General features: G+C 40.2%; 4 protein-coding genes and 1 long non-coding RNA gene across 7 annotated transcripts; 4 read left to right on the forward strand and 1 right to left on the reverse strand.

The window, feature by feature from the left end:
* Nucleotides 1–202: 202 nt before the first annotated feature.
* On the reverse strand, nt 203–40,978 carry LOC110975896 (alpha-1,3-mannosyl-glycoprotein 4-beta-N-acetylglucosaminyltransferase A-like). Its single transcript, XM_022228767.2, has 14 exons — nt 37,327–40,978; nt 36,504–36,701; nt 30,710–30,856; nt 18,548–18,681; nt 17,510–17,556; nt 15,746–15,859; nt 13,560–13,635; nt 11,924–12,038; nt 10,416–10,546; nt 8,011–8,118; nt 5,379–5,575; nt 4,437–4,603; nt 3,836–3,948; nt 203–2,460 (listed from the first exon to the last, which is right to left on the reverse strand). The coding sequence occupies exons 1-14, from the start codon at nt 37,409–37,411 to the stop codon at nt 2,428–2,430; spliced, it is 1,665 nt and encodes a 554-aa protein (XP_022084459.1). The 5' UTR covers nt 37,412–40,978; the 3' UTR covers nt 203–2,427.
* Nucleotides 40,979–41,185: 207 nt separating this feature from the next.
* On the forward strand, nt 41,186–64,786 carry LOC110975894 (cyclic nucleotide-gated channel alpha-3-like). 2 transcript variants are annotated; one of them, XM_087132986.1, is made up of 5 exons: nt 41,186–41,326; nt 48,499–48,588; nt 51,719–52,627; nt 60,154–60,377; nt 60,996–64,786. In XM_087132986.1, exons 3-5 carry the CDS (start codon nt 52,086–52,088, stop codon nt 62,432–62,434), a joined length of 2,205 nt encoding a protein of 734 aa, XP_086989112.1. In that variant the 5' UTR covers nt 41,186–41,326; nt 48,499–48,588; nt 51,719–52,085; the 3' UTR covers nt 62,435–64,786. The 2 variants fall into 2 exon arrangements, with proteins under 2 accessions (XP_086989112.1, XP_022084450.2); XM_022228758.2 differs by lacking the exon at nt 48,499–48,588.
* A 6,826-nt stretch (nt 64,787–71,612) lies between these two features.
* LOC110975895 (fucose-1-phosphate guanylyltransferase-like) lies at nt 71,613–75,403 on the forward strand. Its single transcript, XM_087132987.1, has 3 exons — nt 71,613–71,716; nt 72,289–72,456; nt 72,863–75,403. The coding sequence occupies exons 1-3, from the start codon at nt 71,617–71,619 to the stop codon at nt 74,410–74,412; spliced, it is 1,818 nt and encodes a 605-aa protein (XP_086989113.1). The 5' UTR covers nt 71,613–71,616; the 3' UTR covers nt 74,413–75,403.
* Nucleotides 75,404–89,862: 14,459 nt separating this feature from the next.
* LOC110975897 (Krueppel-like factor 5) lies at nt 89,863–98,355 on the forward strand. Its single transcript, XM_022228768.2, has 3 exons — nt 89,863–90,353; nt 91,083–91,857; nt 95,600–98,355. The coding sequence occupies exons 1-3, from the start codon at nt 90,213–90,215 to the stop codon at nt 95,869–95,871; spliced, it is 1,188 nt and encodes a 395-aa protein (XP_022084460.2). The 5' UTR covers nt 89,863–90,212; the 3' UTR covers nt 95,872–98,355.
* A 2,113-nt stretch (nt 98,356–100,468) lies between these two features.
* On the forward strand, nt 100,469–109,518 carry LOC110975900 (uncharacterized). Of its 2 annotated transcripts, XR_002597774.2 has the most exons (3): nt 100,469–100,751; nt 106,560–106,766; nt 109,131–109,518. It is a non-coding gene; the product is annotated as an uncharacterized LOC110975900 (long non-coding RNA). The 2 variants fall into 2 exon arrangements; XR_015424336.1 differs by lacking the exon at nt 109,131–109,518 and having other exon boundaries at nt 106,560–107,993.
* Nucleotides 109,519–135,306: the final 25,788 nt, after the last annotated feature.

Consider the following 135,306-nt stretch of genomic DNA (forward strand, 5'->3'; position numbering starts at 1 on the left):
TGTGAAGATAGCTAAACCTACATCAAAAGGTACCTTAGCTTGCAGCCACAACAATCAATGCAGTTCAGTCATCCATAAAAAAAATAAGTGAAATGTCTTTGTGTAACCATAATCAAACCACAGTGAGAACTCAAGTACATGCACATTTCTTGTGATGATCACTCAAACAATACGCTATCAAGCAGAGTCTGGCAAGGAATAATTTGCACCAAGTCAAACAATGCAAAAATGACATTTATAAATAAATACAACATAGCAACATCAACATGACAGAGTTTGTGGGATTTACATTTTATATTTCTCTCATATATTCAATATATCAACTAAAACGTTATTACAATGCAAATACCACTATAAACACATCTTTCACAGAAAAAGAAGCAAAACAAACGTGTTTCATCTGAAATCAATTTCATAAAATGTAATCATTAAATAGCACACAGAGCATTCTAAAATTTCAAAGATCACTTTTTGTCCAATAGATACATATTTCATTGGCAATAAAACTAAAACATTTTAAACATCCAAATGGAAACAATACATTTTAATTTAAAAATTAAAACTCTTTCCAATTTAAAGGTTTACGCCTATCATCCAGCAAACTTGAGCAAACCAACAAGGCTGACTTGTCCATTTGCTATCCAAGGTATGCAAAGCCAGAGAAGAATCAATGCTAGTTGCATTCATGTATTTGTTAAAGAGGTAACACTTCCTTCCTGGTGCATCCGTATTTTTGACAGTGCGTTCTAAATTCTCTCTTACATTCAATCTTTCGGTTCGCAGAATTGATTCCTTCTAAGCATCCTTCGTGAGAATGTGGCAAAAATATTAAGTGCAAAGCAGGAGCTCCTGAAAACAAAGCCTTACTGATTATCAAGTCTGCTGGACGCTTTTTTCATGTGCACTTTCTGTTTTGCACTAAAACAAACGGGTGTGCAGTGTCCGTCACAGCACAATATCAACAACTAAAAGCAATCAACAAAAATTATTTCCTGAATTGGCTCAAGGGAGAAAATATTTCAACAGCACACATCAGTCGAAAGATAACTACACAAATTCATGTTCCATAAAATCACCAACACGGATAAAATCAACATTCGTTCTATATGTCATATTTACACAGATATTACAATAATTTAATACTTTGGAAAAGTGTACATGTAGATCATTACATGTAGATCATAAAATGTACAATTTTTCTTTTCAATGTAAAAAGATAAAATGTGTGAGAAATCCTGTGAGTGAATAGTACAGTATGTACCTTAGTTCTTAGATTGGTAGGTCCACAGAAGTCAGAATCAATGTTATCTTACAGATATTTGTCAGGCAGTATGCAACATGATCAAGGGCTGGGCCAAGAGCTTCAAAGTGCCAAGACGTTACTGGATTTTGTCACAAAGTGCGAAAATCCCAGGCAAAAGAAATGTCTAAAATGTAAACAGGACCAGCAAATGCATGTTAATTAAGATCTGCTGAGCTCTGCTCACAGCATGAGGTGCCTTACCGGCAAACAAAGCCAATTTAACCTCTCTTCTTTCAGACCCCTTTTTATGTGTTTTCTTTTAATTAAGTGCACTCCCTCAGACTTCAGAGGACTTAGCACTCAGCTAAAATTGATCAGATCAATGCACCCTCCAACAAACAAAATTACTTACAAGATAAAAAACGGACAATGGCACGTGTGCATTTAAAAACCACATGCTGTACAGTAGTAAAGCGGTAACGGAGGGGAAAAAAAAGGAACATTTCAAAAATAAGACACATCATAAACACAGGGATTGAAATCATTTGCAAAGAATGATGTTCCAAACGGAATCTGATCTACATTGCATAGACTGCAATACTAAATTATTATTATACACCAAGAACAGTCTTCTAGGATTCTCTTCATTTAAAGAGTAAGCATACTGATGGGGAAGCAGAGTTTGTCTTCTCTCAGAAGAAACTCTGGTTGGTGGGGAAAAACTTGTGCCCAAGTGGGCTGACCATCATTCAGTGTCCAGAGTCAATAGACAGTGTCATTCAGCACGCTCAACTGTTCATGGGCAGTGCTGCAGGTCACAAGCAAAGAAGACACCGAACAAGTTGACTGGGAAATGTGTTTTAGAGATTAAAAAAGAAAAAATCTGTCAGCAATGACAGACACTTTCAGGAAATGCATTTTTTTTGGGGGGGGGTCAACTTTCTGTCAAGCCAACCATTGCACCACTTTCCAGGATATTTCGTCTTCAAAAGATAGAGTTGTTGAAAATTATCATTTGGAGGGCTGTCCAAAGAAAAAAATGGAATTAAATACTCTGCCATAGATAAGAGATGGCGAAGGAAAGCTATGGTGGGAAATATTTGTGTTGGAAATTACAGCTGGGGAGCACAGGAGAGAGGAGGGTGGAGCAAGACGATAATCCCTTGTCAGAAAGGCCACTATGGTCACCTCTTCTGCATTGCAGGCACAATGTGAATCTGTCAAGGTAAAAACAAAGAATCACTCTGGTTATTCTTCACGATCAATACGTCAATCGATGAGGCTTTTATCTTTCGAAAAACTAAGATTCTGACTCAGATAAGCTCAGAGTCAGACAATGGTTTTCCATGCACACCGACATTCCATGCGATGACAGGGAAAGAGACTGTGTTCAAATTGCTTGACTATGCACATTTTCATTGCAGCCTGACATGATGTACCTTGTGCACATTAGGGTGGCAAAGAGGCTGTGTCGGAATCACTCGGCTATGGCTGTGGAACATGGTGGGAGCCGCTGACTAGGGCCTTTCACTGACTCACATGTTATCACAAAACAGCCAGGTAGTTTGGAGACAGCCAATCTTATGCCTACTGCAGGCAGTACGCACAAACTAGGGTCCATTGACGGAGACTCTTGGGAGTGAATGACACCTCCCTATCCAGTGTGTCTGCACAGAGTACACGGTGCTATTCTGCCAAACCAATGACCCTCACAGGTTCAGGGGACTGTACAAACTTAAGCATACTTATTCATAAACAAACTTCAGCCGAGAGACAAATGAATGTGCCAGCCAATTACACCTTTCATAGAGCAGGTCTTCAGAGTCTGGTCAGGCTGGTCTGGAAGAGCACAGCGGAGGAAAACCTCATCTAACCTAGGACCTCGACCTCAAGCCCAAACATGCCTTAACCAATGCATCAGTATCAACTCAAGCCCATGGTAGAGACCCAAACCTAGCCACACTGACTGACTCACATTAGACAGTATGACCCAGTTCCTGAAGTCCTCCAGTGGACACACCCTTATCCCCCACCACTTCACCAATGCTAAATCAAACTCACGACCCAGACCCAAACCTAGCCACACTGACTGACTCACATTAGACAGTATGACCCAGTTCCTGAAGTCCTCCAGTGGACACACCCTTATCCCCCACCACTTCACCAATGCTAAATCAAACTCACAACCCAGACCCAAACCTAGCCACACTGACTGACTCACATTAGACAGTATGACCCAGTTCCGGAGGTCCTCCAGTGGACACACCCTTATCCCCCACCACTTCACCCATGCTAAATCAAACTCACGACCCAGACCCAAACCTAGCCACACTGACTGACTCACATTAGACAGTATGACCCAGTTCCTGAGGTCCTCCAGTGGACACACCCTTATCCCCCCACCACTTCACCAATGCTAAATCAAACTCACGACCCAGACCCAAACCTAGCCACACTGACTGACTCACATTAGACAGTATGACCCAGTTCCTGAAGTCCTCCAGTGGACACACCCTTATCCCCCCACCACTTCACCAATGCTAAATCAAACTCACGACCCAGACCCAAACCTAGCCACACTGACTGACTCACATTGGACAGTATGACCCAGTTCTTCAGGTCTTCCAGTACGCGTAGTCTCATCTCCTCCACTTCGCCAATGTCAGAATCCACTCCTCCAGTGGCTCTGCCGTCCTCAAATTTACCTGAAACAGTGTCACAAGAAACAACAAGATCTTTAATGCTGCCCTGTTCATGCCACTCTTTTAGCCTTCGAAAATCTAATGTTACCAAAAAAGTCAAACTGGAAAAGGAAAAGCAAGACTTGAGCCACACACTGATAAACTCACTTCTGATGGCATTCCAACAGAACAGCTGACAAGTGACCGACAACCATGATGAAGCACCAATAAATCAAATATACACATATATTTTGCCAAAAAATTAATCAAACATCTAGAACACCCTCAAAATAAGACAGGAAAACATTCCTAAACAGCAGTGTACCTGATTTTTAGGTTGAATTCTCTAGCAAGTTGGTTATTTTGGGCAAAAATGACTACTTCTGTCACCCAAAAGTGGAAGATACATGTAAGCTGGGTGAAGGTAAGTAATCAGACTTTTGGTAAAAGAACCCCATTTTCAACAGAGTAATTGGGACAAAGCATTGATGGAGAAGAATCCTGGTTCTTACCAACTTGAATGAATCCATCTTCCGTCCTGTTCATCTTGCCATCTTGGTGGTCCCCAGCCTCCAGAATACCTTCCTTCTTCTCATGCTGATAGCTTGGCAGTACCTCCACAATTGTGTTGTACAACTTGTCACCTGGGTTCTGCTCGTTGCTACTGACAAATTGGAATCTATTGTGCCACAGTAACACAAAGAGCAGAGGTCAAACCAACTGAAATACAGCTCAGCTTGGGTGGGAAAAAAGTTGGAACTCAATAGCTGTATCAATTACCCGCAGCCAATGTAGGTGGGTAAGGATAACATTGTCATCAACTGGCTGAAAAAAAGAAGCCAATTCACTTCCTTTTTCATTTTTTGAAGAGTTTACTGAACTGGAGATATGCAAGATCATTAGCATGACCTTAAACTACAAAGAGTGACATCAGCAATACTACTGCATTGGTAACCTTCAAGACCTTACAACTAAAAGTAAAATTAAAAAAAAAAAAAAAAACGCATGTAAACGTAGGGTATAATGCATTCCAACATTGTTAAGAACTTGATTTGAGACTGACAGATGAGGTTACGCTGAACTTGGCTGTGGAAATGTGGAGATTTTGTCACACAAAAATGAGTGCTTCTGTCAACCAAGACTAAATCAAGCATCTTTGGCTTGGCTTTTCAGAGAACTGTAAGCGTGATTTATTTTGAAAATATGAAAAAAATTCAATGATGTATCACAGTTTTCATGAAATTGTGGGTTCCTTAACCTTAACCACCAAGGCCTTCCTGAAACCTCTGAAATCTGTGACTGCAGGAATTAGCAGTCCTGGATTCTATGCATTTGTACACTAACATCCAACCTAATAGCTACATGTACATGTACATCAGAAAAGAACAAACCATGTCCACGCACACATACATGTACTTTAACTCACTCTCTCACTCTACACGTAATGTACTCACTCTTTTATAGTGATTGGAGGAATGAACTTGAATTTTACGAAGTCACCAGCCGAGGGCGTGGTGCCCCAGAATATGTCCTCCCCTTGGTAGGCTTTGAGTAAGGTGTACTTCATGTAGTGGTTAATGGTTGAAGAAACTTCAGCATTGGGGTTGATGTGGGCAAACTGGCGCTTGAAACCCTTTTTAAAGTCCTTGTCCTGAAAGACATTAGGTTTAAGTTGACAACGGTTCAAATCTGTGGTCTCAGCAAGGTTTATATCCTGTGTCAAGACAGATTCCCACATACATGTAAAACAAACATTGGGATTTTTTGTAGAAAAGAAAAACTCTCAAAGTTTCCAGCATTGTTAAACACTATATTGGCAATATTTGCCATCTACGTGTACATGCTGTGGCCACCGCATGCATTCCAATTCTGGTCTCACCTTCTGCGACTTTTTTCTTTTGGAATATGAGAAAGCCACGTTTTCCAACATTTTGTCTCAGTGTCTGAGTCTAATTCATTACGAGTACCTGACAATACAGTTTACCGCAGACAGGTGAACTATTGTAGGGCACTATGAAACAACGCGAACATCTGAGTACTGCATGTACATGTACATGTCTCAGTATTGCTGTTGCATAAAGCCTCACAGTTTGAAATTAATTGTGCCATATAAATTTGAATTTTTGTGTTGCAGTAATGATGGGCATGCTCATGAGGCTTCCAGGAGTAGCAGCAGTGCATGTGTCTGCGTAATACCACACATAATAAGGAATAAATTGTTTGTTTGACTGCAGGGTACTACATCCATAGTTCATTTTGAAGTTGAAAAGGGCATTCTTTGAGGCAATCACTGTGTTGTGAATTACTCCTATTGTGATACACGGCAACTGCCCCCCCCCAAAAAAAGCCACAGTTGTCATTCTACCCATATGTTGGTTTTTCATGCCCACACTTACATGTAGAAGCGTGGCAGCCACGCAAATGGTGGCCAAAGGTGAACAATATAAATATTAGTATTACACATCGCCTCTTGTTTGCACATTTTGACACCCACTGAACATTGCATTTCTGAAGACAAGTACGTATACGTATAGTTCATGCATCCAAGAATGAGCATCTGTGTTGACAAAACACACCCTGGTGTACGCAACCTGCCTGGCACACAGAGTCTGTTTGTAAAAGGTTTGGGACAGAGTTCCATACACGAGTGTCACTTGACACTCTCTGCACAAACAGATTTTTAAGGACATCTTATCAATCATTGGGGACTGATAAATCACTGCAGGGGAACACTGGTGACGTCAGTGTAGGGAACTCTTTCCTATGTTTTCAGGGAGGATAATATACATGAACAAGTCTCGAGAACAATCATGACCAAGAACCCAGTCCACCATCCAGCAGAATTTTACTGGATGATTAGCCATGAAATTCTGACAAATGTTATGAAAATTTCATTGGTTGAATTCTCAACAAGAAAAGGTCATGCCCAAACGCCACAGTTTATGATTGCAACAATGTGATTTGGAGCACAATCAACTGGACGTTACATGTACATGGGGAGTGTAGCTGCCCCACTATGTATCACTGAAGTGCCACAAAGATCACTGTTATACCATGGTACCGATAACGCAAGAAAGTTGTGAATTAGTATTGATTGAAAACTGATCATGTGATATGCTACAAACATGCACGTACCGGATCGCGAGAATATGAGCATTGTTCGCCATGGTACGGTACATGAGCAAGGCAATTAGTCATGCTGGTACCATGTTCAGTACCATAGGTCCTGTATATGAGATGAACTGTGGGGAACAGTGAAGCACTATGTCTGCTATAACGGCCACGTTTTTATTACCCTAATAATGTTGGCAGATAACAGCAGGTTGGGTTTTGTAAGATTTTTCTCTTGTCCCCTCCCCCCCCAAAAATCAAGAATTTCATTTTTGAGCAAGAAAGCATCGGCATGAAGAAACATAAGGAACATTCTGTGCGCGTGCAAACAAGGTTCCAAATTCTGTACCACCACAGTACGGGCATGACGGGGAAGACTCCACCATTTCAGATTATCACCTAGGACAGAATTAGGTAGCTTTCTGGAAAATTTCTTCGGAAAAGTGAAGCAAAGAAATGCAACGCCCTGGTAATTATTCAATTTAGTTGAATTTGTTCAACTAAACAATTTGTTGGTGAAGGCAATGTTAGTGGGAACAAAATGCATTGTGACCGAGTAAAATGTACTCACCAGGCGTGTTCATTCCCTTGCATTTGTAAAGTCTATTACTGTGGTACCAGTATGACAACACAATTCTTACCTGTTGTGTCAGGGGTTCATGGTGTTTAGTACACCCTTGGGGGCAAATGGCACCTTTGGCTTTGCCTCGGGGGCCATTTATCCCCAAAGGTGTACAAAATACTATGGACCCCTACGTAGAAGGCAATATTTGCATAATGTCTACCTACATATATCTGGGCTAAACCATGAAAGCTCATGTGCCAATCCATGGCCCTCATGACAAGGCTACCCAGAGCTCTAGACAGACAGCACATCAGCTGAGACGCAGGCAGGAAACTCTCACAAAACAAGTCAGCCTATTCTTTACAAGAAATGTCTAGTGGACAAGAAATTTATGGTGCACGATGACTAACCTTCAGCTTCTGAACTTTTCCCTTGAGAGATGAATGCAGTCCTATGTGCTGGAACTGAGAGGGCTTGTAACGGATCCGGTAAGCAGCCTTCTCTCTACTGCAGTGTTTCTGCAAGGTGCAAATGAAGAGAGCATTCAAGTCTGGTTTAACGAGGAGGTGGGTAACACAAACAGTTCGGAGCGCTGTGGTGAAACAATACATGTGATGAGCCTGTGTGGTATTCCATCTGGGGATGACCGTATCCCCATTCTGCAACTCTTTTTCCAAAATAAAATCAAAAAATAAAACGGAAACTTTTATTCTCACAAAAGCTGTAACATACACCTCAGAATAACGTATGAATTCAAATTTTGGGAAATTTTGTTTTTACCTGTATAGGCTCTTCAAATTTCTACTAAGCTGGTGCTCGTGGTGTTTTAGACTGTTATAATGAATTACTGTATTTATCTGTATAGGAAACTCCTCCACTTAGAAAACATACTGGCTTGTGGGTATACAATGCATGAATTCAGATTGTTAGTCCTTGTGGTTTACGGCTAGAAGAAAGCAATTCAGATTGGGGAACCAGAAATTTTGGAGGGCTGGTGCACACTGCTTTACTACATGTCGTTGAGTGCCCGGCAGAAGGGCGTAAGCGCACTTACGCCCTTTTGCCGGGAAGCATGATCACAGCAGAAAAAATGTTCCCGGCAAAAGGGGATAAGAAAGACACTCTCTTTATTTGGTAAAAACGGATATAATTTACTACAAAATCAACCTGGGCTGTACAAAAAGCAACCTTTGAATAACTTATTAAAGGACTGGGGCATTTTTTTTTATTTTTTGCCAAGAAATCTTCATATTTCATTAAAATACAATAGTTGCATACTTTCATCCTTTTGCCTAGTAAAGTTCTTTTGCAGTGATCATGCTTCCTGGCAAAAGGGCCCAAGCACTTACGCCCTTCTGCCAGGCACACGACAATGTACTCTCCTATCTTGGAAACCACAGTGCTTTACCACACTTTTACCCTGGAAACCACAGCACTTTACCACACTTCTACCCTGGAAACCACAGTGCTTTACCACACTTCTACCCTGGAAACCACAGTGCTTTACCACACTTTTACCCTGGAAACCACAGTGCTTTACCACACTTCTACCCTGGAAACCACACTGCTTCCGTACAGAGAATTACTGCCCAATGAAGTTTTTCAAGGAAACCCTTTTGTGAATTAACAATAAATCAATTCATAATGCATTAGTGGATGAGCTGAATACATGTAAACCAAGTTATTGCACATACATGTATGCAGAAATCAATTACGTTCCTTTTAAGCTTTGCATCTGGGATGTTAATTTTGTATCAGGTTTTACCCTCACACCAACATATTCTCAAGCCTGAGCATATTCTCAAGACAGAACATGGGTGCTAAGGGAAAAACCTGATATGAAAAAGAAATGTACATGTACAGATTTCAAACAAATTAGGCAAAGTTAAAATCCCAATTGTTTCCTCTCTGATCATACCAACAACTCTCACGTTTCATGAGCTTTCTTTACTGAAGCACACTGTATCCATCGGCAAATGCGCTATACAAATCTGTTAATCATTTCTAATTATTATCAAAATCAAGGATTTCTATACAACTTGGCTGTGATGAAAGTTTACTGATCTCCATCCATGTGAGCCTGGGGCAGACAAATTACAGACAATATACTTCATACGGCAGACCAGGCATATATCTGAGCAGATTTTGCTAATGATATGATTAGACACTTCAATAAACTACTGTCTGTTGATTCGATCATGCAGTTTAGCAAATGCAACCTACTGGCATGGAACGAGCAAAGCAACAACCAACATGCTGACATGGGTTCAGCTTACATGTACAGTATTTCAAAAGTGCAATTCAACATGTTAGGGTAATTGTATACATATGGGGTCCATTTTTGTGTATGTCCCTGTCACATCTGACAAATGATTCGTAAGTTCAGAACAAATTCTCTAATTTTCGAGCGGGCTGACTTAATGCAAATTACTTGCCAAACAACTAGAAATAGCTTGAAATCAATTTCAGTGGCATGTTCAGGCCAAATTACAAAGTTCAGATGTCACAAAAATGTCACACTTTTGGACCCCAAGTTTATAGCATGACTCATGACCGTGTACGCTGCACATTGCATTGTATGCGGTTCCTAAGTGTGATGTCACTTAAGTTTAAACCAAAAAGTTGGTGCCATGTGACTGAAACGCACATGATGTTGTAAACACTTGGCACAAGGGTCTAATACAGTACAGCTGCACGGTGATGAGCATTTCAGCATTTACCACAGCTTTATTGCACTGCCGTGTTGGGGGAGTAGATGTGAACCCAGCAGAGTTACGGTCAGCAAAATTCAAAGGAAAGTATGTCGTATACTCACAGAGTCCTTCTCTGGGTTGCACACTTTGACGTAGAGGATGTGGTCCAGTAGCCAATCGATGGGCTTGTCCTGGTGGAACATCAGGAAGAACTCAACAACCATATTCAGGTCACGGGTCTTGAACATCTTACCTGCAACAGAAAATCAATTCACATGAAAAGCTCCCGCAAATTATCAAAAAAATTATCTTAAAAGTTTTGAAAAGTTGGGAATACTTGTAAAAGCTGCAGGAGGGAGTGTTCAACGGCAGGTTAAGTGCACGGTGTGTTGTCTCAAAAATACTCCTTAAGTACAGAGTGCAATGGTGTATGAAAACTTCTGTACACAGCAGCACTCACAAGCTAACACGGTTACAAAGTTTCATCCATACAACTGCATAAAAATCGGATTAAGAACTCTTGAATTACATGTTGCTAAAAAGACAATTCAAACTGTTCACTGCTACTGAAGGCACAATAATGCTCCATTATTTGGCCACTGTGCTCAACATACACTGACAAAACCCTCTCTTCAAAATAATCTAACTTTATCGCCTGACGCTCTGATCTTCATGTGATGAAGTCGTTAGGATGGTTATTTTGTTTTGCGGAAGAAGATGATTTCTCCTAAGGCCATCTGGAATATCAGCCAGTTAATCCCGGCTAGCTCTGAGGTCGAGGGGCAAATCCCGCCGCAGCAAACCACAAATTTTCTTTTTCACAGTCTGCCTGAAGTGATGGGCACAATACAAGGTATCCATCAGCGGACAACCCTTTGTTTACAACTTTCATTACTCCCATAACACGGCAGTAATGGCTCGTATGAACTCAACACTGCATCTGCGTTCAACAAACCCCACAGCCCAACATCTACATGTAAGTACTTGCACCCTTCAACTGTCAGCGGGCCTGATTTATGCCTCAGCTTGTCGAGATCCAACAAGCCACGCAGCTATGATTTTCTTCAAGGCCAAATTAGTTCCAGCCGATTTGATGCAAAGAGATGTCATTAACGAGGTGTTGGTTGGCAATCCATCAACAGGAAATACACGTACATTGAGTACTGGCATTAGCTGCTCCCTATGGTGCTCCATCATCCAATTCTGAACACTGCATATACACCAGCATTTATTTTAAAACAGTTCTGCCAATTTCATTAACAATATAAAGGTGTGAAGCCAAAAAGACAACGCATTCCCACACAAGTCAGAGTATACATGTCCTGCTTAATACACGTGCTGCATGAGAAAGTCATTTCTCAACTTTTGGGTGCATGAAACTTACACAGATATTGCAGACCTGAAAACCTCTACGTTCACAAAACTGCATTCTGAAACTTCAGAAGTTGGATTTTTCAAAAAAATTTTAAAAAAACCCCCAGTTTTCAAAAAATAAGTAGTTTACCCCATAATCGGATTGACCAACTCCAGATTGGATCAACTTCTTCATGCATCAAAATAATCAAGCGAGAAATCCGAAAGCAGAGGGGGGGGATTTAGCTAGAGAGATACTGGTGACTTTGCCCCTTACCAATAAAGCCCAGAGCAGAGAATTCAAGCAGTAGCCAGTTCTTGTTCTGTTGCTGCATGGCAAATGTCTTCATCGTTGTAAAGTAACCAGGCTGTGCTACCAAATCATCCTCAAGCTGCCAGCGGGTGGGAGGGGGAAGAGACCAAAGGAAAGACCACAGAAAGAAATATTAATAATAATAATAATAATAAAGCATTTATAAGGCGCACTATATCTGCAAAGCATTCAGAGGCGCCGGGTTTCAGGTTCATTTCAGGTTCCTTTCTAGTTTTGATTTTGAGTTCAAAAGCACGCCAGCTGGATAGGCAAAAATGCAATTACCAGAATTGTATATTTAAGTTGCAGTGGTTTTTTTTAAAATTTGCTGTGAGTAAACAGATGATGCAGAAAAAGACATCTGTTTGCAAGCATGCATACACGTTAAATAGAATTGTACAAAGCTAAACTCTGTGGGGTATAGAAACGTGGCAACATACAATGCATAAATAGAGCAAGGGAGAAGTAGAAAACATGTATGCCTTTATACATGTATGAACGCAATACACAATGAACAGGAGGCAGACTGTTCATGTCAAACAAGGGAAACAGCCATGTCGATTCTGCATATTGTGAAAATTGCACTGAATGAACAAGTGAAAATGCCCCTCAGTCAATCTTCTGTCACACCTTGATGCTGTGTCATACTTTACTAAAACCACTTATCTTTGTACCTCTCATCCCATACGTATTCTCACAGAGTGCGCCCACTACTTGCCCGTCGTGGGCCACACAGCACATCTTCAGTGTACTACGACAGAATTAGTGACTTCCTCCACTGAGGTTCAAAGACCAACCGATAACAGATATGCAACATTCCAATCATGAGCCTCCTACAAAGTGTGCGCACCACTGACCGCTTGAATGACAAGACAGCTTCTGGAGATATTTACTCGTCATTTCCACTGCATACACATATGTGGAATTCATCAGGTCTTCAAATTGACACAAGTCTGAGGATGTTTGACTTGTGTTGCAAGTCATCAGACCAGAACTCCTAGAAAAAGCCTACATGTAACGTAACAAATGGTCTAACATTGGATTTTCCATTGGTCCAATCACAAGAGGGCAAAACAACCAGTGTGCCCCAAAGTCTGCTTTACAGCAGACCTTGTTACGTACATGTACATCAAGTAAATGCATGTATGTGCGTGTACGTACTTCATTTATGAGGATAATACGCATATAATTTATCCATACCACAGCATGCACAGACCACCAAGTCAGGTGCTGGTTGGTGACACATGACAAGAATCACCAATAATTTGTCTGCAGTGTAAAGTTAGGTGAGAAAAGCATGGGGCGCTGCAGAATGACGGGCGCACTTGCCCCCACTGGAAGTGGCATACGGATAATTTAAAGGTGATTTTGGAGACAAAGCACTGTGCACATTTTGCCTATTTTCAAACATTCTGAGCACACCAATCATACACGTGCCTGGTCAAACCTCTCTGAAAATGCTACATGTAACTTATCTCAGCTGACCAAATACTTGAACCTACATATTTAATGAGTGGCTTTGGGCACATCAACTGAAAAAAAGCCACCAGGACTAAAGTGTTCTTTCTAAAAAAACTGCCCCTACTTTGCCACTCCTTACCTGAACGTAATATTTTCCTCTTGACTGGGCATACATCATGAGATATGAAAAGTCTAAATTCTGCTTTGTTCTCCATCTAGGTACAAAACAAATAAAAGAGGATAAAAACTGCACAATTGTGTTGAAAGCGGCAATACTGGAAATGGCAATCAACAAGAATAAGGTCAGGTTACTTTAATATTTTTTCTTGAGGTCTACTTGAAGTCATCAGCTCAATGAATTTTTTTTAATACGGAACATAAAATGACAAACGAAATACCACATGAGAATGTGCACAGAACAAGAAAGAGAGAAAAAAAATCATCCCCCTCAAAATATCAGGGATTGGCTGTGTTGAAAGCAACAGACAGACAGAAATGAAACAGTTTTTTTTGTCTCAGATCAGATAAAAGTAGATAGGACAAGTTAGTTTTTGTTTGTACTTCAACTTTTTTAGAAGACCACCCATATGTTTTGTACACAGTTGTCAGTCAGGGACCCTCTGTCAATCGGGGACCTTATTGTCCTCTATTGTTAAGGGTCCCCAGAAACAAACACATACACACTGACAAAGCCTAGTAAGAGTCAACGTATTTCCATTTTCTAGTGACTGCACAGTATGGCATTAGCTGTTTGAAGAGGCTGCCCCCAGAGCCACTGGCTCTACATGTACACTGTACATTAGGAGGGCTACAGCAAAGCTTTCTCCAACTTTGCAGACAGAGCTGAAGAGTCGGTTCACCTTGAAAGGGGATTGCAAGCAAAATAATGTGCTAGTCCACACTGCAAGTCTATGCACTCAACTGTTGAAAGTTGATGGTTAATCTTAAGAACCAACAATTCCTGCTAGACATACATGTATGTACACAGATCTCTTTTGTGTACATGTGCATTGCCAGGCAGGTCCTGGCACTTTTAGAACTAAGTTAGGTTAGTGAGATCTTATCCAGGAGGGCTGAGGCCTTGTCTTTACACCCCCATGGAAAACTACTTGTGCTGATACCGAGAGCTAAAGCATGTAACCTGTTAACACATAGCAATAGAAAGTCTGGCTTTATGAGGACAGAGCACACCCAAGTTTCTGCTCTGCATTTGTAATGTCTACCATCTTTAAGAAAATGAAATTCTTTTTTGTTCGCAAATTTGAACCCCCAAAGGGATGGAAGGACTAATAACATCTTCTTCCTCTACATTTCTCCAATATCATCACAACATTCTTTGTGCTTATTTTGTAGCAACACATTTTTTTAAATGGCAGCAAACTTTCGTGACATTTGTGTGATCTTTTCTTTTTTAAAAAAATGTCAACTTCCTCCACTGACCACAAAAAGTGACAATGTGGGAGCTGACATGTGACATGTGTGAATTACAAATGTTCATAAAAACTTGAACTGATTATGGATGTCTACATAATAAGCATGCCAAGTTTCATAGAAAGGTTTCATACGACAGCAGATATCGGGTATGGGGGGAAGAATCAGAAGTGGAGAAAAACATATTTTTAAGTTATATTACAAATGTTTCAAAAAGGAATTATGTATATAAATACATATTTTAAAACCACATGTAAGAATTCCAGGAAGGAAACATCTAACAGGACATTTTTTGATGAGTTTTAAACAGCATGACATTTCCTGAAAGTATGCTGTCCTAAATGTATTTCCCCAAGCTCTCCTAAACTTGCCAAACTGCAAGTCAGTAAATAAAAAAGCCATTTATTGTTACTTCCTCTGAAAGTCAAATCAGATTGTGACTGTCTGACCTGTTGGGGATACCACAAAAAATGCACTCCTTATCGTCTGAACAATCTGACAGAGCCTCATCAAACCACACCTCTCTCCTCATACTCAGAACTTTCCCGATTAAAAGGAAAGATTCCAACTGTTTTCAGTGCTTTTGTGCCCAAGAGGATGGAGCGCTCGAGTTGGTAACCATTTCATGCATGTTTATTAAGTGGGCCCTAGCAACAGATCTTAAAACAAGGACAGTCAATTCAATGTTTTAAAACTTCAAGACGCCGACGTGAAGACTGATACAAACAAACAAGGTTATTAAGGAGTAGGTGAAGATGACCATCCAGCCATGCTTCAGAGTGACAAGATACATGGGCATCCAGGTCACCAAGAGGAAGCACTGATGCATGCCATACATGCCAGCAGGCAATCCCTAAACTACGCTCACATCTCCACCCAGTGTCCCACACTTACTTCACCCTTTCCTGGGTATCCCCGAAGGTTTCTCGGAGCGTGTTCAGGTCAGGGTAGTAACCTGATTGGGGGGAGATGACCTCTAGAAGTCCCGAATCCAGCTCCGGTTGGAAACTGTATAACAGAGAAACATCGGACAGTAAGTAGATGCTTTGGCACATCAACAGAAACAGTGCAAAGCAAGCACTGGAAACCATGGTCAACCTCAATGAAATTTGCACTGCGTAAGTACATGTATATCCTGTGTGTACATGTACATCCTGTAGATTCTAGGAAGGTCATACTAAAATACACGTAAAGTACTAATGTGTAAAAGTCTCCTGTTCCCATTTACCACTGTACCATCATAAAGCAAAGCAAATGAGTGGCTTCTCAAGACTTAATGGATCATCCCAACTAGGCCACATACCGGTATATGTACTGAGTAAACATGAAATCCAAGCCAAGTTTGTCTTGTAGGGGTATACATACATGAACATGTATTTTCCAACAATCTTTTTCACGCAAATGCCAATACAACTTAACTAATACCATAGTTGGCTTTCTAAGGCACATGTAAGATACTGTACTTGGCAAATCTTTTAAATATGTGTACCCCTGTACATGTACTGGTGCTTTCCAAATAAAGGGGGACACTGAGTGGACCATGTCATCCTCATATGTACCAGTACTGAAATATGTACATGTACTGTTACCGTTATGTGCATAGGTTTTTTTAGCAGGCTAATCAATTGCCAAACATCTCTCACAAGATCTTCAAACAATATGACAAGAAGATTTTTAAATCCTGTCAGTGATTTCAAGTGAAGTGCCAAATTAAGTGGTTTGCATGCACGCATGCATGATCACAGGGACACGGTTGCAGGTCTGGAAACCAGAGTGGCAGGATCTACCGTATTACGGAACTTTGGTTCATTACAAAGCAATGAAACGGGACAGGACATCTTCATGTACATGTAAGGGATGCCAGTGAGTCTGCATGAAATCAACCAATACTGCGCTACATGTACATGTTATTCTGCTATCATAATTGAGGGCTGGGGTACTTCAAATCAGTTCTGGAGAGCTCTTTGATAACTGCATGATAGCAGTACCTGTCCAACCCTTTTGTGAATAGGCATAAAACTAAGTTGTCAGAAAAGCAAGATGAATTTCCAATCTGGAAAAGACTAGTTCACAGAACTTTCAATTTGTAATGGTGCAAACGGTAAGTGAAAGATAAATGTTGGAAATGACATCACAGAGGAAACACATGTAAATGCACAAGGTTCGTGCCAAGTATTTTCATGGGAAAACACGGTATGCTGAGGAGTGATTGGTGAAAACTGTGACTGAAATGCAACCAGAAAGAAAGGTCAGAAGACAAAAGATGATTTCCTTTCAAAACTTTAATCTGTGTCTCTTTTGTTCCTCTTCTAGAATACGAGCAATTCACAATAGCATGTCTCTAAGAGTTTGTAAAGCATTGGCCAATCACAATGCGCAACATCTGTCGACCCTTTCCAAACAAGCGAATTGGGTCGACAGATTTCGCCCACTGTGACTGGCCAACGAGTTGCAAACTCGCGGAGGCGCGCTACGGTGAAACGCGCGTATTCAACTAAAGCTTTCAATTTCCAAGAGTTACATGCATGTCCCTGACAACAAATAAAAAAACATGCCAAAGTGATGGTTGTGTCGGCTTCAGGTACAGGTCCGTGTACTTGACATAAAACATAAAAGCGTGTCGTGTTAGAATGTTTACATTACATATGTCTTACTTACTTGCTTTTTATCATAGAGGCTTCTTTTTGAACGTATTCAAGATCCACCTGATGGAAAAAAAGGATTGAAAGAGCAAGCGTTAGCAGTCACAGTAGTAATTCCTCTATCTGCAAGACAGCTTGGGGAATGCGAAAGAAAAACCAATCACAGGTTATAAACTATAATGTATGTGGCTGGAAAGATTGGAAAACAAGGTGCTCACATGTGAACTTTAAACTCAATGTACAGAATCATGACTGCCATAAACTCCCTGCTTAAAGGAAAAGAGTAACTATTCAGTGCACTTCAGCAATGACCCGACCCCTAATGTGCCGTGCATGCACAAAGGATTACATGTAAGTGATGACAGCTTTTGCCTTGTAAAGAACCTAGAGGTTCAAAGCAATGCAATCGTATAATAAAACCTTGAATATGAACCTTGCCGCTTCAATTGATCTCATTTTCCATTTTTGTTTTGCTGTTTGAAAATCACTAGTTTTTATGCTAATGTGAATTTCTTTACTCATGAACAAAACTACATGTACATGTATGATGTCATTCCCGGGTGAAACCCACAATATTGCATAGATTTGTGGAAAAAAATCCAAAAAACAAAAAAATGCTGAAATTTCTGACATTTTATATTCATTTTCTTTTTCTTTGGCGATTATTGTAGTGTAAGTACATGTATCAGTACACATACACAAGTACACAACAATAAGCCAATGAGCAACCTTTTACCAGAAATATTTTCATTGACCAAATTTTTGGTTTCACAATTCAAAGAAAACAAATTTGTGCATTGAACAGTGTTTTCCCCGAATGACATCGCAGTAACAGTGCCTTCGGTTGTCTGGCACAGCATTGGCAATTTTGAAATGGTGGAAAAAGTGTGATGTTCCAGAAGGATGTCAAACTGATTTCAGGCATCAAAGTTGCACAAAAATTCACTTATTCAGACGACCTGGTCTCATGGCCCCTTCCCATTGGGCCGAGTACCGGTACCTCTAAACTCATGTACACTGAGCAGTAGTGACGAGTATGATGCTATCAACACACCTCTGCAATGAGGACAACGATTAAGCAATCCAGCTTTTCCTCCGGAGACAAGCCGGCAACCAGCGAAGACAGCGTCTCCATTAAATAGTTCTCCACATCTCGCTTGATGGTTGGCACACCGATCACTATGGAAACTGCACAGGGGAGAATAAAAGAGCACTCCATTTTAAATAATTATGCATAATCATGAATTATCACAGACCCTTGCACTGTTGCATGGACCAATGCTTTTAAGCATTTGCATGTCAGTCAAAGATTTCTTAAGCAGAAAAGGGTTTAATGATCATGGCCCATCGACACACTGAATCAAATGATTTAAAATGTGTAACAAATAATTGGAGTTAAGGTTAGATGACAGGAAGACAATTTATGACGAGAGAATGAAAAAGTACCGTAAATTGGGAATACTATTAATGACCTACAGTACATGTTAGTTCATCCAGCTCACAAATTTTGTCTTCAGGAAGGAAAAGAAACTTGTATACAAACTGATCATTATAGAAGTAGTTTAATGCCATCAGGTGTGTTGCTTTTGAATAACATCAACTCAAATTTTAGGACAGTTTCTTATTTTATTCACTGTAATTGTACATGTACTTCAACTTGTAACTACATTGATCAGTCAAGGTCATAGATGAGATCCATATATTGTAGTACAAAGCCTGACTACTTCAGAAGTACAGTGTACGTAACTTGATGCCATCAGCTATCCAGGTGTTTAAAGGTTTTATGGTCATTCTAAATTGAACTGAAGGTTTCATTTCAGTCCCTGTATCCTGCATATGCATGTGCACAAATCACTGTCTATTGTTATTAAATGAGACTCTTTAATCATAGTGTACTAATACTGTTCACTGTTAGTCATTTTGCAAATCCAGTACGATTTCCTGTGATTATTTTGAATTATTAGTAAATAAAGTCATTCAAATGTTCTTCTAAAGCAATCATCAAACAACACCAAACAATAACGACTAAGCAAAAACGAGAGAAAAAATTTTGTTTTCACTTGGAAATGAACACAATATTTTAGGTCTGGGCAGAGTTCATGGTTTCCAATAATCCAACTTCTGTAGCTTTCACAGAAATCCAACATGCTTGGGAAAGCAGTACACAGGGGTTGACAAATCCAGAGTGGTTGGGGACAGTCCCGGGGAATAACCAAGAGATTGCTTTCTGATGCCCTGATAGGAAATACTGTACTTCGTACATGTACGTTAAGGTAGGGCATATACATATCACAAATGTGGCTAACAAGGCAGGGTACACTGAAATACAATGCTTCCCGGATAAGAAGCAAACACATCTCTTTGCAACAAAATCATAAAGTAAATACTGTTTTCTGTCTCCTTCTACTGGGGGTCTGTTGGACTTCCATAACTGTATCGGGTGTTAAACCACAAGCTGCCTACAGTACAATGCTTTGTTCACTGGAACTCAAAACCGATGACCAGCTACCGGTCCTAGTACTACAAATAATTATGATGTGATGAAACATGTACATGTAGAGTACATGTACATGTATGTGTACATGTAGAGTACATGTACATGTACATGTATGTGTACATGTAGAGTACATGTACGAGTGAGAGTATTTGGGTGGATATTGGCCTTCACCCAACCAATCATACTAATGACACATGTGCATGAGTCATCTCATGAGTCGATATCAACTTATTTCAGTTGAATATAATTTGATGACAGCAATATTTTTAATTGAAGAGGCGGTCCACACAAACATGATACACGATGAAAGGTGTTCTCTGAGTGACGAACGCCGTTGTTTTTCTCAGAGCAAACTTCCCCTAGGGACAGATCAACAGCTTGCCTGTTTTCCAGTATGCCTAGTAACTAGAGGCAAATGCTACAATACAGTTCTTTTACCCTCAGTGCGCTCGCAAAGGTCTAGCTTGAAATGTATCTGGTATAACAGCCAGGATGGCATGGCTACGGTATGACTGACAACTCATGTATCTTCCCATGCAATCAATAGCCAGTGGTGAACGGAACAGGTGGTGAACTTACATGAAGATTCACAGGGTAAAGCCTTTAATGCAGCTTAAAGCTTGATACAACATTGGCAGAATCACATGAATAAACACTGGTTGGGGTACATGTACATGTATATGCAGGGAGATACATGTACACATGTACACTATCAACCAGGTACGCTTAAAAGGATTTGCCGTGCCAACACTATTTAAAAGCAGCTCAGAATTAGGGGTTAAAATTAAGTGCAAAAGTTGCCTCCGCGGACAGACTGTTTCCACCGCTGAAGTTCTGTGACGTTATCACGGTTGAACTTCTGAAAGGTGTCTGAATCATGACTCGTTTCTCTCCTTGCTTATTTGTGTTGTGACAGTTTGTGCTCAACTGAATGGGCATGGGAAGAGCTGGCTTGAATACTGATTCAGAAAGTTTCCTGTAACATTATAACAGTGCTGAGCATGCATGTACCTAAAGCACGGCATGTACTTTTTTGTTTGTAACACATGGTTTGTGAAAACAACAGTGTCAAATTTTAGCATGGTTTTAGATGTTTCAGGCTCCAGGTAAATGATTCCTGTGTGGCAGCACGTGTAGGCGGGATTATGGTGTTCTTAGGCGTGATGCTTTACAATGAGTGACTCTCTTTGTCAAAGAGCAAAACTTTACATCTGTGAAATATCAAAAACCAGTAATGCATGAACATGATGACAGAAACAGACACAGACAGTGAGACACAAAATGTGCGGACATTATCACCTTTATCTGCCACATACATGACATACCACGATCCTACAAACTATCCCGACTGAGTTCAAAATACTTTCACAAACATAATTCCCTATTGGCATTCACTATTAAAATACCACAACCGGTATAACAGCATTATTACCAGGATTGTCTGCTTGTTCATTCTTCGGCAGACTTGACTGAGCACTTTTGCTCTTGTTCAAACAAATGCAGTGCATTTTCATGACACGTCTTCCATATGATGTCCACCTACATGTATTATTTTACGAACTGGGATAAACCACAACCAAGATGTTTTTTGACTTTCATGCAAAGTTCAATGGAGACTTGTTCGTGTACCACACTTACCAAGTCATTTCACAACAACAGAATACATGTATGTACCGTAGGTATCATTGTGTACGGTGAACTTCCTGGAGTGAAAAATGGAACCTACAGGTATATATAAATTAGACCTGTGGATTGGCAATACTGTCAAAGACATGTATACCTACAGGCCGCCTACACATATATAGTACACATATAAGTCATGCACAGGATTCATGTACCTGGTACCGGTATACGTGTACATTTATCTATGTGTCCACTGGTGAACATACATGTATCTTTAAACTGCATGTACATCTGGCAAGCTCTTATACATGTTAAATAAAAGTTTATATTCATTGTATACATTTCACAGAGATGTACATGTACTTGTGTGTACATATACAGGGTGTCCCAGAAAAAAAACCAAACCCTGAGGAAAGGGGTTAATATGCCCAAACCATGAGATATGATTATAATGTATATGGATCTCCGAAAAGTAGAAGCAGTATTCTTTCTAATGATACCTTGATGGTATCCCTCCTGTCATGCATGACTGAATACCATTGTCTTGAAAATGGGGCATCCCAACTCGGTTGTAACACTTTAAAACCAGATTATTGCGTAACTTGAAAGTGACAAAAGGCAATCGCCCTTCATTAACATGACCTTTTGTGGTCACTTTCAACCAGGACAAGTATGACAGGGGACAACCTCATTCACTGGTTTATCCAAAGTGTTACAACTGAGTTGGGATGCCCCATTTTGACAGGAGGGATACCATCAAGGTATCACCAGAAAGAATACTGCTTCTACTTTTCAGAGATCTTTATACATTATAATCATATCTCATGGTTTGGGCATATTAACCCCTTTCCTCAGGGTTTGGTTTTTTTCTGGGACACCCTGTATAAAATATTGTATCTCCTTCTTGATGGTACTGGACTTACCATTATGGCACATGTGATAATAATTTTTTTTACTTTCAGATATTTACATGTACAGTATGACCTCATTTAAATGTCCAAATGCCTCAGAATCGTGACTTGACAATTGAAGCTCACACTCCAAACAGAGGGGAAACGAGATCAACTGCAGCATGGTCTGCTAACGAGCCACAGTAGATGGCCTCTCGGGACTTGATCAATCCATGCCATAGCTACCGGTAGCCACAAACGTTTCCAGTACCTCATAAATGACCAATTAACCATGACAATTGCAGACCAACGACTTATGCGACAAAAGTCAAGCTCACTCGTACAAACTGTGTCCATTGATGCATACAGAATGCCTTCAATATCACTCTGTCATTAATATTCTTACATGTTTACATGTGCAACAAATTTAAAATGTACTTAGGACCACATACATGAACACGTACAGATATTAAATATCCCTCAGTTTTTGGTGTTGCAAATCTGTCGTACACGTTCACGTACAGTTTAAGTACATGTATCCAGAAAAGCTCTTTAAACACACTGTATTTCATTAAATGTTGAACATGACATTGGTACATGTACATGTACTATTTGTGTATTTTGAGTTTCGACTTTGTATTCTGGAAATACGTAGAAAGTTTGTGGGAAAGTTTGTAACAAGACATGTACATGTACATCCACATGTATGCACTCATTTTGTGAACCTCTGTCTGTTTGTCTCCATACACACATGTACTCCAACAGTGCTGGTCATGCACATGTATACACATGTCATTGTACAGTACAGGTAGAGACCAAGCAAACATTAAGAACAGTGCCAGCTTCATGCCCGATGACAAACAGTACATGTAAACTAACAAATAAAGCTCTGGGAAGCCGTAAACCCCTTCCACAAGTGATTTGGACACAAACTCAACTCAGATATCCCACACCAGACTAAGTCAGCTACGCATACCCAGTATAAGGATCTGTCTGTTGCCATGCATGGTGATCACTTTAATTCTCATTGGAGTGTCTGCACATGTATACCAGTCAGTATGCATGTACATGTATATGTACTTGTACGGGGGAGGGAGGGAAAGTAGTGCCTCATTAATTCAGTAGACTTATCAAGTGAAGAGCCATATATGTACCCCTACAAGAAGCACCTGTGCAAGAGCAAACATGGCCCAATTTACATGTATGTTAACATTACTGATGGAAATATGATTATGATTGCAGCACCATGGAGGAATATTCTATGAGCAGACCCGGCATGGGCACCCACCCCAGACCAATTTATCACACGGGCAGTACATGTACACTGTACATGTATATTGTCTGCTATTTCGCCACATTTCCCCCATCTTACATGCAATTCCGTCTTTCAGCAACACAAACAGAAGAGTGATGGTCTCCAACTTGTGTCTCCGGTGGAGGTGACAAAGCTGGCAGCAGACCCTGCCAAGTATGAGACGGGAGTAAATAATTGATGCCCGTCTCTCCAAGGGCCATATTAAGTCTGTGTGTCTCACTTGGTTGCCCATCGGAAATTAGGAATTACAAATACCGCGCTCTGCGATAAATAACAATCATCACTTGATGGCACGGCCTAATGGGAATCAGCCAGCAATGTGTCTGATTGGAATTTCCAATTGGCAACACAGCAGGACAGTCGTGCGGAAATTTGGCTTTTGTTCATGGGATGTCTCTCCACTGAATTCTCAAAAGTTTGGTTGGAAATGTACACGACCAAAGGAAATCAAATTTGCCTTCAAAAGAATTGCAGATGTATGCTGCTAACCATTACAACATTCATTACATGTATATAGGTCCAAGACACAAAGACAAAACACTACTTTTCTAAAACAGAGAAAAACAAAAATGCAGAAACCCAGTTTGGCAACTTTTTTACAGATAACACAACCACATATACTATGAAAAAAACATGACCGATAGATGCAATCTTCAATAAATCTGCTGTGTCCTTTGTCTGAAATGAATACAGCACATCCACCAACAGAGTCTGATTCACTCAATACACTCATCTCAACATCACTGAAGAGGTCTTAGAATTTGGCAGTTGGCATCCACATGTGAATGCAAGTGTGAAGTCCATAAACTGTACCGTGAGGGCCGGTGATAAGAAATCATCCAAAAATTCTTACAGGCACATGCTTATACTGACATGTTCATGTCAGGTTGGCGTAGTGGTTCTTTCCTTGCCTTCCACCTCTGTGGCCCGGGTTCGAATCCCGGCCTGGTCCACATGTGAATTGGGTTTTCAGTCCCTACCTGATTCCGTGGGTTTTACCCAGAATATTCCTCTGGGGTTTTCCTCCCACCTCTAAAAACTGTAACTGCTTCTTATTGTCTCCCTTTCTACAGGTTTCTTCAGGCTTGTGAGCTACAGTGCCTGGGGACCCCCTATTGTTCCTCTTTTGTTTGTACTTTAACTTTTTTAGAAGACCACCCATATGTTTTGTACACAGTTGTCAATCAAGGACCCTCTGTCAATCGGGGACCTTATTGTCCTCTATTGTTCAGGGTCCCCAATTGAATGCAGAAACAAACTCATACACACACAATTGTCTAAATGCCTTCAATCATGGACACCCTATTGTTCCTCTTTTGTTCATTAACTTTTTCGGAAGACCTCCCATATGTTTTGTACATGTTTTCCAACCGTGGACTCTTTGGCAACTGTGGACCCTATTGTCCCCTATTGTTGTAGGTCCACGATTGAAGGCATTGACACACTCACCCTTACATATGTGTACAAACTCCCACACAACACAGAAAAAATGTCAAATCACTGCCATTTCAACCAAATTCAGTTTCCTGGGTTGAAATTTTGACCGTATGTCCCTTAAAACATTTCAATTTGCGACAGATGAATGGCACTTGAAAATTCCTCCTTTTTGAGTAAATTTGAAATACATGTATCTATTTTGTGAAAGTCTTGTGGGTACCACTTTAGTACCCCACAAGGCACCATGTACAAGTGCACGGCTGCATACATGTACATGTAAGTCAACACATAATGACTGGCATGCAGACTGAATGCAACTGGTCAAAGTCCAGAACCACACCCAAAACACTGCACAAGTGCAGAGTTTGGATGGCTAAATAAAATGCTCAGCAACAAACATTAAATTGGGTCTCAGATTTACATACATGTACTGGCACAGGCAGGTTTTTTTAGGGGTCCATGAAGACCTCCATGGACAAACTGTTAATTGTTAAAAATATTCATTAGTACTACGGCAGCACAATGGGGGATGTAAAAATAAAATGAAACTCCTTTTGTTGTGGTTAAGCTTACTGATCCCACAAATTAATGTTTCAATCCTGGAAAATGATGGCGTTATGTGTGAAGTACATTTGATAACCCAAAATGGAATTATAGTCAGGCCCCAGTTTGGTGTATCTGGACCCAAGAGAAACATGGACATTGGACACGCACAATTTACCAACCCGCGGAATGTCCAAAGGTGGAATACATACATGTATATTGTACATGTACGTGTACATGTACGAGAAAACGATGCCCACAAATATGCGCATGTGGTACAGTCACCACATTAGGTGTTGTGTCATGGCATACATACATGAATGGTGTACATGTAAATGGGACACCACTACCCACTTACATGTACATGTATATAACGTGGAATAGCCCGGGCCAGTTTGGAAGTATTTCTTCTCCTTTAACGTTGGTGTTCATGAAAGCTCTTCTTCATCTTTGTTCACAGGCTTTCTTTAGTTTCCCAAAGATTGTGGGCGTGGTGCCTGGCTTCAGCAATCATTTAAATCTAATCCTTAGCGAGTTGTACATGTTCAGAAGAAAACACTGTGGCTTGAACTGTGCGCTGCACAGGTTGGAGCTCGCTGCCGGTCCTGACCATTTGGCCCTGGTCAGACGGCCATCTCCAAATTCGCCTAAATTTCACTTTGGTTGGAAAGTTGCACAGGCTTGTCCCATCTTTATAGGTGTGGCTGCAGGCTGTCGCAACACATCTGATCTGCATGATCTCTACAATATCCAAAACTTGGGACTAACTTTTGTGAACTCGCCCAAGATGAGCATTGACGCACTAGCAGCGCGCGATGATGTCTCCTTAAATGTACATCAAAGATATTATTTTTTGTGTTAATAAGAGACCTCTCGTGGACGGGGCCATTTCGCCAAAAAGTTCCACAAATTTTCTCTCCCATTTATTAATAAAAAGAACAACTTTTACATTCTGGAAATCATTTAAATATGAACAGTTTTCAATTTTAACCAATAAAAACCACTTTTCACTGGCCCTTTAATGCAAGATGCAGTGCGTAACATGTAAATGTACATTTCTTATCAACAGCATTTTACATAAGGTCCTTTCAGTGTCATGTCTCCCAGGAGAGCTCACAGTAATTTGTAGATTTATGTTGGGATGATTCAACTCTTTCCTTGCAATGTCAGACATAATTTCCTACATGAACATGTATCTATGCAATGTCCAGGTACCAATACACGCAGGCCATGTACATGTATATGTATTTTTACAACCTTGAGGACACATACATGTACAGGTAAGGGCAACCTCCAGCTTTGTCTCAGATGCCAAGCCTCCCTCGGGTGTACCTGTATAAAACACCATGTTTAATGCCAAAGAACACAGTCTTTTTATAGGATGTTAACTGTTATTCTGTTGTTAATGTGGTGTAATGTATGTATATGTACATGCATGTACATGTACAGCAGTCTGGCGCCCTTTGTACCACGGACTTACTGTACATAAATACTGTACTGGGTTTCACATCAATGGGAGTCAAAGATCAATAGACATGATAGACGTGATGGAGGTGGCAGAATGTATATGTACATGTACATGTAAGTAAAGGACTTTTGGGGACAACAATAAAGTAAGGATGCACGAGGACTAAAAAGACAAACAAAAGGCAAATGCAAAAAAACGATCGCTTGTCAGTAAAGGCATGGAGGCAGGACAGGGGAAGTACTGATTATCTTCCAGATATGCAGTGTCACTGGTACCCTGCAAGGTTGGATCGTGTACTGTGCAATGAAAGGCCAGGGACCAATCAGGTTCTTCTCGGGTCCACGACACCTGCAGATGATGAAGTGCAAACACCGAGTCCAGCCAACCACCAACACTCCCCTTTCTGTCCATGCACAACATCAGCAAAATCAAGGATGTGTGTTATTTGTGTTTGTGCAGTTGTTAAGCCAAGTGCCCTCTGAAGAGACTGTCTCTGGAAATTGAAAGTTTTACATTTCAACATGAAATGTTCAACATCACCACTAGTGCCACATTTCAGAAAGATTTTCAGGGTGCTGGCCAATGCTATGGTGGAAACTTTAAATGGGTAGCTGCAATGCGCTTTTAAAATTGTAAACCCCCAAAATGACCTTTACATCTCAGTTAACCTCATTTTCAATTTGTTTCACTATTTTAAAGGGTATTTTGCTGCCATTTTGGTTTTTATGCTAATGAATATTTCCATATTAATGAGCAAAACTGTGATGTATTCCAAGAAAGAGAATTTAATGTTACATTTAACAACTGTTGCCAGCAGCGTAGGGGTCCATGGTGTTTTGTACACCCGAGGGGGCAAATGGCACTCAAGGCGAAGCCGAGGGTGTCATTTGCCCTTGCGGGTGTACAAAACCCCTGAACCTCATCACCGCAAGCAACAATTGTTTTGTTATACCAAGGTCATAGATTTAACTGGCAGGATCTTATGCCAGCTAAATTAAAATACTTTGACAAAATGAAATAAGTGAACAGTAAATTAGATTTTAAATTTCAAGGAAAAATGATTGATTGTGATGTCCTTTGTTTACCTCTTGTTTTTTTGCAGGGGGGAAATCTAGGATTAATAACAAACTTGTTGAACAGAGAAACCTGGAATTCATAAAGCACTGGGGGTTTTGTCGACTGGTTGAATATCAAGAAATTATTTACACCAATTGACAAGATTGAAGAGCGGACAAAAAGACAATGGCATGTTTTACATAAACAGCAATGGCGATTCGGGTTGCAGAAACAGGGATCATAGCATACTCATGTTACACGAGCAAATCACTGGGAGCACGAACAAAAGTCTAATAACCCGGGGGGGGACCCCGTCATGGTAAGAGTGCACATGGGAATAGACACCATGCTTCATATCCCCCACACAGAGCACATCTCCTACAATAATTCATGCCTTTTAGTACCACCGCAGCTATCCATCCTCCTACCCAAGATCACACAATTACAATGCAGTAGACACGAAACACCAACTGGGAAAGATCGCCGTTATCATTTTTTGTGGTCTGACAACATCGCCAGTGCGCGAGACCTGTGAATGTTACATGCACGCTTGTAGCACATCACGTGATCAGTTTGCGACCAATAAAAATTCACTATGACCTTGGTATGACAATGATTTTTGCACACAAAAATGACTTCATGTTTCTTTTCTTAGGTGATTCATTGTTATGTACATGTAAGTATGTACATGCTATTTTGTCTTTTCGCATTCTAGAACTTTTCAGTTGGACACCAAGCTTGAAGAAATCTATACAATGGGCCAGCAAAAAGCAGATGACAGAAGGTAAGTACCTTATTTATATTCATGTATTTTATGAATGTTATCCTCCAATCAAATGCCAAAAATCTACTTAGATGTTATATAAAACAAATAATGAATGTTTTTCATTCGTGCAATGAAAGAATATTTTCATGAGTTGAAAGATGAGATGTTCCATTCAACGAGCCTACCATTGCACACATAAACATTCATTATTTGTATAGATACATGTACATGTACTTGTAGCTATACAGATTTAACTATAATTAAGTCAGCCATACATGTGTAAATGTTATGAAAATGGCAACTGTGTCAAAATACGGTACCACACAAGTGTGATGGTGAAAAATACTCACAATTAGATAATCATAATTTCAATGAGAAAAACATGAAATAGTGGTACCTGTACAAGTTTTTTTGAAAATGTGTTGAAAAAAACAAACAAAAAAATTTCTCTCTAAATTTGATCATGTATCCAGATGTAACTGAAACGCTAGCAGCACATGTACTGTACTGGTTCATGTACATGTACTATGTGTATATACATACATGTACATGTACATGTGCACTGGAAACCAGACCACACAAATTAATCATTATGAGGACGGACAACAGTCCTATAAATTGATTCTGTACTGTGACTAACTGGAACTGACTACCCTAATTCTCAAGCATGCTAACACAGGGAATGTACTGCTTTTTTGTTTGTGACTATGAAAATCAAAAATATCTCTTGTAGTCTGCTTAACTACTGTTTGAACGTAACAAACAACCCCGGATGCTCTTCTTTTGTCTTCGATATGGTCCATCCACAGCCAGGAAATACTGTGGATATAGATCCATCCACTGTCAGACAACACTGGATACGGTCCGTCCACAGCCGGGCAGTACTGTGGATGTGGTTCATCCACACCAAGAACTGTGGATGCATTCCATCCACAGCTAGACAACACTGTGGATATAGTCCATCCACTGCGAAACAATACTGTTGGTATGGTCCATTCACAGTCTGGCAGTATTGTGGAAGATACATGTACAAGTAATTGCTTACAACATCTGAAGCTTAATGAACATCGACATACTGTATGCACATGCCTAGTGGCAGAAGAACTGACAATTATGTCCATGGTTGATACATGTAGCAACTGTTGAAACCATCAATGGGATGGCTACATGTACTTTCTGCCCAGTCCCAGAAAGTTTGGGGAAATTGTGGAGACAAGCCTCTGCATGACGACGTTGTAACACAATGCAGAGTTCAGAGGGTGGCTGTGAAGAAATTGATTTTTTAGGTAGACTTGGACCACGTAGCTGCAAACATGTACCGGGTCACATATGATTGCATTTGGTGAAATTAACACTTCACACAAAGGTAAAAATGGAATAAGAAAGCACAGAGAAGGAGAAATCTTCAACTATAACAAGAGTCTAGAACACGCTCCTAGAAATGGGCTAAAGGATGAAGGATGGGGGAGGGTAAAAGATTAAGCAAATAACGGTGCATAAAATGTTTACTTCAGCCCACAGCAGTGTGTACAACCAAAGCAACAAAGTGCTAAATACCCAGCTTTACACCCAAAGGGGTAATGCAGACATACATCCCTGGCACAACAGCAAGACAATTCACCTTGTGTGACGCCCTTGGATAGCTGAAATGCAGGCTGGAGGCTGGCTGGTTTACCGATTAAATGAGGCATGTACTGAAGGATGGTGGGCAAGTGCATCATGCTGAAGTTGCCATCATTGCGCCCTTGCATAAGCTGCAACCGTAAGTCTGTTGGGAGGGAAGTAAATGCCGACAGCAACAGAATTAGAGTCAAACTTGCCATGAGGACAGCCAATTGCAGGTACACGTATTACCCGTATTTAATCTACATGTACCTTGTAAGTCTACAATGTACCGTATGCCCTCTGGCAACTTTGATTGGAACCCTGTGAAATCCTCCAGAATTTCTGACGGTGCTGGAACCCCAAAGCAAATTTCTGCACTTGAGAACTTTCAAGGGGCATCAAGCCCCGTGTACATGTAAAGTTACAGTGGATGGATCTTGTCCGCATACAACGTATCTTCCTCAACCTTGCAAAATCCTTCAAATCCCTGGGTGGATTTTTCAAAATCTGACAGGGATCAAGCAGTGACTAAATTTATCAATGACAGTCTACTGAAAGGTTTGTTTCAATTTTTCTAACCTCTAAACTACACATGTACATGTATTAATTATCAGATTCAAACAGATAAAACATTTTGCAGACAAATTAAGCCTAACCCCCTAGGGACCATTGAAATCCTGCATAACGTTGTTGACAACACATGCACATTTTGCAACGGTGTAAACAAAAATAACAAAATCAATTTCTATGAAAATGTAAGTGTCAAGAAAGTACTGGATTATAACAGAGTTTTTGCTAGGATCAAAGATGTGATTTTTGAGGACAATAGGGACAAGTGCAGAACTTGTCAAAATATTCAGTTTCCAATAATCAAACTGACAAAATCAATTTCTGTGAAAATGTAAGTGTCAGTAAAGTATTGAATTATACCAGTGTGTTTGCTAGGATCGAAGATGTGATTTTTGAGGACAATAGGGACAAGCGCAGAACTTGTCAAAATATTCAGTTTCCGATAATCAAACAGCACGGTAGTGCTGGAGAAAGATGACTACTGTAGGATCAACAATACATGTATGTTTGACGTAGTCCAGCAGATGCGCTACTGAAATGACGAATTGCACACTTCGTCATATAAGCATGGACCTACCAATGTTAAGAGAAAACAAGTTTGTGATGTACGGTACATGTACAGCCATTAAAAATGCACGCCTTTAGGGGCTTTTTAAAATATGGGGGGTCCTCATTATGCACCCACCATGCCATACTGTGACCACTTTTCAATAACCCATTAAATCCTCACAGACATGTTTGCATGATGTACACGTCCCCATTATATATTGAGGATTGTAAATTCATATGTGGAACCACTGTAAACTCATCCTTTTAAGGATTTGGCAGCCAATGCCAAAGAAAAAAATGCTGCTGTTCCATTCATTAATGCATGCCAATACCAAACATAATAATGGTACATCCCGGTACATGTATATATACATGTACATGTATGTACATGTACTTTGCCTGTACACTGAAGAAAAAATACGGAAATGAAGACATGGCAAAGCCTCTGGCCTTTTGAAGGCTTGACTGCCATTAAACAAAATGGGGGTGGGAACTGTACATGTACCGGTACATCTGCACATTACTTCCTTAATAAATGCAATTTTTGAAAAATGCCTTAAATTTTGGCACAAAAGTACAAAATACAAAAACTTATTAAAGAATTCAATGTTCCCCTTCCTTTATGGCCCTCTTTTAAACTTACCATTGATACATGTACCCTTGCATGAAGTATACATGTACTGTAGTTGTACAGTACACGTACAAGTATGTGGGCAATGCCAGGCAAAAGTAAAAAAGGTGTCAATTTCCTTTACTGAGTTCACTGGTACATGTATGTTAATTCATACAAAGGGCAATTTTTCCAAAATTTACTATAAATTACCAGTTCTATCATTATTCCCTCTTTTATTATCTAATAAACTAAGCTTTGTTTACACTTTCATAATAATGACCTCTGAAATGGAATCACACATTTCCATTACTGTGAGAAATTCTCTCTTTGTTCACCTATGGATAATGGTAATTCCAGAAATTAGGGGTCCACTTTTTTCCGTGTCCCTGTCACATCTGACACACCGTGTGATTTTGTAAGTTCGGAACTCATTCTCTAATTTCCAAGAGGATGAATCAATGAAAATTACCTGCCAAACAAGTAGTAACAGTTTGAAATCAATTCCAGTGATATTTCCATGTCCAATATCAAAGGTCAGATGTAACAGGGACACAAAAATGTCACACTTTTGGACCCCCAATTTCTGGAATTACCCACAATGCTTATGTACTAGTACACATACATACATGTAGTGTATGGCATTCTGCTGTAATCAATTCCTCTGACTTGTTCAAATACAATACGCATTACATACAAAAAAGGTTACAAAGTTGTCCTCATTAGTACATGTACTGCTGATGCGGTTGTATCACTAGCTGTACATGTACATGTATCTACTTTAAACAAGCAAGTGGAACCAGACCTCAGCAGCTCTGTTGATACATGTACATGTATATCATGTATGCAGGTAGTAACCCTATACCGGTTCAGTGTACATGTATCTGTCAGGTCTATTTAGAAAAGGCAAGGGACACCTCAACGTGTTTGGAGAAGTACTCTGTCTTTCAAAGACTAACTGAGGTTCTCCAAGTTAAACACGATTCAGATACCGTATTCCTGCAGAGCAGAGGTTCCCAACAAAGCTACAGACCACTCTCATTTTGCCTACAACTTGTATGGGTGGCCAAAATTTGCAGAAATACACCACCTTTAGATTAGTTTTTCGATTTTACCTCAAATTCATTCCAAATGGACATCTGTCCCATTAAATAGGGTTGTATTTTCATTTAGTATTTAGTAGTACCGGTACTTGTAATAAGATGATGTTCTGATAGCTGCATGGGATTTCTAATACTTTATAGATTATCGTTTTACTTTTGCACCGACAGCCAGCAATCATCTTAGCAGCTTCGTGTACTTGTAGGAAAAACATGACTGTGGTGTTCAAAGTACAGACCCTATAGGACAGAACCGGCCATGTTGTTAAATCCCTCCTTTGGTTTTACAGCACAAATATGCACGAGTGCCCGCAGTCACTCTTGTGCATGAATTTTCTACATGGAACCCAAGCATGCACAGGTTCAGTGTGTACACAGTTGGTTGCCAGCACAAAATGACACAGGGTGTTTTGTGCAGTCCTCTTCACTGCATTTGGTTTACTGCACAATTATGCACATGAAACAATGAGGCACAGTTGTTGGGCAGCACAAAAGTGCAATCTGATATTCCTGTGAGGGACTGTTGATGCAGTGCACAACACAACACAGCTGTGCTTCTTTGAGGTGTTCACCAAATGACCCAAAGAGTGACTTCAGCATAGGAGGGTTTGTACAGTACATGACGAATGTGGATGCATTTCTGCCAAGAACGGACACCTATACCTTGTAGTCATTTCCCCGTACATGTACGCTACACGTATGTCTACAGGCAGCCTCACAGTCAGGAGAGCTGCACATCTGCCATGTGACTTACCGCCTTGCAACTTCATTTGAATGGCAATTTGCACATGACTCTAAAAGGAATGGAATATCAACAATCAAACATTTGGAGAGAGTTTCATAAGTTGCAAGGAATTGGTTTGACCTCAAACGGTTGCTCTGACAAGTCTCCTTGATGTTATCACTTTCTGACAAGCACAATTTTAAGGGGTTGAGGCAAACTTTAAAAGTGGGTTGCTTAACTTACAATGTACACCTCATTTTGTGTTTGAAAATTCCCATCTGATATCATTCTTTCAAGTTGGAGTTTGTGGTAAGGATGACAGGTCATTGTTTTGACTTGTTTTGTTTGATTTTTCTCCAAGCAACATGGATGGAGTGCTCTGCCTAGTGAATTTCAGCTCGATTGCACTTTGTGCAAAAAATAATTTTGGTCTATCAAACAAATCAGTTGCTGATACAGAGATTGTAGGTCAACTCACCCCCTGGCCGACTCGTCCCTTACCGACTCGCCCCCTTGCCAACTCGTCCCCTGACCGACTCGCCCCTTATTATCCCGCCCGTAGCCAACTCGCCCCCTGGCCGTATCACCCCCTAGCGGACTCGCCCCCTTGCCAACTCGTCCCCTGACCGACTCACCCCTTACTATCCCGCCCTTAGCCAACTCGCCCCCTGGCCATGTCGCCCCCTTGTTAACTCGCCCCCGGCAAACTTGCCCCCTGACCAAGTCGCCCCCTCAGAGGAGAGTCCGTTGGTTTGGAACTTCTACATTTCCAAAGTGATAATAGGTCTGCATTATTGTAATTATTGAGAATTATTCAATAAACCTGCATTTGGTTGAGTGACTAATTGTAAAGCACGCTAAACTTATCAGTATTCATTGTCTGGCACACATCAATAATTAACAAAGTACATGCTGACTCTCCTCTGAGGGGGCGACTTGGTGAGGGAGTGAGTTTGCCAGGGGGCGAGTTAGCAAGGGGCAGCTCAGCTAGGGGATGACTCGTCTGGGGGGCAAGTTGCCAAAGGGGCGAGATGGTAAGGGGTGAGATTGTCCGGGGCAAGTTGGCAAGGGGGCAAGTCGGTAAGGGGTGAGTTGGCCGGGGGGGAGTTGACCTGATTCCGATACAGAGTGTACATGTACAGAGGGGATACATCCAATATCCACGTTCAATCCCAATGTTTGGCTGACGGGAATGTGCAGAAATATACACGTATAACATACGGCAGTCATGTAGGACACAACCCATCGAGCCCCCCTTGGAAAGCACACATGCAAACACAGCATGACAGTACTGTATTTTAAGTCACTGCAACCCTAGCTACTGTGCATGCACACCATGGACTCTGCTGAAAATCCTGAAGGAAGCATTAGCAACCTGTTGGATGGGGATCTGTGGAACAAGACACTGAGAACATTTGATGAGCCAGCTTGGTATTTCCAAACAGGAAGGTCCTTCGGGAAGAGAGTGCGTATGCGTGCAAGTCCACATAGGGGCCGCACTGTCTAAATGACCTGCGGCACGCTTTATTCTTGGCATGCGCTGCTGGAACATTACATTGGCTCATTCTACCGGATAGCCAGTTGGAATCAGCTGGCTTTGTGTTTGGGTCCAGCACCATGACTCTGCCAAACACAGACATTTGGTTAGTGCAGAAAACATTTATTTGAGAAAGACAAGTTACCAGCCGAAGTTTCTCGCAGTGTTCATCACTTCAATATGATTGCCCAGTCCCGGGGCACTGAGCACTTTCCAAGGAATGGTGAAACAGACAATTTAGCTTTGCAAATCAATGTACATGTACCCATTTCTCCTCCCCAAAATGAATCAATCAATCAGTCCAAAAACCAGACAAACTCCAAACCGAACCAGCAACGAGTAACATACAGTACATATGTTCGCATGCTATGGTATTTTGGATGGTGCAGTATCAGTATATTTGCTGATTAAATGTTTCATGCTCACTACTCAGCGAATGCTTCACAGCTCCATTATATTGGTCCCTTAACCCTAACAGTCCTCAATCCTCAAACAGGTGAAGGATTGAGGACTGTTCGGGTTAACTACATTGTTCTGGATTTTGTACTGAACTACATGAAAATACCTGTACCTGTGGAAGTGTTGTAGTACTGACACAAACACTGCTCTTTGCTCTTTTTATCATTTTTTCCCTCTGTATCATTCAAATCATTTAACATACTGATGAAATACAATTTCCGCATGCCATTTCTGTGACTTATTGGAACTTTTTAATCTTACTTGCTAATGTGTCATGGCTGGCCTCAGACTCCATCAGCTTGCTGGAGATGTTCCGTCGTGTGACATCCTCTTTCAACTGTTGGATCTCCCTCTGGAGATGCCTGACTTCAGCTTTGCGGGTGTCACTCTGCAGCTCTGTGTTACGTAGACGGACCTGCATCTCCTGAAGCTTGGCAGTGTACTCATACATGTCATTGTCTGTCATGACAACACAAGGAGGCAACTATTCATTCAATGCGCATATTCCCATTGATATAGCATTGCCATTAACACTTCCTTGATCATGGCCAGTGTTCCATGGTTTCAACTCTAAATAGGCCTACATGTACATACATGTACTGAGTCCAGACTAACAAGTAGCCCTAAGGTTGATTTAGCGGCAGAACAAGAGACATTCCCATTAAATTGTAATGGGAAAGAGTTGCATTCCAGCCACCATCTTAGACCTCGTACAGATGGGGCATGACAGGAACACTCTTCAGTACATGTATCTTTAAAGAAAACTTGACATTTCTTCACTCTTTAACAAGTACGTCCTCATCGGTTTACATTTATTGGTAGTTCCAAGTCATATTAAACATGAAAAGGGGGGACCCTTTCCCTGTATAAGGCTATATCATTTCCATGGTAACTATACCAGTATACAGCATATATGTACATGTACGTGTCCTTATTGGCAATGATTGGTCATACTGGATATTTCTTTGATTTTGACCTTGCCCTGCAAATACATGTAACAATAAACGCATCCACCACCATGACCACTGTCCACGTCAAAGTCTTCATAATAATTAGTATTTCAGCACAAAATAAGGGTACTCACCTGTGCGGTTGAACACAGCGAAAATGGAAAACGTGGCAAAAACGGAGCAGAAGACAAGCCAGAATTTTCGCGTTCTTGGGCCCATGGGTCCACCCGATCAGCGCTCTGCGGGTGCCAGAACCCTCAGCTCAAGCTTCGGCCACACGCACGGTACGATAGGCCAACCCTACATACGTGTAGGCCCTATGCTCCGGGCTCTCTAGCCGGCCGCTAAGGCTAACTCTGGGTGGCCTTTCCCGTTCCCCAAAACCAATTCACGGCGATGTTGGGCGAATCATACCATCAAAATGTAAAACGATGTTACACCATGTTTGAATGGTGCCAGAAGACGACTGTAAGACGTAATACTGAAGCAATTTTCATGGTCGCCTGCCGGCACATCCGCATCTATATCGATCGCACGCATTAGTAATAGCAGGACTGTACAATACTGTCTGTGCACAGTGCCTTCGTATCATATCATAGCATACGCAAGTCCCGTGTAGCGAACATCCATTCTTGAGGGCGCTATAACGCGTGTATGATACCTTACCGAACTAGAAGAGTTGATCTCGAGTTGATCTCTTGGCGAGTGAGCGCTAACAATTAAATGCAATCCTTATAGTTTAACGATAAAAAAATTTGACCCTCCGTAAAATAAAAAAGATATGCACGGGTATAGAAATTACAGGAGAGTAAACCTGCAGATTTACGGGGTAAATTTGAGAGATATTAAAGAATGGCCTCAACCTGACACCATGGAATTTCTTCGGGCTGCTAGACGATAAGGTGAAATGGAAACGTATTGTCGAAAAATGCCGTGCTGCCTCCACGGCCCTCTTGTTGAAGGACATGACGATGATGATGCTGATGATGATGATGGAATCAAAGATTCCAGCTGCGATCTTCGCTCAAGACTCATTCTAGAATGTAGACCCAGTCTGCAATGTTGTTATTTTCCTCAAATGATCATCTTCCCAGCGAACAATATTGGGAGTGCTCATTTGAATTTTTTTAGCTCATGATATACGAGGCGTGTTTCTGGGAGCGGGACACTATGGCATAGGTGCACCTGGTAGGTTTTGGTCTGGTTTGTACATGTCCAGTGGAAGGTTCTGGCACCATTTCCCCCTTTGCTCTTTGGACTCCCTGGATAACACACTGCAAGAGCTGTTTATAGAGCGAGCCTGCAACATGAGTGTCTCAACTGTTAGAACCAAAATGGTGCATTGATTATGCGTCGGTGCACGTGGACAATTGGTTCCCAGTAGCTGAGTGCAGTCCTGTACGCACAATGAACGGCCATTTTGGTTCCAAAGCCTGAAGTTGGCGCTACTCTATTATACCTCTCTGCTAGTAACTATGGGATAAATTCAGCGCTCGCCGTCTAGTTTGAGTCCAAGCTGAGAAATCCAAACAACAGCGACACCAGTTTGCGTTTGTTAAACTGCACTATGGCCACAAGACTATAATGAGAGTCTACACTTCAGTGAAGGTAATTAAACAAATTGAGACGAAATTTGTGTGTACACATGCACTTGTGTCAAGCAACAACACTTAGCACACGTGTGATTGGATGGCGCCATCTACGGGTCAAAATTTGGCCTGGATTCAGAGCCTTGCGTCCGTTTCGTTATCCTCAATCGACAGACTGAAAGTCTGCCGCCCCCAATGTATCATCTCTGAAATCCATAATGCTCACCATCCACCGTTGGTACGGCGTTCCATTTTTACATACACCAAATAAATTCGCATTCGTAGTCATGACAAACCCTCGTTTCACTGTAAGAGTAACGCCTTACAATCAGAGACCAAGGAAGTTATTTCTTGACAAGGCGGCAAAACAAACCAACGGAGCTAACGGACTTTGGCCGTGTAGCCATATATCGGGAGCAACGCGACTGTTCTTGGTTGCCAAGTGCCAGGCATGTCAGGAAAGCGCACACACGCCAAGAAATCACGAAAATCAAACACAGTTAATTTGGTCGGCTTTTACGAAATCGCTAGTATATACTGCCATTGACAAGCAGAGCTGCATTTCAAGTTCTCTCTGAATTTCAAAGATTTAGCAACTGAAACAATAACCTTATCACCCAGATCCACCTCAATAGGAATGTCCATTATAGTTTCATCCAAGAAAAGAAAACACTAAGAAATGTTATTCTCAGTTCTCCAGTCATTTTTTTGCTATCATCAATCAATGTGCCGTTTCCATGGTGAGTGTATTTGTTCTGAAAGAGACGATAAACGGAACACGTTTGCTTGCACACTTGTGTCACGTTATTTTGTAATTGACAAGGGGGTAATTCACTTTTGGTAGAAAAAAATGAAAATAAAAAACACATGTATTATTGCGCTCAGACAAGAACCTCACACAGCAATCGCTATGCACACACAGGTTATTTTACTGTCGATGAGCTTTCATCAAGTCAAAGCGGTTGAATGGATAGGCAGATTTTAACAGACTGCTCAGTGGCAAGCAATATGATTGCCTTTTTATACTTATCGCCCGAAAATCCCGATTTCTAATATAAGTTTAACATAAACGGGCCATTAAACAACAATGAAAATCAAAATTAAGTTTTTGGCACACTGGATTTGCTGGTAAGAAAGCATACAACACATACACCAAGTTAGTTAAGCGAGCAGAAAAAAAATCCTGCCCAATCACCCCTGTTCAGGACTGCATAATTTGTCACTGTTTGTATACCGGTAGTCTTTGCTTTTTCCGGGGCAGTATCCACCTTGAGCAAAACCGCCCCATTATCAGTTGAAAAGAGCCACGTTGGTCGCGAGTGTACATTTTGTTGTTGGCGACACGACCGTAACGTGTGCATTTCATAATAGTTTGTGAACCAGCGAAGTAGAGTTCCTCACAGAGGAGCCTCCGCTGCTAGGAAAAGTGCGCCCTCTCTTGGTCCAGCTCGGGGCTCATACTTCCGACCAAAATGGACGAAGTTGTCTGTCCCTGTATCACCTAATGATCTCTATCGACCATAGAAGGTACTTTACTGGCTTAAAAGTCACCCGACAAAATGCTTTGAAACAATTTTTGTAAACAGAGCTGAATGAACTGCATCGATTTCTGTAAGCATTACTACATTATTTCACGTCCAACCTTGCACTGAAGCCTTGCCATGTACGACTAAAAATAACTCCTTATTAATAAAAGGACAGAAGCAAAAACGAAAAACAAAACCAAAGCGACAAAACAAACAGGAACTTCGACTAGCATGTTTTCATGTAGTAAGTTGTGTACATACAAACCGTTCAGAGGAAAATCGCCGCACAGATTAATCAACCATTCATCATTTACGTGAGCGAACTACTCATAAATCTCTTCTTTTACGCGGCACTTTATTCAAATGCCATTCTGACTCTTGAGCAGTGATTGCTCCTCACCTCATTAGCCAGTCGCCCGTTGTATGATGCGCACGTCCGTCCGATTGTTTTTGCCCGGAGCGCTAGCAGTCCATTAGCCAGACATTGCATCCCGCCAAATCCCGCTCATCCTTATTATGTTAATTGGTGAGCGCGGAGGACCGTCGCCACAGCAACCGAGCGAAAGTATCTCCCGTTTACAGTCAGAGAGATTTTTCTTTCTTTTTATATTCTTTCTACCCCCCCCCCGGAGGGTCCCAGTCAGTTGCGCATCCTATCTGGCGCACGATGCCTTCGGTCTGACGGACCGCGTACTGTGATATCACGGACCGGCAAGTTGTCGTCATTCGTGGCTCGTGGAGGTTTCATATCAAAAGGCAATATTGAACACATGAAGCATCCGAGCGGATTCTCTACAAGCACACAGAAAACTTGCAAAGTAGTTTTATGTCCATAGTATCATACTACAAACCTTGGCTTAACCAACAAGTACAACTCTCCTGTATACAGCAATTTTAAGTTCTCACTGCTATCCGGACGACGATGATTTGAGTAAACGGTTTGCAGATGGCCACAACCGGTATACTAAAAATTGTTCGGCACGATCTGACGCACGCGCACGACAGCCGACCGTATACAGGTAAGGCATGCCCTTCTACATTTTGTTTGCCCTTAGAAATTTATTATTTCCAGTGGGAAAATACATTCATGTCAGATGTTTTGTTTGCTGTGCAGGCTATTCTGATGACGAACGACAGTTTTGTCGACGGAACTATAATAATCCAAGGGAAGTTACCAGAATGAAAATAGTATGAACAGGTTTCAACATTCACTCGTTTGTCTGCCTTTTTATTTGCTTTATAACGAAAGACAGCGACGATGTTTTTTTGAAACAAGCAGTTAAAGTGAGTATAAATAGTTGTCGTTCGACAAATCAAGTAAAATATTGACAAAGACGATAACGACTTGAACGGATGACGGACGTATCGAAATCCAACGCGAATGGTGACAAACAAAACTGGAGGGACGCCATTTTTGTTACACAAACACAATCATCGAATTTTGTTCATTGGATATTTCGTATTCAAAACTATGTTGATTTTCGCAATACCTTTCCTTCTGTCTGCAAATCATCTTCTATAATGCTCGTCTATAGAAAACATGGCATGAAGATGAACTCATGCCGTCTTGTAATAATTAATTACCGACTTCGTCATTATTAAAAACCAAATTGCTTTACTCATACACTGAAAATCAGACCTTGCCACGACGCACACATAACTGATGAGGGTGAATACAATTTACAGACCTGTGGCCATTAGATAGCGGTTTCGAACATTATTCCCGAAATCTCCTCCTACAGCGGAGGACTCGACAGGGCCAGCCTACCAGGTTATTTTCTTCACATCCCCCATGGTTGAATCATAGCGTGACTATCCATTAGCGCTCATTAGCCATTGTTTGGACAGGTACGCGTGATTAATGGTAGCCTGTGCTGTATTGACTCCAGTTTTACGCGGTCCGAGTCACCGAGTGGGCTGACTTCGCACCCAAGTGTGTTTTCTTTAGAATAATTACGAGCTTTAGTGTAAAATTGGGAAGCCGGCTGAAACGGACGGCTCGCATATGACGTCACTTCTTAGGGCCACATGTATCTCTGAAATATAAGCACGAGTGGACATGTACATTACAACAAGAACCGCTATGTAAGCGAGATTTGAGGCTACATAAGTGTCCAATCCCTAAACGCCGATGTGTATCTATGTGCTATTTACACCCTGTGCATCAACACCCAAAGCTTTTTAGTATGCAAGCAAGTTTGCAAACTGACGGCAAAAAAGTGTTTACGAAATTGGTAAACGCATTTCTGTAGTGTACATTTTTGTCGCTGGATTAACGGCAACGAACACCCTTGAACTCTAGGGCCAGATAAATTTTTCTCAGATCAGTATACGAAGACCCGTATTTTAAATGCCTAAAAGCAGTTGGCATCGGGGGTGCGGAGTGGGCTTTTAGTGAGAACCTATCATATTTGAAGGGAAAGTATTCAGAACGCATTTAAGTAGATTGGGTACTCTCGCAATAGTTGTTAGTATCTTACCCTGGTCCATCCAGGGATAGATCTTTTCACCAAACCGAGCACAACTGTAACTACTTGAAAGAGCTCCCCTAATTCCTTCAGCGACCCGTTAACAAATCACTGGCAGGAAAAGACAAGCGCCACTACGCTTCAAGAAAGCCTCACAAATTTATGTGACAAACAATTTTTGAAAACCCTCATATACAGAAAGCCCTGAAGATGAAAAACACTTAAGAGTCCGTTGGCGAACTGAGCTGTGACTAGAATAGAAGCCAGCCGTTTCCGTGGCAACATAATAAATTTAACCGTCTCGACCTTTGAGACGGTACATGGGATCTTAACTCAATTGGTTCTGGTCTACGCTGGGCGAGTCTTTGCAAATAAGAGAAATTATCTGTAGGAGCTAGATGCAGAGGAAAATGCAGCAAAGGACGCCCAGGCCCGACTGCCATTCAGTGCTGGGAATTAATTTGCGCAAGAAATCAGAATGTCCAAACTTAACATTTCACACACAATATCATGGGGCTGGGTTATTGAGAAGAAAAGCGGGAAGTTAAAGTCGGATCCTCGTTCAGATCAGCCTATGTGTTTGCTCCAAGAATGAGCAACACACCACGGTTTATGCACGGGGCTGATGAAATTCATGGGTTTCTAAAATGTACATTCACGAGCGCTGTGGCTCGAAAGCTTATCGTTAGAAGTGCATTTACATCGCGGATATATTTTATCATAATAGGAGCTGCGGGGCGCTGTTTGGGTTTTGATGAACTCCGTGGTCTTTACTGCAAATTTACCCACTTCACGTTCAGTTTTAGAGTTTGGAGGAAAACTTTGGAGTCGTATACCCCGAGAAACGCGGGAAGACAGTAGAGTATATATTGAAGCCCCTACCTTAAGGGTTTGGGCTTATAGGATTCGAACCTGAGCGACAAAGGTAGAAGGAAAAGAAAAAAACACCTCTGCTCACAAAGTGATCTCCTTGCTATAGGCCTATCGTAGGAATTATGCGCGAACTGCATGAACATGTCTTGTACAGTTTCCGGATGTGTCCCACTGTACCAGGGGACATGCACACGTTTCTATCTTGCCGCAGGCCAATTTAATTAAAGAGTTTGTTGGATCAGAATAGGACTGCAAGGTGTGGTGCATCATCAAAGAAACAATGGCAAACGGGCACAAGGACACCTTGAATCAAAGAGGCAAACTTGCTGAATTATGAATCCCCCGAGCACGCGACTTTCTCATTTTCAGAGGGGGAAATTCCGATCTGTCACCGGCTGAATCTAGCGACAAGACGATTAGACTGATGTAATTGCCTCCAACCGATCAGATTGACATTCCAATTCTGCTGGTGTTTTGTTTCTCCAGATTGTTCCACTTTTAGGAAGAAACTTCACACCCATCGAAACTGTCGCCGGAAAATATCTTAGCCGCTTTGTTTCATGTTTTTTCTTTGTTATTATTAAGGGGAAAATTAAACTCATAATAATTTTCCTGATCACTGCCTGCAAGAACGATCATACGGTATATACAGACGGCATGAAGCTCACATCTGATTTTCACCCAAACTCAAGAATCAAATTTGGTGATGGGAGCCTTGACATTTTGTTGCAGAAAGCACTCCGTGCATGATTCTCCCATTTGCAGCGCCAAACGGGAAATAATTCAATTTCACATATATCAGAAACAAAAAGCTAAAAGCAAATCACTCAAACCTCGCTGTTCAACTTACCTCAGTAATGGCCAAAAAGGAATCCTACTGCTCACAATCTGATGTCCGTTGATGCGTTTATGTTCCCTAAATAAAACGCGACACAAAATGCCTCAATCACAACAGGTACTCGCACGGTCTGACATGGCAAACATCTAACTAAAATAACGATTATTCCCCCAATGAAGTGGACAAAGACTATGTTTACACATTTATTTACATGTATATGAGTAGATATCACAATTAAGTACCTGGTGGCTGCAGCAACAGAACATCTGCCAGGCAGGCAAGTCTTAAAAGTGCATGTGAAAACTGTTTAGCAAAGAACCATATATTTTCCTAAACTCATTTGCTGGCATCAGAGTGTTAACATGTCTAAATGCTACACATGTAAAGAGTAGTGATGGTTAGCGCTTAGCAACTGAGCACTGACGTTACATGAAATTCACATTAAATTTTAAGCATCTAAACATGACAACGAAGTGATAGCATAATTGTTTTTACATGCTAGACATAGTTTTTAGAGTACATTTAATATTTTGAGTCCAGCTATACGTTAACTTTTCACTCAAGTCTACACCCAAATATAAACAGCTTTATCGATATGCATTAAGGGCAAATTACAAATTCCCAGCATTGTGTACTCACCTGTATATGAACTTTTTTTTTTTACTTTTTTTTGCAGTCCTAAACAGGCCTTCTCGGATTTGTTTTCAGAATAGGCCCATGCTAGAACATTGGAATATTTTATTTTAAGGAATCCTACTGCTCACAATCTGAAGTCCGTTGATGCGTTTATGTTCCTTAAAAAAACGCAACACAAAATGCCTTCAATGGCTAAAGTGTGCTTAGCCATCATCTGCTTGTAAACAAATGTACAAAATAAAAATAAAATGCAAATGAAAAATAACTTAGTAACCCATTTTCATTCATTTTTGTTCCGGCACGAATACCATACCGGTACACTCTAGATGGCCTCTGTGCATCCCGTGCGCATGTAGCAACAAGATGGCGACGCATCATGAGAAAAAAGATAAAAGAATGTGCTTCTCGGCAAAATTGAGTCCTGCGGGGATTTAAATTTCGCTCACCCACTTCAATTCAGAAAGGAGATACTGATTTCCCAGCGTGCGCAGTCATTTTGCAGAACAGGATGATTGCTGCAATGCAGTACAGTACGGTAGATAATATTTCTTTTGTCATTCGTTACAGTTACAATTGGGCTTGTAGTTTGAAAAAAAAAATGAAAAAAACTGGGACATTATTTCACAATTTAAGACAATTGTAAATGAGAAAATGGGAGCGTTTTTGAAAATTGTGTTTTCTTTTTCAAATGGGAACTCTTTGAGTTCTTTGGAGGTAGCATATTCATCACGGAAAAAAATCGGCGACCTGGGAAAATGTTTTAAAAAATGCTAAGGGGTGCGGCAGATTTTGCTCAAAAAACAATAAAATCTCAAGTCAAGTCATCAGTAATAATAACGACAACCACAACGACAATGATAACGACAAACACAACGACAATAATAATAATCAATGAAAAATATATGGTCGTGCATCACCATTGCCAGACAATTTTTTGCGATGGACTGTATAGGATGATGGATCTTTAATTAAGGTAATTTTGAATACAAAAGCCATTTACAAAGGAACGATAGATGGCGATTTCTTGCTTAAGCCCTGTACACTACCTCCGTTTCGGTTCCCTCAAAAATGACTTAATTGGACGTGCATCGACAGGTATACAATAAGCTGCGCTTGCAATTCTTACAGCCTGATAAACCAACGGCTCGCCAGCTCATGTCTCCGGCACGCATTATTCATTTCAAATTCAACGAAAAACCGATTGGAAGCCTTTGCCGAGACAAGGTCGAAGGACAGCTTGCTGTGTGCAGTAAAGCCTTGAAATTGCAATCCCGTCGCATTAGATTCTACGCAAATCCAATCGCATTGCCAGCCTCTTTCAGGGAAAAAAAAGATTAAGAGAGCAAACGCCAAGAGCAAGTCATTTAGAGCCTTGATAGGCAAAGTTAATGGGGTTTGGCGAAAGGGATCGCTGTCGACTTTTCACCGTGAGTGAACAAAAAAAAAAAAAGACAAAAAAGTGTCCCTGTTTACTTCACGTTCCTGGATCGGTTTTACAGTGAGGAATACACATAAAAATGGCATGTGGCTATTTAATTCAGACCAAGTCATTAAAGAATTCCCAAACTGGAGTTCCTCAAAAAATCGAGGTCATTACAACCATATCAAGATATCAGAACACATCAAGACGCTTCTTCGAAAACATCAACGCATATCGCACACAAAGTGTCACTGAGAATAATTAATGTTTCAAAGACGAGTGCCACGTATAAAGGCCGAAATAAACGCGTATAAAGGCCGAAATAAACAATTTTCAGACAGAGAAACATCGCTAATAGTATTGATTCCTTTCCCAATGTACCCCTCCATAGACAATTGAACAATCCCGATATAAGAAGATACTTCAGCAGGGTGTGTGAATACATAAGGTGATCTTTCAAATTAAGAGATCTTACCACACACAATACAAGTCTACATGTATTTTAACATGTTACTACCATTAACTTGGAGTACAAAGGGCTACTGGTCCATAATAATGATAAAAAACACTACAATATGACATATCTTTCACCACATATTGAGCAGTAAAAGAGTCGTTTGATGACAGCTTCCGTGGTTCATTATCCACAAATCATTGTATACCATCAGTACAACCAAACTGGCATATCGTTCCCCTGCTGCATGGTGGCATACCAGGGTGAGTTAACCATGGCTCAAGTATACCAATACATCGCTTAATTAGCCACGAGACGGATGGTGTACTCCAGGAAAGGGAAGCCGTGTACTGGGAGCCATCAGGTAAATCGAATTAAGAGCAGCATTGAGGCTCTTGCAACCAGCTGATCCTTCCCCTCCCCAATCACAGCGCCTCTGAACCTTATGGATACTGAAGGTCAGATTTAGTTCTGCTAAGTTGATTGTGTCTATTTCGAAAATGAAGTTTTCAATGTAGTAACGTGAGTAGGATGGGCCTTCGCCACCATTAAAAATAAAGAGAGAAAAAAGTACAATTTCAATTAACACTGTACAACCTACACAGATGGGTGGACACGAGGCTCACAGAAAATGCGTTCATGGAAAGGCGTCTTGATACTTTGCTGTTTAAAGTAGGCGTAGTTGTGTGAATAGCACTTTTCTCAGCAGATATTGATCTTACGACGAAGACAGAAAGAGCAAAACATCCTTGAAATTTGAAACACTGGAGTCAAATTTTTTGTAATGAAATTACCCTCTGCAAGAAAAGAAAACTGCACGATGGACGTATTAGTGCGAGGGGACGAAGGAACCGTTCCCCTTTATGCATTTTGGAAATGACGGGAATGAGGTCGTGTTTGCAAACGGCCATCAATTCGATCATGGATTGAACACAGGAGTCACGTAGGGCCCACTCGATACCGGAGCACAACGATATATTTTTTTTGTTCCCTCCGATGCAATGCCAAGCTTCCCCGGGCTCAGCTCAATATGCGAGCAATGAGTCGTCATGTGTATCAGCCCGGCTACTTCCTGCTTGAAAATCGCGGATAGCGTTACCTTCGATACAAGCTTTTTTTAAGCCTGATGTGCAATTCATCGACAGGATTTTCTCAATAGCGAATACTTAAATACCATTTTCGTTTTTTTTCTCGAAGAAGAACTTGACATTCTCAATTTTCCCCACCACAACAGTATCCTAAAACAAATATCAGAACCACTGTGATATGCATGGCTGCTTTTCGCGCAGCAATGAAATTCTACATCTGCTCGTCCAATTCGTCGACAAAGGAAGCCGCATGCGTCGAACAACTTTGCGCACGAGTGATGTCTTTTCAGACACTTTCCATTATCGATTAAAACACGCATAACGTTATGATTACCAGCGATCTTTGTTAGAAGGCGATATCTGTAAATTGTATATTAATCATGAATGATATTCGTTTGCGTATTTACCTTGCAGGCTACCAGTCATTTGGGCTGGGAGTGAACGGCGCTCGATGTCAGGTTACACATCATGAAAACATTCGTAGTACTCAAGACAGTACTAAGGGTAAGGATAGATGTGGCAAAAGCAGACTGGCGTATGCGACAGGTGCTGTCAGATTATTTTGATTTCTAATTTGTCAGGTATAAATTTTAAAAAAAATAATCACTTGCCCAGAAGCTTTTAAGCTCATTAAATTATGACTTCGAAGTGTAGGCCTTAATAGCATATTTCCAGATTTACCATTGACAGGTACTTAAATCAGCGGTGAAATTGGAGGAAAATGAAATATCAAAGAAATAATCACCAGAGGTTTAAGAGCCCCACAGTAGCACAAAGCGTAAGGTATACGTAAATTTGTGTTTGCCTTACATGTAACAGCAACCTTTAAGATACCCACATCTTGTGCAAATTATCGACTTTTATTCGTAAAAACATAATAAACACAGGATTTTCCAGATTCTCAGAGAGAATGGTTGAAAAATTCTGAAATCAGGAAAATCCTGGTGAACAAAATCCTGAATTCAGGAAAAATCCTGACGAATCTCAGCCCTGCTAAATAAGGGTGTAGGCCTATGTTAAATCACTTTGGGTCTTGTGGTAGGCGTAAAACAATCTTAATGCACTTTATATAACGCCACACGCTGTCAAAAGAATCGCCAGTTCCCCCGTTATTTTAGATGATATCCACAACTATTCAGATTTCAATAACGAATACCTAAACACAACAAAATTGGGCAGATGCTGATTTTAAAGACCTGCACGGGGGAAGACGATTCATTTAGATTCATAGGCTGCATAATTGTATGTCTGCTGCATAATTGTGTGTCTTGTATATGCAAATCACCGACCTAATCGGCATTAGTCATACTAGTTTGTACAATGTACAGCCTTACACACTCGCCGTATTTAATCGCTATCACGGATTTGACGAAAGGCCGACAATAAAATAACGGGTATTATTGTTCCCAGTACCTGATGTGAAACACGTTCTCCGTATCACGTCCGATGTAAAATGCTAATGAAGTGCGCGTGTGACTTCCCGTCTCTTGGCAAAAGCAATCATCATCACGTCAGCTTTATCATTCCATCGTTTGTAATGATGCACACTACACATCATTATACGTTAACATTTTCCAACCGAAAATAGACAAATATTAATTTAACGAAGCTTAATTTACACATTATCAACACAAAACTGAGAATCTGATGAGACGGCGCTTTTTGTACCCGAATCTTTTGACAGAAGAGTGACTGATGATAGACTAAAATGACAAAAAGTCCACACGATGTACAGAAGGCTACAAGTATTATATTCAGACAGCATCTGAGGCTTGTTGGCCGTCTGTCATAAGGAAGATGAAACCCCTCTGAAATGAAAATATCGAAACTGATTTTCATCACTTCAGTTTTCCTGAAAATTACAGAATTCTCGAGAGAGAACACTGAGAAAGATGCACTGTCATAGGAAAACTTCAATACTGAGTATAAGTTCTCGTGTATCAGTAATAACGGACTCACGCTATCCAACAGCTCGGAAAATGGAACCATTCAGTCTGGACCAGCCTCTTCGGTGATATTAATCAAGGTACTCGACAGTTGGTTACAAAATACTGCAGCTTGCGAGAAGTACCATACGCCTTCAGTCTGGACAAAACACAACTATTCCTAATAAAAGATTTACAATTTGGAAACATGATGCGAAGTGTTTCCATTGGGGTTGTAATATTCATGAACAGGGTATTCCGGCATGCATGAATATCATTAATGGGCTTTTTGCATTTGAAAATATCCACTTTCTTGGGAAGTGTGGGGAAGTGAAGCAGAAGTTAGCAGAAATCCAGACAGTGTTAACTCACAACGCCGTCCGGCACTATTGAAGACTATCTCGCATTGTGAAGGTTAGATTCGTGGCCCCAAGTTTTCACTGTCTGTTAAACTATGTCAACAAGCCCTGAGATGTTGAATGAGAAATTTGCTAAAAAGGCTTAAGTGTTAAATCTTAACTTGTAATTTTCACTTTCAATAATCCGAGTGAATAGATGACCCGACGATTCACGGCTAAAAAATTCGATTAATGGACATTGCATCATAATTATGTATCGCTTCAACTCGGAAATCAGTTCCACAAGATCAGAAAACAGGTGATAGATGAAATGGAATACGGACAAGAGAATAAAAGCAAGCACTCATTCGAATTACCTCACACGGACAACTTGCAGATTAAGCGGAAATTGCTAAAAGGTTTTAATGACACGAAACACCTATCGCGTTTTGCATAGCTTCTGTGCCAATTTTAATCCCGTTTTGTTTGTACGTGTAAATTTACATCCAAAGATGCTGTGTGGCATCTTCGAATGAAATTGTCTTACATTTATTTCTAACTTCGTTGCTCGCTTCTTCGGTGAAATGCACATAAGATAAAATGAAACGTCCAAGATTGTTCAAAGGTCTCACAAGGTCTTGCAGATAAAAAGTCCGTCTTCCCACTATTTTGTTTCTCTCCGTACGAATTGCGGCCTGTTTACTCAGTTGATGGTCGAAGGTTGAAAGAGGAGTCGATTCCCGAAATACAATCCGATAAAATCCAACAAAGCAGCCCAGATAATTAAGCATGTGCCTCCCGTAGGGGGAAAGAAACGTCTCTCGGACTGACGTTCCATATTAATTTCACTAACAGAGTAAAGAAAAACGTATTACAAGTAGAGAGTTACCATTGTAATTACAACGATGGTCTTAATTATCTACCCATCACAGTGAATAAAAACAGAATAATTCACGGGAAGGCTTCTTTGGCGTTCGTGTAAATAGGAACGGTATTTGGAAATTTATGTGCAAACTGTGCCCGGAACATCTCGTCAACGTTTTAAATTCTTCCTCTTTGTTCGATAACGACTTTTTGTACGAAAGCAACTTCATCGATATGGAATATTTGACGCAAGTCTCTTTCCAGCCAAACGGATGACGATTTGAACGTCCTTCCAGCAACATTGCAATCAACTGACGTCAGATGATGACTACGACACACACTAAAGTCCGTGACATCAAATCATGCGGCTGATGCACTAGGATGAAATACCCAAGCAGATTATTGAATTGATGTCTGGAGACTAGACCATAATAAGACAAACTTTGATATTGCGGTAAAATTGTGAAATGACGTTGCTTGTTTTTTGTTTGTTTTCCTCTGAGACAGGATGCTGACATTTTGGAGGTAACAGGAGAAGAAAGCTGAACAAATTAACAAGTAATGCCCTTACAATGGATACAAAATGTGCCTCTTCGGGAGTTGCAAACTCTTTTCTTCGTGATGCGAGGGTGACATTTGTGGTCATATTTGTGAGAGACGAACGTCTGGAAGCACATTTCATTTGAATCGCTGCAAATCATCCAGTGGCAAACACCGAAACGATTTGCCAATGACATGTTGTCTTTCGTATAACTTTAATAACCACACAAAAAATATCTTCCACTTATTGAACGAATGACAGAGAAAAAATGATTTGAAAATTCGAGTCAGATTCCCTCCTGATATCATTAATTTGACGATAAGTCTTAACAAAATGGATAAATTGATAAGGAAACATAAGTTAGGCTCCGCGGCCGCTGAGACCCTGGTAACAAATGAAGACCAAGTGGACCCTGCATCGGTACCTCTCCCACCAGACGACGATGAACTTGACGCGGCTGAGCAGGGTCAGGCTCCAGCCACGGGCTCCCAGTCCCGGCAAAGCAATCAATCACGGCGTAGTGTCCTGTCCCACCACGGCCGCAAATCCAATCCTAACCACCAGGCGCAGCACCTAGCCGACGAAGACCAGCCGCCGGCCGCCACAATGCTGACAGTGGCCACAAACGGCGACGGTGGCGGTGTCAACAGCGTCGACTGTGACGACCCAGACAGCACGGAGGAGAGCGACGTCGAGAAGCGGCGTAAGGAGTCAGCCATGGGCAAGATCGTGGGTACACTGCAGGTCATCAAAGGATGGGTGACACGAGGTGGCGAGGAACAGACCAAGAGAGCAGATTCGTTCCTGGAGCGACTAGCCATGGCAGGACCCCAAATGGAAGACAGATCTAGGGTGGGAACAGAGCTCGGAGATGGGTAAGTTACTACAACTTTAACCCGCAAAGTTCGACGGGGAAAAGGGATTGGTATAATGTGGGATTTATTTAGGGTGGGTAAAATTTGACCAATTTAACAGGAAACAATAAACTGCTTGGAAGTAACCATAACTCCAATCGAGAAATCTTTAACTTTACAAAAAGAGTTCATGTTTTGAGCAACATTGAGCAAAACGTTGTGTAACAACAAATACGTATTTCACTTAATAACTCGCGATAATCTTGGATAAAGTTCAGGTAAACCTGACGGCAATAGTGCACGGGCCAAAATCATCGATTCTGCCCCAGTAATCCAGAAAAAGGGCTTTCATTAACATGGTGTATGCAAACTAGTCGGTTAAAGTGTCTATCGCCATGCAACTTACTTTTCTGTATTCACCGTTTAAACTGAAAATAACACATTAACTCAACATTCCAACGAAAAACATATGTAGCTACGCACCTGTTGAAATGGTTTCCAATTTATTCCAACATTCTCCTCATTTCTGAGGAGGCCATTTTTTATCTTTTTCGTCGAAGCATTTTTAAAAAATTGTTAACTGTTAAATTAGATGGTATCAGACTAATTTTGTGAATTCCAACTTCAAGCCCCCATGTCTATTTTTGTGCAAATACAGCATAAAACACTAAAGTATGTACCAAAACAAGAATAATTCATCGGAGTGCAAAACAAATTTGACAAGAAATTTCATTTTATAATTGCATTAATGCTTTCAAGTTCCAAATCAAGAGTTAACCTAACTTTTAATTTCAATATGGCCGACTCATGAGGAAGGTCCACTTGACAGGTTTTCGATCTTCTACCTTGGGTGATTAAGGGCGACCACAGCAAACAAAACAAGACCAAAACAACAACAAAAGCCAAACCAACTAAACCGTACCAAAACCACGGCATTCGGACCTGATCTGTTGAAATCAAAATTACTGACTCGAATTTCAGTAGTGAATTGCATTTCCCCCTGGTAATGTACATGTATTTATATGCATAGCTTCCTGGGCACCATACCTCATAAACATTGTTATATTATCGGCACGCGTGCCCGTTGATTCAATTACAGAAAACCATGGACTCGTTCTCCCCTTCCCGGACATTTGGACTGTTGCTAAGGCTGGGGATATTATTTGCTCACGTCATTAATGGTCGCACGAGGAAATCTGTCTGGTAGTCGGGGCTGGGCGAGTTGCGGCGTGATAGCTATTGTTGTGGTGAGGGATGCTAGACCATGCTTTAAGCAGACTTGTTCGCACATAAAATCATCTCGCGTGAAACGAGAAGCCTTAAATCACTTCCCAAACATAGCGGGAGCCTCACTAGTTAGAAACTGATTACTTTCGCCTATGCAAATTAAGAAAATATAACGAAAATTCCGTTGGTAACTCATCAATTTAAACATACCAAAATTAGCAAGTTTATTTACTTGAGTTTGTAATCGACAATTCTAAGTAGATAGACGTAATTAAATTCTCATCGTTGAGAAGTATGATTTTCCTTTCTTGAGCTTTTCCAAACAAAGACTGCATGATAAGTATAGAGACAAAAGCAAAACTATTCACCAAGATAATCGCTGCAACCACGTGGGTGCAGACTAACAGCAAGCGTATTTTGTGAAATGGTAAAGTTAACAAAAACTTCTAAGTTGTATCTAAAGCTCTACGGTGTAGATATGTCCACCACAAGAGTCTGGTGGAAAGCTCTAGTTCAGAGGCGTTTGCTGACAGACACGCCTTACACCTGCCAAACCTCTGAATTCATAGATGAACACAGTGCTGTATGCAGTTAGAATATTATTTCTTTTTGTCACTATTTTTGAATGTCTGAATCTGAGACATGAGAATATTATCTCCCAACATTTTTTTTATATGGCATGGAAATGATCGAGGTATACATGTACTCACAAAGACACAGTGAAGACGGACGTCATACCATCCGCATCTTGGCCCAAACCAAGGACGTACTACAAGCCGAGCTCTGCCATGTTAAACACTCATCACCTGCCTCCTGCAGATGTTCCGGAACCACGCGGACAAACCAATTACTTGCCCATTACCACGCCGCCTGATGTACAGCTAGAAGTGATTTGCTATCGATTTCTGCATAATCCTTTTCGTTTGCTTCAATCCTTCAATATAACTGACCATGCATGCAAGGATCGAGTAAAACCCTGTACATAGTAACTTTTTCCAAAGGTTAACGGGTGGGTTCCAGAAATATCTCATCCTTTTATCTGAGAAGAATTTCAAAATTACATCACGTCTTAGATGATACTATCAAACGGGCCAACCCGACCGAAGTCACAAAAAGCAGGAAGTTTCACAGTGCTGCAAAAATGCCATATCAACCAAGCACTATACACTGTACTACATTTATTTGCGCATCTATTCAAAAAAATACAATGTAAACAGGTGTGGATATGGAAAAATCGACAGAATTACAAAAGACCGAATCTTTATGCTGCTCATAGGAGGAACCTGAATTCATTTAATTCAATATTTAAAAACCAAATTCCTCAAGGCGCATATTATGCGAAATTATCATTTTACCACATGTGGGGTCATAAAAATGCGACTGTGAGCCCAAGTATAGGTACACTGGTACGGAACTCTAAACGATCTTCCACCTTGTCATTAATTTCCCCCCAAGACGGAAACCGTAACCAAGGCAACGTGATTTCTAATACGGCCCGTACCCACTAGAGCTGCATCACTACCCTGCTATTGCACTGACACGATCCCCGTGTAATTTCCCTGTGTCCCCAGGCGATGTCGTTTGCGTGACGCGGCAAGGCCAGTTTTGTTTTTTTTCGGAACCGGGGATATTGGGTTTGGAGGCCCGGCTGAGAATCGGGAAGCAAATCCATGTGCCGCCCATGACATGGCAAGTGAAGATGACAAGTTGAGCGTTCCTTACCACCCCGCAAACGCATACATGCAGTAATGTTTGCTCTATGTCGTTCGAGAGGACCCAACCTAAAACGCGAATACAAATCATATACTGAAGTTGAATGGGAACCAAAATGCAAAAATTAACTAAAAACTGTGTCCTTCCATATTCTGCACCTGTCTGCGAGCGTTTGTTTTTGACAATGCTCATTCCATCATAAATATGTTTTAACTGTCGTTTATTTTTTTAGAATTATGTTTTACCTCTACAATACTGAATTTCCTACTTTTTAAATTATTCTTTCACTATCAACCATACTACTTAGCAGGCAATATACTCAAGTGGAAATTTTGGGACACCACTGCGTGTTTAATGAAATTGATTTGTGGCCTGTCTGCTGTAACACCCGAAGTGTCCTTCCCATAACAAAACAAAACGCAGGCCTTTGCCTGTACACCAGAGTGTTGTAATGGCGGATTCATAATGGTGATAATTTATAATGCCAGGCTCGCACGCGGGCTCATCACTCGCCGTCTATGCAACGAGGGAGTTTCAGGGAGCCCAAGTGGCTTCTGGCCGCAGCACCCATAAACATCGGGCGGGAGTTTGATGTGCATGTATGTCAAGGCTACCGCCCAAGGACTGCATCATTTTAGATTGAACTTACAAACCTAAATACAGTAGACCGAAACGATGGTCGAACTGTGTGTACTGTGAGAGTGGGGTGGCGCTGTGACTCGTGTCCAGACTCAAGTGTACCAAGATTTATCACAAACATGTCAATAATTTCTGCACCAGTCTCTTATTCAGGAGTGAATAAATATCATTGATGTTTGTAAGTATGTAATACTGAGAATGATTTTGACAATCTTTGACTGACACTTCATTTTCAACTGAACATCATTTTGGTCGTAAATTTCACCTTTTCCGAATGCAAATTTTTGAAAAGACTCAGATTCCAAATCTATGTTTGTACTGCCTCAGTGAAGGAAAACAATGGCAACGCATAAGGAGAGATGTAAAACACGGCAAATCGTTTATTCATGCATTTTCTTCGTTAGAAACCTAAAATGTTAAGCATTATTTTGGTAATGTTACTTCCTACTTCGAAATTACTGACATTTTTATTCCACGGCTCAACTCCCCAAAAACCTTTCATGCCCAAGCACTGGTCAAATTGGAGGTCCGTGCGTGCTCAGATGCTACTTAGTGCAAATCCGATTTCATTCACGCCGGACTGTGCTCTCGCAGTTGAGCACTCGGAAATCGATATTCTTCGGTACGTCGTACAGAAAGCCGCGCGCGTCTTCAGGCCAACTTAAGTTGGGCGCGTGAGGGGTATCGACGTTCTTCAGGAGATGACAAGGAATTATTCCAGTGACAAGAAGATTTTTCCGTCTGGCGAGGTTTTATTCCCTTTACACTGAATCTACTTTTCGTCGGGCTAGGCCAATGTGAGCGCAAAGTAATTGATTGTCAATGCAGACATGCAGGTGATACGCCTCATTCTCTGCACGAATAAGCAAATGCTGAAACTTCTCAAACAATGCATGCGGTTTCAGCATACAATATCATTTCGACTTAAGCACTAAGTCAAGTAAATCGAAGATGTTCCTTGCTGGTTTGCACCAAGAGCCTCCAAAATTAAAAAAAAAGTAAGTGTAATATATATTACAGATATGCCAGCAGCTATAAAACCGAGAAAAGGTAGAAAGTATTCCGACCACAAGAAAAACAAACCTACAATTTTAATTCTACAAATAAATAAATAAATTGGAGCAGCTCCTTGGTAAAGCGTTGCAATTATCTTTTTAATTTGGTGAAATCTTTGGCAAGAGTTCGTCATGACCTCCTGAATTAAAAAAAAAACTATGATTTATGAGGTCAGTGACTCAAACAATGACTGGATTGTGAATTTGTGAAGATAGAGAGTACACATCAGCGGAAATTTCTCATCTTGTCCAGGGTAACATTCTGGTGTGCCTCGGGCATGGGCGTAAATCCCGGGGGATGGAGGGTTATATAGCGCCCCCCCCCCACACACAGACTTTTTGGCGCTGGGCTATTGAATCAACCATTGTTTTTCCGAATGGAAAAAATTAAGGCGGATTGTGGAGAGTTTTTCAGACTTCCCACCAACCAAGCTATCTTAATTTGTTTTTATTTTAATCGGGAAGTGGTTCAATATGGACTGTACAGTTTTTTCCACAACCCCTGACAATACCAGATTTAAAAAAGAAATACCGGAACACTACACGTGTAGTTACCATAGACATAAAAACTGAACAAACGTGCGTGCCGCACTTTTGATACAATTAATTTCGACGACGACACAAAGGAAATATATTCCATACCTGTTCACGCGCAATGAAACTGAGTACATGTACATGTAATACAATTATCAGCAGTTATTGGCACTGACGTCTATGACAGCAGACAATGCAGCATTAGGCACTAGAAATCTCTGGAAACGACAAGAGCTTGTACGTCAGAGCAGTGCAATGGTAAGGACCGTCTCGCATTAGACAACGGCTCCTCTTCCAGCTCGGCTCTGATTCTTTATGCTTGTTCCGCATCGAATGTGCACTCTTCAGTGAGTACTGCCATTCAATGGCATCAGTCTAGAAGAAATAATAATGAAACTTCTGCAAGACATTTCACGTTGTTTTTTTTTTGTTATGTAAGCAGAAGCTCTTACATTATGCACGAGCACAATGACAAACAGTGTACATAATAATCAGCACTGTATCTCACAAAGTGCCAAGGTGTGGCAACAGGTGAACAGCCGCATTTTGCCCAGTTTTACACGTTATAAGTCTTTGGAACACAATTGTTTAAAGCTGTTTTTTCTTATCTTTGTTACATTGCCATTATGGAAGCATGCAACCATAGTTTTTCGCCGAGTGTAGAAATCTTGGTCATAATGCACGGTGCATGCAATGCGTAATTTCACTGCATCACATACACGTGGCATCGGCTGATTCCAGTCACTCAAGAGAGCTGCACAAATTCAAAAGCCCGTAGACGGTATCAGAATCTCCAAATGGCTCCAATCGTCCATCTTTGTAGTTATGGGCATAAGAATGATAATGGCTTGACAGCCGAAAGAGGGCGCTCACCAAGCGAATCACCACAACTCTTCCATTACTATGACAACTCCAGCCTCAGCGTCACTTTTGACCGTCAGCAAATGGAAGCCTTGTACGAAAGCCCTTCAGTGCCGTCAAGCATTTCTAAAAAGTGAAGTATCTATATATTTTGAGGTTCGTCTTTATGAAGTGTATATTTTCAAAGTTCTTTTTCTTTTAATTATTTTTCTCGATTTCGTTTTTACGCGGAATATTTTTCCAAAGCTCGTTCGTTCGGGATGCACACTTTCGACTTCGTTCTTATGAGATTTTTCCAAAAATAGACACAATATTTCTAAAATAGATCTCATAAAAACGAACTGGAGAATACATGTCTCAAACAAACGAACTTTGGAAAAATAAATTTCAGAAAAATGGACACTGCAAAAAAAACATATACTTCAGTTGTTGGAAATATATACCTGGTGGCACTACATGGCTGTCGTACCCATGTGTTAGCGATGCATGCAGTCTTCACATGTGCACAGCTTCGTTACTGTTTACAAGGAACCATTTGGGGTTAATTTCTCTCACATTAAATTTAACAGCCAAATCGGTCAAGACCTTCTGATCGATTTTTAGTCAAAATAAAGCAACGATGATTCTTGTACATGGAATGCCGCAAAACCCTAGCTCATATCGACAGGTCATTTTATTTAAGGACCCATTTTGATAGGAACTAAACAACCCATGAGGTCTTATTACTCAGACGAAATCGACTACTTTATTTAGTTATTTGTTTTACACAATCAAATCTCAAACTTTTGTCTTAATGAAAACATATGCATCGATACAAGTGACACATGAGAACCAACCGTACGCCATCCCTTTAATTTGAGTCTGACTTCACTTCGTTTGAATAATTCACTAGGACGGGATAGAGGAAAAGATCTCATGCACGTATTTCCATAACGAGAGGATGGAGGCGTTTCATAAACCATTTGACAGACTAGGACGATTCGATACGAGTGTAATGTCTTATTGCCTCCAGACTTAAAACCTATTGAACAATTTCCTGTGTGGTTTGAATCTCTTCAAATAACACTTTCAGGGGAATTGGCGGTGAATAGAATAAGTTGTTATTTCAAACAGTAACAAAACAGAGGATCACAATGGACAAATGACGGTGGGAAGAGGGAAAAATTTGCCACTGTCAAAACCTGGCCAAATGTAATGCTACATCCAATGAAACCGCATTGACGTCAAAAGCTGAAGTACAAAATGACGTATGGGCTACAGAGAAAAATTCACAAAGCAATGATATTTTCATTACTTTAGTGCAGCAGTGATGAATCAAACTTTCAATTGCGCGATCGATCTTTTAAAAAATCTATGGTCTGGAAAGTACGCTGCAGCGCAAAATACGTATGCGTAGGAAACAGATTAAACAGATTAAATACCAAGAACTTTCGACACAAAGTAACAATGTTCCGTAAATTCGAAGTTGTTTTCATATTTCTGTCATGTTGCCCATTCTGTGTTCTTTCGTCTTTGCAGTGGCACTGAACGGCCGGCTCGTGTTCGGGTCATCGAACGGTCGGATGTTTTCTATTACCGCTGGTTGGCCATAATTGCGTTGGCTGTGCTTTACAATTGGTACATCATTATCGCCAGGATGTCCTTCACGCAACTGCAACTGCAATATACGGCGGTATGGCTGACGCTGGACTATGTTTGTGACATCGTGTACATCTTAGACATAGTTGTGCAGTTCAGAACGGGTAAGGCTCTTTTCACTTGAGCGTGAAGAAATTTATGCTACTCATTGCAGTTTTAGTACTGACAGTGTTTCTACAACCTTTCGTGAATATCCCATTAACTATGTTCATCGACTGCTAGAAATAGGTGGCTTGGTCAGTCTAAAGTCCATGTCCATAACATGAATAGAGCTGTACTTGATGCGCAAAAAGAAATCTTGGAGCTGGCCTGTGTGGGCCATCACAATGCTCGCCGAGCGCGTAAGTCCGTCCCACTACTGACCAGTTGCGAAGTTTCAGTCTAGCCTGTTGCAAAGACTGGCTCATACTGGCTGGCTCATACTGCCGACTTATTGCCATCAGTGTAGCTGCCGGGTGCCGTCTTTTTCCTTTTGCCATTACAGTTCTAAGCATGCGCGAGTTGTTCTGCGCATGTGCGCCTAGTTCTGAGCACGCGCAATACTGTAAAAAGGACCAGTATGTGTGCTGCCAACAGCGTCTCAAAGTCTTCCATCGTCGTAAACGCTGCCAGCCTGTCGCTGTATTGATCCATTGCCGCCAGTGTGTCGGCATGATGTTGGTTTCTGTGTCGGCCTATTGACATAAAAAACAATCACTATGTTCTTTTTATCATTTATTCAGGATATCTGGAACAGGGTCTTCTTGTGAGAGACCCTAAGAAGCTGCGAAAAAGCTACGTAAAATCTTGGATGTTTAAGTTGGATGTCTTGTCCATGCTTCCGTTGGATTTACTGTACATAGCATTCGGGGTTAACACACCGGCTCTCCGGGTGCCACGCCTTCTCCGTGGGGCCAGAGCCTTGGAGTTCTTTGACCGTACTGAGACAGTCACCAACTTCCCCAATATTTTCCGGGTCATCAATCTCATTCTGTACATATGGATCATCATTCACTGGAACGCCTGCATTTACTTCATCATATCTGTGAGCATCGGACTGGGCAGTGACAGGTGGGTGTACCCGGGGATGGAAACACCTGTAGACCTCTCAAATGATACCCTCCCACACCAGTACGTCTACAGTTTATACTGGTCCACGCTCACGCTTACTACCATTGGGGAGACGCCGCAGCCGGTCAAGGACATTGAGTACCTCTTCGTTGTCTTTGATTTCCTTGTAGGAGTGCTCATATTCGCTACGATTGTCGGCAATGTTGGTACCATGATAAGTAACATGAATGCCACCAAGGCCGAGTTCCAGCACAGCATGGACGGTGTCAAACAATACATGAACCTTCGTAAGGTCAGTAAAGAGCTTGAGGGTCGCGTCATTAAATGGTTTGACTACTTATGGTCCAACAAGAAAACACTGGATGAGGAAGCCATCCTGAATACGTTACCGGACAAACTAAGAGCCGAGATTGCTATTCACGTTCACCTCGAGACTCTCAAAAGGGTTGCAATTTTCTCAGACTGTGAACCAGGCCTGTTGGTGGAGCTGGTGCTGAAGCTCAAACCTCAGGTATTCAGTCCCGGCGACTATATTTGCCGCAAGGGTGACATTGGGCGGGAAATGTACATCGTCAAACAGGGGAAGCTCCAAGTCGTGGGAGAGGATGGCAAGGCCGTCTTCGCCACGCTCAGTGAGGGGAGCTATTTCGGGGAGATCAGTATCCTGAACGTTCCAGGCAGCTTATCCGGGAACCGGCGGACAGCCAATGTCCGCAGCGTGGGTTACTCGGACCTCTTCTGCCTGTACAAGGATGACCTTCTGGACGCCTTGAAGGAATACCCTGAAGCGAGAACCATCCTGGAGGAGAGAGGCCGAATGATCCTCATGAAGGATGGTCTGATCGACGAGGAGGCAGCAAAAAGGGGCACCAAGACTACCGAGCAAGCGGAGCAGGAGGAGAAACTGGAGAGACTGGAGGCCAACCTGAACCACCTGCAGACGCGCTTCTCCAGGCTGCTGGCCGAATACAGCAACTCACAGATGAAGCTTAAGCAGAGGATCACCAGGTTAGAGAAGAAGATGAAAGGGATCAAGCGTGAGTCCGAAACAAGTGTTCTGCAACAAACTGACCCACCGCCGAGCCAGCCAAGAGAGTTTTACCTTCAGTAAGCCACAGAAACTGTCGAGTAGTCATTTTAAAATCACTTAGCGCACTTGAAGGTAGTTTTATACCACTATCATTCCACGTCCTTGCAAATGGTACATTTTCTAATAAATTTTGAAATAGCTTGGTGACAAAACGTGTCGTTTTCAAGGTATTTTCTACATAAGTTTTTCTTCCACCTATTTTACCTCAGTGACCACAGATCCATCCCCGTCCTTACCCCAGAATACATTTACATTTTATAACTTGGGTAAACGTATAGTTAATGAGCTTTTCTTTTGTACAACACGAACTAGTTATCAGCATGACTTGAAAACTAATGGGTCATTACGTACCCTTCATTGGGGGAAAATGTCCCGCGGAACCCTCCTAATAAATAAGTATAAATTGTATTTCAATTACGTCGGGGTTTAACTCTCCAAGAGCCGGGTTAGTTTGGCCCATCTCACTTCCAGGGAGAGGGAGGATTCTGTCCCCTTAAGAACTCGGCTGTGCCAGGCTCGATTTTTTTTTTAAACTTGGCATACATGTAAAGACACTCCTTGTTAATTATAATGTTCTTGTTGTTATGGTCATTGGAAGTTCAGGGCTTACATGCGAGCCGGCCTGCGTGCATTGAGCACCCTGTGGGGAAAAAATACATTTGGGGGCTGACCCGTCTCGGAAAAATGCGCGCAGCGCCAGAACGGTAAGTTTGATTTTCACAAAATTGATGTCAAAATGACTGCAAAGAATTACTCTAAAACTTCTAAAAGGCTCAGCTCCTGAAAAAAAATGCACTGCCGCGATATCGAAACAAATGTCGGGGGGGGGTGGATGCGGATCCCGCCCCAAACTATTTTGGGGTTAAAGCATGTGGTTGTTACAATGAACCACTTAACATCAGGAAAGGAAGACGACGCCAGATTTAGATACAATGCATTCAGTTTTATACTTAACATTATAATCTGTACTGTGTAACGATGTCACGTCTGCGACGACAACTGGGAAAAGCGCACATATATTTTTATCATAATATGTATAAATTAGTATGAAAGTACGTGAAGATAAGACTTCTGTATACACAATATGAGGAAAAAGTCAATATTTTTCACCAAGATATCGGATTACAGTAATGTATGGCGTAGAAAAGGAACACGCACGGGGAACAATCACCCGATGGCACTTGCACCGTACATTGTCGAGAAGGACTAATCTTTGTAATGAAAATCACGCTCAGTTTACTCAAACTTTACAAGCCTCTTTATTCACAAGTAGATTTCAACGATGTTCTTTGTTGCTTCTGCAGGCAGGTGTCAGCATGAAGGACGTAACACTTTTGACAATGTGGCATGTTTTTGAGAACAAACCTTTTCGATGATCGCAATGCATTATGGGGTTCGGATGACAAGTAAGCCGTGAATTAATTTTTATGCATAAACCTATGGGGAAAGTGAACTAGTCAGAAATCAGTTAAGACTTTATTCGGAATATTTCTTTACTATCTGCTAATCAAGTCACAAAAATATCCATAAGAGTATTTTCCAAACATTTTTTTATTTGTAAGCAGAAAGAAAATCGTCTATAATTGTCTTTTTAAATGGGCGTCAGTCACATTAGCCTGAAATATGAACATGATTGGTCAATGCGAGACTGCATGGGCTTGAAATCTAGATTGTTATTAGTCAATTCTAACTCATTAGTATTTATGATCTTAGTCCACGATAAAAACTGGTGTTCTCGAAAGAAATTTCCCGAATCTTTTTTCTGGTGAGCTCTACAATTCGCGGTTTGTAAATATATTTACCCCAAATCTACAATGCAACACTGGATAAAAAGGGCATGGCTTGAATTGGAGAATGACTGTAATAAAATGAAAACAGATCACTGTTTTGCTTGCTTGTCATCCAAACCCACAATGCATTGCGAACGTCGAAAAGGTTTATCATCAACTACAGCATATCCTGGCTTTGAAAGCCCTGTATTTTGTTTTCATAAAGTTCGTATACAGCACGTGTTATTTAGGGTATCTGAATTTAGCAATGATTTTAATGTATTGTGTTACCTATTTTGCTGTCGTATTCTGCTGTTCACGTAAGTGTGCGAGTTGTAATGCAGCTTAATTCAATAACAGTACAATTAATATATCTATGTCTTTAATAAACTAAATTATTTTACATAATTTCACAATCATTCCAGAAAGGTATAGACGTAACTGTGCTAATTAGATGGAATATATTTGTTTGTAAGGTATAATGATACAGAAAACGTTAGATTTAAGAGGGAAGCTGATTTGCCCGTCTCAAAATTCTGGCAAAGTAAATATGGCAAAAGCTTAAACGCAATAAACGTAAAGAGACAAGGACTGGCTCTGTAAAGTGTGAATTTAAGCAATGCCAATTTCCTTGACAAGTCGAAGAAAGGAGTCGAGATGTTGTTGCGTTGTAGATCAGTTGAGTGCTTATACAACAAAGTTGTTCCCCGTCACCGATGGCCATTACCGTAAGGGTATGAAAATCACTTAGAACTTACATCAAGTACAAGTATTTCAACTGTGTAGAGATTCATCAAGTTGGCAGATTTTTCGGCTAGGGGTGAACCAAAGACGCATAAGCACATTGCCGAATATACAGTTTGTAACATAATAACAGTTTGTGCGAATTACTTGAAGCAAAACATGCTGTCACGGTCGAATTTGGAAGTGGGGGCAGGGCCCCCCCAAAGGAACTTTCCTTTTATAAATAATGAGAAAAGGCAAATTTTTTGGCCCGTGTCATTTTCCTCCGTCAAAAAGCGTATAAAATGCTCCAAAGTGCAGCCTCATTCCTCAGAAAGGTAGTAAAGGATGCACAAAAAAATGCAACATTTTTAGCGTCCCCCCCAAAAAAAATCTGGCCCTCCCGAAAACTCGGTTGTGGATTCGTCCTTGCATGCAGCTATTATGCATGGAAACGAGCTCTTTTAATTCGAAATTTGTAATCACCTCTGTCATTCTGCACGCACAAAACTGATTGTTTATCCCGAATCGAAAATCAACAAATCCTAATCGATGCGTAAATGAAATACCAAAGTAGCAGTCATCTATCTTAAATTGGCATCCGGTGCCGGGGGTAACAATCGCTTTCATACGGCAACCTATTATTATTGTTCTTCCGTGATTCATTTTTTGGAGGAATAGGAATTATTGCAGAGCACTGTAACATTTAAACCAAGACTCTCTAAGTTGAACAGTAAAACAGAATATTTTGAAGTACATCTGTTAAAGTTGTTTTGTCAGATTAAAATGTATTGAATACAAATAAAACCTTGTCCGTAAAATATGGCGTTAGAAAGGTTATCGCCTTGGTCATTTGAAATCATTATTGAACACTAAGTGTAGAATGACATGATGGGTGAACTGTAAATGGGCGACGATTTAAACGCGGTAAATAAGGTAGAGACGTCAAAGCGTTTAGTAAAATAGCACTGGGGTCATCCCTTGATCGAGGAATTAATTTATTGCATTCATTGTTCTGAAAAAATCTGGGTATGAAAAAGTATGGAAAAGCTTCTTGAAATTGGACCAAAATGAGCGGGAAAGAAATCAAAACGTGCCTTTGCGTGCTGAACAATCTTTGGGTAGTCGTGTCAGATTTCTCGGCCACATGTATATTCCATAGGCCTATTTTCAGAGGAAATCAGGGAAAATAATGGCTCTTAGGACTAGGCTATACGCCGTGCTGTACTGCCATGCCAAACTTAAAGATATTGATTTCTTTAAGTTCGGCATGGCAATAGCGCGGCGTTTTGCGCCGATTCTGCTCGGCAAATTGCATTTGGCACGGCAAGCTCTTTAGCTCAACAGGATACGACGCGCTATCAGTGCTCTGAATGGCAGTGGCATGACACTACTCCGTTTTAAGGTCGGCGTTTGGTACATCTGCCGCGCTATTGCCGTCACGGCAGTGGCACGGCGTCCAGTCTTAAGGCCTTACGATCTTATGGCTCCATAAGTTATGGGGGGAGAGCCAAAAGATATGAAAAATTCTGCCACTATTACACATTTTGAAAAACGTTCTTCAGTCAGTGACAGGACAGAGCTTTGGGATTGTATGGGGGAGTCAGGTCAAAAGAAATTTTTTAAAAGTATTTTTAGCAGGTTCGGAAAACGGTGTCAGAGGGGTGTAGTCCACTGTTAAACTCAGGCCCCATTGAAAACAGTGTAAAATCAGCATTGTTCGGGGCCCAATAATATGCCTACCAACATCCCTGAGGCGTCTGAAACACACGTTAAATTATTGTATGGTCCATAATCTTTCATTTTCTTTTCAATTTCCTGTGGGTTAACCGATTACATTTTGAGTTATTCCCTCAGAACAAAATTACACTCCAAAAGTGATATTTCCAAAGTCTGCTTGCAGTCATTTTTCAAGTGACAACCATCAACTTTCTAGAGCACTTAGGACCATTTTTTCAACAGTATTTTTAGCCTTTCAGCTCTCAGATGAAAGCCCAAAGACCCAGGGAGTTGATTCTGGCAAAGATTTACACAATCTCACCATGTTGGGGGCCATACAATCGCCTTTTTCAAAAGATACTGTGAGGCACTTTTAACGCTAATGAGCTGGCCAGAAATTCTCGATTGAATTAGTGGACTGCACCCAGAGAGCAGGTTCACGCAGCTTGCTTGGTAACAGCGCAGCGCCGACCGCGGTGCCAGAGCCCAGAGCCGCAGAGCGCCCTCAATTGTTGGAGAACAAACCCGGAAGTTGCCGTACCTGGAGGAGAGTTGTTTTTTCTCTCCTCCGGGTCTACGGTGCACGAACACGTTACAGCCGCACCAGGTGATTCCATTTATTTACAGTCGTGATTTTCAATCATTTTACCAAATTGATCTTGGGAACATTCAACTGCATTAGGGCCTACATGTAACGTTACGCCTATTAGTATTACACAGTAACTTAGGAAAGAGTTCCATAGACGGACAACACTAATTTTCCAGTTAGGGTATTCTGTAATTACTCCGTTGGGCCTTTAACGGCTGTCAGAAAGTGATGTCCTAGAACGTGAAATTTAGCTCAGAAAATTCGGCAGCATTTCCTTAGAAAACACTTTCTCAGGCTTGTGCACAGAGGCATCAAGTGTTGTCCGTATATACACTGTATGGAAATCTTTCCATGATAAATCTATTCGTAAAGATTTCTCAGCCAGCTTTTGATCAGCTAGAAATACATGCTATGAGGCCAGGCCTATGCTATGACTATGAGGCTGCCTTTTTCACATTTCATGTGCACAAGCTCAGGAGACTTAACAGAGCGGAACAAATTCATGACAACTGTGTTGCGTAATGTTCGGCGAATGGTTGCTCACGATTCTTATTGTTGTAGACAATTTTTTCCCCTTTAGCTTTGTTCACTTACTTACTTACACGGGGGCACTAAAATCAACATGGTGATGGAACGGGAAATTGGCTTGTGTGTCAACATGTTGACCGTCGGTTTGTATGGGTGGCCAACATTTGCAGAAAACATGCCCTCGGTTGACAATAGCTTCTGCCTCAAAATACCAATTAGCTTGAGTGAGGAACGTACACATACAGCATTTGGTGGTAAGCTATACATGTACATGCATAGTTCATGTTATTGCCATGATATAGTAACTGCCTGAGATCGTTTAACGCTTTGAAATATTTTTCTTTTTCACTGACAAAGTGACTGATGTCAGCCGGTCAGACAGTTTGTCGACCACTGGTTGGCATAGATTAACACGGTGTTGTAGTAAAAGAAAAGAACAGTTTGTACATGTATTATAAACTAACCATTGCATGTCTCATTTTTCATCTCTACCCGGAGGTGAAAACTTTTCTATAAATAAGAGGTACAATGCAAACGTATGCATACAAATTCACTTTATGTACACGTACAGTGTACAGTTCATGCAGACCCATGAGTGCAGAGAGGGGCACAGCTCCTCGGGGGGGGGGGGGAAGAGAAAGGGCAAAACACTCCTCAGTAGCAGACAAACCATTTTTGAATGTGTGAGCCCATTAATGAATCATACAGCGGTGAAGATACATTTTATATGTACCTTATAAGTTAGCATTATAATCAGGAAAATCTTGGCATGGTGAGAAAGGGTATCGTGTTCTCCTCCTTTGCTTCTCCTCTTGTCCACTTTTTTAGGGGGGCAAAGGGATTGGTAATGCATATGGCTATTTGCCGGCTTATTATGCACCCAGCGCAAAAATGAGCTCGAATTTAATTTGCATCACTTGGCATTGGCGGCGAAATTTCACCTTGGTCGAAGTGCATTCAACTTTTTCGAATTTGCACTTGTCTTGTCAGGAGGTCACACATTCTCTATTCTGATGGCGCCAATTATTATGAACCATCTCAAAAGTGCACACTATTCAACTAGGATTTAAATCTTTGATCAGGTTTCTATAAGCCAAAATTAAGAGTACAGTGAAGCATAATTTAGTGTCAGGGACTTGCTGTGTCCGACTGTCTTCACGTAATATGTGCATGTACATGACTGTATAGGTGTAGGCCTATTAGTTTTCCTAAAATTTGATGTTAAGTGATGATCCCAGCCTCCGTTCAACTTTGGTGTTTGGCAATTATTGACTTGTCTTTTACCTTCGACCCCGACTAATAAAACACAAGGATTCTTCACAAATCTACCATGGCAAAGGTAAACAGTGAACCTTTGAGCTTAAATAGAGCGTGATAGAGTTCTGTAATCTTCACCTACATGTATCTTCCATAGAATTCAGTCTTGGTCTATTTGCCGAGTCTGATTGGTGAAAAATAGCATTCTTTTGCTAATAGAATCAAAAAGGTCAGCAGTCAGTGGCTATCGGAGGAGTTTGTTTTGACAGATAAGCCACTCATTTTGCTAGAAATGATCGCAATTGTTGTGGCACATCATGTCAGCTCTGGAATTTGGATCCCATTGACGTCATTTCAACCTTGCACTTATACACGGTGCCTTCAGGTTTTGCTCCCTTCATAAGAGTTTCCCTTGGAACAGTTTAATGATTGGTAAACAGAATCATTTTGCACGTTGTAAATCCAGTCCAGGAAGACATCGGGCGCACCATCACAAGACTCCACGGGACTGTTTTCAAGGTCACATGTCAAACTTCAGACCAATCAGATTGGGACTTAATTGCTCTTTTTCTTTAGTTCTGCATGTGTTGGATTATTCAATGACAATTTCTAGATATCATGATTTAAAGTGTTAGTAACATGGTCCAGAAAGTCTGCCAAACCTGAGGGATGTATCGTTGTTTTATTTTTTGATTAGTTTTAATTTGATTCTTATTTCCCCCAATCCAGACATTTTCCAGCTTAGTTTACTGAATTTCTATTGCCACACATAACGTTCGTAAGTGGTTAGAGCCGTGTGAGAGCTGTAAAGCATGTAATACATGTAATATGGAGCCCGAAATCACACCGCTTGTTTTCATCGCACGTACAGAGCTAACCGTGGAGCGCACTTGTTTGCAGACTTTACATGTACAACACACTCTTTCAAGGGTGTTGAGTCTTGTTTATGTTCAAATTAACCAGTTCGGTATTCCAAAAAGAGTAAGGTCATTCTGGAACAAAGCATGAGTCTGCATAGAACCGCACTGATGGGCATGGCAGACACTGATTTCTATTTTAGATCAGTGATGGCAGACCTCGCATGCGTGTCCGAATGACCTTGCACGCACTTCATTTTGGGCATGCGCTGTTTGAATAGTCAACTGACTCATTCTGATGATGGCTCTTCAAAGTTACGTCGTGTATCCTGAAGAGTTCAGAACGCCAAACTGTGATGTCAGATCAAATATTTGTGCTGCAAATTTCAACTCAAGTGATTAGGCACGTGCCCCCATGAGCTTGTGCACATAAGGAACAATGTTTTCAACTACTGCTGAAATGCAAAGTGCTTTCCAAATTCCTGCACTTGCAATTTTTTTCCCTGTGGTGGTGGGAGGGTATACAAATGATCACATCCGAATTACAGGTTATAAAAACCGAAAGTACTTTTGGAAATATATATCAAATCCAAACCCAACGCTTCTACCAGGATTGCCATCACTGGCATCATAACAAATACATGTATGCCAATTTGACATGCACAAGAAGATTCCACCACATGTAGCAAGTTGCCAATATACATATACATGTACAACTTCGTGTACAGTAGACTGCCATACTACACGTATACCATACACTGTACATGTACATGTAGTTGGGCTGGCCTAACTATAGCACTTCAGTTAGCACTGTGCCAGCTATAACCAATATCATATTTAGGACGTAACTTTGACAATATTACATATACAGTAATGCGATATTAACAAAACAGATATGTGCCCGTAAGTGATAACAATGCCTCACATAAACTCAACTTCTCATGATTCTCTTCCAATACATTTGGTTGTTTTTATGCTCTGTAAATGTAATAAATGCCAGGCATCTCTTTGTGAAATACAAATGGAATGACTGCAGGTCAGATAGAAAAAAACAAACAAACAAACAAACAAACAAATAAACAAACAAACCAAAAAGCAAATCAAGATTCTGAAATATAGATTTTGTCAAGATTTTGGGAACATTTGCAAACAAATTTTAAAACTTTATTTTTAAACATCACATTCATTTTTATTTTCAGTACATTGAGGTGGAAATGACGTGGAATGAGAAATGATACATAAAATTTGAATCAAAAAGGATTGAGGCAAAATTCGGGCATTTAAACATTGTTTTGTGACAAACAACTGTTTCTAATTATGAAGAATATCTAATATTTTCCATCAATGCTCTCCTCTCTGTCCACTCTTACATCTTGCCTTTTGAGGAGCCAGTGTCTGAGAATAAAGTGATGTAAGTGAATTTGTCAAATTTGCTTTCTGATGCACATCAAGAGAAAACAAATCTTGTCACAGGCTTTGACATGTTACGAAACACCTGTCTAGGTTGCCATAGTGATTTGACTTTCACCGTAATTGAAACGACTTGCATGTACATGCTTTACATGTTGGTGTGGCATTACAAAACCCAGGCTAGTGTGCTGATAAAGAAAAGAAGAAACCAAAAAAATGTTTTATGCAACGATTGATGAGATGCAGTATATATAACATGAAGTTTTCACTTACATAGCTCATTTTGTCTAGCTTGCCCTCAGGAGTATACATGCTGTTCTGGCTGTGTTTCGTAACCACAGATAAAGCAAGATGCTCAGTGATACAACCATGGAGGAGGCTCAAGCAGTCATCAGCGATCGCATCCGAGCTGCCACTGTCAAGAGAATTCAAAAATATGAGCAACTCAAAGGTACATCATTGTCTTTTTTAAATAATCTTGTGTGAATGCTTTTCTGTGGCTTTCATAATTAAAAAAAAAACAGGAATAATTTGGTGGAAAACAACAGTTTGAAACTGTCTGCATTTTTGTGATCTTATTAGGTAAAGGAACTCTAGAAAGACGTTTATTTTGCTTTCATTCTAATGATTTGTTACAACAGTATTTGTTACAGTGCAGCCCATGAAGGACAGCCAAGTTCAACACATGGTCCTTCTCCATAGTCCGCATGGCCACTGAGTGAACTAAAGCACTGAGAACTAAGACCCCTGATGAAATGCCAGAGACTCAGGGGCATTCTCGATGGTTTGACCCACATGTAGGCCATCAGCTGCCCTTGCTCATATATGTACATATACATAGATTGCCAGATTATTTACACATCTTGCAGTGGTTTCATGAGAAAATCCCACGGTGATTCTGGCCCGAAGGGTTAGAGTGCACCCTCTTTCCTTTATTATTCCCTTATTGTACGCTGCACATCAACCTACATGTACATGCACACTCATCTAATCAGTTGATTATTTTTCATTGTTTCATTACAGGTAAAAAAGTTGGTGATTTTCCATTCTGGGACATTGTCGTGATTAGTTCCATGGACACATCTCAGAAGCTGGCCTATGAACTGCAGCTGCAGGAGAAATTGGACAATGAGGAACTACCCCTGGGTGTGGACTATTATGTCATTGCTGACCCTGGCACAGAAAAGATTGGCAAGTTTTCAGTCGATACACGGGGACATAGATAAATTACTTGCTTTGTCATCCTCGGGGTCAGGGCGTGGTCTTGTGTTAACCTGTTACCTTGGTGTTTTATTTGTGACAGAAAATACGCAATGAGAAGAAACAACTGAAATCCAAACAGACAAACTGAATAGTTAACCGGAAACCCGCTGATCTTCATTACTTTCTTGAACTGTTATTTAAGAGAATACATGCACAATGACCTACTCTTCTCTGATAACCGAGTAAACTTGTTTGACAGACACTGTATTTGTATGATTTCCTGTACGACAGCAAAGGCACATACCACAAGTATTGACAAAGTGGTTATAGGCAAACTTAAAAAGATCGTACTATTTTCACAATTATGAACTATTTTTGCTGTCTGTATCCACAGGTGGTGGTGGATCTATGATGGCCAGTCTGCAGTGTCTCAGAGAGACCTATCAGAAGGATCTTGAGACAAAGAAAGTCCTGATCATGCCAGCTGGGGGTTACAGCCAGCGCCTCCCTAATGCCAGTCTCCTGGGCAAGATGTTCCTCAGCATTCCCCTTGGTGACCCCTTCTACACGATGTTTGACCTCAAGTTAGCGCTGTCCATTGACTTCCCCGCAAAGATGTCAGCAGGAGTATTCCTGGGGGTGTCTGACTGTATTGAGTTGTATGTCGATGAAGACTCCCCCAATTGGTCCTTCGATGAGCGAGGGGTGACGGCTCTGGGGCATCCCTCACCTATCAGCATTGGCACTGGGCATGGGGTGTTCGTTGTCCCCACAAGGCAGGCCAACTCCCCCTCAGTGGAGGTTGTGGCTGTGGAGGAGTTCCTGCACAAGCCAACTGTGGAAATCATGCAGGAAAAGGGAGCTGTCTTGGGCAATGATTTTTGCTCTGGCATCGGCTCAGAGGAAAAGATGGTCCTGACTGACAGCTGCTACTACATGGATTTCACCACTGCGATGAAGTTACTGGAGTTGTACAATGATGAGTCACCACTGCGTTGTGAGATTGATTGCCATGGGGATTTCCTGCAGCCCCTGGGCCTACGTGCCACTTCAGAGTACATTAAAAACACCTCCAATGTCACCAAGGTCACTGACAGCCTGATGAGTATGCGGCAGAAGGTCTTCGATGTTCTCAAAGGGACGCCTCTCAGTGTCGCTGTCATGCAACACTCTCGTTTCTACCACTTGGGCACCATCAATGAATATTTGGATCACATGTGCAACCTGACGCCTCTCGCAAAAGAGCTGGGTCTTGGCACTCACATGTACAAGCCAGACGGCCCCGATGATGGCACATGTACTTCAGGCACATCACGTATTCAGGCTTTGGGAAAATGCTCAGCATCAGCATGTGTCATGAATTCCATCTGCCCAAAAGGGTTCCAGGTTGAAGAAAGGAGCTTGGTTGAGTACTGTGATTTCCAGATGCCAGTGAGTATACACAGCAACAGCATTGTGAGTAGTTGCTGTGTGGGGAGCACGCCAGACCAAAAGCTAGTCACTGTCCCCAAGGACACCTTTCTTCACACAGCTTGTATCTCTGATGGCAAGGCCAAAAGGCAGTTTGTCACCGTTGCCTTTGGAACCCAGGACAATCTGAAGAAAGAGGCCAGCATTGAAGAGCTGTCCATGTTCGGCAAGCCGTTCAAAGACATCTGTGGGACAGATCTGGATATGGCCAGCAAGTGTCTCTTCCCAGATGGGACCACTCAGAGCTTGTGGCATGCTAAGCTGTTTCGGCCAGCTGACAAGATGGAAGACTCCTTCTCCTCTACCATGAGTCTCATGGAGAGAGTGCTGAGCGAATCACCATTGCAACCCTCTCTGAGTGAATGGGAGGGCTGTCTCTCTATGGCTGACCTCATCCAGTCTAAGGACATTTTCAAGATGCTTGAATTCAGGCGGGAGTTGAGAAAAAAAATGCAGCTGAGTACTAACAACTGAACAAAAGAGATTCAGAGCTGAAAGGTTTATTTGGTAAATACACTTCCAGCAATTTACTGCCGGAAAATACTGTTAGTTGAATTTGCTAAGCCGAGCCTTAAATTGTAACAGTTAAATATAACAGGGTGTCATATTTTGTTCTCATTTAAATGTTTGTCCTGCAGTGTAACTGGAATTAATTTGGTCAAAATAGTTATGTAAAAAGACATGAATAATATGTATAAATTGGACTAGTTAAATATACATATTTGGATGTTATGAATATTGTCAGTCTTCTTATCCTTTTAAAATCTTTGCTGATATTTACTGGCTTATTATAAAACTTAATCCTGCCTTTGTAAGAAAACACTTTGTTAATGTGTGTGGAGTGGGACTCCACTTGCAGTATTCCCGTACATGTACTTTCATTTTTGTTCTTTTGTGCACTTGATGTTTTCAATGTAAACCGCTCTGTGTGATTTCACTATGTTTGATTATATTGCAATGGGCACACCCACCGTGCTCGTATTGAATGACACAGACACCGAGTTGCAAGTGGTTACTCCAGCACAGCCCTTTCGCAGAAAAAGGGGGAGCTCTCTTTGGGAGTTTTTTGTTCTGTTTGTTGCTCGGTGATTGTCATGGAAGTACAGAAATGCAAGTTCCTAAATGCCAAGTTGGACTCTGTAATCACATCAGCAAGGAGCCTTTCTGAATCCCCTTGAATCCTCCACTCTGTAGGAAACCAACTTTTGAATAGATTAGTTCGATCAGAGGATAATTGTGCATATTCTGAGAACCTTCCATCCCTGAACACATTTTTGTTTGTCGTTGCAACGGGTCTGATCTTGGGTGTAGTGGTGTACATTATTAATAATATTAATAAGGTATTCATTAATGGGCTTTCAATGGCAATTTAAACATTACGATTCACATTAATAACGGGAGACTGTATTGTCAACTGTTTACATATTTTGAATGTAATAAATTTAGTTTTGATGTGAGAAGAAAATATGACTCACAGATGTTTGTATCTTTATTAATTCTTGAGATCTTGTGCAGTCTTTTTCAGAACATAATATTTATAGGGTGGGTGCAATACAGCAGGTAAGGCATTATGGGACTAATTCCCAAATAGAGAAGAAACATGAACATGCTAGGGAGGCTTGATTTTTACTTCAGGGGAAATTTCCTAATTAAAATCAAATTACCAGGTGAAATTATGACCAAAAAGAACAAGGGGAAAAAAACAACCCTTATAAAAAAAGGGATACTGCCAGATGTGCCCCTCTACAATATCAGTCCAATGTGTCAAACAGAAGAAAATGAAACAAAGTTGCCAAAAAATTACAACTTAAAACACAGAGAACTTCGACCCATATCAGTGCATAAACCGTGAAGGCAACATGCATTCATCCAGCTAACAGATAACTACACACACACAGCATCCAGCAATGAAATGTTACCCCCTTCACTTTGTATAGGGCGCCCTCTGAAGACTTTTCTCTTTTCCCCACTCCTCGTTGGTGAGCTGAACTGCGAACCGATGCCCGCCGTTTGCCAAGACAAAATTTCACAGTTTGAACACGCTCCCCTGGCCAACTTTGTCTAGTTATCTTTACATCAAACAGACAGACATGTATCCATCAAACTTGACGTTCATAAATCTCCTTGTCAGGATAGTTATTCACGGAAAAACAGAAACGCACTAAATGTAAATGTGTCGCAGGCTCACGGGAGATCAGTACATGCATGTACATGTACTTCAGTAATTACACTCACACACAAATCTAGTTTTAAAAAAAGCGAATAAATGAAAAGGAAGCAACAAGAATAAAAGAAAAAAGCTTAAGAAATAAAAAAAATTATTCAAACACTAAAATAAATGAAAGAAAAACTAAAATATAACAGACCGGTGCACGCCCCCGTATACACGTATTATTCCTGGAAGCAGCAGGTCAGCGGGCAAATGGTATGGTATAAGAAAACATTTGAATATGTACGTGGGCGGAAAATGGGTCCAAAGTGCATGGGAGCGACAGTCGTATCATGTCACGTTATGATCAAGGTGTATTCCTCTAGGAAGGATTACTACATTGACTATGAATAAAAGATACTGGTATATAATCCTTGTCAAATATGGCCATTTTTACATCCCTCAAAATTGACTGACGACAAAAAGTTGGTAAATTACCGTACATTCAGAATACGGGCGTTTCACAATAGTGCGCCTCCAAGAGCTCGCAACGCGTTGGCCAATCACAATGTGCGAAATCTGTCGACCCAATGTGCGATTGGACAGGGTCGACAGATTTCCCTAGTTGTGATTGGCCAATGCGTTGCAAACTCTTAGAGGTGCACTATTGTGAAACGCCCGTATTAGCGCTCATTCTGCTGCCGACCGTCGGGGAGCTCAGTGGGCCACAAAACCGTGACTTCCGTCACTGCAGAGTAGTTACGGTTCGCACAATCGTTTTATATGAACTTGTTTACAAGGAGAAAAAAAAGCGCGATATGGCGATAAACAAGGGTGTTTAGAAACCTGAGGTATTTTTTAACTATGCCACGCTGTGACAACAAATTCTGGACAATCAGCGGTCCCACTGACATCACGGACTTCGCGCCATTGTTACTGTTGAAAAGTCGGAATCTTGTGCAGGTTTTCGCCTTTCGCAGGATATCGGCCGTCTCTGTAAAAGGCATATATATGGGTCCTTATTGAAGAGCAGTAATGATTCTCGGATCTTCAAAAGTAACCAGATCAAAAGTAAAAGTAGGGGTGTTTCTTCTCCATATCTAGCATTTTAGAAGTTTCGCAACATAGTCGTACACTCTTTACTAGTACTATGCCTTTGCTACAGACCCTACTCCATGGTTTAAAGACGTCTCCCAACGGAGAAACAGTTCGCCATCCATACTGCAGAAACTCGGTGTGACCATTATTTGCATATTACTCGTTGACAGACCAGGTGGGTTGTTGACGAAATAAGTAAATAAGAAGTAAAATGCATCCTGTTAAACGACATTTCTGCATTTTCAGCATTTAGAAAAAATCGTTGGACTGGAAATGAGCAGTATTCAGGTGATGCGTTGCGTTTCCGCCGTAATGATAGAGTAAAGGCGCCTTCCTGTATGCACGTCAACACTTGCGCCAAGCGTTGCGTATCCACGGGAGTGATTTTGACGGGCCAACGCTGTTCACGTGTGTCATGTAATGGAGTCGACTTTTGTGTTCGTGAAAGTGAAACGCATGAGCGCGTCGTATACGCAACGTACCCAAAAAAACGTACGTGCACGTCGAGGTTGGAGTTGAGGTTGGTGCTAAGGCGGCGTGACTTTATCAACTCTTGCCTGCAACTCTAATTTTTGTTTGCCTTCTGTCTTGTATAAAATTTCGACGTCATAATGGAACTTGGAGTCTTAAGTCTGTCACTCTCCGTGCGTATAGGATACAGCGGTCGTTCATGAACGGTGCATTTATGGCGAATAGATAATTTTGTAGTGAACAACAACATAATAACAACAACATAATTTTTGTCCGGCGAAATTTTTGCAAAGAAAACAGATGGACGAGTCTATAACACGCACGGCTAGACTAGTAGCGGTATGGGTCGGCTTTGTCGCAAATAATTTCACGTACGCACTAACACACGTCCCCAACCACATTGTTTTGTATACTATGGCACACACATAAACAGAACAAAAAAAAAGTTTCAAAAATAGACTTAGTTTTTAAAAAATCTGATAAATAATTGAAAGATGAAGACCTGGGATTTTTTGTATGAGACCTTTTCGGTAAAACATTTATCTTTAATTTTCTTGTTGATCCAGTATTTTTGTTGATACTGGATTGCACGCATACAACAACGAAATACAGGAACATATATATTCCCTTCCAGAGATACTCATAAACGTACCGTTTTTTTGGTATGTTTCATAGTTCAAGTACCATAAGCCAGAAATTTCAACGAATTTTGGCAACTGCAAGTGTTCCACAATCATGATATCGAATGGTATCATGATCATACATGAGCCTATAATGGTATAGAGGGAGTTCACTGCACCTTTTTTTCTCAATGGTTCCTTGCCATGTTAAAGGAGTTACCGAGTACGAGATGCAAGAGGTAAACTTTTCCGAGCACTGCTCCGTACTCCTGTACGTTTCTTGCTCTATCGCCATCCCTGTGGCCGCTTTAGTCAACATCTACGCATAAAATCTCAATATTCAGACTTGAGAAAATTTTACCCTCTCGGAGTTTTGTGAATTTGTAAGAGCCGAGTCTAATTTCCTACAATTTGCCGTAAACACTGGCACTTGCCATTAAAATCAAAGCAAACGGAAAATCCTCATCAGGGTACATTAACAAAATTGCAAAAGTGAAATTTTCGCATTAAAACCATACAAAAGTCAAATTTTGAAGGTTGCCTTGCACGTGGATTGACATTTTATGCTGGTTTAATATTTTTTGTCCAGTCAAGCCCTTTACTTCAGCATCCGACAAAACGTTTGAGGCAATGACTTGTATGAAAGCCTACTGCTGTGACAATCTGTAGCCCAGACGAATTCGGTGGCAATTGAAATATCAGTGCAGAAAGGTCTCTGAACGTTTCGCAGAAACTGCTTTATCTCACAGAAGAATAGCGGGATTATCACGTGACACGTCAGGAATGCTTGTCATTTTGGTTATTTCCCAGTCCATTATTTGTTAGGTGACCGCCGTCTCAGTTACGTCTGCGAATTGCAAACACTTTATGAAGAGTCAAGGTTACAGACTGTTGGGGAGGAAAACAATACTCAAAGCTCTTGTAAAAAAGAAAGTGCTAAAAGGGTATTCGTGGAAGGATACAACGGAGCCTACGCTCGTGTTGAGCAATTGCCCCCGAGCGCAGAGCACAACGCCCAACGATAATTAGGCCTATAGCTGAAACTTTTGTGATTTGCTCCAAGAGAATTTCACAGATTATATCACAGGGAATGACACGCAGCAAACGGTTTTCATTATCTGGACTTTTTAGTGTTCTTGTTTTGCAGTTTTGTTTTACATGAATATGTCTATTAAATTATACACAGAGTGTGTGAGAAATGTTGTTGTTTTTTGTTTTGTTTGGGGTTTTTTTATGGGAGGGGGGCCACTGACTCGCCTCCCATCGAAACCCACTGTGTCATTTTAAGACGTTATGAAATCGAGATATTATTTTCGAAACACAAGATCTTTAGACCAGCACCACCATGATGACGATAAGGGAAACTTCGTTTGCACCTATATGTCTTCATCAATCACCCACCCCTGATGATTTCAAGATGATGCCGCCGACCAAATAAGCACTTTATTGAGGGGACTTTCTCTGACGGGTTACTTAGGAGACGTATATGCATGTACGTCAACACGGTGTACACCTAAAACATCAGAGGAAGTCATGCAACAACCCCGTTATGACTGACTACATGAATGATGTGCAAAACCAAAGACATTCGTAATGTTAGCAATACAGGTTACTTGGATCATTCTACTCCTCTATTTGGTTAATATCTTGAAACTGATCGATCTTTATCGTCTCCGCCTGTGCGTAGTTATGTTTAAATATATTCACAAAATGCTCCCACAAGTGTTTCATGATCTTTGTTCATTTAGAGCCTCTGTTCATTCATCAGTACGGGGCACGTGGTTCATTAAGAGGTGATCTTTCTGTGAGACAAAACAGAACATCGTTTTTCAGAAATAGTCCATTTCAATGTGGTGTTAGATATTTGAATAAACTTAAAGAGTGTAATACTGTGGTTTCCTTTGCAAAAAAAAAGAAGAAGAAAACAATAATTACATTTTCTTCTGAGATTGAAATGTAATCGTTCTATAAGCTATTGGGTCTCGTTTCTTGTCTTGAGTCTTGTTCAAGGGAAAGGAACAAAAGCGTTGCTTCACCATTTTCCTTCGTGTTGGCATCATTTATTTGTTTATTTATTTACGGAGTCGAGGTTGGTGCAAGGCCATCAGCAACCTCGACTCCATGGGCTGCGTGCGCGTTCCTTTACTAGCCCCTGGTCGTGTAGAAAATTAATGACACTGACTGGCTATTCAGCATGAATACTTAAACGTAGCCAACCCCACGCGTATTTTAAAAGCTGCACGCTCGCGTCCACGTATTCTCCTGCACGTCACGCACGAATAAATCTGCGTCGCGCGTAAACACACTAACTAAAGTCCTTATTTAAATATCCCAAAAAGTAAGATATTCAGGCCGTGTTCCAGAGTTCGGCTAGGTCTGTTGTCTACGCATCTTCACGCATTTCTAATGGAGTGACGACCTACACCTAGCTCCCTACAAGAGATTGGGACGCAGCCTTGAATTGTACAATACCAGGGGTTAGCTCGCGCAAGGCATGGTGGGAGCCAACATGGCGCAGCAAAATCTTACCCATGGGAACGGTTGGGCCATCAGCCCTTCCCAGCGCCCTGTTCGGGCGCTGGGCGACGAGCGAAACTGTCTTCTAGATTCTGCAAAATAACGGAGACTTAGGACTCTGGATTTAACGTTTAACTTAATTTTTGGAGACGCGCTTGTGTTTAGTGGCTTGCTTTTGTTAGAAAAAAATCAGGATCAATTCGAACAAGTTTACCCTTAACTTTTTACTTATGCCAGTCTACTGTGTGCAAAACTGTAGGCCTACTCTTTTTTTTTTGCAATAAATCAATTTTACTAAAGAACCTTCTGTCTGCATCTAAAATTAGACATATTCTTTTATTCCAAATATAATAATATTTGCGAAAACGACAGCTGAAAGATCTTCTAGAAAGATCTTTTTTTAAAACTGATCTTGTGAAAAATATTTCCCGATTGAACGGTTCATTGCCTTAGTATATTATTGACTTAAACAAAGGAGGCAACCCATCATTCCAAATTGACTGAGCTGACTATTAATAGTCACTGATGGCCAAAAATCAGACAGACCACACGACAATACACTTACTATCTAATGAGTATCATGACAAAGAAGAAAGTCAGATTTACAACACAACGCTATATTTCATATTTTCTTTTCTTCCAAAGCAAAGACTTTTTTTCAAATTCTGTTGACCCTTTCCCCCCTCTGCTCCACTGCAGAGTTACAACTATCGCGTGACTGCTCAAGCATTAAGGCGACGTAGTGAAGTCAATGTGACCTTTGTCGTGGAGTTAAAGGTGCCAAGGCCAATATCGCGCAACGTGCAAATGAACTACACAAAGCAACTTTATCATTAAATCGAAGGATTTGGGAGTTTTAAGAGGTAAAAAACAACATATGTAAAAGACCATCTTTTCTTTGGACATTAGATTTTATAAAGTATATCGTATACAGCAAATATTTGGAAACCAATCCTCTGGGAAGTATGTTCCAGCAGTTAGATGTGTTGACATAGTTGCAGTGGTAAGTTGTAACAGACTACACGCACAGCAGATCAGAGCAACGTCAGAAGCTCCAGTGATATTGAACAACCTGCAACAAGCATCACCTTTACACTGAAAGTTAGTAGCAAATAGTTATACTTGCAACAAAGCGTGCATGGAGCTTGAGGGGGATTCCAATGGTTACAAATCAGCCGACCGATGGTCAAAAGATCGGTGGTCGAGTCACTGTGAAATACGGAAACTACATGTTCGAAGCTACAGCTCGAAAGAAACCCCAGCCTAAAAGAGAACTCAGCGCCTCATTAAGAAGAATCATTCTCCACCCTCATTTTGATCATGTAAATGATAACATGCTTGGGTCTTTAAGAAATTATCAACTACACTCATAACAATGTTTCGAAATCAAAGGCGGCATCAAAATCAAGAAATCTGCAACGCAGGAGATCGAAATTTCTCACGCTCTCTGCATTATAACCTGCAGTGACGCACCATCAATCTTACGGCCGAAGTTCAAGAGAACTTTCAATTACGTGTATGTTAGCCAAACCTCAAATACAACGCGCGCACTGTCCAGAATTTTCATCACTGTTTTTTTGTTTTTGAATATGTTGATAAAAATAAAACAGACGCATCATTCACGTGTCTCAGGCAGTGTCTCACGCACTTGTACGTGGTATCTCATGGTGCGGTGAATCATCACGAGATATGATCAGATTTATTGCTAATAGTCTGCTTTGCGTAATTTGACAAGTAAACCAAAACGGGCCTAAATTTAGCCAAAATAACTTTCACTTGGTCCATTCTCGTGGATGACACTTCCGGCCAATCGCGCAGAGTCACTCCGAAGTGCACTGGATGTGAAGTTGAATATAACACATCTGCAGGCGGGTTCCAAATGCTGGGTTGATATGTCAACTTGAACGCGTAAAGGCACGTCTACGGGAAATGGCATCATGTTCCGGTATACACACGGTGGACAATGCACTACAACGCTCAGGTAACAATCCAACATCGGATCACTTCCACTCCAGCTCATAATGTTATTTCCGCATGCAGCATGGTTGTGTTTTTTTTTTCTCCTCTACCTCAGAAAAGTTCATAATACTAGGGACCAGTCCAGGACTGTTTGTTGAAGTCGTTATCCACCTACGCTTGTCTGGTACGTCTATGTGCTTTGCAACAGCTCTCACACGGCCTCTATACTTACAAACGTCTGTAGCAATTAAAAGTCAGTAAACTAAGCTGGGAAATGTCTGAATTTGAGGGGAAAAAATCAAATCAAATTAAAAATGATCAAAAAATAAAACAACCATACATCCGTTATGTTTGGCAGACGTTTTTGGACCATGTTACTAACACTTTAAATCATAGCATCTAGCCATTGCCACTTAATAATCCAACACATGCAGAACTAGGCTAAAGAAAAAGAGCAATTAAGTGCCAATCTGATTGGTCTGAAGTTTGACATGTGATCTTGCAATCAGTCCCGTGGAGTCTTGTGATGGTGCGCCCCATGTCTTCCTGGACTGGATTTACAACGTGCAAAATGATTCTTTTAACCAATCATTAAAATGTTCCAAGGGAAACTCTTATGAAGGGGCCAAAACCTGGAGGCACTGTATTACGTAGTGCAAGGTTGAAATGACGTCAGCAATAGGAATCCGAATTCCAGAGCTGACATGCTGCGCCGCAACGGTTGCGATCGTTTCTAACAAAATGAGTGGAGAGTAAATACAGGGACCCAGCTTATCTGTCAAGACAAACTCCTCCGATTGCCACCGACTGCTGACCTTTCCGATTCTATCGACAAAAGAATGTTATTATTCGGCAATCAGACTCGACAAATAGACTAAGACTGAATTTTATGGAAGATAGGTGAAGATTACAGAACTCTATCACGCTCTATTTAGGGTCAAAGGTTCACTCTTTACTCTTGCCATGGTGGCTTTTTAAAGGGTCCTTGTGTTTGATTAGTCGGGGTCGAAGGTAAAGGACAGGCGAATAATTATTGCAAAAGCCAGTGCCAAAGTTGGACAGAGGCTGGGATCATCACTTTGCATCAAATTTTTGGAAAAAGTTTAAAGGCATTATACCTACACACACACATTACATGGAGACAGAGGGACACAGCAGCAAGTCTTTGACACTAAATTATGCTTCACTGTACTCTTAGTTTTGGCTTATAGAAACCTGTTCAAAGATTTAAATCCTAGTTGAATAGTATGCACTTTTGAGACGGTTCATAATAATTGGCGCCATTGGAAACTGTGATGGAGAATGTGTGACCTCCTCGCAAGACAAGTGCAAATTCGAAAAAGGTGAATGCATTTCGACCAAGGTGAAATTCGCCGCCAATGCCAAGTGACGCGAATTAGAGTCGGTCTCATTTTCACGTTGGGTGCATAATAAGCCAGCAAATGGCTGTATGGATAACCAATCCCTTTTGCCACCTCCCCCCCCCCAAAAAAAAAAAGTGGACAAGAGGAGAAACAAAGGAGGGAGAACGCGATACCCTTTCTCACCTTGCCAAGATTTTCCCGATTATAGTGCCAACTTTGATGGGGTGGAGTCCTTGTTCATCGGTATATTGAGGTATCGTTTTTCCGGCCCTACCCCCATCGTGCATAGGCCTACATAATGCAAATGGTGCAACTTCCTCCATTTCCAAGCCCAAACGGTTAGGCCTAGCCTATCACGAGCCCCTAGCCCTGTAGCAACTGGGTGACAAGCGTGTCCCAGCCCTTTGGGGCTATGATTAAGATCATGCCGTGCTATGACTTGACATTTATCAAGAGAAACATCGATTTGGGGTGCATTCCGTTTTACGAACTTTCTGAATTCAACTGTTGAAAGAAATGCGTTGCATATGCCAAAAGTGAATATTTTATTACCTTAATATTAGGTTATCATTGATTCACTCGAGGTTTCAATTAGCTTTAGTGTGTCATTTTTAGAAATATTTTCTATTCAGGACTGTTGTTAAATTTTAATGCATACTGCTATTCTTCTGTTCGATATACGCATGGAACATTTTATCGTGTATGCACAGCATAATTTTTTATCATGATTACTAGCAAAATAATGATTGTATATCATGTTTATGTTTGTTGGAATCATTATGACAAAACGGAAAATGATATCTGATAAACTGCACGCAGTAACATTTTACAGTTGCAGGTGTTCTTCTCAGCTGGACTCGCGGAGCTTCTGATACTTCGACGGCGCCTTTCAAAATGAATCTGAACAATCTGGAGTCATACTCGAGACATTACAATTTTTTTCTGAAGGTGGGACGCGATTCGCCATTGTAAAATGTTTTTCTTACACAATTACAATAACTTACGACTTTCCTTACTCCCCAATACTTCGTTCAAGCCAAACGACCAACAGAACTCTTTTTTATGCTTTGAAAATCTTCGCAACTCCAGTAACGTGATTACACTAAATGTAACGGAACATGTTACTTTACACCTAGAAAAAAAGCATTAAACAGCAAAGTGTTACCTGTATGGAATGTTTTTCGAGTAATGAAGTATGTTTTTGAGATTAAAAGTACCAAGGCAACAAGATTAACCACTTCCCTTCATTGTAGAACGGAGAAATGTTGACGCCAAAATAGCATTCTGTCTGAACGAAATCTCACCGAAATAACTCTCAGTAATGTTCGCCCACACTCAAGTGTCGATACAGTATAGCTGAATACGGTTTATTCACCCCCAGATCTCATCTTTTGGTTTCCTGTATGCATGATCGAACAAATAGAAGCGAGGAGGCGCACCTGTGAAATCCTGGAATTCTGGTCATCAAGCTTGTACAGCTTGGGAAGTCTGGTCCACTTTTTATCGATACCAGTGCAATCGTGGACGGAAGATCCACGCAATAACGTCTGCGGTTTTCACATTTTGAACTTGCATTAAAAACTTTTTGTGCTGCCATAAAACCTACAGGAACATGGAGAGGGCAAAGTGCCTCGTGAAAAGCTCTCGAAATTTCTCCTTTTTTTAACTGACCACAAATGGGAATCTTGCTTTAATCCTAACCCATGCCAAAACTGCATACACCACTTGTGTTCAGAATAATCTATGCTGGTACTGATCACACTGCACTGAAAGGAGAGTGAGTTGATGATGCCGCATCAGTGCTGTTAAACACAAGCAGGAAAGGGGAGAGAACGATCAAATTCAATCAAAACTATTCCGAATTTTTGGTGAACTCAAAGTACACGTATCTTGCAATGATGATAGACAAGCAATATAAACTCGCCGTTATGTCTCCCCCCCAAAAAAACAAATAAATAAATAAAAGGAGAAGAAAGCCCAAAGGAACAACAAAAAATGTACAAAACAAGTGCACAGAGCTTGTATTGGAAGTTCCATCAACTCTACGTACCAGATGACAGAACTTCCAGCCGGAACATGAGGTTATATCTTCCTTCCGAATACCAGTGAATGAATGAAAGTGACCTGTTGTTACAACGCACAATACATTTAATCTTCCCTGTGGAAAGTTAGGTACACTATATATATGCCATTGGCATTCTAAGCAGAAGAGCGATTTTATCGAAGACCCATAATTTCAACGATTGATCCATCTTCCAGAATTTGGGCTCCTCCTGCCGACATGATGGCATTACCCTCCTCTGGAAGAAAGCCAGACTCTTTGATGCCCTTGCCTGCGTTTCCAAGACGATTTGAGAATTCCATTGGGAACATCGAGTCGAAAAATTAACAATCCATTTATAATCTTTGGTAACAGAGAGGGAAGAGGGGGTTGAAACCCCTCTTCCTCTCTTGAATTCGCTTCTGAGATTTATGACTGCATAAAGCAGTAACCAACGCAGCGTGTGGTGCGTACATACAATCGAAAGGGGAAAGGGATCCTTTAAAACTATCTTCAGAAAGGTTTATTGGTGTAATGTACAAAGTTCTCTTTTTCTTCAGTTCGCTTTTCAATCTAAGATCACTCTTCAAACAAGAATTGAGATCTTTGGAACATTTAGTACAATTCAATGTACCAGGTCATGTCTTTGTCACTGCTAGGTTACCATATTACGCATGGGCGTAAATCCTAGGGGGTGGTGGTATGTATCCCCCTCGCCTCTTTTTTTTTGGGGGGGATAGGCTATTGAATCAGCCCCCACTGTTTTTTGGAGAGTGAAGATTAAGGCGGATTGTGAAGAATATTTCAGGCTTCCAGCAACTAAATGCATTTGATATCAGTCAAAGAAAGGAAAAAAACAATTTTGAAAAGCCATAAATAAATATGCCATTCTGAATTCCGAATACATATTACAGATGTACATCAATACCATGAACATCGACCTCTATATAGAGTCACATGGCGCCCCCCCCCTTTTCAAATTGTCGCGACTGGGTATCCCCATCTTTCTCAATCCACCATCCCCCCGATTAATTCCAGCACAAATTTACGCTACCGATATTAGGATCCAGCTAATAAACTGGTAAAAATGTACTGCCCCTTGTGGTATAGGTTCTGGATAATGTAGTAACAGCATGTAACGTACATGTGTGTACATGTACATGTACATGTACACACATGTATGAGGGGTTTAATGGTAGAATTTTATATTAGTTTCTTGAATTTTGGCGGCATGGAGGGGGGGGTCAATCACCTATAGTAGATCCGCCAATGGCGACAGGTGATTGCTGTGTCATGTTTTACTTTCCTACATCCTAGCTTTTGGTGTTTACAAAATGATGCCTTATCATGTAGTCATGGTGGGAGCTGTGCCTCTTCTTGTTTTGAAATGAATACTGACTGTCGTCACGTGGCCGAGTTCCTGAAATGCATAGGCATCTCTTACTGGGGGGCGCGTGGAGGTGCGGGGATAATGGAAGAGACGGGACCATTTCTTAAAAAGTTGTACACTATTTTGAAGTTGTATTCAAACTTGAAAAAGCAATTTTTAAAGACAGTATCTACAGGTTTTTCCCCCAAGTGTGAGTAATGCGTGCAGATGGAGTCAACATTTTGCACGATAATATTGTGGTACATGTACATTATAATGAGGCAAGCGAAGAATAACCTTTCACTAAGAAAAACAACCAACACAACCTAGAAGCACTGCTTGCAAATGTGCATCCGGTAAATTGTGATGGCTTCCATAATCTCAACTGTTTTTGAACACACTGTGGATGTTACCCACCGATTCAAACCTTCCCACTTTGGGGACCTAGATCCCCGCTCTAAAAAATCCCTTGAAACATTGTTCTGCGACTTCCATAGTTGATTCCAGCGATATCTTTAATGCGGCACTGCCTTTACTAGCATTAACAATCCAAAAAAGTTCAGTGATGTGAGGGCACTGCAAATTCAACTTAAAACCACAACAGCCAAAGGCTACACCGTTTTTTTCGTCTAACAGAATTTTGTAAACGTGAAACTTCCGGCCGACAATTCAAGCATCCTCGTGTCCCATTTAAACGAATAGGAGCCAATTCTAAAAGTGGAATTTACACAAAACAATAATTATTTGTGGCGACAGAGTCTTTGAAATATGGAATGAGTAACCTTCGATGCACAAAGGAGTAACAAAACAGGGATTAGATGGAAAGATATCCGGCAATTCTTTAGTCAACACTGAAGAAGAAGCAAATTCTCACAATTTGAACAAAGGAATGTATCGATTTGTCGAGAACACAACGGTGAACATGACTTCGGTCGTTTTACGTGAGGGTATTTCCGGTTTCAGAAACCAAACTTGGTAGCAGATCGTCAGAGAGGTACCATATTGAATCAGATACGTGAAGGTGAAACTATACACTTTTCTGCGAGGGCAGGATGGGGGAACCTACGAGTAAATACATGGGCTATCATACAAAGTATCCGTACTTTACGATACGTTCATAGAGTCCAGCCTGTACTGTAACGCATGCAAAAATGTTTAGGTGACGATTCTTTCATACCCTAGAAAAATTAAAATGTAACTTCACCAGTGGCGTAACCATGATGGGGGGGGGAGGCGCAGCGGGGACGTGCCGCCACGGACATTTGAGTCCGTTGAATTTATGTAGCTATAGGCAGCTGCAGCTTATTTTCTTGTGGTGCCCCCTTGAAAAAATGTGTGCACCCCCGGGTGCCCCCCGGATAATTAGCCCTTATACTTCAGTGAGCTGTAATGACACCGATTAGAAGAAAAAACATTGGCTGTTGCTATTTTACACTAAGACATGGGTATGGACATCACGGGGCGCCCTCACAAATACTGGCTGGACTGGGGTACAGGGAAAAGGATGGGTTCGCAAGAACGAGGCAAGACTTTCAAGTTGTTAACTTTGTAATGGCGGGGGAATGTTCCCGAGGGCGGAAGGGGGTCATTTGGGTGACACAAAACTGTGGGTTATTGTTATTATTTGTTCAGAACATAAAGCGGAAAATGCTTATTTGGCCCTGATGTGTGTAACGGCCCTGCCTCAATAAATCCTCAATGACACCTTGCAGGGAATCTGGAGAACAATCGCAACCAAACAAAATCTACTTATGTTCTCAATGACTCATTCCATAGCACCGTCTGATACCTGCTAAAACTTTAGAAACCACCTCCAAGGCGACGTAAAGAAACTACAAAATGAGCGAAGTCTTCAAAAAAGAAAGAAAGAGACATTTACATCATCAACAAAAGGAATAATACAAAATGATTAAATTGATCGGGTTTCGGAGACGTCATGTACTGTTATAATTAGATCGACATCACTGGGATTGTCCAAGGAAGGATTATCTCATTGTTTTCTTTTGAGCTCAACGTGTCTAGCTTTCAAGCAATCTGAATAAAACAGTTCAAACCCAACGAGCAAACAATAGCAATGACTTGACAAACTGGACAAGTCATAATGCCACTTTACATTTACAATGCTCTTTATTTATTTATGGTTGCCAAGGGTAACGTTGTCTGGTTGAGCGCTTCAGTTGTCCCTACACAACCGCGCCAAGTCGGTGATCAAGTTTTTTTGACGTCATTTGCCTGTCCTTCCTTTGATTGGTTGGTATCATAACGGCTGGGTCAACACGCGTCAGGTGTCTAGTGTAGTCCGCCCACGTGGGGATGTGTGCAAAGTGTACATGTACATGTACATGTACTGTACACAACAGCTTTACATATTGTACAATGTGCATGTGCTGTGCGTGCGGCAATGGAAGTCTGCACACTCGGACGTGATGAGAGTTCAGTTTTGCTGGGGAATTTGTGAGAGAATATAAACACCGTTCAACTGGAAATTGAGTTGCAGACAGTTTTGTCATAACACGACCGGGGACCGCTCAAACTCAGCTCTAGAAACAAACTTGAACAGCGGTAGGAGAAAAGCCCCTAATTACTGACAATAAAGTTCACATCACTGGGTTCCTCCAAGCGTGTCAGTTTCCAAGGGCGCAATTTAGTTTGCAAGAAGCTCCCACACACGGTTTGGACATCGAGTATGGCCACGGCGGCTGTGGAGATGATGCAGGATGACGACCCAACGGCGGTATTTGGAGGCGAGGGACTGCTCACGGAGTTCTTGGTCAAGAATGAACCCGACTTTTTCGCAGCACCCAACACGATGGAGAATTGGCAAGAGGTAAGTAGTCCAGCTGTAATCGCCATCATGATTTCATAATTTCTAAATTTCTGTAATGACCAACTATCCATGAGTTGGTCGAGATATGTTTGACCCATTTCTCTGTTGCCGAACCTGCTTTTGAATCCAAATTTTAAACTGAATTGAAAATAAAAAACCGAGCTTTGATTTGCATCTCTTTAATTTGCCTGAGTCTCAAGCAGAACTGCATAACGGTAAAAAATATAGAAAGGGTGTGAAATTATGGAAATTGGTCTTTTCAATTACTATACTTTTGCATCAATGAACTTTTCTGACTACATCATTTTTTATAAAATGAGTAAGAAAAAGTGTCATTTTCTATCAACATAAACATCACATAATGATAAACATTACATAATGATAACAGTGGACACATTTATTGGCTGAAATGAATAAATAATGTTTGAGTAACTCCCAAATTGTTTTTATGCCAAGTGGAAGAATGTGTTAACTGTAACATTGGACTCATTCAGCCGAACATCTTACTATTGTTACAGATTGTCAAGGCAAAATCTTGCACCTTTTTCTGATAAGTGACTGACAACGTATGTCAGGAGTTTATTTAGCAAGTAGGCCTATTAGTATTCTTTTTTGCATGTGTGGTAGCCATTAAAAAGTATTCATATCAATTTTAAGATGTACGCGTATTATTCAAAATGTAATTGAAAAGTCCACAAATCCGACATTTTGTCTCTAAATGAAATGCAGGGTGAGCTTGACAGGTATCTCCAAAGACCAGAGACAGCAAGTCCAGGCACAATCCTTGCCAACAAACTGAGGCGAGAAAGTGCATCTCTCATGGATGATTTCTTTGATGAGAGTGACTCCAAATTCTCCTTCAACATCAGTGGAAACCTCAACGTGGTCTTCCCCCAGACGCACCACTACCAGTGTGCCAAGTCTGAGTCCTATTCACACGACCTGCCTGCATGCAGTATAAATGGTAACACCAACCCCTGCATCATGGGTCAACAGGACAGTTTGGGCCACAATATGCCACCCTCACCCATGGAGGACATGAACAATAACTTTCCCATCACCATTAACGGGGTCTCCATCAAGACCGAACCGCAGGACTCTTACCCATCCCACTGCAAACTCATGTCGCCCAACATGCACATCAAGTCTGAACCGATGCCAAACCATCAGCAGTACACACCCACCACCATGACTCCTGACTGCATGCCAGGGTTTCCTACAGGCATGGACTTCCATCAAACGGTGGCCCCACAGACCCAGTTCAACCATCAGCCTTTTACAAACTCTGTCTTTGGAATGCCCCCCACGCCACCCCATTCCCAGCCTGGGTCACCAGCTGATCTACCCCTTGAATTCACCAGTCACCCATTGCGGCCACCTCCCCCACCGTACACCATTGCAGTCATGAACAAACAGGACAATAAACCAACCACAGTCCTAAAGTACAACAGAAAGAATAACCCGGAACTCGAAAAGAGAAGAATTCATCATTGCAACTATCCAGGTAAGTCACTGAAGTCATTTTATTCTGAGAGTGTAGTTTAATTTCATGGTACCAAAATTATTTCTCTTTGCGAGCTGAATAGTACAAACCAGCTTTGAAATCTTTTTCATATAGTATTAGCTATGTCTCTTTAACAAATCATGTTGAGTTCTTGCACAAGGGTCGTGTCAACTCATGACAGCTTGCCAACCAACTGAAATTTGCCGTACAAGTACAAAAGTTGTGAGAAAGACCACTGACTGGTTGTGAGAGAGTGAGGGGGAGAGCCGATTAACCTCGGGTCAGCATGGTGCTTAAAGGCTATATGCTGACCTCTTGGTCAGAGCGCAGGCAACAAAAGCTGTCCCTGTGTGCCCTTCGACTGTCACAGGGTGAACAGCGCGGCCTTGATGAAGTACCAAGTGCCTGAAAGACTAGTATCTACCTTTTTAGGTTTCAAATTGAACTGATGTAATTTGTACTCCACTGCACAAACTGGAATTCCCCCTCTTCTCGCATCGAAAAGCTCAGACAAAAGAGACCTCTGAAAACAATTCTAAATTGACATTTGCTTTGGTGTAAATTCCGAGGCTCCAAAAAGGGGCAGCGTGTTCACAACACCATTAAGCGGATTTATTCAAATGACAGTAAAATTCAGTCTCTGCTTTGGGGACACATTTTTGGGCTTGGACTGCTTTCACTGTTTCCACATGATCAGAATCAGTTGCAGCATGAAAGGAGGCATGTCCACTTTCTTTTTTTCTTCTGGAAGGATCCAGGTCTACCTACTGATGAATTTCCTTTAACACGGGCTAACAAAATTTCAGCTGCTTAGGAACGGTTCAGAGCAAAACTCTTACACCAGTGACTGCATCAACGATCAAACAAACTGAAGGATTATAAGATTTTGTGTTACTAAACCATAGGCCAGCATGCTTCAATTCACCAACTTGTTGATATAACCACTGAAAAATATTGCTGTAGTTATTCGTTGACTGTTCCAATTGTTGCTGTGTGATGTCCTGATTGATAGAAAGGCATTTCACTTCATTTGATGATTCCTGTTAGGTTGTACATGTACTAGGCTCCTGTAAAACCTGCGCATGACTGGTCTGCATTTCTAGCAATAGATGCTGTGAACGTGCCTGGAGCTTAATGCTTCACCAACTTCAAGGCTACCATTCCAGTCCATTCTTCTCTATGGCAAAAAAATCTTTTTGATATCAGCCTCCACGCAGTGTACACAGTTTTCTATAAAGCTTTATTGTTGAAGTGTGATTTATGATAGGTTCATTGGCTCCCAACAGTAACCTGACGCAGGGGGCCTTTTATGCACAATTCCATTTGCGTAGGCGAGAACGAGACATAATACAATTGTGAAGTGTGCGGCTAACCTTGCCATTTGCAGAAACATAATAAAATACCTCAGAGTTACTGCTGGAACAGAACCAGTTCTTTGTTTGTTAAGCTATGAACTTCAACTTCTTCAAAGAAATCAGGAAGCAGATTTGCCATTAATCAAAAAGGGAACAGTATGTTACAGTATTGTAACCATACCACATTTGAAATGATTTCAGGACAATTGATGAACTAAACATTAATTTATTATCATATTGGAAATCATGTCCTTAAAATGATAAGGCATCAACTTACATGTTATCAATCCATCACAGAATTTGTATCTTTTTGTATCTTTAACAAGGCTGCCTGTACCACTGTTTTACAAAGAAATTTCTCCAGTTTCAAGACTCTACTCAAGTGAATCGTTCTGTAACAGGCACTGCTTTGGAGATAATTCAGTTCATTTTTAATGCATTTTTGAATTGTTTAGTAGAGAAACAGTATTACTTTGCATGGTTTCTCTATATTTAGAAAGATGGTCAAGCAATGTTGTATGAAAGTTTATTTATTCGATTAGAAAAGCACGTCTTTTACCTTATTCAGGAAAAGTCCAAGAACCAAATTACTCCAAAAGGAAAGCATGGCATAAAACTGGCAGTCAATTAGTGGTTTAACAAGAATGTGGACTTTTGTGACCAACTACACAGAATTCCACAGGTTCTGGCACCCATAGAGACAATAATTATAACCTCCCTTTGACCTGAGCCGTCCCAGCTGTTGTATCATGGCTACATTACCAGGCCTTTTTGGTCAGGCCAACCACCAGTTACAAAGCCCTGCATGATCTCTGTAGGCTGTATCTTTCTGTTAAATTAATTCTTTTATGACCCCTTTTTTGTTTTTGTTGGGATGGGACTACTAATTGACCATGTGACATATGAAAAAGGGGGTAATACACAAACAACTTACAGAATGCGGGTTGTCTTCAGTTGTTTTCTTGAGCAGGTGTTTGATCACCATGGAGGTTTTTTGCAAGATTCTGAAACGGCAAACGAAAAACAAAATACAAGCAAGGCATCAAGAACCATTTCTTCTCAAGTCTGGAGGTCACTGCCATTTACACTGTATATTTGTTCTAATGCAAACCATGGAGCTATAAATGCAAACATCATGTAGAGATAAAACATAAGATCCGGAAGCCAAAGTTCCAAAGACATCTGTGGATCCATTCCTGCAAGCCACAACTGTGTCAAGAATAAATATGTACACTTTGACAGGAAGCATAATTTACCACACATCAATCATTGGAATTGATATATCGAAACCAAGTGATGATTTACTAGGCTCAGATTGTCAACACTGTAGTCCTTAAAATAGTTGTAGAAATCTAATACGTTTTTAATTTGAGGACAGCACGGACTTAGAACTAATTTTCTTTTTATTACTTACATTCCGTGCATGCAATAGATTCTGTAGATTTTGAAAATCTGCTCCAGTATTATTACGATTGATCACCTAAAAATGGTGATTTCTAAGGCAGAATGTTTTCTCTGTGTTGGTGTTAGTATTCCCTAAAAAGCCATCCACAGATTTACTGTACTTTCAATCATGGCAAAAACTTTTTAAAAAGGGAGGTCCAGTTTGTGACACCGAGGCTTAAGTCTCCATATCAATCAGAGCAGCACAGCTCCTGGTTGGGCAAATTTCTGGATGTCATTCACCCCTAGAATCTAAATGACCTTTGTCTCCATGAATCATTGGGAGCAAATCTATCCCATTTGATCTTGGCCAAATGGCCCTCTTAAAAAAAGAGGAAAAAAAAGAAAACCACTTCCTTTCCACTGTGTAAATTGAGCAAGCAGATTCCCTTATCAAGCAGAGTGCCCATAGGCTAAGAACACCATACACCTGTGCTAAGTCCCTATTCTGAACCCTCTAGGTCTATGTAATACCCAGCAAAGCCTCCTCGATTATTGGGAAAGACTGTTTTTTTGGTCAATTGATGGAGAGGGCCTGGGGCATGATATTACAGCCCATAATGGGATTTTGATATGATTTGTGGTAATAACATGGCCCATGTCTGTTTATGTTCATTACTGAGTGAAATCGATGTGAGGTTGAAATCAGCACAGATTCACCGAGATCAGCATTTATTTAGCAGCAACAATACTCAGAAGTTATTCATCTGTTTCAAGTTATGTGTAGCTTTTAGGTTGCACTGTAATAGTTACCTGTCACACAATTTTCAATTAATTTGTCTCAGTAACGCTGGAAATCAAAGTTGATTTGATGTTTTATTTCAAAGAAGTACCCTAAAGACTTTGAAGGTACTAGGTCTGGTGTTTTCTCAAATTTCTGGAAGCTGAAGTAGCTTGACAACAATGAATAATCAGTTGGCTTTTTTAATCTGCTAATTCTGCAGGATGCATTAAAGTTTACACCAAGTCTTCCCATCTGAAGGCCCATCAGCGCATCCACACCGGTGAGAAACCTTACTTCTGCTCTTGGAATGGCTGCCAGTGGCGATTTGCCCGTTCTGATGAGGTGACGCTCCACTCACGCAACCACACCGGAGCTAAGCCTTTCAAGTGTAAGATCTGTGAGCGCTGCTTTTCTCGTTCTGACCACCTCTCATTGCACATGAAGCGCCACCAGGAAAAATGCAACAGCAAGGCCCAGGCTGCATCAAATTAGACAACTGTCCTCATCGTTAATTGCAGAAATCCTGTGATTTAGATGTTTTCAGTATTTTGCAGTTAATAAAACCTTCTGAAAAAAACAGAGTTGTTCAAAAACTTTGGGGTCATGGGCATTTGATCAAGTTGCATCAAAAGATGTTGCTTTTAAAAATCGGCACACAGAATTTTTCACTAAGATATGATCAGAGCCTGGTCACTGATAACTTGATAGCTGGTTATTTTTGTTATGAGACTCAATATTTGAAAAACTTGAAAATTATTTGCCACTGTCTCTAGCGGTTTGTTTGAGCAACTAAGTATCAAAATTGGAACCTTTCTCAGTGACTAAAGCTAAATGTGCAAATGGAGCAACATTAAGTCACAGCAAGGCATAATACTGCATTTTGGTAGAGGAATACTGTAAAGTTATGTAAAATTGTAAATAAATTGTACAAACCTATAAAGCAACTCATAAATTCACAGGATGACAACATGTAATATTACTGATTTGTTATCTCTGGGCACTTCTTTTTCAAACATTCCACTGTTTGATCAAAATAGACATAGGAAGCTAAAAACGAAAATGCATTTTCCATTGATCTATAGCCATTTTAATTTTTTCCCACTTGATTTATTCTTCTTTTTATTGAGAAGGCATGGATTACACTGATATTATAATAAGGTAAAGGGTAATACTCAACTTCATACACGAACTCTACTAACTATAAATACAAAGACAAAGTCTACCGGTAATCATAATGACTTCCTGAGATAAGGAGATATGACAGATTTTATTGCTAATCACTGAACACCCAATGCATCCTAACAACATGTATTCTCTTGATGGACTTCAGCCAGCTGGGATAAAAAGTGCTGCTTCTGTCAAAAGGAAGGTTTTTGTCAATCAAACCATAGTACAATAACCTTTAACCAGTAAAACAACCTCTTGTCTTCACAATGGTTTCAATTCTGTGGGATTACAACTGGCAGTTTTATTTGCCTACTGATACTCCAGAGGTCCCAATATTAGGCAACATTGTATACTTGCATGACGATACAAAAATGGTCAATGGGAAACAATGCTTATGGTACCATTACATGTACAAATTTAATGCTTTATGGAAATAAACCCTTGTAGTGATGTCAGTACAGTGTAGAACAAATTGGAGCAGTTCGAGTGCCAGAGAAGATGACACTATGTTCTTCACTTTAGTACGAACTCTTGCTAGACAATAACTGAAGGTTTGCTATGAAGAATTACCTGTGCCAGAGCTCAAACGTCTCTCGACTTTCTGGGGACTGGGCACTTGACTCCTATGTGTTGCCATGGGAAAATCAGACTCTAATCTTCCTGTAAATGCAGTACTGCTGTGCAATTCTATAAATATTTATAATGACCTCTGCTCTTAGTCACTGGAGTAGCAACTGAAAACAAACATGTATGCCTCCGGCAGCGACCTGATGAAGGTTACTTCCGATTCATACTTGTGCTTAATTGTATCAATAATCTTTCAGGCTCTTTTTTAGTGTTTGTGATTCAGTCTTTAAAATGACAAATGATATCGGTGATATCATGTATTAATTTTGATGTAACTTCATAGTCTTTCTTGAAATTGTACACTGTTTCTAGGAATTTATGAACACTGACAAAGGTATTGTCTTTCTGTAAACATGCCTCATTTTCAGAAGTAAGCTTGCATTTTTCCATGCTCTTTCAAAACAGTCTTCCACTTCAAATGAAAGGATCCTTTCCAGTCTTTTAGGCTCATTTTCACAATATGAAATTACAAGTGGGCTGCATCACACCATCAATCACACTATGCTTTTGACTTAAGTTGGCACTATTAGAATAATTCTATTTGATGAGAATAAAGTCATAATATTAAGCTTTCAATTATACTTGGGAAAGATCAACATGCTGGCAAACCTAATGAAATGAAATACCTGCTGGAATACTTTTCGGTAATCTAGATGCAAGACGGCCCTTACTAAAGGATAATCTGGTATAGGTAGAAACAATTAAGTCTTAGGAAATGTACAAATAATATCAGTGTATTTTACTTACAATTTCAAAAGTCCCAGTTTGTTTTGGAAAAGCGAATGCACTTTCTAGAGCCAGTTGGCTGTATTAGGATTTAAATCCCATGCAGATGCTGATTCTCAGCAAATGCTCTTAGACCACGGCTATTATTTATATGTGATCTCTTGTGAATGTACATTTTCACTGTATATTTTTGTAAATGTAATATGCCTCCTTAACTGTCTTTGCATACTTTTTTAACTAACGGACCAGCTTCCATGTTTTTATGGGATGTGTAAATTGTAAAGGATTAATTTAATGTAAATACATATATTTTTACCATCATTTGAAGTACTTACTTGTATGAAACTCTACTTTTTCACTTTTGAAAAGCAAATCTCACTGTATAATTTTTTACCGACGATGAAACCCGCCAAAATTTGTACAATAAAGTTGAGGATACTCAAACAGTGAAAGAAATACTGCCCTGGTAAACCTGTGCTTTTTGGTCGAGTCCGGGCGGCCTGTTCTTGACACGGGTTTTGTGTTCTCGCGCTCGAACGGCGGGAACACGACTCAAGAACAGTGTTCTCGGAACAGGATCACACACCACAGTCCTCGTCAGAGTTGCACAGGAACACACGGGAAAACTCGTGAGAGTTTGATTTTTGAACTGCAAAGAGTAGAGAGATGGCTTCCAAAGCCAGAGATAATGGGAATTTTTTCAAAATTAATTTAATTATTTTCCATGACACAGAAATGAATGTTCCTGTTTAAATAGAAAAGAATTCAGCCCATCCAAACATTAACTCTCGAATAACGTACATGGACACGGCTGTGTTGCATGCTGCTTGGCACTAACTACCAGCAATAACCGGTTGTTTGTTCCTGGCGTTCGAGCGCGACCCACGCACAACAAATTGTGTTGTTCGTGAACATACGAGAACAAGTCGCCCGAACTGAGCCTTCTAGTCTTGATAAAAATACAGTCTACATTTTATTAGTGTGACACAGAGCATGTACGGTACATCTACATAATTTCGGACCTAATGACACATTGTCAAATGATTTTGATCACCATGATAATATGGATGGACATTCTCTTAAAACGGAAATAAAGTATTATGTAAAAGCCCTTTCAGAACTATTACACCCTTTGTCCTTTCCAGTGACAGGGTTGCATCATTCTTTTGCTAAGCAGTCAGAGCGCTTGTTCCTTCTTTCTCGTCTCTGGCAGGTTTGTTTCTCAGACTCAGACAATGGAGGATGACTCCATCACTTCACCCTTCCCTGATAAGTTGAAATACTCTCTCCCTTCCCATGCAAATGAAATGCAATGAAAAGTGGTCCAAACAGCTGCCTTTTTTTAGGAGTCTGAGGAAGAGGGGTAGCCTGCTTCAGAACTACTTTGTTGTGTAAAAACATGCAATGCACCAAAATAACAAGAATGAGTAAACACAGTATTCTACATGCATGAACATGTAATTTTGGCTGTAAAATCCATTTGCAAACACAGTTCCAACAACCTGGTTGCTGGGCATTAAAACCGGCATTAAGTTTCTTGTTCAAACTTTGGTAAATGCCTTAACGCAGGATCGGCCTTTATAATCAATTATGTTTGAGGAACAGCCGCCCTTGCCTGGTAAAATTCCAGGTCATTTGTAAAAAAGAAAAAGAAACTTAAATAGATACCCAATGCAGATGGTCACTATGCATAAGACCACACATGTACATGTGAAAGATAAAACCTTTGTTGCACGCTTAACAGTGATTCATTTTGACATTCAAGCTCATAGAATTTGAGATGGTAAAAGTGACTAGTTATAAAGTTTAATGGAAACAACATCCATATTGAGGAACATGACATCCCTTCAGCATGTACATTTCATGGCATCCTTCCCAGCCTGTATTTTGGTCATGTGGAAACAATCGAATGTGCACTCTTGAACAAAGATGCGAGAAAAAAATTCGGTACACAGATTTCTTGGGTGCAGTGGAACATTCTGATCTGTGACCTTTCATTATTCCCGGAGAAAGGACTCCCTGAAGCAAGAACCTCCTGAATTGCACAATGTTTAATCAGGATGCTTGTGAACAAGCGCAGTTGTGGCAGTGAGTTTGAGTGTTTATTTTAATGTCTGGAATGCACCTATGAAGGCCCACGCACTTTTAAAGATAACCTTGAAAGGAACAACACTCAGGAGGCAGGTCATAAAAGACTTGGGGATGCCTGCTACAGACACTTACTACAGAAACTTAAGAAACCTAACGATAAAGACTGTAAATGCTGTGCAGGTTACTCACCACACTGGCAATGACATTCATATAATTATGAATCGTGAAAATACTTTCTTTGATTGTAGGGCTTACAACTGAAGTGAGTAATTCAAAACTCACTTCACCTCTTGATAAACTTTCATGGCAAGTACAACATTTTGTTCTTGCAAAATTCTTTGAAGTTCAATTGTAATATGCCTGTCCTCAAGTTTATTTTGTAAATTCAATTTTGACGGTTTCCCAAGCATGCTCCAACATCTGATCCTATCAAAACAAGAGGTGGATCCAAGCCCAAGTGTTGACAGTACACGTTTTTCAAATCGTCAGTGGACAGACCAAAAACTGCACAAAGGAACGACAAGTGCAAACGGTTGGTGGTTGCAACCAAAATGGGAGACACTGGATCTTGATTGGACAAGGGTCGGTGGCCATCTTGGTTGTCAAGAAGGACACAACTGGTGACCTGAATGGGGGAGACAAAACATCAATCAGTGCCAGGTGCCAGAGAGAGCCAACTTGACCTACAAATAGGAGAAGTGAGGTCTTGTGCAAGGGAAAGGCAGCTGAAGAATGGGGCACATGCAGCTGATGATGATGAGGTATATTTATGTAGATCAATCAGGAGGGCTTGTGAGGAGCAATACATCATCATTTCTTGACTTCCAAGAACAGAAACGTGGAACTGCAAGCTTCATGTAGAATTACACTGAGCCCCCTTTGCTGTCACCAAAACAGTTGGAAAGCATGCTTTGAGAAAGTTTAAATAACGCTATTAATAAGCACCGACAACAACAAAAAAAGACTTGTTGGGTGGTCCTGAAAAGTAGCCCTTTTGGTAAAGGAATGCTAATGAAATCAATCTTGAAAAAAAAAATTATGCAACTTCCACCAAGGCAATTTCAATTTCAGTTTCACATTTGTGAAACTCAGCAAATCAAGCAACAGAATGCAGATGTAAGACCTTAACACATCAAATCCTTGTGTCTGGACAATAGCAACAAAATTAACATCTCCCAAATCATATGTACATCTTTTGAAGCAAGAAAAAAAGTTTAATCTGGGAAGATACTGCTCTCCCAAATGTAGACCAAGGTGGTTATTTTTTCCCTACATGTGTGAATACTGCTCACTGGCATGCTTGGAGGTCTTTAACAAGCTGAGTTGTTATCAGAGATAAAAGCTGTTTGTTTCAGGTTTGTGACCCAAGGAGCTATTTGGCTTGTCAAGGTACCTGATACCAAGTCTTCTGGTTGTCATGCTGACCCACTTTCTGCAAGAAGGGTCAATTTCTCTCAGCCATAACCTCTGTTTGGAATGGGTTTTGCATAAGCTCCGTCTCCTGTCTCTACAGTGCTCATTCACCACCAACCAAACTTTGTGGTGCTTTTAACCATAGGGTAAGGTGCCGTGTGCTTTGTTCAGTGACTGGGTTTTCTTTAGTTCACAAGGGGGCAAAAAGCTGACCGGGGATTTTGTGTAAGGGGAAGACGAGTCACCTTGCAAGATCATACTGAAATATCACGACTGAAGAAGATGCTGTGACTTGAAAAACACTAACATTTGTTATTTTGAATTGCAATGTGACATAAGTGGAGGTTGTTGTTCCATTGATATGAATGTATTGCTTTAAGATTAGTTTCAGAATGTGTACTTCATACATCTTTGTACCATCAGAAATGTTACTGTAAAGTAGTAATTATTTTGATGAGTGTTTCCACCACGCTGAGCAGTACATAGCCTTGCCTCCATTGTACCAGAATTATGCAAGTGGTGGCTTTGAAAAACTTCCTAGCACACGAACGTTACCAATGCCACATTTGATGTGGTATATGCTGTATAGATGCAAAAGATAACTAATCGTTGGCAAGGTGATCATTTTTGTGGGGATGAGTGTTCCTTAAAAGTTTTCTTTTCATCTGAAAGCATATAAGGCAACGCTTGTGCACACTTTTATATGAGATAAAATTCAGCAATTGTCTAACTTAAAAAATTGTCTGAATAACTCCTATGCATGATGGCTCAGTTAAGATGCAGGGGGAGTTTGATTATTTAGTAATCATGCTTTGCTTTACAAAGATATTCAGAAAAATCTGAATGTAGTTATTCTGTCAATGAAAGGCTATATGAGTTGATTTCATAATGAGAACTGAATTATTAGCACTAATCCCCGAGGGTGTATGTAAAATCATACTTAAGAGCTAAATCAAGATGTACCGTATGAATCAATGGTTTTAAAGGTTTGTGTCTGTAAAATCAATCATAACTGCAGTTGCGTGACTACTGACACATGGGAGAGAGGGGACTTGAAATACATGGAGTTGAAAATGGGTCATGCAAGAATAATCAAGTACAGATTATGATCAATACAGACATGATTAAAGTTGGCTTTCATTGACAAAATCTTCCAAATCAAGTTGAGCGTGATGCTATTCAGATGGATGGATAATAATAATAACACAGACCCGCACAGTGCAAACATATGTGGACAGGGTTGCCAAGGCCTGGTGAAGAACCAAGCCCAACATTTTCCATCATCTCTTTTCTTTTTTATGCCCATTTCTAAACATATCAATATTTGATCCTGGGGTCTACGTTTATCTTTGCAAACTATGCTGACTATAGCCCTGAAACTGTAAACGGGTACCTGTCATTGTTGGGAAGATAATGGAATAAAATAGATAGCAAAGGGCAGTGAGTTCACGCCGTCTTATCACAAATGATGGAATATGCTATAATGATTGATGTCCTGTAACTATGAGAGGGCACAGCAATTAAGTACAAAATTCATTTAGAAAGCTTTCTGCAGCTAGTATCTATTTGCACTATTCATCACTGGTGAATAATTTTTGATAATAAGTCCCACTGCATATCAGCTAATTCTTACTTAATATCTAATGTAATCCATCCTATTATTCCTAACAGACAAGCATGGAGTTTGAGTGCAATACTGTTTGTTTTGAATTACGTGTTTGTAAGTATCAATGATTGTGTGGCTGAGCATACATGTGGGGGTAGAAATCACTTCACCTACATGTAATTACATTGGAATTACAAATCCCTTCGCCTAATTACGTGGGAATTACAAATCACTTGGCCTATTTACATGGAAATTAAAAATCACTTTGCTTAATCACATTGGAGTATAACTCGAAAGTAATGTGACTTAATTCACATTGTCTTTCATTTTCTTGAACCTGAATGTAATGAATATGTTTTTCTTGGTGAATGCAGGTTAAGATACTTGGTAACTTGTGGACTTTACAGGAATTCTTTATGCTCAGACGGGAAGACTGCTGTGCTTTAATAATCTCATCATCTACATTGCAAATGGAAGGTTTACACATCTAGCAATACTTTTTGTATGAATCATATCCGTTGAATATCTATCTTTTTTATGATGAGATTATTAAAGCACAGCAGTCTTCCCATCTGAGCATAAAGAATTCCTGTAAAGTCAATAGCCTTTTTACCATACACTGAATGTAGTTAGTCCCATACAAAGAGTCATACTAATTTACTTGCCAGCCATCAATTACCTTCGGTCAAAGAAAATTGGAAAACCTGGCCCTCCAATGATAACCTGACTCTGGTGTCAAAGTACACAGACAGTGTAAATGCCAGTATGGCTCAGGGATGATTGACAGCCTCTTCATAATATTGCTTCGGCATTGTTTCATGCTGTATTTAGACAACTGCAAATAGACTCCATAACTGTGTAGCACCTAAGTTTGGAGTTCAGATAGGATTAAAGGAGCATTTTGTGTGCAGCTCATTATGCAGTAATGACACTGACAAATTTTGTTCTACAATTCATGTCTCGGGTCCTGTTTTCCTCACAAGTTACGTCCATGAGAAGTAACTGACTCATCAAGATCTTCTTAAAAATGGAAAAGCAGTACAGATTGTAACTGCTCTTTTTGTAAGGCAAAGTGTTCCTTTTGTTGGCAGTAAACCACTCCTCATCAGAAGCTCTGTGGGAGTCAACAGATCGACCCGTTTGACTGATATGTTTTCAATGTTCAAGCGTCCTTCACCATTTTCATGGCAACCCAGAGTGTTATTCACCCAATCACTGGAACAAACAATAACTTTTCTTTCTCTTTCATGAAGTTATGCTTATCTGCTGTCCAGAAGATGAACCCAGAGCACAAGTGCCTAACTCTGGCACATCCAGCAAGCAATGAGACCGAGGGGTACCCCCCCCCACATGTCCAATCGCTATACACACTCTGGACTATTGTTACCTAATTACATTCCCCCAAGATGTGTGAAATGAATTCCTAAGATTCCAGTGAAACAATGACCAACACAAAGCAAGGGGGGGTCTCTCCGTCTCATATCTTGCTTCATATGATCTCTGGTGGCTGATGAACACACGGAAATGTTTTAGAAGGGAGGGGTTATGTAAGGACATGGGATGTATGTGCACAAAGTAAGGTAGAGATGAAGCTGCCCAAATATCTAGTGTCATGCTGTTTGATGAATGCTATGCAATGAGGGGGTTTTCAGAGAGTCTATCACACTTGATGAATTCTGGTCAGGTACCAGTATATTGCTTCTCATATGTTCCCTCGAGAAAAATCTGAATGTTTCACTCCTATATGAGATGCAGTCCATTTTGGATGAAACCATTACAATGTACAGTTCAATACGGCATGCAAACATCAATTTGAATGGATTTTAAGGGCTCACTGGCATCTATTATTGAATTACTACTTGAACTTCGCTTATCTGTTCCATGCAAACATTTACACTTGGTGTGGAGGGGGCTGACAAAGTGACTGGAAATTGTCTACTCCAATACTTGAGCATCTACTGGTGCCTAATTGGATAGGAGATTCCTTTGAAGCGATAGTACAGCATTTGGTAACACACAATTGAATCACCAGTACTCCCAGCATCTGGTTCTCAAGTGTTTTTATGTCAGTAGAGTTTTCTGATAATTTCTGTCAAAACTTTTTTAATAAAAACATGTCAACAACAGCAAAATATGTCCACTGTTAACATGTGAATTATCATATTTTTGAATTGGTTTAATTGGAGTAAATAACAGTACCATTTAATTACAACACGGTCAATTTAACACAGAACAATTGATGAATTTTAAAGTATTCAAATGTAAGGCATGTTTTGTAATTTTGTAAAACCACTCTACTTCATCAGGCTTTCAGCATAGAAAGAGCACATGCTTCATTTTCTTAACCTTGCAAGATATCTGAGGTGTTGAATATTGGCATTAGCAGCGTTTGGCAAAACAATAGCAACATCAAGCCAACAAAATCTTGTACAGGTATACACAGGGATACGGATTTAAAACAAGTATCAATGTGTGATATGCTCCATATCCTTTCTTGTCGTGATGCTTCTTGCTACTTTGGAAATCTTTTGGTGACATACCGATACACTCGTATTCCACAAATTAATCTGAAGATTTGGGAGGGAAAACATACACGTTGAAACTGAATTTTCTTGTGGAAAGTTTACAGCCTTGAGGAGTGACATTATGATGAATTGGCTCTGCTGGCAGTGCCTTTTGTTCCTATTCATGCCTTCTCCCAAGTCATCTTTCACCCAGTGTGTGTGGGGGATCCATTTGGCCTGTGTGACCTAGTGACAGCCAGCTGACAAATGATGGAGGAGGTGTATTATTGATGCATGTAACCAGCAAGATATACTGAACAAGTCTGTTTTTGAATGGATTATTATGAAATTGTGGGGAAAAAAACCTAGTTCAAGACAAAGCCCGAGAAACTAGCTTGGCAATATTTCCTGAAGGCTTGTAGACCTGTCCATTTGCTAAAAGCAATTTCAGCTTGAGGACACTTTAGCACAGCCTCGAAAAATCAACATCAGCCCCTTTTGCACAATTTTGGATTTCAATATTTCAACACTGATGGATTAACACAGTGCCAGGTGTAAAGTAACAGAAAAGAAGTACTTTTTTTTTGAAAATGTTTTGAATAAAAAAAATAGCTGTTTTATACCAAATGCTGATATTTGGCAATGAGCCCATTCGGCATTTTGAAAAGGCAAGGTCCTTGGAGAACAATGTGTGCAAGTCGACATGCGGCTGTGCTAATGGGGCAGACCTTATGGCAGTTGTGCATGTGTATTGCTTTTCCTGAATGAACCCTGGCATGCTTCATTTGGTGTATATACTGTTAAAACACCAGACAGGCTTATTCACATTTACAATGTACATGTAGATGAACACCCTCCCCTAATCATCTCAATAAGCGATGGGAAAGAAATTGTAGTTAGGCATTACTCGAAAGCACAATTTCTAATTCTTCCTGCTCTCTGGCAGCATCTTGAAGGGATATCTATCCTTTTTTTTTACGCAGGCTTTTTGATGCCACACAGTCACCAGGAGCAGCTGTGGGTTATGTTTTTTTTTTTATCATCAGTCTTCCCACAGGGGAATAGCAAGACCAAGTCAGAATGATCACACTGGCAACCTGTTGCTCAGGGATTACCACTGAAGACAGATCAGCTTGTACAAGGAACAGAGTGGCCTGCCAGCTGAAACCCATTGCTAGTTGGTTTGATGAATAAGGCCCAAGTGTTAGATCTTCCCAGCCACAGACCTGTCTAACACGGGATGGCCAGTTGAGGTATGGCTTGTTCTTGCCCAGAGGTTTTGGTGAAGTATTTTCAACTCTGATCGTTTTGAAGAGCGTACGAAGGACAGTCAGACTGTTAGGTATTTAGAAAAGGCTGCAATGCTGATTTCACAATGACTGGAACCTTTATTTCAACCTTTGCTACCACTCCAAAACAAAGGACAAAGCAAAAATTCAATTAAGCTGTCAAATATTTCCTTCCCAACTTTTTCCTTTCAAAATTTGTATTCCAAGGTTTAAGCCCATTTCATCAATGTTTCAGGTGCATATCCTTGGCTTAAAGTATTTACCTTAAATGTCACTGAAGTTTTTGACAGTAATAAGATGGACAGGAACAGCCCTCTGGCAAAAACAAACATACCAGGTTTCTGACGGGGCTGAAAAAATGATGTCAAGTTTGCCTAGTTCAAATCACAGCATGATGGCCCAGTCATGCATCCTACTGTACACTACGCCCTGGACCTGCCCGGACTATATTCTCAGGGGTGTCGGGCCTGAGATGGAAGGAGCCATATTATGTGAGACAGAGAGTGATCAATCTCATAGAAATATCTTTTTTACAGTTCTTTCCAGAAATTTAAAATATATGTTCTTCAGACAGTGTAATGTGGATGGCTCAGGTGATGGAGCACTTAAAGGTGTTCCCACAGGCTTCAAGTTCCGTTTCAGTCAATGTCTTATTTTAATCAAATGAGCAATTAAAAAATACACCCGAGTTTAACATGCATGTAAGTCTTCAATCGGTTTGCCAATTATACAATGTGTATATTAAGATTAGTTTAAATCCAGAAGAATTTAGGTAATGGGCTTTATTTGAGGAGATTGCAAGAAGATGGGTTATTGAAGAAAGCTATATCGGTCTCAATGCACATATATGTGTACATGTAGAGCACAATAACACCTGAAGTGGAAATGTGATTTAAAAACCCTTGCAAAATGTGCCTGATTACTGACTATGCAAAAAGGGCAAAACTGTGATACAAAATTATAAGTGAACATCATAGATTAATTTTTAACCTGTCACAATTTTCTGCATGAAAAAGCATGACAAGAGTACTGCCTATCATGTTTAACTCTTTGTGGTAATCAATTTTCAAAGCAATAAACTTTGCATATGAAATATTGGCTTGCTCTGTATTAATTACTTCACTGAATGTTATAATTTTCAGAAAAAGTATGAGAACTGCTAACTGTATGATTCATGGCTATTCATCAGAGGCTGGCTTTATTCAAGCAAAGTTAAAAAAAACGAACAAACAAACAAACAAACAAAACAAAACAAAAAAAATCACTTTTTTTAACTTAGACATAAAGTTATTTCCTATATATTTGATGTGATAGTCCTGTAGCTGGAAATGGGCCCATAATTCTCTTTATGAGGGGGAGGGTTCAATCAAGAGACCAAAGCGAGTCTGAAACTAAAACTAAAAAGGGAAATAGCTAAAGTCTTTGTACATGACCAACATGTGACCCCGTCCCTGAGCTGGATATTTCCAATCTACTCCAAGTTGTTCATCCCACCAATTCCCCTCCCCTACCCTCCCAGCAGCATTCCCAGCTCCCAATTCCTCTCAATCAAACAGCTACACAAAGCTGATATGGTGCCTCGCACAATCTATCATCCTGCCAACTAGGCTTCCCTGAAGAAAAAAAAAAAGAAAAGAAAAACTTTCCAAGCTACCCTAGGCCTGTAGGTTTTTCCCAGCTCTTTATCATCAGGACCCGCACGCAGCCATTATACACATGATGAATGGCTCATCAACTCCCTATTCTTCTGAATGATTGAATTTAAATGGGGCAGTATTTATTTTGGAACCAGATTGCTGATCCATGCCCCAGACACATTTAGTCATAAAGTTATGATTCATTTAGCTGACTGGGTGTCATTCTGCAGTACTTGGGATCTACACATGGACCCTGCAGTGAAGACAAAATGATAAATCTGCATACATGTGAACTGTTAAATCAAACCTCTATTATGTTGATTTGTGTCAGTTGAGAAGAAGTTTGAATTTTCAGTTGCTCCCACCACTAGAGTTCTTGAAGACTTGTATAATCTGTCTGCCCAGACTTAACAAAACTTAGCAGCTCCCTTTTTCTAAAGGGGTTCAAGTGCTTCTGTACACCCTCCCTTCTGGAAAATCTGGAATACAGTACCCAGACTAGTTTGCCAATTAGTTTTAATTTGATGTAAATGTAAGATGGGTCCTGTAAGTTTGAATACATGCAGCTGCCAACAAACATTTCAAAGTATCAATTCTGATCTAATTCTTACATATCATTCACAATAGTCCAATAAGGAAAAACTGTGCAGACATTTTTAGTGACCCCATTTTGTTTCTTTGTTAACCACAGGTACTGAGGAGACTGCTCATAAAAGAACATACACAAAAACTAAGTCTTTCTGGTATTTCGGCTGCCAGTCACATTGCTTGAAGTAGCTGATCCCAAAAAAAGTGAAGCGCAATGAATTTATGACAACGGCGGCACATTAATGTTTGTACAAGAAGTCTCCCTTCAATGAGAAACCTGTCAGACTCACAGTGACACAAAGAACTGCAAATCCCCGTAATAGGCAGAAACCAATGTTCCATGAAATGTAGTTTTTAAAGAGACCTTGGGATTCATGAGGGTGAACACAATCAGGAAAAAAAAATGCTTTTGTAAAGTGTGGAACAAAGTTTATCTACCACAAATAAGTTATTGCCATGCCATGAATAAAAGTTCAAAGCAGAACCTCCATGATTCATCTCAATAAGAAAGTACTGGCACATTTTAATGTTACTCCAGCTTGAAGGTCGGTACAACCTTGGACTGTATTCTGGGAAATAAATTTTCTGCTTATGCATTGAAAAGTGTTTGTGATTACATGTATATGCCTTAAATATAACTGCAAACTTTATGCAAATGTGAAAATGCCAACACAAAATCCCTTAACAAAAATAGGCCTTTCTCTTGAAAAAATTCCACAATGATACATAGCCTAAGTAGCAAAGTGCAGAAGTAAATTTTAAAAGATACAACAAAACAAGTTGTTATCATTTTCACAAAGGGATGGATGAGGTACCTCAAAGTTGGCCAAAATAGTAATGAAATCATTGACAAGATACGTTCTCCAAGATCTTGGAGGGGGAGAAGTAATACTGTCCAGCCACTCATTTTTTTTGGCGGGGGTAAATGCTTTCAAGAAAACAAAACAATCTCCTTCTCAATTATAAGAATGACACAAATCTGAGTGATGGGTTTGAGCTGTCAAACTGATTCTTAAAACTCATTCCGTAACTCATATCAGCAATCTTCATCAGGCACTCTCTTGGTCACCTTTTCCATCTCTCTGGCAGTGTTATAGAATATGTGATATGTATAAATGTCTCAATAACATGAATCCAGCCTATCTTAGTACTCTTAGCAATGCTATCTGATTCTGTTAATACTCGATCCAAGTCTAATGGGTTACCTCACCTCCTTACTGTTCCCAGGACAAATGCCGCTAAACATTTGTTTGAATATTTTGGGACCCTGAGATGGAACATGTTAACTTCATCTCAGCGACAAGCCAAATCTTTACATTTGAAGCAAGATATGGGACGGAGAGAACCCCTCCTCGCCTTTGTGTTGGTCATAGTGTGATTTGAATCTCAGGAATCTTTTACAGACTTCTAGGGGGGATGTGTTAGGTAACAATAGTCTACAGTGTGTATAGAGATTGGACAGGTAAGGGGGGTACCCCTCCGTCCCATATCTTGCCTGGTATAAATCTTTGAAGGTTTTTAAACCTGTTTTAATTGATATATATTTTCTTGTGTTTTGTTTGATACTTCCTTGGTCGTTTAGTTTCTGGGTTCCTCTTTTAGTCTTTATAAGCATCTCAATGTCAAAATTGTAATGATTTGGATTCTTTCTGTGTTAAGTGCTTGTTCCTTGCAATCATTTCATTCAATTTTAATTTTGTAGGATATGCTAAAATAATTCCACTGGCTGCATTACCTTAATATGTAATATTCCATTGCAAATACATCTGATGTTACATTTGCTGTTTCTTTCTTTTCAACATTTTCCTTACATTGAATACTTTTGATAACCATATTACTTCATGTTACTCTACTATTCATGCTTATGTTTATAGTTGATAAATTTACAAGTAATAAACATATTGCAATTTTTTTTTTATTACTTTAGTTTTTGTAGTTTTTACTTTTTTCGTATTATTACAGGGCCTCCAAAGGCAGCAGTTTTTTATCTGATGGGGCACCCTGTTAAAATAAAACTGGAAATAAATAAATAAATGACGTCTACCTTTACATTCAAGTAAAACTGAACAGTTGGAGTCATTTCCCCAATCTTAAACCATTACCAAGGGCAAGTCAATACACGACTTCTTCAAGCTTAACAGGTAGGCCTACTCTACCACTGTGCCCTCCTTTTGGCACTTTTTTCCTTGAAGAGAAGGTCCCTAATGAATTGATAATAAACCCAATACCCTTGCTAGTGGACAGCCATAATGCAAGCCCAATATGATCATTTACCTGATTCAGCATCAAATGACAGCAAATCAAAACAGCACTTGTTTTTCCCCACCACAGGGCCCTCTAAATACTCAATTGCTGGGTTTGTTCAGGGTTGAGGGGTGTCCATGCAGGTCATACACAGGAGTGTTTGTATGATGAATGTATTTCTAGTGATTTGAGAACTACTCCAAATATCACTAAGAAAATTTTGTGTATACATCTTACAGGTTCTTGAAAAAGACCATGGGCCAGTCCTGGCAGATGACAATGTGACACACAAATCATCAAAGGGGAAAAAACAGTTCAACTTACCGTTTTGCAAGACCCTTTACTTACAAATTTGTGAAAGATTACTCCTTACAAATTGTTGTGCATTAAAAGCTCTTTTGTGTGATACATGAAACCATTTGCAGTTGTTGCACATGTAAAAATAGGATGCTGCATGTAGAAATCCAAGGTAATCCTCATTTATGATATGTGACACATGACAAAGAAATTTTCTCTGTCTGTAAATGCACAACTTCAATTAGAAAACTAATGTATATGAACTAGGAATAAACCAATAACACTTAAAAATACCAGATGAGCTATCAAGTACTTCTGTTCTTTTAATTTAATGTTTAGACTTCAAAAGAAACTCATTTCATCCAAAGAGGCATTGCTGGTATGAACTCAAACAGGAAATGTGCTTCTCAGTATGACAAGTGTGTATATACATAGTGTGTACCTGCTGCAGAGTCGGTTGTGTAGAGAGGGAAATGGAGTTAGAAATGTTTGCTTTGATTGCCTGAATTTTTTCTGCATGCAAACCTTCTGCAAAGGTGACTGAACTGTAGCAAGGATTGCTTTCCACACTTTGATGCTGAGTGGGCCAAAGTGTGACATCATTTGGACTGGGAAGTGCAGTGCAAACTGAATAAGTGGGCCTACATGCATTGATTCACATACATGTACATGTACTGGTTCTTGTACTAATGCTTTTTATTGCAGAATTGTGTGCATGATATATCCACTTTCCCAAATTCATTTTGTACAATAGACCTACTGATGTAGACAGAAAAAAGTCACTTAGAAAAATGCATAAATGTCTATACAAACATGTCCAAATCTTTTCAGTTGGTTTAAGAAATTGTTCGATAAAACTCCTTGTCTACTTTTGAATATGGTACATCATCCACAGCACATTTATATAAGATCCTTACTACATGTTATCAAATGGTACAGCCTTATCATTAATAAGCACAGGTTCATCATGATAGAGTAGGTAGGTCTATTTTAAATGTTTGCTTTAAAACTAAATCAGTCATGTAACTGGCCACATTTTGAACAAATGAGCTTTCAATTAACATTAATATGGCCAAACTAGAACAGGATCCAACATTTAGTTTTCATCACATCCACTTCAAACTGATATGAGGAAGGACAAACGCATTTCCCATCACGGGCATCCCTGGATACCTTGTATGGTTGTTGACCCAGAGGTCAGTCTGGTCTTTAATTCCGATTTTCCAGGAAAGCTCAGCTGGAAGGTGAAACCTAGACTTATTACAGCTTAGCATCATAATGCCACTGCCATTTACAGTCAGCCATCCTACCTCTTTGTATACTTTTGGAAGCATGCACAAAAACGTATATACACGGTTGCAATTTTCTCCTCCCCAAGAAGGTTTACAGAAAAACTTTGACATCACAAGAACACTTATTCAGTAAAAAAAAACTACATCACTACCAAAAATTCATCAGCCAAACACTTTTATAATAGAAATATGTGAAGAAAAGTGAAAAAACTCAGGATGTTGTGACAGAAATGTTCATTTCACGGCATACAAACTGTAGGCCTGTAATTCCACACAGATGTTCTTCATCAGTTCTCCATAGAAAACAAGTCTTATATGTTCCTGCTGTCTGGTTGCAGGCTGAAGGCTGAAGGCTTACAGGTATTGCCATATGTATCAAGTTGGCATTTATTTTGCATTTTATGAGTCAGATTTTGCAAATTCCTTCTTTGAACTTTTTCAAGTGTAACAGAAGCACATATTGAAGCATTAATCACAACTCTTAATCATACATAAGAAATTGGGTACAGTAATGTTTCCGATGGTACACAAACTGATTTCTGATGGCAAGGATGTTGACTGACCTTTCCGAGTTTAGGTTTGGGGCCTCAATAACTGTGGTCAGTACTGGTCACTTGCCAGAGTCAGAGGTCAACCTCCCAGGAGTTGTGAGCTGAGGCCCAGCCCAATGATCTTGGGGGGATTGACTCATTTTGAGTCATTCCTTGACAAAATGTTACTTTCCATGCATGCTTCATTACAGCTACTTGGAAAAATCAATGGCCCCAACTCTGATTTGATTAAGACATCAATTCAGATCTTATGTAACTGCGTAGTTTTGGTTTTTCTAGCTGTCCCAATCGGGATCTTGTGGTTGTTAGTAGGAAAACCTCCATTATACTACTGGGCCTTGACTGTTAATTAAAGTTGTAGAGCCAGAGACTTTTTCCTTTGCCATGTACACTGTGCATTCCATTCCTCCCAAACAAAATTTCAAAAAGCCAAATTCTTCAACAAACTAACTTATTATTTTGCTCTTTTTCCTTTCTTAATTGTCCAAAAAAAAACCTCACTAAATGGTGGTACTAATAGGGACAAAAATGCATCACACTCCCATAATTCTAGGAATACAATTGTTCCTACCACCCACACGCTTTCCAAGTTTCTTTCAGAGTGATATGAGGTGATGCTATATAAGAATTAGTTGAAGGTCACATATGCACACGTCAATCATTCTTTCTGTTGTTCAAACCATGTGATTCTACCTCCATGTTCAAACTATGAAAGAAATTTGCACAAAATTTGCAATTTGTATACTTGTCTATTGTGGAAACAGCGGTTAAAAAATGAGTTTGAAGGGTGAAACAGTACTTGCATAACATCATATTGGCAGATGAATAACTATTCAATCTTTTAATTCAGAAGAAACGTGTCTATCACACAAGCCATATCATAATTGACAGTCTGGCTTTCTTTACTACATGTACTTTGTAAAACAGGGGGTGCCATTATGTGCCTACTTGTACATGTACCAGTACAATTTTATTCCTAAACACAAATGATGATGTTAGTTTGACCTCTCTGTCACTGTCCTCTATAAACACTGAAACCCCAGTGTTTGTGCCAAAAAGGTCTTGTGATTTCTCTGAAGCAAGCAGTCAGTTGTTGAAATGTGGACTGCCGCTTGGGTGTTCCTCCCATGTCCTGTCTGCACCACTTGTACTACTATGATACACAGTATTTTAGGCAATGTAGAGTGCCCTTGTGAGATAAATGTGGAGGCCATGTGGCTTTGGCACATATACAAATTTCTGTCCCAAGAGGTCTTTATAAATCTAACCCCAAGCTCAATGGTGTCACCATTCACCATTGGACAGCAACAAAAACTTGACAATATGTGCAAAAACCAGATGGCTAAGACTTAAGATAAAGTAAAGTTTCAATCAAGTTTAAGCCTGGGGAATGACTCAACGTACTACCTGTATCGAGGATTGAGAACTTTTGGGTGACTAAGAGCCTCATGATTAGCAGAATCTGATTTTCTGACTTCATTACATACACGTACGGTTTTAAACTTTTATACAGAAAATAAAAATTGTCACAATTTCATTTAGACAGGGACAGAATTTGTAATACATTTATTGACATGTACAATGTGCATTCAGAACTATTATTAACCAGTTATCCCAGGATTTAATTAATGTATGACTGAATTAGGTGATGACAGCAGGTGCAAGTAGTACTGGACTTGAATCACAGCTGTTTATCTTCAAGGCTTCAAGATTAAAGAGTGAGAATTTGGCAATTGGTGAACCAACAAATGTTATTCTAGTAAACCATTTGTCATCCTAGTTTGACAAATGCTCCCAATGCCTTCCCAAAGAGAGGGCGTCACTAGCGGTTGTAGCACACCAATTTCCAAGGGGAAAACTTTGGTGCCAACGGAACTGACCACAGGTCATTTGTGGTCCACATTCTCACTCCTTCACTCCTCCACAACACCTGTTCCCATATCTGTGAGTAAATAAACCTCAACAAGTGTTTATATTTTCACTGCTCTAAATTTTCTGGACTTCAAAGGGGAGGAGATGTCATGGTGCTTAGTCCTTACTTTAGGTGACAGTGAAAGGGCCCGCCTAGCTAGCACTGGAGCTCCTGCATGAGCAAGTGTATAAATATCTGGCTAAATCTGAAAGGCAATCTTATGGGCAATGGATCTGTGCCATAGGTTGATAATCAATGCGTACTGTGATCTGAGCAAAGATTTTGAATTACTACTGATAATCAACTTGCTATTTGAATCAAATATTTCTCGCTGAAACAAAATGAATGAAATTACACATGTGGCCTGGAGACTAGACATGCAGTAAATGTAGAAAATGCTCAGCTTTTGAAAATTAGCTTTTTTTGAAACTCTGATTGCCACCAGTCTAACAAACAAAAGTTGAAATGACTCCAACTTCTTTGTTTTCAAACTCACATACAAACTACAAAGATCACGTTAACGTGTGAAAAAAAGGAACCACAAACATTTTTCTGATAATGAGACAAAGGAAATTTTTTGGGGTCAGTTTCATTTCACTTCCTTTGGAAAATGCGTAAAAAGCCCTAAAATGTAGCCTCATCCAACAGAAAGGCAATAAAAGGTGACACAGAGAAAACTTTCAAATTTCTCAGGCCCACCCCCGAAACTTTTGGCCCCCCCCAAAAAAAAATTGTCTCAGAGTCATGCTCTATCTTTGTTTCTTATCAAAATAATCTTCAGAAGCCTTCAAAAATGTCATCAACATTCAAGCCCTACTTCCCTGTTCCATGTCTGTTCCAAAATACATTTCAGTTATTGCCTTTGTATGGGCAGATTGGGGTTGTGGTTTCACGATTAAAAAACCAAATAAAAACTGCTTTCTCCAGGGTACTGAAACCTTGCCAAGATTCCCTGTTTTGATCAAAACAAGTTCCACAGTTTGGGTTTCGGGGCTGTGAGTTCACTACTTTAATCATCTGGTGTTTTGATGAGGAGGTCATGATGAGTGATCATTACCAATCATTCAGGATGGGGCATTTGTGGAGTTATAAAAACAAAAATAGCAACAGGAAATACCAGGCTTTACACAGATTAAGAAAACAGCAAGCTGTCATAGGGGACAAATAGCCTAATTTGAAAATCTTGAATGACTTGGAAAGCCACTTGCTTCCCAAAAGTCTACATTTTACTTTTTAGATAAACCACGCCCCCCACTTTTTTTGGGGGGGGGCTACATATAAGAGATGTTTCAAGCACTTATATAGACCTTTTCCACCCATGTGACTGGACTGTGATAAATGTAGACAATACCACCACGTGTGGACCACCGTGGTCACAGTGATTGCATAATATTCCTCCCGGCACCTTCAACCACGTACAAGCGCATGTACGAATGCTGCATGCTTGACTAGTTTATCTTTAATAATTAAATTACCATCACAACACTATGCACTCATTAACATCACGACACATCTGCAGTCCTGCATGATTGTGGCATCACAGGAAAACGGTCTATACATACATGCACGCGAAAAAAAAAATCAGCACTGAAATTTCTCTAGGTCAATGTCCTTCTAAATCTCACCAGTAATTACTTTCAAGGCTGCCTATTTGTCACTTTCCATATTTCTTTTTTAGGGTTGAATTTTCTCTAAAATTTAGTCCTTCCTTCCTGTAAGCCTTGAACTAATAAACCATTTGAAATGCTTTGCTCTCTCACATGTGGATTTCAGTTGTGGCTAGCTTAAAGTATCTTCTGATTGGTCCTTGGTTTCATGGAAATTATATCACTTTTATTAAAACATGGCAATGACCCATTAACCACCACTTAACCCCAATGACTAATCCACCCATAAGTAAGTTTGCTCTCAAAGCCAAATGTCTTGTGATGAGTCATTTGGCAGGACAGGTCATGTTTAGTAACAGGAGAACCACTTCACAAAGCAGAGACATTCTTTATGAACACAAATCGGAACCAAACCTGAACATGGACAGACCTGAACCAGGACAGTTGATTCCAAGGTTGGTTTTCTCCTTTTTTGCAAGCCTTTGGCTCTTGTTTAGGTATGAAGAATCTCTTTTTAAAAACAAATTTATAAAACACCAACTTGCAGTTGTGGGACCAAGACTACTTTCCATCACCAGACTCATTACATTTTGATACCACATGCTGTGAACCTGTATGAAGTGAATTTTCACTGACAAAAGGGACCCTTTCATGGTACACGTACTGCCTGGCAGTCAGGGAAAAGAGGGGGGTGTCTCAAAGAGATCTTGCTTAACCACAGTATTATGAGCAACGGCTGTTGATCATTGCTGTTTTGAGGATAGTGCGACATGTTCAGTTCTTCAAAGAGAAGCGCACTCTGTGTGGATGTAGACAGGGCTGTTTGTCAGGAGCGAGGGAAGGAGAGCCCTGGATGAAGGGAAGCTGTGGCCCTGGGCAACAAGAGGGTTGGTTTCTCAGTGAGATGATCCTTGGAAATCAGCAGGAACCTAGACAGTTTTATCAACAACTGCTGGGGTAGTGTTGAGTCACTGCACCCTGCATGCTGACCCATGACATCTCAGGTTAATCTCGTAATTAGTATTTGTAGGGGATTTGAAGTGGAAATCTAAAAGTTTTCACAAATGAGAAAATTTTCTGACAACATTTTGCCTGCATTGGATAGGTACTTCAAAAGGGTACATGCAAGTATTAAAATCATACAAAAATTGTCAACAAAAGTCTACTGAAATACTGGAAAGAAAATCTTGTCTAATCAAGTGCCCATTTCTGAACAAAATCTACCTTAGGAAGAGTGGGCATTTAAACCTCACCTGTGACTTCTGTCTGCCAAAAAATAAATTGTCAAGAAAGTGTTTAACAACATCCCTCCACAAATACTTCCTGTCAAACCCTGAGACACATTCTTGAACAGGTCTTTAACAAATGTGCTGACAGGCCCATTAATTTGTACAGGAAACAGTAGCCAACGCAGAGACATTGACTGCATGGACTGCTGGTATGGCCAAAAATTTATTGCTATTTATTACCTTTTATTAGTCATGCTTGGCCATGTTATGTTACCTCTGTGATGCCAAGGCCAAGGGTGTATAGAAGTCAGCATTTCAATTCTCAGTGGAGCAATATTATTCTGGTTACAATCACAGTGTTGCCTTTTGAAATATTATTTATACTCCTGAGGGGTTTACTTTCCTGTAAAGGTCCAGACATGATTTGTTACTTGCATTAAATTATGATAAGAACTCTATCTGGTAGTGGAAACGATATTTTTCATGAATGGAAAGCTTTTCAAAATGTAGGGACAGATCCAGCATGAACATAAGCATGTGAGGGCGTTGGCTTGATATGTAGGCTATAGCACATTATATGAATGTAAAAACATACAGTTCCTGATGAGAATTTTTTAAACTGCCAACAGAAAAGGGGTAAAACAGCCCCCCCCCCACGGCCCTGCCCTATTATGCCCTATAATCTTAATATTCCACAGGATTTATGAGTTACCATTTGGACAATGGATTTGAGACTTTCAGGACCATCTGATCTACAGCTTTTCTCTTTCTTGGTTAAGTAGGGGGCCTGCTTCTTCCTTGCCTCTTATCCCGGTTTTAGGTAGGAGAGGCTACTTTATTTGATAAAAAGGGTATATATAATGGAGGCATGTACAGCAAAGTTTCCCAAAAATGACTCATAGTGAGTTGCAGTTAAGTATATTAATTACTACAGGAAAATAAAACTTACTCAATTTTTTTCTATTTTTCCCAATCTCACACTGTGCAAAGTTTCGCTGTCCCTGGGGTGGAATAATATTTATTGAGTATGTCTTTATCATCCAGTGGCTAAGATCAACCTTCACTTGTAACCAACAACTTCCTGTAATAGGGTCTTTAGAGCTGACCACAAAAATCTGCCAACAATGAGTCCTTATTGGACAAAATTAAGTGAGAGGCCACCTAAGATGTGTGCTGGTTTGTGTGAGGCACTGTACAATTCAGTATCACATAGAAAACGGAACACAAGTCACTCAGACCATGGAGGTGTGTTTTATTCCTCCATGCTCAGACTCAGTGAAATCAGTTTCATTCATTGGTCTTGATCACATTCAAGAACTCTGGGTGGATCAGAGTGTTTGGGGAGGGGGTCGACTCCCCCAAAGGTCGGAACCTTTGGGGGAGGGGGATTCACCCAACTGGATGGCCACCCCAACAGGCCAATTTCTATTTTAAATGGGGGAGGGGATTCTATACCCCCTGGATTTTACAGCGTCCCTCCCATTCCCATTTGGCTCTTCACTGTATTTTAACAATGCTACTGAGTATGAAACTGTCATTTACAATGGGAACCTTCATCAATCAAATATATTTAGTCCCTGGGTTGCAACCAAACTTGACAAGTCCATGGGACTCCAAGCCAAAAGGAATCTTCAGCCAGAATGAGACAAAAAGGACACAGAGAGAGAAAGTACAACTGGCATAAATTTGATCAGTTCCCAGACGGAACACACGCAACTGCTACAAATCCATCACGGAGCTGACAGGAACTTTACCAGCATTTTTCTTTTTAATTTCTGAAAAAGCGGCTGCTCATTAATCATGCTAACATTTCCTCCAATGTCATCCCGCCAAATAATCTGACGACAGAATGAGTTATAGGAACACCCTGGCAAGCTATGTTTGTAATCATAATTCCACCTTCCTGCCCCCAAAGGTCTGTGTAAATCCGTCAATGGGGCAGGGGAAACCTTTACTCTCTGGTCTAGTTTAAAGCAGTAGTTGGCCCACATACCGGTGAGCAAATGGTTCCAAATCACTTGACGAACTTAAGAGCCTAAACCTTCAGAACAGTGGATTTACAACTTACTTATTGTGATTTTCAGACTTCAACGTGTGGGGTAAGGTATTTTTCTTCTGTGCATGTTTAGATCTAAATAGTTATCTTTACAGTTTAGATTAGCTGTGATCATTATAGATTTATAGTGTAATAGCTACCTGTAGCATTATATTATCTGGTAACCTAGCCAGACATGATGGATACCTCCCACACATACACACACTGTAACCCCTGATTCACATGTGGCCCCTTTTTGATCTAACTTAGGATTAGATCAAATGTGGCAGGCAAAGTGCAACTGGTATCTTCTGAACTAGCCTGTAACAGCTGGCCTGTTAGCCTGAAAAGACTTCATAATGGATTTCTGTTGATCAGGTTTAGAAAGAATCTTAAAGGGGTCATGCAAGTCCAGGGTGCAAATTTTCTCTCACAAATATTGACAATGAGCAAATTTTGAGTTCATAATTTGAACAGAACCCCCCCCCCATTAACACAGTCTTCCTACAGTGCCAGTATATTTTACGCACCACTAGTCAATACACAGAGTGGTAAATCTTGCTTATGCTTAAAAACAGACAAACAAACAAAAACACAGGAAACAACAGACAAACAACACAACAAACAAATATTTTCATACATTCAAGTCAAGCAGATGACTGTAACACAAATAATGACCTTAAGTAAAATTCATGTCATGAGCAAAAAAACATGCTAAAAGGACGACAATAATTGTGAATGAATCACTTTTTGACATAAAAGTGTACTCAGGAAAGGGAGAACTGATTAATCTTTTCAAAGTTATCATTGTGATTTCTACAAAAAGATTAAAGGAACCTGTCAAAGGAGTCTGTTTTCTCTTAAGTAATTTCAGAGAGTAGTTTTACTATGAAACACCAAGTCTTAGGCCTATAAGTTTATTTCAATACTGCGTCAAAAGTGGGGACGTGGGCCAGGTCCTATTTAGTTTTAGTGTATCATAAAACAATAATATCAGATGCATCAATCAAAGTCTTGTCTCCAATTACATTGTGAAAAAGTCCTTTGAAGCACTAGGCCTACTATCAATTTGATGGGATGGACCAGTTAGCAGGTTTTGCAGTTGTTTACCATTTAAACTGTATAACACAGAGGGTAAGGCCATGTAGTAAAAAAAACAACCTCCATCCTCTGCCTTTAAAAAAGTCTGGACCATAATGCAAGAGTACATGCTGCCATCTTGCGTTCGTTCCTTTGGCAGTTATGGGTCAACCTTGCTTATATGTTTGGTCCCTGCAGGATTAGGTTACAAGCACTTATCACAGTGTCATGTCCATCTCTGTGATGAGTCAAAGCTAGCTGAGACACATACCCTGTCCTACTTTTAGCCTGAGAAAAGTGCACATGGCTCACAAGTGATGAGGATGCAGAGTCGGCATATACGTATACCTTGTACTGCTGTTGGCACTCAGCCACTTAATATTACAATCAATGGAAAAAAAAGCGGGGAAACAGTGACAGTGAAATCGGGAACATACAGAGCTACCGGTAGGACCCTTGCAATGAACATGTCCCTTGCAACTTGCAAGGGTTTTCCTTTTTAAACGTGTTTTTTATGCAACCACACAATCAACTAGGCCTACACTAACTGGGCTCACTGACTCATGCTGCTATGGGGCACAATCATGAAAAATGCCAGAACTATAACAGTTTTGCATACAATGGCGTGGATCACAGTATAACATTGTCGATCAAGTACACTTTCATTATGAATCGTATGTGGGTAGACTACACCACACCTGCATGCAACATACATGTGATTATGTTTTTGAGTTTTTATAGAACCAAGGGGTTACTTTTGAATATTAAATTAAGGTTACCACTTCGGTTGCCTGACTTACATGTACGTGAATTTATTTCCAGCTCCCATTAATTCATGAGGCTGTATGTGAAGCCAGCACAACTACAAACCCACACCCACTTAACGGAACTGGCTTCAAACATTAAATGAACATTGCAAATATCTGCATGCACATAGCAGCAAGCAAGTAGGCAATGTGATGAAACATTATTACTTCTTAACTTTCTCATTTTAGATGATTTTAGTCTCATGTATCAAACATGTGCAACCATTTCATGTTTTGTTATAAGTTTACTTTCAAAAGTCACACAATGGACACTAATTAATGCTCTGACTTTCTCAGTTGGCACTGTGCTTGTATAAGTAAAACATGCAGTTTGTCTAGCCCTATAAGTATCAACTTGATATGAGACTGTGTACTAGTGACTTGTTTCTTACATATCATCATGGGTAATCCCTTGGTTAGTGCCGTCTTATTTGAATAATTGGGTACTTGAATATTTAAACTATCATTGACCTAATTATAGTAAAAACCTACTTTCATGTATAAGCTACAGTCGCCTGCTGCTCTCATCCAAAGTTGCATGATCATCACTTGTAAAAACGCATGTGTACATGTATATGACATCAATACTGAAGACCGCTGACCATTATTTATGGGCACTTGCTGTATCAATATCAACATTTTTACTTGCCAATTGTTAATTATTTCAGCCAGGCTTAAAACTGTATAATCACAAGTAGCTTACGTCCAACGTTTAGGAGAAAAGTGGCAACCATGATATACATGTACATGTGCCAACTCCACACCTCTCGCACCGGTACAGTATGTCAGAATTCACTCATCAGATTTCCATGCTCTTACCAAAGTTTATTTGAAGTTAATTGTTTCCACTGAACAAATCTAAAGAGCATCAACAGTTATCTTGATCAGCATGATATTCATGTTAACAAAATGAGAATGATCTCTGAAACACTGCGATGGGCGTCAATGGGTGGGGGACCAGGAGGGGAGGGACATGTCCCCCCACTTCTTGAAGTGAGGGGATATCATACCATTTGTCCCCTTTTTTTGGACGCTAAATAAACAATGCAAGAGGGGAGTAGGCCTACATTTGATTCACATACTTCAGATAAAAATTATTTGAAAAATGAACTAAATCTTGCAAAAGCATTTTCTAAAAACAGAGTGGTCAGAAGCTGCCTCAGTTGGAACCACAAAGCATCAAGAATCCAAAACTTCCCACGCTGTTAGGGCTTTATGCTCACATTTGCTCTAATCAAGGTTATGCCCCTTCTCCCTACTTTTTAAAAGTGATTGGTGCCTATGCTAACTTCACGAAAGTCTGGATTATGCAGTTTCTACAGTACCTTAAGTTTGATTCATGAGTGATTGCAGGGGGCTGCCTATTGCAGCTTTACAAATGGGTCATCGCCCAAAACACAGACCACAATTTGGCTAGGATGAATAAAGTTGACACCAATAAAGGTCTTGCTGCTATTTTTGGATGGAAGTACCTCAAATATCATAAACACTCTGTCACAGGTATCTGCTCAGTATGGGATCGCACTTAAGTAGCCTTTGTTATAGATGCAATCCAAACATGTATTCGCTGTGTTCTACATTAGTTGGTCTCAAAGCGTGTTAAACAATTCTAGGCCAATATTCCTTATAGGTTCACAGATCAGTCTGTGGTAAAATGCAGCCACCTCATTAAACAGTCATAAAAAGCAGCAAGATATTTCTGGGTTAGGGAAGCTAGGTCAGTTCCCTATGGGGGCATAAACCTTAGACATTTTTACTAGATAATGAAAGATGACCAGAACAACAAGCAAAATAAAAAAGGTCTTGGCTAGGCCAATGGAAGAGTTACTCTTGACATTTTTTGGGTTACCCCACACGTATAAATGGGCTAGTGACATAAAGATCAATAAAATATGGCACTTGGGGTGAACATTAGCTCAACCTGAACAAACTTTTATAGCTTGAATAATTCAACTTTACAGGAGTCATTGAGGAAGCTGTGAAATATAGAACTTCCACAATTCTAAAGAAACACTTCATCCCAATTAAATCACAGCAATGTGCAATGTAGGAGGAGCAGTTGAGGATGATTGTTCACATACCGGTACATACTATGTGTTTATACTCAGACAAGGAATGTGATGGGACACATATTTGACTTTTCTGCCGCAGCTTATAGCTGAAGTTCATTTTTGTTTGAACGGTAAATGATAAGAAACCCTGTGAATATTTCCAAGACCTAAAATTTTGGCAAGGAGCCGGATACCGAACAACTACGTGTATATTATGAATTTTGCACAGCCTGACGACTGCCTGCGTTCACTTTTTGAGCATGCATGCTGCAGGCACCTGTATTGAAACACTGAGTTTTAAAAACTTTGTTGGCATGATTGAGCCAGCAACTTGACATCTAATTGTTTTAACAACTTTGATCAGCACTGTTCGAAGGACACAGTGTTCGACAATAAAACACAAATAAATCTTCTCCGTATCCCCCCCTCCCTGGGAGGGTTCCAAGGATTTTTAAAAGAATGCCACTGTCTTAATTCTGTGTTCATATATAAACATGCTAAATAATAAACACGAATGAGCCAGTTGGGTATTTCATTCATGGTCTTCCACGAAAACAGCGCACGAGTCAGTGCATGGCTGTGCTGATGGGACAGACTATGACGTACATGCGTAACTGGTTCCATTTAGCCTTGTACTGGGCATGCACTGTTGGAATACTGAACTAGCTGGCACACTGATTTGCATTTGACATCTGATATTGAGGGCATGGGAAAAATGAGGAGCCAGCACTATTTGGTGGATTGTCGCAATAAACGACAACAGGGCACAATACAACTGCGGTAACCATTATGCCAAATTGACAAGGAATTCATGATTATTGTAAGTGAAAATAAGTCCCATTGAGCTTACAATGCAGAACATTCATACGGTTGCTAACCAAACCCCTGCCATCTGCAATAGTGCCCATGCGCAGCTAGTACTTTGACATCTTATGACCCTATTGTTTTCAGTGTTTAATACAAAACCTGTGCGATGGGAGCATGGGATAAGTTTTGTGCAGCGTGTAAAAGTTCACTACAATGTAAAGTACTTCAAACACTGATGGCACTTTCACCTTGAAAATATTGACACAAACGCTTTGTTGAGGGAGTCTTCACAGGGTTCCAGCAGACTGCACAGAGCATGTGTGTTTTGTATGTTTCCTCCCTCCACTTAGTTTTGCTAATTGTTCATGGCTGAACACTGAATGCCAGCACAGCTTTTGTGACGGAAACGAGATGTCTGATGTAATTCTTTTGTTATTCAGTTGTCTAATGCGGCAGTAGCCTTTTTTGAGCAGTGAAATTCGTTGATTTCCTCTGTTCCTGTTAAATAAATCATGATATTCTTGCATCCGGAGATTTCTTAAGAATTTGAAATCCATAAAGTGCTGAACTAAAGGCCATTCTGATGCTCATTAGCTTGCTACATTTTTTTAAAGCCAGATTCAAGAACTTACATTTGGTTCTAGCTGTGATTTTATTTTGTCACAGCAAGTCATTACATAACCTGAGGTCGAGTTGATATTCGAATAGTATAGAATTCAGTACGGTTAAATGGCATCAATAAAAATTGCTTTATGATAAATCAAGGATCGGTACTGGCTTCTGTGGACATTAATTAATGATGCTGCATAAAATGAATTAACACCACTTTTATAAAAAGTAGCCCTTTTCACTTTATTGTGTATGTCATTACTAATGTCTTTTGTAAATGTATTTGTTGGGCATAGCGGTATCTCCAGAAAAGTCCTGTAAGAAATATTTTCAACAGTTTATGTTGCACACTAGCGTGCTATGTTGGCAACACGCCATGCGGCGTCTCCATGTGAGACTACAACATCCACTAGTATTGAACACTGGCTATGGCTCTTCACCCTTTGATCAAACTTCAAAGCCGTAGTCGTAGGAGACCAGACCAGAATGCAGCTAACCATTATGCACGACCCCATACAAACCCGTTTAATACTTCAGTGGTGCACCGGCAGTGGTGAGTGAACATAGGTGAGAATTGTCCTTATCTGATTATACTTGCAAAACTCTGATAGAGGGCGCTGTTGAAAATTTATTGAAGTGGAAATAAAGGCATAAATAAGGGGCATGGGTACATGTATAACATTAGGGAAGATGATGAAAACGGGAAAACATTATATTCTAAGAAAAAGCTCTGAAAATTCAATGAAGGACTCTTAAAACATCTACTTATTAAACAGACTTTTTTCTATGTTACAGACTGTTTACAATATATTTAACATATTTACTACTTCCGTGCACAGGGAATTAGAAATTAGTGCACTTTTGTTGTTACTTCCATCCTTGTTAAGAGTCTGATATCATAACAAGAGGGCAATAGACTGCGGATTGATATTTAACTTAGTAATTTCTTTTATTAAAAAAAGACAACAAGTATAGAATTTAAAATTTTTTATTTTACAAATATTTTAAGTAAGTTAGCTTACATGTAATTCTCTATTCCAAAGCAAGCAAATTCAGCTTTATGCGTGTTAATTTTATTGATTTCTTTTGGGACAAAATATAAACAAATATGGATTAAATTTAAGAAATTTGAATCAAATCATTTAATCAAAATCATAAACACCCTTAACTATTGTCTAAGCCCAGGTGAAATGCATGCGGTATACCTGCAGTACCTTCATGTGCTCCCAAAGAAGAGAGTTCCTTCCAAGAGACTGGTGTATAAAGGGTAAAGTACATGTAAATATTCCAAGTTTTAAAGTGACTTTAAGTTTTGACAAAACTAGCAAGAGTTCACATAGGAATTTGTTTACAAGGAACTCATTCCTAATAAGTCCTGAGTGGAAAAATGCCATCAACCACATGTACATGGACATACACATATTCATTTTACATGCTATATGTAGTCACAGAATGTTGGTGTTAACCGTACCTTGCTCTAAATGTGTGTGAATGTAGTCTTGTTACAAGTTTGTTTGTGATCCAGCTCCTTTATGATTACTATAGTAGTGACTCAGGCTTGATTAAAACTTTACTAAGAACATTTTGTTCCTGGTTTTTTGTTTCACAGCACAGTGAACAACATGTCTAATCCAAATAAAATATATGTTTACTCGTAGAGAAACATGTAAAAGGTAGATACACACTGATACTTTACCATGTTAAACTCAGAAGTGGATATTTCAAATTAAGTGAAAGTAAATACTGATTATAAATCCTTTACATGTAATTCATGCATTGGATCCGAAAAAGCTGACTTGAATCAAAACGATTGGCTTGAAATTTGAATTGAAAAGGAATTCCACCAACCCAGATTTTGTGTAACACATTCAGCATTCCTACTTCTTATCAATGCTAAGAACTGACTCAGTTGAAAAAAATTAAAAATTGCAATATTTTTGGCTTTTTCCTAAAAAATTACACTTATGTCATCTATTTAAATCAATGATTTTAATAAAAATCATTGGTTTAAATAAAAAATCATTGATTTAAATAAAAACTCATTGATTTAAATAAAAAATCATTGATTGAAATAAAAATCATAGATTTAAATAAAAAATCATTTGATTTAAATTGCAATTTAAATAGGTGATTTAAATCAAGGTGATTTAAACTGGCCAACCCTGCATTCATACATCTGGAAACCTAAAATGTTATCTTTCTATGTGATTGGCTCCCTACAAAAATTATGGTCACACCACACAACCATAGAGGAAAGGATGATGTGTACAAATCAACAAGGAGATAAATCTCATCACTGAGTTGTAAGTTATTTGTGATGATCTTTCAGTTTTAAACTATCCATGGTGCAGACATCTGAAATTTTCATCTTTTGCGTGCTGTTTCACATCGTCGACAACCTCAAATTTACGGCGGCATAATTCTGTTCATGTATAAACACGTCGTGAGTAACTGCCTGATTTATCCCCATTCAAGTCCGATAATACAGGCATCAAGACATGAGAATGCTACCAACAGGTTACGCTCACTCACCTTGCCATTGTAAATTTTCTGAGATTGCGGTGGGACAGGATGCACTTTCCAAGTCACCTGCGCTGCCTGGGAAAGAAATGAGAATGAGACAAAAGATGGGTCTTTGTGCCAAAACAGACTGTCTCTGTTATTGCAGGCATCTTGTCTGTGATGTGCTCACCTGTGACCTTGGACAAGCTTGTTACCGGAAGAAAGCTGAGTACTCAGACATCTGCTAAGGAGGTGAGGGCCCCTTGTACTTTCTTCAGAGCAATAAAAATTACCTGTGCCTCCACTGCTGCTGAATGCACCTGCACTGTCGGGGCTTAAGCACTGGTCATCTCACCCTTTTCTTTTAATTGCCCCCGGTTTTTTTTTTTGCAATGTTGCTCCTAATTTTTCAAAATCATGTAGCCGATACATGTAGTTAAAAAAAAAAATTCCTAATAGTTCCATTAATGAACCAAGTAAAAAGGCCCTTGTGCATCAAAGAGCAAAGTTCTAACACCTGCACCTTCCATCCTTCAAACACACTGCGTACTCAAAGATTTTAATTGGGAAAGAAGAGAAATTATATTTTAAGAAAAAAATTCAAACACAACTGCATACTTTTTACATGTATGATGCATTCTAGACTGGATGGGCAAAAATTTCAGACAGCAGAGAGAGGTCATAATTTTACTTTGATGTCGAGATCAATTCTAGTAAGCTTGTAATTTGTTCCCCCAGGTATCACGCACTGGCGTAAATCCTGGGTGGAAGGGAGGGGGTACATGTATAATGTATATCCCCTCCCACTTTTTGCCAGGAGGGGATGGGCTATTGAATCATTCTCCCCCCCCCCACACACACACATGGAAGTGTGTATTTGCCTGCAACTGGGGACCCCCTGTTGTTCCTCCATTGTTCGTACTTTAACTTTGTTAGAAGACCACCCATATGTTTTGTACACAGTTGTCAATCGGGGACCCTCTGTCAATCGGGGACCTTATTGTCCTCTATTGTTCAGGGTCCCCAATTGCATGCAGAAACAAACTCACACACACATAAATATTTTTGTGGTGAGAAAAAATTAAGGCGGGCTATGACAAATTTTTTGGACTTCCTAACAACCAAGGTATATTCATTAGCACTCAAAAAGGACGAAAAATAAAAAAGAGCAATAAATATGCCATTCTGATGTAACATTCTTCAGGAATGTAATACATATAACATATGTACACCTGTTTCATAAACACTGCCCCCAATCTCATATGGTGTCAGCACCCCCCCTTGCTTTTCAACTTTCTAAGACCAGGCAAGTCATCACCCATCCCTCCCCCAATTTTCAGCACAAATTAACGCTACCGAAATATCTGCCTAGTTTTCAAAACTGGCAACTGAACATGGCCAAGACCAGATCTCTTTTTTCTATTCACAGATAAGATGTTGAGGATTAAGGCTAAATCTATTGATCTTCCATTCTCTCTTGTTAAATCAACCATTATAAATGTTTTATTTGGACACACAGATTGCAATTTATCAACCTAGAAAGTTTAGTATTGGCTGGCCACACAAAAATTACAAGAGAAAAAAGAATATAATGCAGTAATAAAATGCAAAGATTTTCTCAAAATAAATCATAATCTCTGCAGGGACTAGTGTGCATTTTATTGTTGGCAATTAACCTTACATTAGCTCATGCTATCTATATACCACAATGATATACGATTTCAGTGACACAGTCTCGTAAAAACTGCACAAATTTACAACTTTCTGCAGCGTTAGTGGGCACATGCCCCAAATTCAAGTTCCTGTAAAGGGTCAGGACCTATGAAGTATAACCTGATAAATTATATGCAATAAACGAGCAGATGTACTGGAACCCTTGGGTGGGGGAATAAGAGGATCAAGGCAGTATGGTGGGGTGGGCAGGGGGAGGGGGAGATTAGTCCACAGTAGAATTATTACAGTAAGTGCTCCAGCCATATAGATCAGTAGAAAAATGCGGGTGGATGAAGTACAGTTCACGTGCATATACAGGCCCCTAGCATTAGTGTCATCAGGCACATTATCACATCAGACACTCAACCATCAGTCATGCTCACTGTCCCCCTTTCATACAAAAAATACACACGGATGTATTCCAAAATGTGTCATAAGATCTAGTGTCTTTCAAGAGTGTTTTCTAAGAAATTCCACAAAAGCACAGAAAGAAGTGCAACAATGATGCAAGTGTGCACTACATGTACTTTTGACACAAGCTGGAAAACCCAGCTGTACAAATCATTAAAAAAAAGTCCATTACTAGTGTTTGCTCAGCATCATAAAGTAACATTTCCACTTCTGGCCTCAATTCATAACAAAGGAATTCATAACTAGTCCATGTATCAGAAAGGGGACACCATCTCTAGACACTGCTGCTTATTATCAATCATCGCCCAGGCTCTCTAGATCCTGCGTTGACATGTAATGCTACTGAACCTCTTACCTGTTAAGACAAACAATGCCAGCTGATGACAGCATTATATTCTGCATGTCATCCAGGGAGGATGAAATATCAGGCCGTGGGGGCAAGCTGAGAGCCTGACTCTCTGGAGTCATGGGTACTTTGTAGCACTTTAGCCTACAAAACAGCCAGGGTGACCAGGCAGCACATAGTGCCTACTGTTTGAGACTGACACTGGTAGTTTCATGGTGAATAAAGGACCTGAAAACAAAATACAAATGCATTAAATAAGGCATCAAGCATTTTTTTTTAAATTACAGGAGTTTACTTTCTAAAAAGTCAATCCAATATACAAGGTTTTCCATTTAAATTTGGGAAATGTTCTGACCATACTTTAGAAAATGGAGATTGCACAAGAGACCCAAAGGTCAAGTTCTCAACTTTTTGAGGAACCTAAACTTTTCCAAAAGAGAGTTTGTGGAAGACAGGACAGCTTCATAATTTGTAATTCTCTTTGGAAATTACTTCTCATTGCAAAGAATCATTCCATCAGCTGGTGATGGTCTACTGTCTTGCTTTTTTGCTGCCAACCACTTGCAGTAATTGTCAATTGTGTTCTTTATTGTACGTGTATATTACTCTATATTCCTTTTTCTTAGGCATTCCCTTTCATTTTTTATATTAAAGTGGTAAGCATAAATAAACTAGCAAAAGTGTATTTACATGTATACTTTTACTGATCCTTTTAAAACTTCAATGGAACAGAGTTAAAATCACAAAAAGTGGACTAAATATTCCAAACAGCATGACAAGCTAGGAATTAACTGCACATCTCTGATCATGATGGAGCCTTTCAGTGGCAGTGTGTGTGGTTGGTTGGTCATGCATGCTCTAAAGTGCAGAGGCCCATTGTTTCTTGGAAATGCCTAAGCAAACGATACCATCCCAGTATCTACAACCAATAGAGGCTTTTCTGCAAATTTTTATTTTAGTACAGTTTGTCAAAAGTGCAAAATATTCTGACCTGACACCTTTTCAGCAGAATACTACTAGACTGATGCTTTTATCTAGAATTCTATGCATACCTACTTAATGGGGGTTATTGCGGGTTACTTTTCCATGCACAGTAGATGTACATGATGCCAAAATCTGACCTATCATAAATCCAGGCAGAGAATATGATCAGTGCAATACCATCACATAACCAACAAGTCTAAGTTTTATTAACTGAACTGGAGTAAATTCACTTCTTTTACTGGCTGCACATTTTAGCTAAGGGAGAGTCCATGACCCATGTCAGTGTGTGCTGTCAAGAGCATATGCAATACATTGGTTTTAAGCTATGCACACTGGAAGTTAAGTAACATCACTATGCATTATGGCAGAAAAAGCATTATGAAGGAGCAATGAAGCACCACTATCTAAACTGCTGTACTGCATCTATCTAGATGCAATTTGCCCCTGAGTTTGACTGAATCATTTTTTGGGGGAGGAGAGGCAAGGTATCGTGGCTTTTGGGGGATTTGCACACGCTTTTGGAAGGAAAGAACATGAAATAGAAACAGTTGCCCTTCTCTCATTATTTTTTTTCAAAAACAGGGTTGTTCTTTTTTTTTTTTGTCGAGGGAGGCAGTGTGGCCCTTGTTGTCCCTCTACCATGGATCTGCCAATGCATACAGGCAGAAATTTATGGTTGGTGGAGGTAACTGTGACCAGAATTACAGCTTTACTGTTGTTGCTTGTTGGTTTTGCAGACTGATTAAATAGCAAACAGGTACCATTGCATAAAAATGTTTTCTTTGTACCTGTTCACTTGTTGTAAACATGCATCTCATCCATGTACGTTACCTTTTTAATGAAAAGGCTACTTTCTTTTGTCCATGACGAGATGAGGGGGAAGGAGTTCCTATTCAGTTATTTCGACTCATATTATGCTTCCCAAATCCACATCCCTTCTGACAATTATTCATCAATTAAAAAGAGCTGCCACTCTTTCTGTGGGGAAGAGCCAGTAGAAATTTTTGAATTACCATTTTGCCGGCATGAGATGGCTGAGTTCTTGGGGGAATCCCCCCCTCCCCGCCCAAAATCGTCCTTCAGGGTTAAAGCCTTACAGATTTTCTGAACATGAATAATCTCTCTCTAGGCAGTTAATATTTCCACTGAAGGGGACAGACTGATTTTAACATTGGAAATATTTGATGTTTTGGATTTATCAGATATTCAAAACCAAATCTGATGGAAACGAATACACTACACAAGCTTGTTTCAATTCAAACTGTGCTGTGTTTAGCAATTAAGCTTTTGGATAAACTTCAATTCACAAAGATGTGCTGTTTGCTTCACAAAAGTCAAACTTTTCAAGAATCAATCAATCAAACTATACATTTCTGCAGAGAACAAGGAAGATTTGTCATTTACAAGCTCCAGTGATCTGGTCGTGCATTGTCAACTGGCATGCTAATGAATGTCAAGAATAATAACATGGCTGTTATAAGCCATATAAGCCAAGACAATCTGCAGTGATTTTGAACGATGGATGTGTTAGATGAGAGGAAACTAACATGATGGATGCCAAAAATGCATGCCTTTGCCTATGAACGAATGAAGTAATGCAAGTTCTGGTTTGATGGTATCACATAGTTCTGATGTTTATCAATGGGAAATCTAGCCGGTATTGTCATTTTTACAGCCTTGTCTATACTGTGCATATAATGAAGGAGTTCATGAGGGGGAAACATATCATTTCCCACATATCTTCTGGTCTGATGATACTGTCATTTGAAACAGAAATTGGTTCTTGTACACAAAGAGTTCATGGTAAATCTTAGCAAAAATATATAGTTATAAATTTCAAATCTTAAATATAACCTTTTTTGTGCCTCTAGAGGGCACTCTTCTTTTTACGATGGCATCACCATCCCTTGAATTGTGTTCAGCATGATTAGAAATCAGACCGTTGCTGAAGGTTACATTCAAAAGAGTGGCAAAAATCAACGTGATGCCTCGCTTATTTCTAAATTTATTATTTAAATATTTTGATTTTAGAACACAACTTGTATAAATTTTCTATGTTATCAATAATCAATCATGCAGATCTTACAACTGTGCCCAAGAAAACAAGGACACATGGTGTTCACAAATGTGTACATTCCAAAATTCAGATTTATAATCCCACAAGGTTTCATGTTCAACTACTCAAGATCTGTCAGATCCCAAAGAAAGAACATGATAGCTACATGTATATTTGTTCATGAGATACAGCTAAACAAAGTAAATCACTTCTGAACTTTAATGTGATTATCTGATGACATCATCATGGCATGAAACCTGTACCTACATCTTGTATGTTTCATGTTCCTGCCATTTTTCAAATTGATATGTTGTACCGTCTTGAAGAAAAGACGGGGGAATCATCGAGATAAAAGCAAAAACAATGCCAATGTTTTTATAGTCACTCTGAACGTTCATCCAATTGTGATGTGTGATTGATAAATTCTGTGCAAAATCACCAACTTTACTTCCCTTCTTTGACACAATCCTCCACAATCGCAAATTCAAAGGAGAAGGGTATTGACAGATGGCAGCATTCTTGACAAACCTGAGACTTATCACCTGACAATATGATTCGGTATTAAGAATTCAGTTCATCTTTGTACTTTATATAATAGGGCCTACACAGAAAAATTATAATGTTACTAAAGTATTTGCCCATACTCCTAACACACTAAGAGAAATGACCACAGGTTTCTGCTTACATGCTCCAAAATATCAGCTTCCATTCGACCAGCAAAATGAATTGTACATAGGCCCTATTTCAAGTATTTGCCATTTTTCTTTAATGCAGACATGTCAATCATAAAGCAGACAGAAGTATCTACGAACACAGCCCTCGTCCATTGAGGAGTAAATGACATTTCGTGCATTTTGTTTGGAATGCTTGACAACTCCCGTGGTCAAGAAGTTTACGTTTTGTACCGCCCTCTCTTGATTTTGATTGGCTATTACAAACATCGAAGATGGCCGTGCCGTCTGCTGCAACTACGGACTGATGTCCAGCCCCTCCTTTTTGTTCCCATGGGATGGCTCCAGTCTGTAAAGCGGGAGCTGAAAGGTGCACCGTCGGCCGTTTTCCAACACTCAACTTCGGCTGCGTCTCAGGTTCAACTGTTTTTTAACTAGCTGACTTTGAAGCTGTAAGCGCAGTAATTAGTCTAATAGTGCCACAAAACATAAAATAAGATGCAAGAGAGCCAGAAATTACATTAATCCAATTTAATTTAAACGCTTCATGCCCACAATCGGGGATTGGTTTGGGGAACGAAGCCAACTACGGAGCCAAAATCGAGTATTGGAAAAGGGCCCTCGTATTAGCAAAGATCGTATAGCGCCGCTTAGGTACAGGTATTAAGGCCGGAAATATGTCCGCCGAGCTCATTCATAAAAGTTATTTATACACTGAAAATATTATACATTAGAGGGTCCTGAGAGCCGTGGAACTGGGGAATTGACAAAAATCTGAGACTGAAATTCTGGGCCGGACTCGGGGCTTTTAATTCTGAGCAATTTGGATGCAATTGGGTCCGAAAGTGGCACTATTTGAGCCATTTTGCAGAGGGATGGTTTTTCAAAATGGCTACTTTTCTGGACAGGGGCATTTTCTTCGTTTTAGGGGTGGTCTGCTTCTAGTGAAAATTTCTCAAAAATTGATTGGTCAACCCCCGAAAACTGAAAGGAAAATGGAAGGGGACATGTGGAACATCATTTTTCTGTGCAGTCTGAACACCTGTGAGAGTTGTGAGTGTTTTTAAAATATTTGT

This window comes from Acanthaster planci, linkage group LG02 (assembly GCF_054643075.1).
Source record: "Acanthaster planci isolate LZ-2023a linkage group LG02, COTS_SCS, whole genome shotgun sequence".
NCBI classification, from domain to species: Eukaryota; Metazoa; Echinodermata; class Asteroidea; order Valvatida; family Acanthasteridae; genus Acanthaster; species Acanthaster planci.

Excerpts from the sequence above, each read along its gene's own strand:
- LOC110975894 (XM_087132986.1), top strand. The coding sequence starts at position 52,086 with ATGGATAAATTGATAAGGAAACATAAGTTAGGCTCCGCGGCCGCTGAG. Across the intron at positions 52,628-60,153 it reads GGAACAGAGCTCGGAGATGG|TGGCACTGAACGGCCGGCTC; the intron begins GTAAGTTACTAC and ends TCGTCTTTGCAG. Across the intron at positions 60,378-60,995 it reads AGTTGTGCAGTTCAGAACGG|GATATCTGGAACAGGGTCTT; the intron begins GTAAGGCTCTTT and ends TCATTTATTCAG.
- LOC110975895 (XM_087132987.1), top strand. The coding sequence starts at position 71,617 with ATGCTCAGTGATACAACCATGGAGGAGGCTCAAGCAGTCATCAGCGAT. Across the intron at positions 71,717-72,288 it reads AAAATATGAGCAACTCAAAG|GTAAAAAAGTTGGTGATTTT; the intron begins GTACATCATTGT and ends GTTTCATTACAG. Across the intron at positions 72,457-72,862 it reads CCCTGGCACAGAAAAGATTG|GTGGTGGTGGATCTATGATG; the intron begins GCAAGTTTTCAG and ends CTGTATCCACAG.
- LOC110975897 (XM_022228768.2), top strand. The coding sequence starts at position 90,213 with ATGGCCACGGCGGCTGTGGAGATGATGCAGGATGACGACCCAACGGCG. Across the intron at positions 90,354-91,082 it reads CGATGGAGAATTGGCAAGAG|GGTGAGCTTGACAGGTATCT; the intron begins GTAAGTAGTCCA and ends AATGAAATGCAG. Across the intron at positions 91,858-95,599 it reads TCATCATTGCAACTATCCAG|GATGCATTAAAGTTTACACC; the intron begins GTAAGTCACTGA and ends CTAATTCTGCAG.
- LOC110975896 (XM_022228767.2), bottom strand. The coding sequence starts at position 37,411 with ATGGGCCCAAGAACGCGAAAATTCTGGCTTGTCTTCTGCTCCGTTTTT. Across the intron at positions 3,949-4,436 it reads AGATGGATTCATTCAAGTTG|GTAAATTTGAGGACGGCAGA; the intron begins GTAAGAACCAGG and ends ACACTGTTTCAG. Across the intron at positions 2,461-3,835 it reads ACTGGGTCATACTGTCCAAT|ATTCACATTGTGCCTGCAAT; the intron begins GTGAGTCAGTCA and ends TTACCTTGACAG.